This window comes from Argopecten irradians, chromosome 12 (assembly GCF_041381155.1).
Source record: "Argopecten irradians isolate NY chromosome 12, Ai_NY, whole genome shotgun sequence".
Lineage (NCBI taxonomy): Eukaryota > Metazoa > Mollusca > Bivalvia > Pectinida > Pectinidae > Argopecten > Argopecten irradians.
Window position 1 is genome coordinate 20,009,064 of NC_091145.1, and position 121,896 is coordinate 20,130,959.

General features: G+C 35.6%; 3 protein-coding genes, 1 long non-coding RNA gene and 1 other non-coding gene across 6 annotated transcripts; 2 read left to right on the forward strand and 3 right to left on the reverse strand.

The window, feature by feature from the left end:
- Positions 1-6,881: 6,881 nt before the first annotated feature.
- On the reverse strand, positions 6,882-6,954 carry Trnat-agu (transfer RNA threonine (anticodon AGU)). Its single transcript has one exon. It is a non-coding gene; the product is annotated as a tRNA-Thr (tRNA).
- Positions 6,955-27,227: 20,273 nt separating this feature from the next.
- On the reverse strand, positions 27,228-37,952 carry LOC138336738 (alpha-2A adrenergic receptor-like). Its single transcript, XM_069286290.1, has 2 exons — positions 37,158-37,952; positions 27,228-29,161 (listed from the first exon to the last, which is right to left on the reverse strand). Exons 1-2 carry the CDS (start codon positions 37,664-37,666, stop codon positions 28,279-28,281), a joined length of 1,392 nt encoding a protein of 463 aa, XP_069142391.1. The 5' UTR covers positions 37,667-37,952; the 3' UTR covers positions 27,228-28,278.
- An 8,554-nt stretch (positions 37,953-46,506) lies between these two features.
- Positions 46,507-54,649, forward strand: LOC138336027 (uncharacterized). The gene is made up of 5 exons (XM_069285290.1): positions 46,507-46,662; positions 47,199-47,481; positions 50,208-50,677; positions 51,864-51,958; positions 52,543-54,649. The coding sequence occupies exons 2-5, from the start codon at positions 47,217-47,219 to the stop codon at positions 52,727-52,729; spliced, it is 1,017 nt and encodes a 338-aa protein (XP_069141391.1). The 5' UTR covers positions 46,507-46,662; positions 47,199-47,216; the 3' UTR covers positions 52,730-54,649.
- On the reverse strand, positions 54,466-54,818 carry LOC138336030 (uncharacterized). The gene is made up of 2 exons (XR_011210379.1): positions 54,686-54,818; positions 54,466-54,654 (listed from the first exon to the last, which is right to left on the reverse strand). It is a non-coding gene; the product is annotated as an uncharacterized lncRNA (long non-coding RNA).
- A 3,732-nt stretch (positions 54,819-58,550) lies between these two features.
- On the forward strand, positions 58,551-121,658 carry LOC138336109 (universal stress protein in QAH/OAS sulfhydrylase 3'region-like). Of its 2 annotated transcripts, none has more exons than XM_069285415.1 (4): positions 58,551-59,032; positions 116,795-116,878; positions 118,317-118,408; positions 119,538-121,658. In XM_069285415.1, the coding sequence occupies exons 1-4, from the start codon at positions 58,942-58,944 to the stop codon at positions 119,739-119,741; spliced, it is 471 nt and encodes a 156-aa protein (XP_069141516.1). In that variant the 5' UTR covers positions 58,551-58,941; the 3' UTR covers positions 119,742-121,658. The 2 variants fall into 2 exon arrangements, with proteins under 2 accessions (XP_069141516.1, XP_069141515.1); XM_069285414.1 differs by lacking the exon at positions 58,551-59,032 and adding an exon at positions 110,815-111,383.
- Positions 121,659-121,896: the final 238 nt, after the last annotated feature.

Consider the following 121,896-nt stretch of genomic DNA (forward strand, 5'->3'; position numbering starts at 1 on the left):
TACATCAGTTCTGAATGTTGAATGTCGTATGTCGAGCTGCACAACATTCAAAAGTCCGTTCGTTTAGATCATTATATATGTTCCGAATGTTGAATGGCGTATGTCGAGCTGCACAACATTCAAAAGTCCGTTAGTTTGTCAGTTATATATAAGTTCCGAATGTTGAATGTCGTATGTCGAGCTGCACAACATTCAAAAGTCCGTTTGTTTGTCAGTTATATATAAGTTCCGAATGTTGAATGTTGTATGTCGAGCTTGCACAACATTCAAAAGTCCGTCAGTGGTCAACGATATTTGAATGTTGAATGTCGAATGTCGTATATCGAGCCAACTTCACACAACCGCATGAAACACCTGTTCTGTTACCTGAACCGCAATTTGAAAGAATAGCTGGGTCATGGTTAGGAGGCGTTTATGACGTCAACAATTGTGCAAATATTCCTCGCCGGTCATATTTTCTGAGGATTTGTATATTTGTAAAGATTTTCAAGAAATTTCAAGTGAAAACAGATAAAAATACTTTATTTACATTGATATAGAGAGTCAGGTAATAAATACGTTTGAAATTTTATCAAAGATGATTTTTTTTAAAGTGTTCCAGTGCGTTAAAAATTAAATTATACTTAAAACTGTCAGCGACACATCAGATAATGTTACAAGGAGTAACGTTCCCTGATCGAGTCACAGTTGAAATGTTGAAGAGTTGTCTTTCTTACTATAGCTACTAATCATTAGTTTACTTGCTATTCCATATTCTAGCATGGTCAAACAGCTGTGAAAACATCCAATTAATTATGTATCAATTTTTGACTGACAATTGCTCATACAAATGTATCTTAGAATAAAGTAGATTCACTGTAGAATTCCTCCAAGTCAAACATCCGCACCCCTAAACAAAAATGTTTCTGAACTCTGACGGCCCACATATTAAGACATCAACATGCACCATTACATAGGCTGTATTGACTACTGACGATTTCTACATTTAAGCAGGTTCATAAATTGTATTATGTTTGTAGAATATGTTCTTTAACGATATCCATCTTTCCATGCTTGGTTGTTTTATTGATATACTTACATTTTTGAGTGATAAAGATCCTCCAATCCACTTACCTGGCCTGTTCGTTACCAATGGCTACATTGTATGTGATCAGTGAAATGTTCATTTCTCATATACTAAAACATGTCATCATATCTTTATCTTTTAATTTCCTAGAGGGTAAAAATGGAGGTACTTCAGAATGTTTTGAAATCATGTGATGTTAACAAGCTTTTTGTGTCATTCCATTTTGATTTGGAAAATGTAGTTAAAACTTGTAAGTGTTGGCACAAATGTTCAGGTGTAGTACACGTACTAAGTAAATACAATTTAACGAAGCCATGGATAGGACCCAGTGTCATGAACATTCTCTCACCTAAATTTCTCTGTTGGGAAGCTTCACAGACGTTAAGGAAAGGTATTTGTCCTTAACTTCTGTAATGATTTCCTATGGCAACTTCTAAGTGAAGGAATATCCGTGAAACTGAGTCCAGATTGTCAATAACCCCTTTCAAACATTCTAGACCGATCTTTGATTATTATGCAAAACTATTCTTTCCCATGACTGTTAAATTTTGTTTACTATCTACTTTAGTTAAAATAATAGGAAGACGTAAGACGCTAGCATATTACATAACATAGAAACACTGTCAAGGATGTAAATCAATGACGGTTACTGTTAATACATGTTTATGTCACTTACTGTTTGTACACATAGTGTTACACCTTGTCACAACACATGTGGGTGACTGGCACAATGTACTCTGCCATTGTTACTGTAAAATATATATTGTCATTCAACGGCCAACTACCATTCCGGAGCAAAACATAAAGGTTTCTTGAAAACATTTATAACACCAGAAAATATATATAGCGATGGCCTAAGATGAGCTTACAACACCAAACATATGCAAGATTTCCAGGGTAATACATGTATATGATAAAAGTGGAGAGTTATTTAGGACGACGGCCGGCGACATAAGACGACCCGCGCTATGAAAATGGACATTATATTTATTTCAAACAAATTGTCCAGAAGGTGATGATACTTGTAGTATTAACAGTAAGTTAATAACTTTTGCGACTCTACACAATTATTGATCTCGTTTTACATTCCCATTTTAAAAATTAAAAGCGGTTTCGGAGAGGTAGTTGGCCTTTAAGCATATATTTGGAGATTTCTTTTTATCAATAACCAAGTTAGTTGTAAATCGAATGACTAATTTAGCCTTTTGCAATCTATCACCTAAAAATCGTCAACAAGAAGCGTCATAAAGGTGATGAAGGGTGTTTACCTTTTGGTGTTTTCTTCCACGCTTTCTCTAAAAAGATAAAAAAAAACAACATTAAAACTTATAAATCTTCCCATCACTTCTCTGATGCTTTCCTATAGGAAATTTTGTTTACATCCTCTTTGGACTCTAGCATTAAAGTATCCGAACTACACATGGCAACTAAGTGAAATGATCAAGCTCAGCTATCATCATGAAAAAGAACCAGTGCTCTGTAAATTATGTAACAAATTAACCGATAATATAACTGTTCACTTTCTTATACAGTGCTACGTGTACTGTCTATTCGAAAAACGAGATAAAATGCTAGACTTTCTGGTAAACTACTTGGATGTTTATGAATAAGTCAAATTTGACAATTTAGAAGATCATGAGAAATGTTTCTTTCTACTCGGCAGTAAACAAGACATTTTACTTGACGATGAACGATGGCCAGTTGTAATGATAACTGTCTCAGATTTTATACATAGAATGATTCAAGATATGAACTGTTTAATTGATTTGTAAATAACTTCTGACATGAAATGACCATGTAAATCTCTTTAAGAGGAAATAAAGATTGTCTGTCTGTCTGTCTGTAAATCGAATGACTAATTTAGCCTTTTGCAATCTATCACCTAAAAATCGTCAACAAGAAGCGTCATAAAGGTGATGAAGGGTGTTTACCTTTTGGTGTTTTCTTACACGCTTTCTCTAAAAAGAAAAAAACCCATTAAAACTTATAAATCTTCCCATCACTTCTCTGATGCTTTCCTATAGGAAATTTTCAAATTAAATGATGTTCCACTATGGAGAAAAGGTTTCTGAACTCGGCATGGTTTGGTTTTTGGTTTAACATCCTAGCATTAGCTAGGGTCAATTGCGGATTCCCTCCCATATATGTAATATAAATGTTGTGTGAATGTGTTTATGTTTCGAGAGGCTGCGGTATACTATTTTTATTTTTTTTTTTTTGTAATTGGGAAACTCTTGTCCTTTTTATAGTGCTATTTCCCTATGCAGAAAAAAAACATGTCATATTTATCTATTTACTCATTTTCAGTCAGACGAATCCTTAGGCTGTTGTACAAGCACAATGTGTAAGATCATATTAATATTAGTACCATTGCGGCACAACAGCCTCTCTATTTCATTATAGTCATCTTCCTATTTTGAAATGACGACCATCTCATTGTTTTATGATAATTTGTAATTATATTTGTGCTTTTCGATTAACTTGCAAATATAGTAATGCAAATTATGTCCAACAAAGTAGAGGTATATGCGCCATTATTTGTTGAAAGTTCTTAAGGATGTACTCCTCTGAGAAGTCAAAATTTTCTTGTATTAAACTTTTTTTCTCATACAGAGTTCATACCATAAAAGAAAATGGAAGAAAAAACATATGTCCGTGTGATCGTTTTTGAGCTATTGTCACTCAAAGATACCTAGTAGACAAAATACTGGATTTTATTGGAATTTTGCCATTTGCCCACATACACAAGAGATTAAAGCCATAATTCCCTCATGAGATGTTTGATATGTATGGATCTTTGTAGAATTTATTTCACAGTGGTCTTCTTTAAAAATATACCAGTTTTGATTAATAAGACTCATAGTTTTTCACAAAATAACAACATATGCTACCCCTACCCCTTAATTTTGAGCTACAAAATGCACCATTTTCAGCCATTTTTGCAAAATTTAACCGTTTATAGAAAAAGTTCTGGTATTAAACTTTTGTTACTATTTTGCATATCAATAGGGAATGGGTTGTTCTTTCTAAATCAGGCATAACAATGGGGAGTCCGTGTGCTTAATTTTTTGCCCCATTTGAATATTTGTTATTTTTCAATATTTTAGAGTAAAAAATAAAAGTGTTCAAAATACCAATAAATGTAAAATGAAATGACAAAAGTGTATCATTTAACGCATTAATGCTCATTATCTTAATTACCACTAACCTAGTACAGATTTACAGCAAAAATTAGCTCGATACAGCTAAAAATGCTAGCGCAGTGATGGTTTAAGTGAAAACAATTTCATTAAAAAATGGTAAAACTGTGGCTCTACTCAAAGCGAAAAAAGACACAATTTCAAAATGGCCGCCAAATTGGCTATTTCTTAAAATCCCCGTATAAAAAATCTACTAAGAATAGAAATGTAGTATTTTGACAAAATTTGCAACTTGCAACTTGCTACAGATATTGATAAATTATATTTGAAAATCTCATAACTTCTTTGTTTTTTGTCGATACGAGACTTCAACGGGACTGAAACCTCAGAAGAATACATCCTTAACTGTGGGTATTTCGTAATATCTTTATTGAACGTATAAATTTTTTTGTTGAAATAAGCGAAAAAACTGTAGAAATCATACCAATCATGTGTGATACTTTAAAACAATTAGTTCATGTTTGATAACCGATTTTCACAATTACTTTTTCCATTCCTTTTTAATTTAACCATATACACTCACTTTACTTCATACAATTGAAATAAATGTCATGGATTAAAAAAAAATGTGGTGACTAAGAGATGATTTGAAGAACTTTGGACCTCTTAACCATGTTTTCTATAAATTCTGTCCAGATTGCCACTACTCTTTTTTCATACATGTTTTCATGTATTTAACATGGTGATTAAAATGTTTTATAACCCTCGTATGTTTTGAACAAACATTATTTTGGAAAATAAAAAGTTCTTCATTGTCAGGACGAAAATAATAGAACATATATCCATGAAACTAATGGGAAATCAAATATAGGTGCAACATTAAAACCTTTATTTATTTTCAAAAACAAAATGCAGCAAGCCTTTCTTTCTTTGTTCTGAAGATTGCTTCATAAATAATTGCAAAAATATAAGCATATCATAACAATTATGAAAGGCACTAGAATGCCATCAGCACTATATAAAAAACAGAAATAAAAACCCCCGACTAATTCTTTCGTCATCATATATTTTCTGTAATCGTCTTTCTATGTAATATAACAACTATGAACACAGTAAAACAATTGGAGTCTTTTCATGCTATTGTTTGTATTGTGACGGATAAGTTAGCAATGCCAAGTTTACATTAGCTTACATATTTAATCTTCATTAACTTAATGTTGGTAACGCATGGAAAATATCCCGTCGAAAGTCTAACGATTTTTACAGGAAATGCAATTTGTTTTTAGATTACGAATAAATAATTCAGATCAGCAATCTCATGACATTGGTTTATGATTGACCTGTGTAATGCAGGGTGTCCCATGATTCACGTTACACGTTCAAAATGTTATATCGTTTGACATACGTGAGTACATGTAACAAAAAGATATTTATGGTATATGAAGGCATGCAATCAAAAGTTTTGTTGTATGACTAATATAATGGAATAATTAGATTATGCTAAAACGCATTGATGACATAATGAAGTCACCACTTTTAGGACATTGACACTTTAAAATGACATTAAACAGGTAATGAAAAATGTTCATACTTTACAAGACATGATGGCTTTGTTTTTCTAATGCGCCATTTCTCAACTAATTAAATTATTTTTGTGTGAGTATTACCAGAATTACAAAAAGTAAACACCAACACCAGAAGTCGTTGTCCAATATTCATCAATTGGGCATTATAATAAATCTTCGATACCAGTGTTTTTAAGTTACTCAAATGTTAGGGATAACGTCATTTTGACAGCATTTTGCAAAAATGCGTCTTTAAAACACAATCGTTGCTAAGATTACATATATTATTTTGTTAATCTGTTTTTACGCAGGAAACAAAATTTAAGATTGCAGGCTTTTTGCAAATCAAATCTTGGTGCTTTACGTTCTGCATTAAACACATTATTAAACTTTGAACATAATTTATAGGACACCCTGTACCTATCTAAAAGTTACACGTGCCGTAATTTTCATACTCACGAATCCAAAAGCGCTTTTACTGTTATTCATCACCAAAAGTTACCAATATTTTGAGAATTACAATACATAAAATACATAGGTAATTATGTTACATATACGAATAACAGCTCAAAATGACTTTTGGCAGTACTGCCAAAAATGATTATATTTACGTACAGCACAGTGAAATGTGTACATACGGTCAAACCATGAAGCCAAGTTGTGGTATTAAATTTCATTTCACATTTCTACAGTGATATTAGTTATAATTTCAAAGTGACATCTGCAAGTATGTTTTCAGCATAAAAAAGAACTTTTAAAAGTGCATAGATTCTGAGTTTTAATTAATGTTTAAATGTCATATCATATTTGGTTATCTGCCTATTTGAGTGACTTTCACAGCTTACTCGTGTGTCCCGCCGTTGTTCTAATTATGACACGCTAGCTCACTGTCGCCAGCGAAATGAATTCGTCAAACCTTATGGTTTCAATAAATGATTGATGAAAAAATTGCATGTCAAAATTTGTTCCCAGTTTAAACCAATTAACCGAACCAAGAAGGAGGTTGGACAGACATTTTCATGGTGCCAGTTGTAGATTGGTGAATCCAAGACAACAGTTGTGCGCTTTGCTGCTTAGGTTTACTAGATAACAGGAGAGGTGGAAATGTAGTGACCAGACCGGGATTCGAACCCGGGACCCTCCGAACACTAGCCGAGTGCTCTACCGACTGAGCTACCTGGTCACCGATGATCGACCCAGTTCAATCCCGCTACAAATGACTATGAACAGCCAGTATTACCAAGGGACCGCACATCCCCCCTTCCCCCACCCGTATGTCAATGTGTTGATGTATCTGTATGGGAGGCTGCGGTTACATATAACACTTGCGTTTTAATAGTGCTATTTAACTACAACGGGCAAACAAGTTGTGCCATTCTCTTTATGTTGAACACTAATAAGGGGCAGAAACACTTAATAATATCAAAATAACGTTAGTTTTCTTCTATGTAGATTGAATTTCATCGATAATAATTAAAATTATTACACATGTCAATAGTTCTTTATTTTTATTTTTATTTTTCAAAATGTATGTAGACCAAATTTAAAGCAACATTTTGTTTCGTGATGATGTTGGAACATAGATTTTACCGAATTATACAAAATTTCAAAGTAGTTGAATTGGCGAAGCACTCAATTAACACATATTAAGAACGACTTCCCAAACAGCTTATTTATTTTATTTTATTTTCAACAATTGCTAGTTATTGATTTCATGTCGTCGAATGTTCTCCGAAAACTCCTAAAATTGTCCTTAAAGCATTTGCAGCTGTTTCATTACAATAAAAAAAATGTATTACACACAAATCAAATTAGTACAAAATGCACTTAAATCATAAAAACACAAACCATTCTTTTCCTACGTGACTATGTATCCATAACGCAAATGTACTTAACTTGGAGTAGTTCAAAAGTTCTGTAATCTGTTTACGTCACGATAATGTGCGTTGTTACTAATGCAACATGAAACACCTCTTCATTGACGTATTGTTTACTATCAAAATAATACACGGGTAATACACGATAATAACACAATTGAGGGTTACATAATTAATAATTCCACACATATACCCTAAATGTTAATATGAACATGTATGCAATGAGACTTGTCAGCAACCCTTGAATTTCTAAATAACACGAATTATTTATGACATGTCTGTCGACTTTTATATAGGAATTTTACTGTACGGAGGCATTCAGAAGGGATCGGTAAGATAGTTTAAGTAAAAGTTAAGCGGTATGTGTCAAGTACTGTCAATTGTTTAGGCGAGGCAACGGAAATAATAATCCGCGTGAGAACTATTTTAAAGACACGCGTGCTGTGAATATTTAACTCGTAATTGCTGTGTCCGTTTGTTGAGAAATGTCCGACTGGTTATAAAAATAATGGGACCGTTTCTCAGAAACAGGCCACTCATATTAACATGATGACAATGTTGTGTCTCGTTTTGTCACTTGAATGGCGGAAGCGAAGTGGTCTGTACAATACAGTTTGACCTAGTTTTGACCTACACACCGCGACTACAATAACCGGAAATCAGTCGACATGGTGTTTCCCCCAAACACACGCAGGGCCTCCCACATATATATTGTATTATAGCTGTCTCTGCCACGACCAATGATTTGTATGGAAGCAATTTTATGCAATAACCATCCTAGATCATTGTGATGAATTGTTATAGTGCTTTATTCAATTCAAGTCCACATTGGGGAAGTTAGCCTAAACGTAAATATCAGCAAGAAAGCTAGAAATCAATGTAAACTCTAAACTTATCATTACATTTATCACATGTGGATATATAATGCTTATTATTGTAAAACAACTTTCTTCTCGGTTACTCAATTTCGCGATTTCCGTTTAAAAACATTTTCTCTGAGATTAGTGCTTTATTAATTTACGTGCTTGAGAGAGTACAATTTCAAGTCACATTGGGGATAGTGAGACCTCAAACGTAATATCAGCAAGAATGCAACTAGAAATCAATGTTACTCTAATACTTATCGAGACATTTACCACATGTGGCATAATATAATACTTATAATTGTAAGAAGTAACTAACTTTCTTCCGCGGTTTACTTACAATTTCGCATTTCCGTTTCAATAACAATTTTTCGCGTGCGATTTAAATCTCGAGGGAACTTTTCCATTTATGGAAATAAAAGTGAAAATTAATTGGGACAAGGATTGTCAAGATTGGGTTTGATCGTGTTAACAATCCGCACACAGAATAAACATAATAACACTACGCGACATCAATGATTGTTAACAGCTTAATGTCCATCGAGCATACCTCGGGTAATGTTACTGCAGAGTTTCCGATGTCCGTGAACATTCCTTTGAGAACAGCTGTTGAAATTATTTCTGACATTCAGGTTAGTTGTAAGTCTTCTATATAAATAACTTAAAAATGTTTGCGATTTTTTTTCAAAAATAAAAAAAATAAATCATAGATGTTTAAATGGGACTACGTTTATTTATTTATTTATTTTTAGTATTTTCTTTGATTATTTTTCTTTTTTTTTAATCTTTGCTGGCTGCTATGGAAACATATAAAAACCGGTTGGCGATGTATATCGAAGTGTGGGGATGTCTTAGAAGTGTCGATCAAACATGTGAGATTGAATATTCTGATTGGCATCTGTTGCACGGTCCTTCGGTTGTGGAACAAAGGTATACAAAGAGGAAGGTAAGCGGGAGTCGTAGTAATTGAAATAGTCAATGTAACAACGATCAAAAAAACAAAAAAATATATAGTGGTGAATCTCATTACAAACGTACACAGAGAATAGAACAAGGAAATCCAAAAGTGGAGCTACTCCATCGAGGACATCCGTAACTCATCAACAATTCGAGCTTGAATCACGGAATCGCTTGCCGGTGTTGCACGATAACATTTTATATAATTGGAAGCACGACGAACTAAAAACATACTACAGAAATGCCCGTAGTTTGATTACGTCATATTGACTTTTGACTTTCACAATTTTTTCCCACGACAGGGCCTCCATCCATTCACTGCTTTTGATCACAAAGTTTCGGAGGAAGTCGACAGTTTGATTTATTAAACAGCCTCCTAACATCATCTACGATAGCCTCCGACATCAACTTACTTGACTGAGTAGAGGTAAGTCTTTACACCACCGCGATGAATCTGTGCTATATGAGATTCAAACATGATTTTTAAAATATATTCCTACAGATAGTATATCTTGCCGTCTAGTAACAAGTCATGTGTTTCTTTTCTACAAATATTTAAAAACACATTATTCATGGTATTGTTCCTTTGTGGATCATTACAAAATATTGTTCTGTTCTACTATAGGAAAGCTTTTTTTTCACCGGCTATATATAACTAAATATATGTAAATCTGCATGTTGTTCTTATGATATTTTTTATTTTCCTAAATAGTAAATACCATTATGTTATTCTGATGATAACACTTTAAACAATTATACAAATTTATAAAAACTACAATATATAAGTTCATAAATAACGCCATGTAAAAGTTACTTGGTTTAATATACAAACTTCTTTTGCCTTGAGAAATAGTCTCGGGAAACCAGAAGCTTGCTCTCAACGCCCGTACTTTTTACCTGTATACTAAAACTTCGTTTTATGACGGTAGGATTAAGGAAGATACCACTGACGGTAATTGGCATAGTCCTACGGATGAACCTTGGCAATTGGTTGCTTACTTACCTGTTCTCTAGTTCTCTAACGCCTGTTTCTTGTAAATCTACAAGGCCACACCACGAGGAATTCTATTGCAGTTCACCATTTCGGTATGGTTGTACACCTCTAATATTATGATTAATGTAAGCTAAATCCTGTCGCATTTGTGAAGATTTACGAAATTGTTCACAATATCGATCTACGAATTTACAGTGTAACCATTTTATACAGCGGTCCTGTTTGGGAGAAGGTTGGGATCGGTTCGTCTCTTTTGTTGTTCGTCAGTAGTCAAAAGGCCATTCGGTCACACAAATCATACATGCCATTCAAGTGAGATATACTATACTCAGAGCTATTGCCATGTTTAATGTCCGGCGTAATCATATTTGAGATGTTCTACAAAGGCAGTTTAGTATGGAGACTTACGGAAACCCTCAACATTTCGTAAGAATTTGTGTCAAAAATATTAATAGTTCTCAGTAGCATATGCAACTTGTTTTATATGAGTCAAAGAAGTATTATCAAACAGTTGTATTCCAGGTAACATTGGATCCTCACTAACGTATGTTTGTAGGATATAAGTTTAATACCTGAAGTTAGTAAATACGGAGCAAAGATATAATTCCAACAGTGGGGGAAAACTATTACTTTATATCAATAAATAATGCATTTACAATTTTCACATTATTAGTGGCGGTTTTAGAAGTCTTGAATATGGAGGAAATATACGGAAATACCGTCCCTCGGCACATGTTTCCTATGGAGGTGAACTACACTGTCAATATCGGCTACGTATTCAAGGTCAGTATATATGTCAGATATTTATCAATCGACATTTTCTTCTGAATATCAGGCTGCGTAATAAATATAAACGAGTCAGCTAATCCTTGTATATACTTAGCTTACACATTTCATTTTAGTTCAAGCTAACACTTGGAATGTTTTCAATGTTTTCAATGTTTCCTTTAGCGCTAATGTTCGATAAAAAATTAAGAACGTTTACAAATGAAATGAAAAAAAATAAAAGAAAATTTGATAATAAAGAATCTTGAATATTCTATAGCTATAGTTTTATAATCAATTTTCAACCGGTCAGTGAGATTTTTGTTTCATAATAACTTGATGTTGTAATTTGAAGCGAACTGATGCGTTCAGCACCGCTGACCGAATGCATTTATACACTGGAGGATCTGACGGAACATGTAGGGTAGATTTGGAAGTCGACAAGTCTTACATTGTAATGGGTAAGTTTGTTATTAATTACTATGTAATACTCTAATATTGGGTAAGTTTGTTATTTATAACTATGTAATAATCTTACATTGTAATGGGTAAGTTTGTTATTTTTAACTATGTAATACTCTTACATTGTAATGGGTAAGTTTGTTATTTATAACTATGTAATACTCTTACAATGTAATGGGTAATAAAATTTCCGTGGTTTGAGCGGAGCGAATTAGACGGAAATTATTTTCCCTTATGTTGCGAGTTTTCTCATAGGTGGCGCAAGGGTGTTTGCACGTGCAGTTCACGGTGTTAGGTACAACGTGTGACATTCAGCGAGGGTAGACCAGAGGCGACACACGTGTTATTGAGAATTAACAATTGTATATTTTATATATATATCTATATATATATATTTTTTAGAAGATATACATTTAAGCAAGTTGTATTGGTTTGTATTTCATAATGCTTATGATTTGCACAGTGGGGACTAATGTAGGTTTATAGTACGATGCGGATGAGAGATTGAGTTTGAATATTTGTAAATTGTGTCGGCGTATACCTATCGCTAGTTATCAATAAATACAAGTAAATTCATTGATACAAGAGTTAGAGTTTTTCCTATGAGAAGTGATGCAGTGGCCAAGGGAAAGTTTGTTATTTATAACTATGTAATAATCTTACATTGTAATAGGTAAGTTTGTTATTTATAACTATGTAATACTCTAATATTGGGTAAGTTTGTTATTACTGACTATGTAATACTCTTACAATGTGATGGTCAAGTTTGTTAGAAATTACTTTGTGATACTACTCTTATATTTTAATGGGTAAGTTTTCAATTCTTTACTATGTATTAATCTTACATTTTAATGGATAAGTTTGTAATTGATTATTTTGTTAGAAATTGCTATGCTATTCAAGAATACCGTAAATTTTAATTTCTTGGTGTTGCGTTTTCGAATCTGGAACATATCAACATGTATAAGTATATTTTTTTAAGGTTTTTGGTTTTTCATTATGTTTTTTTTTTATTTTTTTTAGTTTTTGCTTGGGTCTTGAAAAGGCGCTTTGAAAGAATAAAAAAATATAGCGTAATATAAATCCTTGAAATAACAACATTTTACCTCTTCCCAATCATACATTTTATTGTAAATACAAAATCTGTCTATGAAAAACCGCAGTGGGGAAATGCAGCGAAATTGAAGTGTATAGATATGTGGTCTTCATATATATCTAACATTTTGTTGATATTTGCCATAATGAGAACAATACAGGAAAGGTCGCTAAGGCAAGTTCTTCTGTATTTTTGGTCCAGCAATGTAAATGATGATTACATGATACCAAATGGTATAATTTGTACAAATGTTCGTCATATTTACAAACTGTTCATATTCATGAATCTACTTTTGTATCCAGACCGTTTGCTTTGTATTGCATTGCCTGTCACAAATGCATTATAATATCGTAACTGCAATGAAACAATAAGATACGTTTATGTCTTTAAGTTCGTTCTTAATCGTCCCATGAGGAGGTTAGTTTTTTCTGTTCCGACAACGGTCCAGTAATTTTTTTGTATATTTTGTTATTTACATATACTGTAAACGCACTTAATTAAGCTTTTTTTCACTTTTAATGCGCAATAAAACATTATCATATTCATTGTATGGTCTGTCAATTAAGCATTGATATCACTATTTTTTAATTTCGTCCGGGTAAGGAAGAAATTTTGCTTGGATTCTCACACAAATATTAGTAAACAAAATTTATTTCATAACCCGATGAAATTTACCAGGCTACTTAAATAAAATGTACACGTACGATTTCATTGATTTTCCAAGGGATTATTTTTCCAAATCAACGTCAATGTTTCTATTGTGACGTCACAATAACGTCGGGTTTCTGTGCCATTCTCGTTTTTTTCATAGTGGTAAGAAAAAAATGAATCGGCCAATCAGAAAGTCAGATTTAGTGTGAAGACAAGAGAAAATAATAATGTATATAATGATGCAATTTTGTATTTTCGGATATCTCATCTATTCAGGTTATGTTTCGGATGGAAAACTGTACTTCGGTCTGTGTGCTGTGTGACTGGACACTAAGAAGCGAAGAGCTGATCTGAGCATGTTTTTCAGAAGGGCTGCATTACCATTACAGACGCGGATGTTGTAACTGTGAGGTATGTCGTCAGGTCAACGTATGAAGTCATCGTACATGTGTACTCTTCTCAGAAGGTCTTACTCCTAAATGGAAGGGGAGAGGCTTCAAGAAGCAGAGCTTCAAATCATGCGATTGGAAGTTATTTTCTAACATTTTTTTATCATAATACAGGTGTATAAATAATAGTTTAAACAAATGTAGCAAGTAAGCATCTCACAGGCAGACTTAGGATCAACTCAAAATTGTCCCCTTCTTCTAAAATATGTCATACCTATCGACTATATCTTTCAAGTAATTACCATTGAACAGTCCCGAACAAGTTATACTTTGTTTATATATACTAAATATTTAAATTCTATTAGAAAATAAATAAACTTTATCGAGAGTATGAACTGGTAAACAGTACTTTCTTTCGCTGAACAAATACATAAATACCTATTTGGTATAATTAGCAAGGTGTGTAATGGGGGCTTAACAGCAATACCTGAAGCAATCAATGTATAAAATTGCAGCCAGTTTCATTTTGCTTCTACATTTATTTGTACGATTGTCGATTTTATCGACATTAATGAAGAATTGATCGGGGCATATATAGAAAATATATAGCGCCGTAAGGCGGTGTATTAGGGCCACAATATAATTTTATTTATCTTGTACTTAGAAGATAAATGACATTTTATAGTGGTCCTAATGTATACAAGATAAATAAATAGCCTTTACGTACAAGATAAGTTTATATATTAAATAAAATTATATAGTGATTCCAATACATACGAGATAAATAAAAGTATACAGTGGCCATAATGTACACGATAAATGAACTTATGAAGTGGCACTAAGTACAATATAAATAAATATATATAGTGGCCAAAACGTACAAGATAAATAAAATTATACAGTGTTCCTAATACGTAAAAGATAAATAAAATTATACAGTGTTCCTAATACGTACAAGTTAAATAAAATTATACAGTGGCCCTAATGTATTGATAAAAGACAATTATATAGTGGCCCTTATGTAACGATAAAACATTATTTAGTGGCTTCTAATGTAACGATAAATAAATTTAAACAGTGACCCTAATGCACAAGGAAAATAAGATTATACAGTGGCCCTAATGTAACGATAAGTAAAAATTATTCAGTGGCTCTAATGTAACGATAAATAAAATTATTCAGTGGAACTAATGTAACGATGAATAAAATTATGTAGTGGCCCTTTAAAGAATGTAACGATAAATAAAATTATACAGTGGCCCTTATGTAACGGTAAATAAAATTATACAGTGACCCTAATGTACAAGAAAAAAATAAAATTATTCAGTGGCCCTAATGTACAAGATAAATAAATTTATTCACTGGCCCTAATATACAAGATAAATAGAATTATACAATTGTCGTACGCCCGAGACAGTTCTGAATAACTACTATTTTTACTTTCAGATACAAAAAAAAAAGTGTTATGGTGACGTAACAATGTAATGCCCTTAATAATCAAAACGACTAACACCTGTGTCCCATGGAGATCATCGAACCAATGTGACGTAGAATACGGATTCTGCCGAGAGGGGACCGGACTCGATGTTGCGCATGGCGAAGCAACAGAATGAGAAGGAGCTGCTTAAAATCGATCGAATGACGTTTATTGATTTGAATGTCCCGGAAATATACGACGTTTTTTTTCGTACCTGACGTGAAATACATACAAAAAATACATTATTGTTCCCTATTTACTAGTATTTTTTTTATGATTAATTTTACTTCTATATTTATTTTATGAGGAATTGCAAAACAGCCGTTGGGCCACTATATACTCCCCTCGATTAAAGCGTGCTGTTGTTAAACTATACAAGCACCTTAATTGAACTAAACGATCACAAACAGTGAATGGATGGAGGCCCTGTCGTGGGAAAAATTGGAAAGTCAAAAGTCAAATGACGTAATCAAACTACGGGCATTCTGAGTATGTTTTAGTTCGTCTTCCAATTATATAAAATGTTATCGTCAACACCGCAAGCGATGCGTGATTCAAGCTCGATGTTGAATAGTACGGATGTCCTCGATGAGTAGCTCCACTTTTGGAGTTCCTTGTTCTATTCTCTGTGTACGTTTGTAATGAGTCACCACTATATATTTTGTTTATCGTTACATTGACTATTTCAATTACTACTCCCGCTTACCTTCCTCTTTGTATACTTTTGTTCCACAACCGAAGGACCGTGCAACAGATGCCAATCAGAATATTCAATCTCACATGTTTGATCGACACTTCTAAGACATCCCCACTTCGATATACATCGCCAACCGGTTTTTTATATGTTTTCCATAGCAGCCAGCAAAGGTTAAAAAAAAAGAAAAAAAAATCAAAGAAAATACTAAATAAATAAACGTAGTCCATTTAAACATCTATGATTTTATTTTTTTTTATTTTTGAAAAAAATCGCAAACATTTTAAGTTATTTATATAGAAGACTTACAACTAACCTGAATGTCAGAAATAATTTCAACATCTGTACTCAAAGGAATTTTCACGGACATCGGAACTCTGCTGTAACATTACCCGTGTATGCTGATGGAATAAGCTGTTAACAAACATTATTTCGCGTGTGTTTATTTTTTATGTGCGGATTGTTAACACGCTTACCAACTTGACAATCCTTGCACAATTAAATTCACGTGTATTTCCATGAAATGGTAAATCCTCGAGATTTAATCGCAGCGAAAATGTTTTGAAACGGAAAATCGCGAAATTGAGTAACCGCGGAAGAAAGTTGTTTTACAATAATAAGCATTATATATCCACATGTGATAAATGTAATGATAAGTTTAGAGTTTACATTGATTTCTAGCTTTCTTGCTGATATTTACGTTTTAGGTTAACTTCCCCAATGTGGACTTGAATTGAATAAAGCACTAATCTCAGAGAAAATGTTTTTAAACGGAAATCGCGAAATTGAGTAACCGCGAAAGAAAGTTGTTTTACAATAATAAGCATTATATATCCACATGTGATAAATGTAATGATAAGTTTAGAGTTTACATTGATTTCTAGCTTTCTTGCTGATATTTACGTTTAGGTTAACTTCCCCAATGTGGACTTGAATTGAATAAAGCACTATAACAATTCATCACAATGATCTAGGATGGTTATTGCATAAAATTGCTTCCATACAAATCATTGGTCGTTGCAGAGACAGCTATAATACAATATATATGTGGGAGGCCCTGCGTGTGTTTGGGGGAAACACCATGTCGACTGATTTCCGGTTATTGTAGTCGCGGTGTGTAGGTCAAAACTAGGTCAAACTGTATTGTACAGACCACTTCGCTTCCGCCATTCAAGTGACAAAACGAGACACAACAGTCATCATGTTAATATGAGTGCCTGTTTTCTGAGAAACGGTCCCATTATTTTTATAACCAGTCGGACATTTCTCAACAAACGGACACAGCAATTACGAGTTAAATATTCACAGCACGCGTGTCTTTAAAAATAGTTCTCACGCGGATTATTATTTCCGTTGCCTCGCCTAAACAATTGACAGTACTTGACACATACCGCTTAACTTTTACTTAAACTATCTTACCGATCCCTTCTGAATGCCTCCGTACAGTAAAATTCCTATATAAAAGTCGACAGACATGTCATAAATAATTCGTGTTATTTAGAAATTCAAGGGTTGCTGACAAGTCTCGTTGCATACATGTTCATATTAACATTTAGGGTATATGTGTGGAATTATTAATTATATGTAACCCTCAATTGTGTTATTATCGTGTATTACCCGTGTATTATTTTGATAGTAAACAATACGTCAATGAAGAGGTGTTTCATGTTGCAGTAGTAACAACGCACATTACCGTGACGTAAACAGATTACAGAACTTTTTGAACTACTCCAAGTTAAGTACATTTGCGTTATGGATACATAGTCACGTAGGAAAAGAATGGTTTGTGTTTTTATGATTTAAATGCATTCTGTACTAATTTGATTTGTGTGTAATACATTTTTTATTGTAATGTAACAGCTGCAAATGCTTTAAGGACAATTTTAGGAGTTTTCGGAGAACATTCGAACGACCTGAAATCAATAACTAGCAATTGTTGAAAATAAAATAAAATAAATAAGCTGTTTGGGAAGTCGTTCTTAATATGTGTTAATTGAGTGCTTCGCCAATTCAACTACTTTGAAATTTTGTATAATTCGGTAAAATCTATGTTCCAACATCATCACGAAACAAAATGTTGCTTTAAATTTGGTCTACATACATTTTGAAAAATAAAAATAAAAATAAAGAACTATTGACATGTGTAATAATTTTAATTATTATCGATGAAATTCAATCTACATAGAAGAAAACTAACGTTATTTTGATATTATTTAGTGTTTCTGCCCCTTATTAGTGTTCAACATAAAGAGAGTGGCACAACTTGTTTGCCCGTTGTAGTTAAATAGCACTATTAAAACGCAAGTGTTATATGTAACCGCAGCCTCCCATACAGATACATCAACACATTGACTTACGGGTGGGGGAAGGGGGAATGTGCGGTCCCTTGGTAATACTGGCTTTTCATAGTCATTTGTAGCGGGATTGGACTGGGTCGATCATCGGTGACCAGGTAGCTCAGTCGGTAGAGCACTCGGCTAGTGTTAAGAGGGTTCCGGGTTCGAATCCCGGTCTGGCCACTTTCCCCTCTCCTGTTACACATTTATCTAGTCTGTTGTCTTGGATTCACCAATCTACAACTGGTACCATGAAAATGTCTGTCCAACCTCCTTCTTGGTTTGGTTGATTGTTTTAAACTGGGGACAAATTTTGACATGCAATTTTTTCATCAATCATTTATTGAAACCATAAGGTTTGACGAATTCATTTCGCTGTCGTCCGTGAGCTCGCGAGTTCCGCATAATTGATCACAACGGCGTGACATACACGAGGTAAGGCCTGTGAAAGTCACCTCAAATAAGCAGATTTCCGAATAGGAAATGACATTTAATCATTAATCAAAACTCAGGAAATCTAGGCACTGTATTAACGTTCAGTTTAATGCAGAAAAAAACAAACTTGCAGATGTTCACTTTGCAAATTATAACTAAATATCACTGTAGGAAATGGTGAATTGAAATTAAAACACCACAACTTGGCTACAATGGTTTGAACCGTTATGTACACATTTCACTGTGTAATATACAATTATCTTTGGTAGTACTGCAAAAAAGTAATTTTGGGAGCTGTTTATTCGTATATGTAACATAAATTACCTTTGTAATTTTATGTATTGTAAATTCTCAAAATATTGGTAACTTGTTGGTGATGAATAACAGTAAAAGCGCTTTTGGATTCGTGAGTATGAAAATTACGGCACGTGTAACTTTTAGATAGGTACAGGGTGTCCTATAAATTATGTTCAAAAGTTTAATAATGTGTTTAATACAGAACGTAAAGCACCAAGATTTGATTTGCAAAAAGCCTGCAATCTTAAATTTTGTTTCCTGCGTAAAACAGATTAACAAAATAATATATGTAATCTTAGCAACGATTGTGTTTTAAAGACGCATTTTTGCAAAATGCTGTCAAAATGACGTTATCCCTAACATTTGAGTAACTTAAAAACACTGGTATCGAAGATGTTTATTATAATGCCCAATTGATGAATATTGGACAACGACTTCTGGTGTTGGTGTTTACTTTTTGTAATTCTGGTAATACTCACACAAAAATAATTTAATTAGTTGAGAAATGGCGCATTAGAAAAAACATAGCCATCATATCTTGTAAAGTATGAACATTTTTCGTTACCTGTTTAATGTCCTTTTAAAGTGTCAATGTCCTAAAAGTGGTGACTTCATTATGTCATCAATGCGTTTTAGCATAATCTAATTATTCCATTATATTAGTCATACAACAAAACTTTTGATTGCATGCCTTCATATACCATAAATATCTTTTTGTTACATGTACTCACGTATGTCAAACGATATAACATTTTGAACGTGTAACGTGAATCATGGGACACCCTGCATTACACAGGTCAATCATAAACCAATGTCATGAGATTGCTGATCTGAATTATTTATTCGTAATCTAAAAACAAATTGCATTTCCTGTAAAAATCGTTAGACTTTCGACGGGATATTTTCCATGCGTTACCAACATTAAGTTGATGAAGATTGAATATGTAAGCTAATGTAAACTTGGCATTGCTAATTTATCCGTCACAATACAAACAACAGCATGAAAAGACTCCAATTGTTTCACTGTGTTCATAGTGGTGTTATATTACATAGAGAGAGGATTACAGAAAATATATGATGACGAAAGCAATTAGTCGGGGTTCTTATTTCTGTTTTTTATATAGTGCTGATGGCATTCTAGTGCCTTTCATAATTGTTATGATATGCTTATATTTTGCAATTATTTATGAAGCAATCTTCAGAACAAAGAAAGAAAGGCTTGCTGCATTTTGTTTTTGAAAATAAATAAAGGTTTTAATGTTGCACCTATATTTGAATTCCCATTAGTTTCAACGATATATGTTCTATTATTTTCGTCCTGACAATGAAGAACTTTTTATTTTCTTTCCAAAATAATGTTTGTTCAAAACATACGAGGGTTGTAAAACATTCTAATCACCATGTTAAATACATGAAAACATGTATGAAAAAGAGCAGTGGCAATCTGGACAGAATTTAAAGAAAAATAAAGACATGGTCAAGAGGTCCAAAGTTCTTCAAATCATCTCTTAGTCAGCACTTTTTTTTTAAATCCATGACATTTATTTCAACTGTATGAAGTAAAGTGAGTGTATATGGTTAAAGTAAAAAGGAATGAGAAAAGTAATTGTGAAAATCGGTTATCAAACATGAACTAATTGTTTTAAAGTATCACACATGTTTGGTATGATTTCTACAGTTTTTTTTCGCTTATTTCAACAAAACGTTTTATACGTTCAATAAATATATTACGAAATACCCACAGTTAAGAACTTTAAAACAAATAATGGCGCATATACCTATACTTTGTTGGACATAATTTGCATTACTATATTTGCAAGTTAAATCGAAATGCACAAATATAATTGCAAATTATCATAAAACAACGAGATGGTCGTCATTTCAATACAGGAAGATGACTAAAATGAAATAGAGAGGCTGTTGTACCGCAATGGTACTAATATGAATATGATCTTACACATGAAACATCGCTGTCTTTCAGGATATTGTGCTTGTACAACAGCCTAAGGATTCGTCTGACTAAAAATGAGTAAATAGATAAATATGACATTTTTTTTCTGCATAGGGAAATAGCACTATAAAAAGGACAAGAGTTTCCCAATTACAAATAAAAATAAAAATAATATACCGCAGCCTCCCGAAACATAAACACATTCACACAACATTTATATTACATATATGGGAGGGCATCCGCAATTGACCCTAGCTGATGCTAGGATGTTAAACCAAAAACCAAACCATGCCGAGTTCAGGTACCTTTTTTCTATAGTGGAACATCATTAAATTTGAAAATTTCCTATAGGAAAGCATCAGAGAAGTGATGGGAAGATTTATAAGTTTTAATGTTTTTTTTCTTTTTAGATTTGTTTTTGTTTGTTTTGTTTGATTAATTAACGTCCTATTAACAGCTATGGTCATGTAAGGACGGCCTCCCATGCATGCGGTGTGTTGCGTGTATGTTGTGCGAGGTGCGTGTTTTGGGAGACTACGGTATATTTATGTTGTGTCTTCTTGTATAGTGGAACTGTTGCCCTTTTTATAGTGCTATATCACTGAAGCATGCCGCCGAAGAAACCAAGCAACACACTCCACCCGGTCACATTATACTGACAACGGGCGAACCAGTCGTCCCACTCCCTGTGTGCTGAGCGCTAAGCAGGAGCAGAAACTACCACTTTTATAGACTTTGGTGTGTCTCGGCCAGGGGACAGAACCCAGAGCCTTCCTCACAGGGGCGAACGCTCAACTCAAGGCCAAAGGTGAGGCGGTGCCAAGAGAGGCACTAGGAAAGATAAAGTCAGTAAGGAAGAAAAGAAAAGATAAGATCCTAAATTTAGTCGCCTTTTACGATCATGCAATAGGTGCAGCAGGTACAATTCTAACGCCCTACCTGCAGAAAGCGTGGAAGAAAACACCAAAAGGTAAACACCCTTCATCACCTTTATGAAGCTTCTTGTTGACGATTTTTAGGTGATAGATTGCAAATGCTAAATTAGTCATTCGATTTACCACTAACTTGGTTATTGATAAAAAGAAATCTCCAAATATATGCTTAAAGGCCAACTACCTCTCCGAAACCGCTTTGAATTTTTAAAAAGGGAATGTAAAACGAGATCAATTATTTTGTAAATTCGCAAAAGTTATTAACTTACCGTTAATACTACAAGTATCATCACCTTCTGGACAATTTGTTTGAAATAAATAAAATAACCATTTTCATAGCGCGGGTCGTCTTATGTCGCCAGCCGTCGTCCTAAATAACTCTCCACTGTTATCATATATAACGCAGGAAATCTTGCATATGTTTGGTGTTGTAACCTCATCTTAGGCCATCGCTACATATATTTTCTGGTGTTATAAATGTAAATTTTCAAGAAACCTTTATGTTTTGCTCCGGAGTGGTAGTGGGCCTTTGAATGACAATATATATATTACAGTTAAAATGGCAGAGTACATTGTGCCAGTCACCCACATGTGTGCGACAAGGTGTAACACTATGTGTACAAACAGTAAGTGACATGAACATGTATTAAAATTAACCGTCATTGATTTATACCCTTGACAGTATTTCTATGTTATGTAATATCCTAGCGTCTTACGTCTTCCTGTCATTTCAACTTAAAGTAGATAGTAAACAAAATTTAACAGTCATGGGAAATAACCGATAGTTTTGCATAATAATCAGAGATCGGTCTAGAATGTTTGTTTGAAAGGGGTTATTGACAATCTGGACTCGGTTTCACGGATATTCCTTCACTTGGAAGTTTCCATAGGAAATCATTACAGAAGTTAAGGACAAATACCTTTCCTAAATGTCTGTGAAGCTTCCCAACAGAGAAATTTAGGTGAGAGAATGTTCATGACACTGGGTCCTATCCATGGCTTCGTTAAAGTGCATTTACTTAGTACGTGTACTACACCTGGGCATCTGTGCCAACACTTACAAGTTTTAACAACATTTTTCTCAAATCAAAATGGAATGACACAAAAAGCTGATTAACATGACATAATTTCAAAACGTTCTGAAGTACTTCCATTTTTACCTTCTAGGAAATTAAAAGATAAAGATATGATGACATGTTTTAGTATATGAGAAATGAACATTTCACTGATCACATACAATGTATCCATTGGTAACGAACAGGCCAGGTTAGTGGATTGGAGGATCCTTATCACTCAAAAACTTAAGTATATGAATAAAACAACCAAACACGGTAATATGGATATCGTTATAGAACATATTCTACAAACATAATACAATCTATGAACCTGTTTTAATGTAGAAATCGTCAGTAGTCAATGCAGCTTATGTAATGTTACATGTTGATGTCTTAATCTGTGGGTCGTCAGTGTTCTGAAACATTATTGTTTAGGGGTGCAGATGTTTGACTTTGAATTTTACAGCAAATCTATTATATTCTTAGATACATTTGTATGAGCTATTGTCATTCGAAAATTGATACACAATTAATTGGATGATTTCACAGCTGTTCGACCATGCTTGAATATGGTATAGCAAGCAAACTCATGATTAGTAGCTATAGTAAGAAAGACAACTCTTCAAAAGTTCAATTGTGACAGTTTTATTTCGATCAGGGAACGTTACTCTTGTAACATTATCTGATAGTTTTAAGTATAATTTAATTTTTAACGCACTGGAACACTTTTAAAAAAATCATATTTGATAAAATTTCAAACGTATTTGTTACCCAACTCTCTATATCAATGTAAATAAAGTATTTTTGTCTGTTTTCACATGAATTTTCTTGAAAATCTTTACAAATATACAAATCCTCAGAAAATATTGACCGGCGAGGAACATTTGCACAATTGTTGACGTCATAAACGCCTCCTAACCAGACCCAGCTATTCTTTCAAATTGCGGTTCAGGTAACAGAACAGGTGTTTCATGCTATATCGGTCAACAGTCATAACTCTTTCCTCCTCTGGCCCGGGAAACAGTTCATCGGGTTATGACAGCGCATAGTTTGTTGAATGTAATTTGTAATAAATGTCCGTTTAAATCGATCAAAGATAGGTGGGAAGCCGTCTCTCACGCGACCGATTTGCTTACCATTTGTGCTATCACCAACGTTAGATTACACTATGTATGTTATTTTTGCATGTGGTTTTTACTAGGAACATGTAATCTATATGTATATCTTTTGATTACTGTAAACCAACTTTCTGTCGCGGCTATTAAATTTCGCGATTTTTATTTCAAAATTGCGGATTTAACAGTTGAATTATGATTCCTATCAATATAGATGATTTAGATATTAATTCGCGGAGATAAATTTTCGCGAATATACTTGGATCTATGTATGACTGATGAGTGAGAAATCAGTCGACCAATCTAAGGATAGATGCTATTCAATTACGTGATCAAACAGAGTGCATGTCAAAGGTCATCCTGTAAGCCAATCAAAACAAGTGTAGATTTTAACAAGCTTTTCATAACTAAAAAGTGATGTTAATTATCTTTTTCGTGGATTCTCTTCACAATGTTATATTTGGCGACTTGAAAGTTGTTGTGCCAGACATATTCTTATTATAAGTGTATAGTATTAATGTATAGTATTGTCGGAGCAACTGAATTCTGAACAAAATGGAAACTGCAACATCTGTTGCGTATTTTGAACCTTCGAGATTGTTTATTTTAACACTTCCTTGTTTACTTGTTTATATGTTACGTTCACTGTGACATGTAGTGACGGTCGCTGTAACGTGTATTTACAGGTTTACGTGTAAACATGTGTAGCACGACTATAGATGCTTCCTTTGTTGTGTAAACGAATCCCGCGGGATTGAAGATAATTGAGAAATCCCTCGGTACTGGATTATTTTCACGGATTCAAACATATGAGACAGGCGGTATCCCAGTAAGCATACGAATCCTACATGTCCTCATTTATAATTCAGGTCTGGTAATTAACCGATTTCACACGGAGCTGCAGGGCTCATAATCCGGTCAAGTCCTTCCACATCGGGGACTAACCGGGCTTTGGTACTGGCAGGCATGACGTCACGCTGATTCCTCATTCCGGACAGTGTAGTGACCATCTTATGAGTATCAAACTGGCACGAAGATTAATACCCGCTACTTATTCTATCGTGACCAATATTTATCCGTCACCTAGAATGCTAATTAGCAACAAGTGGCACCCAAAGATGTCGGAAACGGAGCATTTTACGTCAGATACTGGCTTCTTACATTGTTATTGATTTGATTCCATATGATTAATAGCGTTATATGAACGCCCCCTGATAACGTGTATGTCCATTAGCAGCCCCTGTGGGCCATGGCATGTTAATTGAATTACACTGATGAACAGATTAATGTACACACTTACATGCATAAACTACCGCCAATGGTGTCGCGGGATATCAATATCTCTGTATATACGCAGAAATATGGCGGCCAAGAACAGAATATTGGAATATCAGTAAATTCTTGGCCCGGAAACAAACATCGGCATAACTGGAGGGAGGTGCCGACAGAGGACCCGCATTCTTATATATCGGAGTTATTTCCCTTCGGGTTTGTTTCACTAATATAGAATGGTTGGTTGGCCTAATTCACTGTACATAATTGAGTTTGAGGGACCGACAGAATGTGCAAAACTGATTTAAGTTAATCCGCCTATGGATGATGATCAATTTCTGTAGCTAATGCACGTGACGTAATTCTATATAAAAAGGCTGGTTTTGTGCACCCAGTTCATCCCGATGTCTGCCTGCGGAGGCTCAATGGAAAAGTGCGTGTATGTCATCGAAACCCTTTTTAACTTCCCTTACTTTCATTGTATGGATAAGACCCAAAAACTACAGTAAGAATCCAAAGCCCATATCAATAACTTAACAAAGAAATGTCAGTCCTGATCATCAATGTTCAAGAATGTCTACCCTAGATGCACAGGTTGAGGGTCCGGTACTCTGTATATGAATGTTTGTTTGTTTGTTTGATTAATTAACGTCCTACTAACAGCTATGGTCATGTAAGGACGGCCTCTCATCTATGCGGTGTGTTGCGTGTATGTTGTGTGAGGTGTGTGTTTTGGGAGACTGCGGTATATGAATGGCGTTACATGTATAAACTGTAAATCCAAATTGGTGAGGATCACTCATAATTAATTAGAATTTCGTCTCACTTTCAATCGGCCACCATCTACCACTTACAATGTGGGCACATCAAAAACCAATCATGATGCATTAAATTTATTTAGTCTATCTCAGCAACATCTTAAATGACTTCATTTCTGTTTTTGATATCAGTTAAATTATAAATACGTAGTGTATGGTAAAACGTCACTTGTCAAACCAATTTAGGACACGCGATGAGTGAATTTTATCAGAATACTGAATTTGGGTCCAACGCTTAACATTCGTTCCATTATTCAGGATAGTACTCTTCATAAATTTTTTGAAATAGAGGCCCCATTGTTTGCCACTCAAAAATGTTTGCCCCGTGTAGAATTTGAAAACGTGAAAAAATTGCACTAACATCAAGGAATACAAATCTCCAGTTTTATTCATAGTCACATAAACATGTTTCATAATTGCTTATACCAATATATTGATCATCCCATTGCGCTCACTTGACAAAAACAAATATTTTCTCTTTATTTTCAGACCTCTTTCTTACTTTCTTACGTGAATTCACTTAAAATTTAAATTATATAGATATGAGAATCAGTTACAGTTTAAATATATTTGAACCAGCAGAATGTCCACATACCGGTTGTAGACGTTTTATGGGTATATATATTGTACAAAAGGAGAAGTATAAAGTCCTGAAACGTCTACTCATTGCCTATGGGTATTCTGTTGGGTCCAAAGAAATAATATTGAAACTGTGACTAATTTTCACATCCATATGGCTGTGGACACATGATTTTCGTAAATAGGACTCGGTTATAATGTAGATATGTAAAGAGGATGTCGTCTTAAAGTAGGTAACGCTTACTCTTTCCGAAAATCTGAATATCATTTCTTTGTCTTCATTCAGGAATTTAATATGGTGCAAATCCTAATTCTATTTTTATTTTGTCATTAATAATCAAAGAGAAGACCAATTTTGTTTTCCCACCACTTCTTTACTTCAAAGATTTCTTCCAATAAATTTCAGCTTTTATTTTGCTTCCTCATGCAAGGATGTTTTATGGAAAGGAAGTTCGCTGACGAAAACACATGCGCAGTATACATTTCCTGTATGAGAAGGGAACCTCTAAACCGTCTTCCTTTATTAACTACGTCATCTATTTGCTAGACGTAGAAAATGGGTGTGTAATGAATAAAACGTTTGAGCTTTAATAAAGATTTTGTTATCGACATTTATTCAAGCTTACATGTTTGCTTTGCTTTCTCCATTTCAGTGTTGTGGGTCTTATATATACTTCTATTGATCAGCAGAATATATCATGGCTTCATGTCAAGGACGCATGCTTTGGAACATCGTTAATTGTTCAAGGATTTATCTGGACGATGAAAGGAAGTATGGCGCACGCTGTCCGCTCATTTGGATATGATGATATGATATGCAAATCATCATGTAAAGAATAAACATATCAGTACTACATTATGTACTGTGTACTAATATTGTCAATATTAACTTACAATGTTTATATTAAGTAAACGAATATCATAAAACAAATTACCGTGTAAAGACCTTCAATGCCCACTTTCCCTACACATCTTGATTTTGGCTGTAAATTCCGTTGAAATTGGACCCATAAAAAGTTGATATTTTACAGGTCACGATGACTAATATCGTAAACTCTTTATAAATATATGTACTTCAGGTATTTTTTCTGACGAAGGTGATAGTGTACATGTGCTCACAGACACTATACTAATTCATCTAATGAAAGTGTACACAACGCACTAGTGAATCTGATCGAAACTTTAAATAAGAAACACTCGGTGGTTTTACAGCACATAACTGTTGTTTTCTAGGCATAGAGTAAAATCCGATCGTAATCCGGAGGGAAGTGGTTACAACCAAGTACAAATAACAAGCGTCAGAATCTCATGAACGCACTTGTAAATTCATTGTTTACAGTAGAGCAGTCATCACACAGAAGAGTAACCCTATATATAGCTAAGTTATCAATAATCTAATTACCGTGACTTACAAACATAGTATCTTCATATGGTGCCCCTGAGATGATATAGTGACGTAAACAATATAATTATCACGTAATAAGTTCCTAGTTTACTTCACATTTGACGCAGGTTGTTTCTTGCATAACAACTCTTTGAAGGCAGTTCGGAATTCGGAGCTACTAAAATTGTATAGAAATGGATTGATCATAGAGTTAAGATATGATATCCAAAACGTCAGGTTATAAGTAATAGATGAAACCACTTCCGGTTTGGCGGCCCGGACATCAAACACTATATGAAAAGGGAGCCAGCAGATCACATAACCTGCCAGAATATAGGTCAGAGTTGTAAACACTCGCCTTTCATGTTTCTCGTATTTTGCTTCCTCTTTTCTCTGTTCCCGTTTTCTGCTGTGACGACTAATAAAACTTCTATGTCGTTTTTTCGGTTTGTCGTCATTTTTCGCAAGAGCGTCCACACTATCGTTTTCGCCGTCCGATTGCGACATAAGTGAGTTTGAAACCGGGATACGCATCGGTTCTAGGTGGATCCCGTAACTCTTATTACCATTTTCCTTTAACAATTCGTTGCTGCATATAGACGGTGATGGTGATCTGTCCTTTTTGACGTTGTGGGCGTCGTGAGAAGCGTCACTTGAAGTGTCCGGGTTTATAAAATGACTCTCTATGGACACGTTGCCGGGACTCTCAACGCCAGGCCGTGTATAACGTACTTTGGAAGGAGATCCTGGTTTAGGTGATCTGTCGGATAGACGCGCATGGCCGATACCACACTTTTGGCGCTGTACAAGCGTGTAAAAGACCTTGGTGTAGCAGACGACCATGACAGTGAAGGCTCCGTGGTGTCCTATCGTTGCTATGACAACGACAAACTCTTTGTTTTTGGATGGATCCCAAACACATTTGTTTGGCTCAGAGTTGTTGATTCTGTCAACTATACATGCTGGTAGCCAGAGCACCAAGGTGAACACCCTAAAATGAAAAAAAAATAACAAAATCATCAAATTATTATTATCAATATTTAAATAAGAAGACAAGTATTGGTTTATTAAATCTGAGCATTGAAGTCGTTTGGCTCATTTGCCGCATCGGCAGGAGTTCTTGTTAAATATAGAAAAACGAAACGAAAACAAAATAGACCACTTTCTAACTTAAATTTTGTAGGTCAAATTGCTCTCAGCTTTTTACGGAAAAACGTATTTGACGGAAAATGTATGCATTTCTCCTTTACCTGAGGTGGAGTCTTGAAAATCATTTAATTAATTTGGTCATACATAGTTACTGTATATTGTGTGAAAACGAGTCTTTGGCTTACTACAGTTGCTATACATTTGACAGATATTTGACACATATCATGCCTCGCTATGTTGAGTCTTCTTTCACATTACAATACTTTTATCACAATACCATGTAGTTTGCTTACGAGGCTGTATGCACCAAATGACCACCTTTCTTTTCTCTGTTTTCTCTTGTCCACAATGTCCTCCACTCCTCATATCAACCCATTTCCCTACCAATCTGATTACTTGTTTATATAAAACTAGACTATTTGATACCTTGTTAGGAAACGTTTTTTCTGTTTTGATTTATCTTGCCCCCCAAGATTGATTTTCATTTCGTTTTTCCCCAAATCTGTTAGTTTGCATATTTACTATGTTCCAATATGTTTGTGATCCATTCCAGTCCTACAATGTATCGTTTTTTGACCAATTTACCGTCCTCTTTCATTCTTTGTTCCCATTTAAGGTTGTACTCCTCTGAGAAGTCAAAATTTTCTTGTATTAAGTTTTTTTTCTCATATAGATTTTTGGAAATAGAAGTTCATACCATAACAGTAAATGGAAAAAAACCCATATGTCTGTGTGCTCGTTTTTGAGCTTTTGTCACTCAAAGATACCTAATTGACAAAATCTTGGATTTTATTGGATTTTGCCGTTTTGACCACATACACGAGAGATTAAAGCCACAATTTCCCAATGAGGTGTTTGATATGTATGGATGTAGTCTTCTTTAAAATATACCAGTTATGAATAATACGAATCATATTTTTTCTCAGAATAACAACATATGCTCCCACTACCCCTTAATTTCGAGCTACAAATTGTACCATTTTCAGCCAATTTTTCCAAACTTAACCCTTTATAGAAAAAGTTCTGGTATTAAACTTTTTGCAAATATTTTGCATATCAACAGGGAAAGGGTTGTTCTTTCTAAATCAGGCAGAAAAATTGGGGGTCCGTGTGCTTACTTTTTTGCCCCATTCAAATATTTGTTATTTATCAATATTTTAGAGTAAAAATAAAAGTGTTCAAATTACCATTAAATGTTAAACTAAAGTTGACAAAAGTGTATCATTTCACACATTAATGCTCAATATTTTAATGACCACGAACCTAGTAAAGATTTACAGCAAAAATAAGCTCGTTACAGCTAAAAATGCTGGCACAGTGATGATTTAAGTAACAAAAATAAGTAAGAAATGGTAAAACCCTGGCTCTTTTCAAAGCGAAAAAAGACACAATTTCAAAATGGGCCAAATGGGCCATTTCTTAAAATTCCTGTATAAAAAATCTACTAAGAATAGAAAAGTAATTTTTTGACAAAATCTGCAACTAGCATATTGATTTTTTAAATTGAATTCGAAAATCTCATGAGATTTTTATCTGAATCGAACGAGACTTCAACGGAACTTAAACCTCAGAAAATTACATCGTGTTTTTGTAAGTTGAGTTGCCCTTGTTTTCCTGATTTTGTTTCCTATCGCTTGCTTTAGTTTGTTCCCTTGTGTGTGTTTGAGTTTCTTTATTCATCTTGCTTCTTGCATATTCCCCCGCCTCTTTTGTTACATAATTGGTCTTAACACATGTTCCTGTTTATTTTTGTTTCTTTGTGTTTATTTTTCGTTCCTGTCTGAAAGTTATCGATATTAGTTCCCTTTGTATGTGTTATTGTTTTGTCCCCTTTTTGGTCCCCACGTTCTGATGTTGCACCATGTATTTCAGTATATTTTGTTCAATGTACAATACTGTGCAGTTGTACTTGTGATCTGTTGCCCTAATTAATTACATTGTACATCTCCAATGCTTGTATCTTTACACAATATTACCTCGTCGTTCAAATCCATGGCTTAGTAATCCATTCATTTGTAATTATGTGTCTATTTTAGGGGAATGTACGTGGTGGCAAATGCTCATCTAAATCTGGACCAATATAAATTCACCGAGACCAATATATCATATTTAATTGACCTTGAGTGAGTAGAATTACGGTAATCCTAGTTAATCACCCTGATAATATTGGATATGACCCCTCGTTAATACAACGTTCATCTCCTAACGATTACTTCTGTATGCAAGACACACGACATCTATAAATAGCCTTTATCATTTATTGTCCTGCGTTATTTAAGTTTACATGTCCTCTTACAGAAATCGATGTCGAATTCGTAGCGAAACAATTTCGGTATCGCGATCGGTGCGCGCACGTTATATTATCCAAGGATAACGAATCAATATGTGTCGTGCGCATGCGTAAGTCAACATTGGTGAATGAAGCCAAACTACGGTTGTTATGCAATCATATAAAGGTTCGGAGAGCCATGATCTATTGACTAATTGTTATGTGTCATACGGGCATCAATAAAGTGGAATTGAAACCGATATTGGCTCATTGTTGACCAAACAAAATAACTCTTGTTCATAACAAGTACATTGTACTTTACACACGACGGGCGCTAATGTCTCGCTATGCAACTATATGAATTATTTACAGAAGAAATTAGCCATCTCTAGTCTTAATAATAATCGAACGATCTTGGGTACATACGATCTTTTATTGTATTGCCATACTTATTTAACATTAAAAAGGGAAATCGATAGTTCAGTGGTTGAGGTATTTCCATATTTGTATTATTACAGCAATCTTCTACCTTTTGGGTTGAGCTTTCGGCATTGACATTTTTTCACAAGCAATGTGCTAGCCGTAAACGGATATTTTTGTCGTATATACGAATATGCAAAACACAAATTTAAACATCAGAGATCAACAAGAAAAGAGCATGCGAAAAGTATTAAGTAAATTCACCGTTCAAAACTAGCATCAACATGCGAGAGATAGGATAAAGCAAAATGATCTTATACTTAAATAAAAGTTGTATTATCATTGATGTCATTAATATCCAGTATGTACATAAAGTATGTGTGACAATATGATAACTTTGCTGTTTCTACCTCGGTATCAAGAGAAATTGTGAAGATTATCCCCCACAATCCCCTCAGGAAAGTACCGTAACGTGACCACATTAACTTTCACACTCCCCTCGAATATAGGTCTATCCCAAGCACTATAGATTATTGTGTTCTTTTGGGACGACACGCGTTTTTGATAAGCCAATTATATAACCTTAAGTTACCTTGCAAACTTTACAGATATAAAGTTATTCTTTGAGATGATGAGACCCATTTGCAATTAAAAGAACAATCTTTTTAAAAAAAATGAAAATAAACTCCAATATAATGTTATTGGTAGAAAAGGAGACACAAATGAATTATCCTGGGTCAACAGATGGCCAGATCACCATAGCAACGTTAAGAGAAAAGGTCAGAGGTCATGTCTCAGGAGAAAGCTGCAGACAGCAAACCAGATCCTGTACGGTTGTAAAATATTCAGTATTTCATCTCAATTCATCCCGGGGGTCATTGCGAAACCTGGTTCGGATAAGGTGAACTCGATAATCTTTAGGAAAGTTCAGTTCGGTTACGCCAAGTGAGAGAAGAACACAATTAATGTAATAATGCGTATAGAATAAGAGTCTTGAGTTGATAATAAACATACATGATCATAAACACACACGGACGATGTTATGAAGGCCATATCGGCGGTCAGGGTTCCCTTCTCAGGTTTATGTATGAAAATATCAGACGATTTAATTAAATTTACGACCAACACCAACCTTGGTCAGTTAATGCCATTATGGATGAAGGAGGTAAACAAAATATTTTTAATTCTTAAAAACTGCATCAAGTAGATCAAAACCCTGAATGATCACCAAGCAATGGGATCGTTCTAGCCAATCAGAAACTATTTCTTATTATCTTTCTTCAAGTAGTCATGTTACAAGGTGCTATCTGATTTTTTTCGTAGCTTTAGCAATAAATTCTAAAAATGGCGTTATTAGCCTATGCCCTTATGTCAGTAAGCTACATGACATCTAATCGGTTGGTTGGATGATTTGATTAACGTCATTTTAACAGCTGAGGTCATTTAATGACGTCATCCCCTTTATGTAATTTGTGGATGTCTATGTTTTGGGAGGCTGTGGTATACTTATGTTGTGTCTCCTTGTAATACTATCTCAACAGAGCATGCCGTTGAAAACACCGAACAACACAACAAACTGGACACATTGTATTGACATGGGTAAACTAGTCTTTCCAATCCCTTTCTATTGGGCGCTAAGCGGGAGCAAACACTATCAGTCTATCTCCTTTATAGCGTGTCTCGACAATTGTATGGAACTCAAAGCCTTCCTCGCAGGCGCGAACGTTCAACTCAAGACCAAAAGTGAGGGTGTGTCAAGCGAAACATGAGGAAGAACAGGAAAGATAAGATCCCAAATAGTCGCATTTTTACGATTGCATTGTGGCAGCAAGTACAATTCTACTTATATAGTGATAATGGACTAACTAGTCTTCCTATTTTTTTATCTGAAAGGACATTATACAATGTGTACAGTATTTCTTATTGTGTTCTGACAAAATACTGGTATACAATCCTCAATAATGTAAATATTATACCGTGTACTAAAACTGTAGCATCAATGTCACGAGAAATCAATCCATGTTCGTTATATTACACCACATTGGCCTTAGAAAGGTTCAACCGATTTCAAGCCAAGCACAAATGAAGTGCATACGATTTCAAGTGAGAGTGCAATATGAGGAGACAAGATTTGTTCCATGGTAAGACTCTTCAAATATTGTGCGAAATCTTTGTGGCAAAAATTAAAGTGAAAGGCTATGAAATTATACTACGATTACATGCTAAGGTAACCGGCCTTACGCCAATATACAGATTTGAAAGCTAGGCATGTACCTCTAAATTTTGTGCATGCTGTCTCCGTTGCTTGATCTTAAAAAGCGACTAACTTTGGGATATCATATTATCTTCCTGACACTGCCTCACATTTCACCTTGATTTTTCAACTGTGGAGAATGCTCTTTATTTTCTTCTAATCAAAACACATGTTCATTTATAGATTCGGCAGTTTCTTCTCCTTCAGAATAAAGTCTCGACTAGAGCGCTCTGGGTTATAACATAAATCTTGAAATTAAACAAGCACAAAAATCCGTTCGCTTGCTTTCAGTACAGTGTGACCGGATGGGTTGGTTATTTGATTGGTATTTGAATTGAATTCACATACTTTATAAAATTCATGTAATTGTCGTATTGTAGAGTGTATCTCTTTGTAATAGTGGACACGTTTGCCCTTTTGATAGTGATATCTCACTCAAGTAAACCAGATAACGAACAAGCATAACGCGTCCATTCACATCATATTGACAACGGGCAAACCAGTCGTCCCACTCTCTTTATGCTGAGCTCTAAACACATGGTAGCAAAAACAACTACCACCCTTATAGACTATGTATGGTGATATGTCCCGGCCAGGGGACAAAACCCAAAGCCTTCCACACAGGAGCGAACACCCAACTCAAGGCCAACATTGGGAGATGTTAGGAAGAAGTATTATGTCCTTAATTAAATAGCCTTTTCCGGATGTGGTATACCGTTCAATGGCCTCGACAGTATGCTTCATAAGATAGCACTATATAATTGACAATGGTTCTACTTTTATAAGGTTTCACAGCACAAATATACTCCAGTCTCCTAAATCACACAATTACTACACACACGCAACACTGCAGTCGTAATTGTGGAAGACCATTCATAAACGAACCTAGCTCTAAAGAGGACGTTAAAACCAATCAACCAGCCAATAAATGGTTTAGATTGATTAGGTTCTTTAACTTACCAGTACGAGCTACATTTTTAGGATCATTTTAGGGCTTTTCAAGTACTGAATTTAAGTAAGTAAAATTAGTTTTTAAAAATTTTTGGTGAAAAACCCTGCATTGTGGTGTATATGAGTGTTATGACTGCGTGGGGTGTGTTGCTTGGTGTCTTCGGCGGTATGCTTCAGTGAGATCACACTATAAAAAGACAAAGAGTTCCACTATTACAAGGAAACGCATACGAATATAAGGCAGCCACCCAAAACCATGCAGACATTCACACACCATATGTTGCACCTATGGTAGACCATCCTTAAATGAACCTGACAGTTAATAGGGCCTTAATATAATAAACCAAAACCAAGCCAATTGTAATTGTGCACTGCGGTTTGACCCTGACTGTTTTTCCAGATGATTTGACCTTTTTCTTTACCTCGATATCTCACAAGTGCTTCGTGTAATTCAAAATACAAGGCTAAATGATATCCATATGAACATGTAATACAATCACAGGAGTTGACACTACATCTGTTAATCTTTATAAGGGTCAAAGAAGTAATATCAACAGGATTTTCCAGATGACACGGGATCCCATCAAACGTAAGTCTGTAGGATACAAATTACTTCAAATGGTAAATAATAGACAAAGAAGTAATTCCAACCGTGTGGACAAAAAAACTGTCAAATTTTCAAGGCGATCTGCACCTTTATCAAGACATACAATCGTGTTCGTTCTGTGAGTCTTGATAAAGGGGCAGATCGCCTCAAAAAATTTGATAACTTTTTTGTCCACACGGTTGGAATTACTTCCTTGTCCCGTGTTAATCTTTACAAATATAAAGGCGAATGCTGAATTTAAATTTGAAATGTGAGGAGTCGATGGAGAAAGAAGCTATCAAAGTCCAACAAAAAGGCAGAAGCGGTGTCAAGGGAGAAGTAAGTCGACCGATGTCAAAGGTGTGGTGGTATCAATACAAAAAAGTCTAACCATACCCAGAGGCCAAAAGAGAAGCAATTTCAAAGACGAGAAACATTCCAAATGGCATAAGAGCGATACAAAGCAGATGAAATTTGGAAATAACTCAAGAGTCTAAGCGATTCACAGTTTTACCTGTGTGAGATTTTTCTATCTCACCCCAGGATAAAAACAAGCTACACGAGATCTTTGCACTTGCCCAACAAGGGTATGACGTCTGGACAACAGTATCATGACGTCGCGGTAATAGTATTATAACGTCACGACAATAATTAATATAAATGACGTCACAGACGGCGAAGACGGCGACTCATTGAGGTCACGTCATCCTCGCTCGCATAAGTGACACTTTTATTAGAGACACAAAGTGGTGCGCGGGGTGAGAGAAAAAGAATCATTCATCCTCTTTGAGGTGAGACAGTAGATATCAACCCTCAGGATAAGATTCTTAAGCTGTTGAACACTCGGCAAAGCCGAGATTATATTATTCTCCCTATCTTCGGAGCGGACCAACCAGGTATGTACTAATTCTTTATTTCTTTAACGAGGATTGCACACAGCCCGAGGGCTACTAGATGCTCTCCTCGACACATATGACAATACAATATATACATGACAATACATTAGAATAACGCACACACTCTCACTCACACAAACATTCCATGACAAAAAAAATGAGAAAGGGAAGAGGGAGAAAGAAATCGAGAGAGAAGAGAGTGAGACTTAGAGAGAGACATGCGAATGAGGGGGAGAGAGCGATGCAGATGCAGATGGGAGGGGAAATGGAGTGTAAAGAAATAATTATTTAGAATCTTTTGGAGTCGATGATGTATTCGAAAACGGAATCAAAAATAATTTTGTTTGATGAATCGGTATTATCTTCAGAGCCATGTAATAAAATTTTGGTATGTAGCATTATGTTCACAAACCATCGAGAATAAAGGATTAAATGTACTGGTACTAAGACGGATAAACTTACCACACTGCAATGATGAGACGTACTGCTTTAATTTTGTTGTGGTGAGCTCGATAGTGAAGACTCCACGTCACTGACCAGAATCGGTCCACAGATATCGCTATCAGTGTAAAAACAGACGCAAACGTCATTCCATAATCTACAAAAATCCAGATTCCGCACAGAAACTCGCCAAAAGGCCAATATCCCAGCACTGTTTCGGTTGTATAGAAACTCATAGCCGTCACAGCGACCAGCAAGTCCGTCACGGCTAAGTTGACGACATAGATATTGAACACGGTTTGGAGGCGTTTGTTTTTTGCGACTGCAATGAGTACTAAGATATTACCTACAATTGTGAGTAGAACTGCGGCATACATGATTATACCCATCCCTACACTCCGCCATATCAGCTGTGTCGGACCGTCCGGATCCGTATCCGAATCGTTTGACGTCAAATTAAATGTTTCGTTATAAGTCAAATTGTAAGGCACATTCACTTGTAGCAAGGACACTGTCCAGTCGTCCGACATGTCGACGGAATGACCACTCGAATCTAACAAATATTGTCTGGACACTTAGGACCAAGGTCGGGGTGCGGTATTTACACACAGTTGATGAGGCTGGCCAGCGCGTGCAATAAAGGCATGTCGGCGTGTTTACATTCCGATCGACATCTGGCCGGGTTATTGACAAACATGGATTAACGTATCGGTCACTTCGGACATAATACCGGACATAACAGCGAGGTAAGCATGTGTATTGCACTGCTGCCAATTTGTACGGGTAAGTGGTGGGGTACGGCATTCATTATTGATGTCCTAGCGAACTGACCACTAATGAGCCAATCAGACTGGCCAGTGCGCGCGTGCCAAGAATAGGTCAATTCACGCGACCTGCTGAAATTGAAGATATACGAAATCAACATCGATGTTAAATTTATTGGAGGATGTTCCATGAATAGTGTAGCACAAATATTCAAAAACACTTTGAAATTATTTAAAACATTTTTTTCTAACATGCATATCATGCATAAATATCAAATAAATCGGTGTACATTAATTATTCACGTGTCTCCCCAATGAAAACATGTGTTATCAATCAATATGCCGTTTTATAACGTAGATAAACTAACAAAACACATGCTGATGTGTCGTATTTACGTGGAACGATCGCGCCATCAAGGAAGTCAATCTTTCGTTGTTGTTTGTGAACAGATCAGTACGTTAAGATGTAGTCTCAAGTATCGCAAGACTTCAACTTACGAATTGATTTTCTCGAAGATTATATCCGTTATAGAGACATGCGTTGAAGATGTGTTTTGATATTCTAAATCTCGGTATTATCATTCTACGTTTGTCAATCAATATACCACATTAAAATAGATTTATTTTAGGTTTTTTTTCTCTCAAAGATTACACAAAGTCGAGAAAACAATCATGGGCAATGGAAAATAAGATATGTTTTCTAACTATTGGCACAATACAACACCTCAAAGAATATAGTAGTGGCAAACAATTAAGTTAGGACATCAAACTCTTTAAATAGAAGAAGTTCTGGCTCTAATATATTTGATGAATTAGCCCATGAATGAAGGTCCCTTGATCCTAACCATGCTTCAAGTCCATATCCAATCTCTAGACCTCTTAGTTATTCACCAGAAGTTGTTTAAAGATTTTAGCCTATTTGACCCCCATGACATTGAATGAAGGTCAAGGTCATTCACTTGAACAAAATTGGTAGCCATTCGTCCAAGCATGTCACAGGCCCAATATCAGGTCTCTAGACCTCTTTGTTATTCATAAGAAAGTTGTTTAAAGATTTTAGCCTATTTGACCCCTTTGACCTTAAATGAAGGTCAGTGTCATTCATTTGAATAAACTTGTAGCCATTTATCCCAGCATGTCACAGGCCAAAAATCATTTCTCTATGCCTCTTAGTTATTGACAGGAAGATGTTTTTTTTAAAAGATTTTAGCCTATTTGACCCCTGTGACCTTGAATGAAGGTCAAGGTCATTAATTTGCACAAACTTGGTAGCCCTTTATCCCAGCATAACGCAGGCCTAATATGAGTACCCTGGGCCTCTCGGTTCTTGAGAAGAAGTCGTTTAAAGATTTAAGCCTATTTGACCCCTGTGAAGGTAAAGGTCGTTCATTTAAACAAACTTGGAAACCCTTCATCCAAACATGCTGCATGCCTTATATGAGTGTCCTGGGCCTTTCGGTTATTGAAAAGAAGTCGCTTAAATTAAAAGTTAACGCACGGCAAACGGCAAACGGCACACGACGACGGACGGTGCATATTGTCATCCTGACCCTTCGGGTCAGATGACCAAAAATAAACCCCATTCTCTTAAAATGAAATATTTCCCAGAGCCTATTTGACCCCTGTGACATTGAATGAAGGTTAAGGTCATTCATTTGCATAAACTTGGTAGCCCTTTATCCCAGCATGTCGCAGGCCTAATACAGTATGAGTACCCTGGGCCTCTCGGTTCTTGAGAAGAATTTATTTAAAGATTTTAGCCTATTTGACCCCTGTGAAGGTAAATGTCGTTCATTTAAACAAAGTTGGTAGCCCCTCATCCCAACATGCTGCATGCCTTATATGAGTATCCTGGGCCTTTCGGCTATTGAAAAGAAGTCGCTTAAATTAAAAGTTAACGCACGGCAAACGGCAAACGGTGAACGACGACAGACGGTGCATGATGACAATAGGATGACATAAAAAAAAAAACAAAAAAAAAAACAAAAAACAAACAAAAACACCCATTCACTAAAAATGAAATATTTCTCAGAGCAACAAAAAGGTGTCATTCTGTTAGTCCGTTTACCTTTTGACTGTTCCTACAGTGTTGCAACAAAATTAACCGGGTATAGATTTGATTGGTGAGTTTGGACCACTTTCGTTTCCCGTTGACTTTATCATTTAATAATGCCTTTAATCTATTTTATTCTGTATTTGCATATTAGAGATTTATTTGCCCTTGTGGGCATATATTGATTGTACGTCATGCCTGTGCGAGTCGAACGTGATACTTTTCGGACCGCGCGTTCCATTTACGGATCGTACCAGTTGTACTAAATAGATACGGCACCGCCAAATGGATTTTTCAATGATGGCGGCACCCATATGAAAGATACGCTTCGTATATAAAAACCAAGTATTTTTGATGTTTACAATACAATTGATATAAAAGTAATATCTAAATAGTTTCGACATACATTGAAATAAATAATTCATATAATTTTATTGAATATGAATATTCTATGCTTGTTTTTAACAAAGAAAACATTTCGATCACAAATGAAAAATCTCGAGTCCGCCATCTTGGATCCAAGTGGTACACTTCTGAAAACGAACCGTACCGTTTTGTTTGCTAGTACGGCACGTTCCATTTAAGATACAGCAGATTCGTATCGATACAACTGGTATAAATCCGCAAAAGGAACGCACGAGGAGAAGATGGCGTGAATTGCGCCCATAAAATAATGACGTCATAATGGATACCTAAACGCAAGGGAGCTAACTCTGTAATATGCAGTATGGTCATATCATTTTAATGATAATGGAGGAAAACTGGAATTTAACGCCTAAAGTCGAAGGGATGTGCATCCTCGATATATCTTTGATATTCTTCTTAGGTTATATTTATTGTTCATCTTTGAACAGTTACCCAGTTTGTGAGGAAGTTATTAAGATTTCTCTCATCCATTGTGGTAATCGGAATTTCTTACATCGGCCTTAAAGAATGCCAATTGATCAAAATTATGTCAAATCTTTGCTCCCTACATTGTAGAACATGTCTAGATTAAACAGTAAACTGCAACTGATTGTCACGTCCCTGTTAACCGTCATATTAAAGCAAATAACAAGGCTTAATTTAAAAAAAATGGTTTTAGTTCATATACATATATAGACGATGGGATCGGCTAACAGGCAGTTTGTATATCAACCCTTTCCCGGTTCTAGTAATATACCACTATTTGTACACCAATCAAACATTAAATTAATGAATATACATCCTTACAGTCTAACACACAAATCCTCACGTTCCTACAGATAATAAATACCATGATAGTTCCCTGGATTAAGCTGCCTTAACTCTTACTCAAGGCTTATTAATTAATGTCCTCTCAGGTGACGATCTGTTTCTTGCTATGTCAGTTATGATTACATAAAAGAAGTTTTCCTCAACATAAAATCATGACTATAATCTTTATTATATTTGATTTTCATCAGTCATGCGTGCACACCGTTTCTGACGATGGTTACATATACAGTACAATAGATATAAACGTTATTGTGCTAAATTGCTATATTTTTCATAAATCTTACAAATCTACTGTGCCATGCTACCAATATTATTTGTAGGTTAGTCTAAATTATTATACCTCATCCATGTATTAGTGCTTCTGATTAGTCAATATGGTATCACCTGATTAAAAACAATCGTCATGTCATCTGTTATCGCATTGATTTAAATTCCGTTATGTCACCCCCGAATCGTTATGTTGCCCTCGTTATGTCACCCTCGCGTGAGCTTCATCCGGGTAGCCTCTAGATGTAACGTACTACTGTTGATGTTTCTAGAGGTTCCGGGTAAAAGAGCTATGGCGGCTTCAGGACGAATCGTTTACTCTGGTTTACATTACATTTATACCAGATTAACACCTGATTACAGGTGAACGAGCATTAATTGAATGTTGTGTAGTATTTCTTAACCATTACTTCATCTATCACTGTTTCTTGTGTACACAAGTACATGTTCCTATGGTAACGGTATATTTTCCGTTACGTTAGGCCTAAAGCTTACAATTAACACTGTTGATTCCTGCTCGACATTTTCACCATTTTTGATAACATACACAGTGAGACTATTGAAATCTACATTATTATTACCCACCATGTCCCCTTCCTAGCCAAAGTTTGAACATATCTGAAATACATGTATGTACTCAGTACATGTGTGCGGTAATAGTATACCCTTGAAGGACCAATGACCAATATTCGTCGGGGTAATCAAATCTTCCGTATATCAATAAACCAGAAAGAAATAAAATGTACCAATGTTATCAACACAAATATATAATATTTTGTCTTACTTGTACAACAAGTTGTCTATCGATTTCTCATTTATCTATCGCAAATCTATCGCGATACGGAAGATTTCTACCTGCCGGTCGCTCGGTGATGGCCGACACAATAGTGACCTATTTTCGTCAGGGGGGCTGTTTGGCTTACTATAAAATTGACGTAATTTCAAATAAATGTTGAGCAGCGAGCGCTTGTGAGATCGTGTTTAAGCTGAAAATTTCTTTTTGTTACATCGCTTTTTAGTCTTTAAACTTCTTGGTCATGGAAAGTGGCGAACACCTCTGTTTACATAGAATAACGTTATGTTTTCAACAGTATCGCACCAAAAATTTCGGGTAAGTTGAATCGCCAAAATAATTTGTAATAACCCAAAATCTGGGCTATGAATCACATGATCAGACACACGTGACTTCCGGTACATCATGGACAGTCAAACGCTGACGGTAGGGTTTTAAAGTTTCATTTAAAACGGACTTAAGAAAATACCTTCATTTTGGGGTATAATGCTATATCGTTTTTATAAAATCACTAAGTTATAGCACACAGTCTTTTTAAGCAAGGTAAATCTTCCTTAATCAAATCTGCTTTGGTAGACGACACTCTTTATGAAATCACACGATAGTTCATGAGATATAATCAAAATTGAAAACGTGACGAAAACAGGTCCCTGACGAATTTAGGGCACTTGACCATTCCTAACGTGTTTAAGTACGAGAAAACATATACGAACTCCACTACAGTTACAACATATACTAAGTGGTTTTGATGTTTTGTAACATTTCTCACGTTATATTAATAAATAGTAGATGTGTCCTGCTTCCTAGCATTTTTTTTGTAAACGCCGATCTTAACCTGGTATGCGCAATTGAAACGGAATATTTCAATATTTTTAATAAGTCCAGTTTGGATAGAAACAGTAATATTCGTATAAAAAAACAATTGATGCCCTCGCGATGGAGCGACATGACGATTTGCCCACCCTCGAGTCGTCATGTCATCCTCGGGCTACGCCATCGGGTGACATAACAATTCTCGGGTAGTCAAATCGTCATTTTCGCTCGAACACGGGGGCATCAATTGTATATTATCTACCTTTTCGGAGCGAAGCCTAGCGGAGAGTAAATAAGCTACGACAGGTAATCCACTATGTATGGTCACGTGATCGTCGTCCAGTAATGCATTTTGGTTAGATTATGACCACATTCATTCTGACGTCATGGATACTGCCATACAGACTCACACGCCTTTTTATCTCTCACTAAAACTTTTTTTCTTTCTATATTTTAGAATGACAATCAACGCATTTAAGAAGGTTTCAAGTTACAAGATGGCACCACTATTCGTGTCTGATAATTTTGGCAAAATTGAGCCACGGAGTTACCCAGAGGAACTCTTCCGAGCAAGGAAGGATTCGAATAATGTAAATTGAACTTCCTGACCAAGATTGTTGACAAATGGGACGAGCAGATGTTAACAAATATGTCATTTTATCAGCCAAGCTGTTATCAAGAGAAAACTACAACAGACATGGACATCTCTACCAAGAACAGATATGGTTTTGATCGGAACTGCCACGAATTTTCTGGACAGATTGCGAAACCGAAATCCAGACCCCGAGAGATGCTACGGAAACTCCTCAACAAGCAGAAAAACAAAGTTCAGCCGAGGTCGGACTAAAACTTTTAATGAGAAAAGACAGTTAATGTACACATTTTACAGACGAAACTGAACATTTATTGTAAAAGATGATAAATCGTCACTTACATGTAAAAAATTACATTTAAATGTGCTAAGTATTGTTTAAAGATGCTTCACCACCGACAGAGCATTAATGGTATACATGATTTGAACAATAATTGGTGTTTAATCGTGTATATAAATGCCCAATTAAAATTCCATATAGGATATAGTACCTCAGAATTGTTTCGGGATGCAATTAATTATTTTTCGTATTTTTAACTTGAAGTACAATTAGAAGCTCAAATTTTTCAATGGTGGTAATGGTTTAATGTAAGTTACTTTTGTAAGTGAAGAAAAATACTTAATCGTCTGCTCCTGTTTTTGATTTTAAAAAAATATCACTTGTCAGCGTTGGAGCATCTTTAAAAATGATTTGCTATAAGCCTTGAGAAACTGACGTGGAATCGGATATCGATTAAATAATCATAAAACGTATTTAGATATTGGTGTTGTTTTATGTAATAGACAAAGTATTTCCGTAAATACTCGAGTTTGCAATAGAAACGTTTGCAAATCCGCGGCCACACCGGGATCGAACCCGGGACCTCAGAGCACTGCATCGGGTGTAAAACAAAATGCAAAACAAAAATAGTCCTCCCTGGAGGTATTACGGTAAAGTGTTGAACAGTTCATGGTTTCATGTCGAAAATTATTGGTAGCTAATTTAGCTCAGTTTACTAATATATCATAATATATAGCTGGTTAGCCAAATTATATATCAAAAATAAAAAAATAAAAACATTGCGAATAAAAGCAATAATTATTATTATTTCGAATAAACACAATACTTTGGAAGGAACAAGTATGTATAAAGCATTGTGTTTATTAGCAACAGTACTGCCTTCATTCGAAAAAGTATTGGTTGATTCGAAATATTTTTTTTATTTTTTTTTAACCATATCTAGTTTGGCACCAATAAATGGCTTCAATATTACGGAGTGCATTAAAAAAATAAATAAAAACACAAGAGAGAATTTACTTACAGGATCCTCCTTTTTACTTTAACGATAAAATATTCACTTTTCTTGTTCAATTAAAACCACAGGGATCTGAGCATTACTTACAGTTTTTATAACTACGGACCAACCAGAGTGCCCATAGACCATTTTAAGACGTTTTAGGGGTCAAAAAAAATCTGTAAAAATCGTCCTCTACATTGTACTCTTTACATGTATAGGACAGTGCTTAAACGTTTTAAATGGTCTATGGACACACTGGTGGGTCCATTTTGATTATTTCCAGTGTGTAGAGAATGTTGAGGTGTGACGCAGGGGAGGTAACCGCTATTGAGCAATGCTGGATTCTTTTTGTCAGATCTAGTGGAAATCCTTCCTTTAGTTAAAGCATTGAATGAGTATCGTTTTTTTATGAAAGTTACATATTGTTGTATATTGGATAGGTATCTTCAGTTGCATTAGATGTTTCTCCAACGACACACTACAAAAATAAATTAAAAAAAAAAAAAAAAAAAAAAACACTTAAGATTATTGTTTAGTCGATGCGACAAAAAATAACCCAGGAAAACAGACGAAAACCATTCCTCCATTTTGTACAATTTTTACTGTCATTTGTACCATAGTATACTATGTAAATATTCATTGATTCATGGTGATTACCTCAAATTACAATCACAAAAACACTCTATGAAACATATTGTTTAAAATAGTTCTGCTTAACGAATGAAATACAAAATGTACATTTCTTATTATTTATACTACGACATAATCTGGCCTACAATATGCATGATGAAGATAGCGTTCTGATACACGATTCCTATCAAATTATACAAAGTTAAAATGTAATTTGAATAAAAAATTACGAAAGCAACATAATATACATGTAAATTAAGTATAATCCGGCGAAAATATCTACAGTTGAGGCTATCGACACAGAAAATGGGCTAAGTAAACGCCAGATAAAATATTTAAGTAATAAATCGATTATATGAACCATCCCGGATCTCTGGCTCTCCCCTCTTCCTTACCCTGACTGAAAAACTAAATCAACCCACGTGAAGTTTACTGTACATGATCCACAGTGATGATCAATATATGAAATAAAAAAAAAAGTACATTTATACATGTACGTAGCGGAGCGTCCTGGTTCGTCATCTCGGAATTATATATAGCTAGGTAATAATAAAGATATCTGCAATTTTACAATGTACGTGAACTGTGACACGTTGCACTATCTGTACGCGAAGTTTCCTCATTGTTATCTTAATTTTACATTTACTAATCTAACTGTTTATTCTAAATATCTATTAATTCTGAGTATGCATTATTACAGACATTCACTCTATATATTCATTACACGTATGGTCTTTATTGACTTTATTCTAAAATTATTCTACATAAAAATATCTTTTATTGATTGATCTGTTGATTTTTTGTCGTATTATTCCTGTTAGTGTAAAGAGAAAGGTAGGTAAAGCATAAGACGGTGTCAATAAATTTATATTTTTCCTTGATTTTAAGTACTGTGTAATAATGTATACGTGGGTGTACACTTGTACAAGGGAGATAACTGTAATTGCCCTACATTTCCACTTCCTGGTTCAATGTTTATTAATAAGTTTGAGAATTCCCAGAAATTCTGCGTGGATACATGAGCAGATGTGACTCAAGGATAATTTTTAAATCATCAAGATTGATGAATTAAATTACATGTATCTGCTTCTTAAACATTAGGTAAGTATTCGGATATACCTACATTTACCACTGTCTACATTCGGCATTTGTATTGGTACACTATATGTATATGTGATCGACACACAGACTTACATAATGTTTAAATAAATATCTTTAATCGGGTTGTTAATATTTAAAGTTTTCCCTTTTCAAAATTGGATTCCAAATTACTTTTGTACTTATAGTCCAGTGCTTTATTCAATAATGTACATTGTTTTTCCTTAATGTACAAAGTAAATGCAAAGTGAAAGTAGTTGATTGAATTGGTTGGTATACAATATCTATCAATACATGTTACATAATTTGCCGAATTAAAAATGGTCAGCACATTCTGATATGTGTGACTGATTCCATTATATAAATACATGTATGTTACATATATATTTTTTATTTGGGCTCGCTAATTTCGATATATATATATATGTATTATTTCATATACTTATTAGGTAAATTTTGAAGTTAAGCACGAAAGAAATAAAACATTAACATGTACTTTGATAATTTTATATGTGCTAAATTGAAGATTTTTTTTGTAGGAGAACTAATCAATCACTATGGCCAAAGAAAGGATTACCAAAAACTTCAGATTCCTTGTTAAAAGTGTAGAGCCTATGCCAGTACTAGATTTTCTAATAGAAAGGGGCCTTACCGATGGGGAAAGAATAAGGAATATCATTAAAAATAAAGGGAAAGACGATGGAAATCGTGAAATAATAGACAGTTTGCCACGGATGAAGGACGGTAAAGGTTATCAGCACTTTATTGACGCTCTAAAGGAGGAAGGCATGCAGTTTGTCCTAAACAGGCTTTTTGGAACAGGTACAGTGTACGTCTATAGTTTCAGCAATCCGCTATGCACAACGTTTGAAATTGTTTTCTAGTCGAAATATCCATTATTTTGTACACTCAAAATAAAGATAAATAGGGTAAGTTTGACAAGTAGTCACTAGGACAGGTAAAGACGACAGGGGGTCACTAGGACAGGTAAAGGTGATGGGGTGGTCAATAGGACAGGTAAAGATGATGGGTGGTCACTGGGACAGGTAAAGGTATGGGTGGTCACTAGGACAGGTAAAGGTGATGGGGTGGTCACTAGGACAGGTAAAGGTGATGGGTGGTCACTGGGACAGGTAAAGGTGATGGGTGGTCACTGGGACAGGTAAAGGTGATGGGTGGTGGTCACTAGGACAGGTAAAGATGATGGGTGGTCACTAGGACAGGTAAAGGTGATGGGTGGTCACTGATGGGTGGTCACTAGGACAGGTAAGGTGATGTGGGTGGTCACTAGGACAGGTAAAGGTGATGGGTGGTCACTGGGACAGGTAAGGTGATTGGTGGTCACTGGGACAGGTAAAGGTGATGGGTGGTCACTGGGACAGGTAAAAGGTGAGAGGGGTGGTCACTGGACAGGTAGGGTCCTGGACAGGTAAAGGTGATGGGTGGTCACTGGGACAGGTAAAGGTGATGGGTGGTCACTAGGACAGGTAAAGGTAATGGGTGGTCACTAGGACAGGTAAAGGTGATGGGTGGTCACAGGTAAGGTGAGGTGGTCACTAGGACAGGTAAGGTGATGGGTGGTCACTGGGACAGGTAAAGGTGATGGGTGGTCACTAGGACAGGTAAAGGTGATGGGTGGTCACTGGACAGGTAAAGGTGATGGGTGGTCACTGGACAGGTAAATGTGATGGGTGGTCACTGGACAGGTAAAGGTGATGGTGGTCACTGGGACAGGTAAAGGTGATGGGTGGTCACTGGGACAGGTAAAGGTGATGGGTGGTCACTAGGACAGGTAAAGGGTGATGGGTGGTCACAGGACAGGTAAAGGTGAGAGGGTGGTCACTAGGACAGGGTAAAGGTGATAGGGTGGTCACTGGAACAGGTAAAGTGATGGGGTGTACTGGGACAGTAAAGGTGATGGGTGGTCACTAGGACAGGTAAAGGTGATGGGTGGTCACTAGGGACAGGTAAAGGTGATGGGTGGTCACTAGGGACAGGTAAAGGTGATTGGTGGTCATAGGACAGGTAAAGGTGATGGGTGGTCACTGGACAGGTAAAGGTGATGGGGTGGTCACTAGGACAGGTAAAGTGAAGTGGTGGTCACTAGGACAGGTAAAGGTGATGGCGTGGTCACTAGGACAGGTAAAGGTGATGGGTGGTCACTAGGACAGGTAAAGGTGATGGGTGGTCACTGGGACAGGTAAAGGTGATGGGTGGTCACTAGGACAGGTTAAAGGTGATGGGTGGTCAGACTGGACAGGTAAAGGTGATGGGTGGTCACTAGGACAGGTAAAGGTGATGGGTGGTCACCGAGGAAAGGTAAAGGTGATGTGATGGGGTGGTCACTAGGACAGGTAAAGGTGATGGGTGGTCACTAGGACAGGTAAAGGTGATGGGTGGTCACTAGGACAGGTAAAGGTGATGGGTGGTCACTAGGACAGGTAAAGGTGATGGGTGGTCACTAGGACAGGTAAAGGTGATGGGTGGTCACTAGGACAGGTAAAGGTGATGGGTGGTCACTAGGACAGGTAAAGGTGATGGGTGGTCACTGGGACAGGTAAAGGTGATGGGTGGTCACTAGGACAGGTAAAGGTGATGGGTGGTCACTGGGAAGGTGGTATAGGACAGTAAAATGATGGGTGGTCACAGGACAGGTAAAGGTGATGGGTGGTCACTAGGACAGGTAAGGTGATGGGTGTCATGTAAGGGTGGTCACTGGGACAGGTAAGGTGAATGGGTGGTCACTGGGACAGGTAAAGGTATGGTGGGTGGTCACTAGGACAGGTAAAAGTGTTGGTTCACTGGGACAGGTAAAAGTGATTGGTGGTCACATGGACAGGTTAAAGGTGATGGGTGGTCACTAGGACAGGTTAAAGGTGATGGGTGGTCACTGGGACAGGTAAAGGTGATGGGTGGTCACTAGGACAGGTAAAGGTTGGTGGTCACTAGGACAGGTAAAAGGTGATTGGTGGTCAACTGACAGGTAAAGGTGAAGGGTGGTCACTAGGACAGGTAAAGGTGATGGGTGGTCACTGGGACAGGTAAAGGTGATTAGTGGTCACTGGGACAGGTAAAGGTGATTGGTGGTCACTTGGACAGGTAAAGGTGATGGGGTGGTCACTGGGACAGGTAAAGAAGATAGGTGGTCACTACTAGGACAAGTATAGGTGAAGGGTGGTCACTAGGACAGGTAAAGGTGATGGGTGGTCACTGGGACAGGTAAAGGTGATGGGTCACTAGGACAGGTAAAGGTGATGGGTGGCCACTAGGACAGGTAAAGGTGATGGGTGGTCACTAGGACAGTTAACGGTGAAGGGTTGTCATTAGGGCAGGTAAAGGTGATGGGTTGTCAATAGGGCAGGTAAAATGTAATTTACAATCTACAAAGTAATTTACAGTAATAACCTGTGTTAGCATCAAGGCATACACACTTTTGTATCAACTTAGTACCTATACAATTATGTATAGGCATACAAAATATCTCTTGTTTAAATTGGGGCTAATAACTTCAACATTCTTTAGATAAATATTAAAATATCTGTTTTTAGACGCAGTGACGTCACAAACGTCTCACAGAGATAACAATCAGGGGGAAATTACAATACCGAAAACTGTGGCGGCGATTCCCGTGGAAAACTCCGAAAGACCAGAGTCTTCATCTAATAGTGCATCCTTAGATAAAGTTACATTAGATATCGAAGGTTGTACTTTAGACACTATAGACGGAGTCGGTCATTCTCGGGCACAAGGTCACGAAGACACGGTCACCGATTCAAGTGTCGGAGCTTCAAGTGTCGGGGCAAGAGTTCCAGAAGAGCACAGCTACGAACATTACCGAGAGGTGCCGACAGAGCCCGAACATGAATATGATGATATTGGGAACCCAGGTGAAGTTCCTTTGTCAAGCCCGACAACTCTTACTTGTCCAGAAAATTACCAGATACAATCATCATGCCCAGACGAGTTATCGGCCCTGAAAGAGGATCCTGCCTGGCACGCCCACATCAACGACAGAACGGTAAATTTTGAAAAGTACTGTCACGTGACAGAGTTATTATTTTTGTAAGATGTACACATGAGAATGGAATCATCTAATGAGGTGGTCATAAGTTTTGACTATCTATAAATGACAAAGAAACATTGGTATGTACGTGATCAAAGCTACCTGATCACCATGATCGACCCGGTCCAATCCTGATATATTCCTTCCTCATCCATCTTCGAATACATACGAGACCTTTATATCAGGCCAAAAAATGTCTGTTTAGGGTTACCCGACCGACCATAATTTTTTACCTCCGACCCTAATTTTTTTCCACTTTTCTACGAAAAAAAAATTAATTAAAAAGTCGGTATTTCGATCTCAGACTCCGGTTCCGGCCATCATTTTAGAGTGAAAGACACTTAAAAAAAAAAAAAAAAAGAAAAATCCTCCCTACCGACCGACCCTAATTTTTTTTGCCAATGTAACCCTAAACACATATTTTTTGGCCTCACCACCGTGTGTATTCACAGGAATTTGAGAATTAGTTACAGATTATATAATCGTGGACCCACCAGAGTGACCAAAGACCATTTTTAGACGTTTAAGAGCTCTAGATAAAAAAGCGATAAAATCATACGCTACATGGTACTATATACGAGAAGGTGTTTCGTCATAATGAGGCTTATATCGTCTTAATGACGGCACTTTGTATAAATGTGTAGGATGATTTCGAAAGGAAAATTATCGCTCTTTCCAACGGTAGTAACCGTTTTTACGACGATGTACTAGAAATGTGTTTTTATAGCCGCTAAAGGTAGGCGGGTTAGAGTCAAAAAGCTTGCCACCCTTTTCGTATATAGTACCATGTAGCGTATGATTTTTATCGTTTTTTATCTAAGAGCTCTTAAACGTCTAAAAATGGTCTTAGGGCACTCTGGTGGGTCCATGATTATATAATCTGTAACTAATTCTCAGATCCCTGTGTGTGTATTTACGTTGGTCGACAACTTTGTAACAGGAGAGAGAAAGAGAGAGAGAGAGTTTAAAAGTGTCGTACCTCTAACATTGTCGGAGTACAGTCCAATCCTGCCACAATTGTGTATTGGAGAGGTTATCTACTCTTGCTTCACAATCGACACCTACCGACAAAGGGATATAGCTCTGTAATATGTTCTGTTAATGCTAATGTTAGTATAATCAACATCTTTTACTTTCACAGATCCACAAAGTTGTTGACGGCCTGTGCGCATGTCCAGCGGGAACGTATATTATGTGGTACAGTGTTACCAAGGGCGCCATGTTGGTTTCTGTGTCGTAAGTTTTGTATACAACATTTTTTGTCTTATACATATACAGATGTATACACTACATTACGGTGTCCACAATATCAGAGCGGTTTCATGTACTCTGTATATGTAGGTAGGCTTTGTTAATGTAATTTACTTCTCAATGAGGGTGAGGAATTGAATTTATAAACAATTTTAGAACATCTAACTTATGTTGTACACTTGTAACGAAATTATAAAAACTTGCACAACAAGTGATTGATTGATTATATTACGATTAATCAACAAAGCATTTTTAGGGTAAGATGAAGTAAATATCTTAGTAAAAATAAAGGTAAATAACAACCCATATAAAGCCTCTTCCAAGTGAAATTAAAACCAGAATAGCAATTTTTAAATGATGTTCAGAATTTAACTACCATATCTATTTTTCTTCGACCACGGTACGGGTGCAATCTTTGGTTGAAAATTGTCGATCACAACATCAAATACTATTGAATCTGTTTCTTTCGAATAATACCAACTGTTTAAGTAAACAATCCTAACAGTAGATTTATCAAAGTCCGTGGTAATACAGCATGATATAATAGTTTACATGTGTTGTTTTCCCAGAGTTCCATCGATCAGCAAGGGGCACGTTCACTTCAAGATGATACGAACAACGGGAAAAGATGGCGTGCCAACCTATCACTTCGATCAACGCTTTAAAAGCAAAGATCCTGTAGCAGTGTTAAAATATGCAAAAGACAAAGGCCTCATAATCAAGAAAGCTAAACTAGAACGATACTTAGCAAAGTAATGGTCACCATTAACAAGCATTATTCACGATTACTCTCCCTTGTCGTGTATGATACTCAAATCTAGGACAAACTAGTTATGGTACAGTGACCCGGGAACCACGTCACGACCTGGTACATTGAACCAGGTTTTGGTTGATTAGCCTTGTCATGTTAACCTGCTGGTCACCATGTGATAACCTGGGAACTTTATTAACCTGGTCACCGTATGATAACTGTTAACCTGGCCACAGTCTGAGCCTTGTCACGGACTGGTAAGGTCTGATAACCTGGCCACGGTCTGATCACCTGGCCACGGTGTCTTATAACCTGATCACGGCATGATTACCTGGTCACGGCATGATTACCTGGTCACGGTGCCTGATAATCACGACCTGATTACCTGGTCAATGTTTGGTTACCAGGCCACGGTGTCTGATAACCTGATCACGGCATGATTACTTGGTCACGGCATGATTACCTGGTCACGGCATGATTACCTGGTCACGGTGCCTGATAATCACGACCTGATTACCTGGTCAATGTTTGGTTACCAGGCCACGGTGTCTGATAACCTGATCACGGCATGATTACCTGGTCACGGCATGATTACCTGGTCACGACCTGATAACCTGGTCACGGTGCCTGATAATCACGACCTGATTACCTGGTCAATGTCTGGTTACCTGGCCATGGTGTCTGATAACTTGATCACAGTGTTATGAACTGGCCAAACTATGTCCTAGTAAATAAAAGATGATAACCTACTTTGTAAAGTATCAACGCCATAGGACATGTAACCACTACTGAACTTTATCAAGGTTGAAATATTGTTTGTAATTCTACAGGATTAGTGTGCCATACCTATGATAGACAAACTTTTGATTCTACAGAATTATTGTACCACACTTTGTCAGACTAAATTTTAATTCTACAGGATTATTGTACCAAACTGTCAGACTAAATTTTAATTCTACAGAATTATTGTACCACACGATGTCAGACTAAATTTTAATTCTACAGGATTATTGTACCACACTGTCAGACTAAATTTTAATTCTACAGAATTAGTGTACCACCCGATGTCGGACTAAATTTTAATTCTACAGAATTATTGTACCACACTGTCAGACTAAATTTTAATTCTACAGAATTATTGTACCACACTGTCAGACTAAATTTTGATTCTACCGGATTAACACTATATATGTTAGACTAAATTTTGATTCTACAGAATTATTGTACCACACTTTGTCAGACTAAATTTTAATTCTACAGAATTATTGTACCACACTTTGTCAGACTAAATTTTAATTCTACAGAATTATTGTATCATACTTGTTAGACTAAATTTTGATTCTACAGAATTATTGTACCACACTTTGTCAGACTTAATTTTAATTCTACAGAATTATTGTACCACACTTTGTCAGACTAAATTTTAATTCTACAGAATTATTGTACCACACTTTGTCAGACTAAATTTTAATTCTACAGAATTATTGTACCACACTTTGTCAGACTAAATTTTAATTCTACAGAATTATTGTACCACACTTTGTCAGACTAAATTTTAATTCTACAGAATCATTGTACCACACGATGTCAGACTAAATTTTAATTTTACAGAATTATTGTACCACACGATGTCAGACTAAATTTTAATTCTATAGAATTATTGTACCTCACGATGTCAGACTAAATTTTAATTCTACAGAATCATTGTACCACACTTTGTCAGACTAAATTTTAATTCTACAGGATTATTGTACCACACGATGTCAGACTAAATTTTAATTCTACAGAATCATTGTACCACACTTTGTCAGACTAAATTTTAATTTTACAGAATTATTGTACCACACGATGTCAGACTAAATTTTAATTCTATAGAATTATTGTACCTCACGATGTCAGACTAAATTTTAATTCTACAGAATCATTGTACCTATGTCAGACTAAATTTTAATTCATTGTACCACACTTTGTCAGACTAAATTTTAATTCTACAGAATTATTATACCACACGATGTCAGACTAAATTTTAATTCTACATGATTATTGTACCACACTGTGTCAGACAAAATTTTAATTCTACATGATTATTGTACCACACGATGTAAGACTAAATTTTGATTTTACAGAACTATTTTACAACACCATGTTAGACTAACTTTTAATTCTACCAAATTAACACTATATATGTCAGACTAAATTTTAATTCTACAGGATCAGTGTACCATACTTATGTTAGACTAAATTTTTATTCTACAGAATTGTTGTACAACACTACATATGTTAGACTATTTTTTTTCTTCTACAGGATTATTGTACCACACTATATATGTTAGACTAAATTTTAATTCTACAGAATTAGTGTGCTATACCTATGTTAGACTGACTTTTATTAAAGTTACTGTAGTTGAACTAGATATTATCTTCTTCTATCACATATGTATTAAATTGATCTCCTAAGAATAAACTCGAAACGATTAATTGCCTAGATGTTGATGTTTTATGTAATTTGGACAATAATTTAAAAGACTGTTTTATATTTTTTGCATTCTTTTTATATCAAAATGAATTATCTGCTCAACATTTTTTCTAAAAAAATGTACATTTGTTGTATATATGTATTTTTTTTATAAACATGATTTACGTGTTTCATATTAATTCACTAACATCATATCACAGTGACAAGAGTTACATTTTCATCATGAATGCATATCGAATGACAAGTAATTAAGACGGTATCATTGTATGATTCTTATCGTTGTTATATATCAAATTGTCTTTTTATAGGTAATATATGAGGTTATAAAAAGGCTATGTGTGAGGGTGAGTGAGGGTGTGTGAAGATGTATGCGTATGTGTGAACGACATCTGTAAGAGCGAAACTTCGGCTGAGTATATGCAGTAGTTACTTTGAACACAGGGACAACGAAAGTTAGTTACACCTTGTATGCATTTTTATGAAAAAAAGTATAAATGGCATTGTGCACGGGGACCTTAAAGTTACTACTCTGTGTTTTAGAACTAGAATGTGTTCTAGTCTGTATACGGTATTTTCACTCTGTTTTGGGTGACGTCAAGAATGAACGATGAAAAGATCGGAAGTTTGTGGGAGATAAAGGCGGAGAGCTCGGCGCGACGGAAAAAAATGTTGTTGTTTCTGAGTAAAACGGTATGTTTCAAACTTTCTGGCTTACAATAGTTTAAATATGCCCTCTTTTAGTTCTACACATCATACATATTAAACAATTATCCCCCTCCCCCCCTCCTACTCCCCCACGATCCCTGAGGTTTCGACTCTGGAAAAATATGGTGACATTTTTTACATTTCATTTTACCATTAAATATCTGTTAAAGTTATATGTGCCATATATTTTTCATACTCACGAATCAAGATGAGCTTCTAATATGTTATTCATTACCAAAATTTACCAACTTTTTGAAAATTACAGTGCTTTCAATGCATTTGTTTTAATTTTACATGTACAAATAAGAGCTGAAAATGATTTTTGGCAGTACTGCCAAAAATCATTTATTTACATCAATAGTGAAGAGAAATGAGTACATACGGCGAGACCATGAAGCCAAATTGAGGTCTACAACTTCATTACACATTTTAAAAATGTTTTTAGTAAATTAAAAAGTGACTTCTGCAGGTATGTTTTCATTTAAACATATTTAAGGCATAAAAACAACAAAATTTTCAGTAGAAAATTTCTGTGTTATAACTAACGTTTATTAGTCATCTGCAGCCATTTGAATGGTTTTTACAGCTTTATTCATCAAACCTTATGTTTTTTTAATAAATTCATGATGAAAAAATAGCATGTCAAAATTATCTGCCAGTTACGGGCACATATAACTTTAAATATCAAAGAAACACAATTTAACAAAGCATGACAATTTATTGACTCGTGCCCTATCCGGGCCTCGAACTCACGATCTACGGCACCTAATCGCCTAGCCAAACATACCTGCGCCAACACTGCGCCACATCCACTATTATCTGTTAAGTATATTGTTTTCTGTCCAATATATTCACATATTCCACAATACAGACTACCTTGCGATCTTATTATTTACATCATCGATGCTCCAGGGGTTACTATCACTGACGTTATATCCACTGCCGGGGCATCGAGGATGTGCTAAGATGGGCCTAAATATACATATTACATAGTCCGTAACGAATTCACAGGTCTCTGTGATTTGCTGATTGGTGCACAAGCACTCGTCTTGGGTAAATTTCATTTACATTGCCCATTAATAATCGTTAAATGTGTGTATATTTAATGTTTGAAGTGTTTGGAAAATAAAAATACTGAATAAATTGAATTTGTTATCTGTATTTCATTCCTTAATATTTCTCATGAATTCGGAGAAAAGTAAAACTGTCCCGAACGTTTGATAGACTTATCAAATGTCAAGTGATATACACAGATACACGGAAGAAATCGAGGGATAATTTTCCTCGACAACAATGTGTTTCTGCAATTAACACTGAATTAAATTTCAATAAATGAGTATTGATACCGCTTCACTTTATTAGTTAATCCGCTCACCCCCTCTATAACCCTCAATTACCTTTCTCCCTGGTGCCTTCTTATCCTCACCCTCTTTCTTTTCTTCGTTCTCATGGTTTTTGTATTGTTTGAATATTTTAATTAACGCCTTATTCCGTCTTTGCATATTACAGAGTTAGCTCCCTTGCGGGTAGATATCGCTTGTTACGTCATTATTTTGTGAGCGCAATTCACGTCATTTTCTCCGAAAAGTTAGTCTCGCATACCCCAGACTCTCGTCTCTCTCGTTCGGTTGGTCTCGTTCAGCGGCGAAACTCAGGGGTAAGCGAGACTACCAAAAGGTATGACGTTACGCTCCCAAACACATGTCACAATCAATACCCACACGCAAGGGCAGATAACTCTGTAAACACAAAATTACATGTTACCTGTACATAAGATGACTACGTACCAGTTTTAGGTGATTGAGGAAAGCCTGGGTATCCCACTGACCAGAGGTCAGTACCTGAAAATTGCATAACCACACAGAATTCGAACTAGAAACGATCCATCGCTTGTGCACAGGGGTGTGACAATTATATGTTGTTACAGATTATATCAATATGGGCCCACAAAAGTGCCCAAAAGTCCATTTTAGACGTTTTAGGGGTCTAAATAAAAAAATCGATAAAAATCATATTCTACATGTACTACATACGTAGTTCATGTATTACTAGCGTTTTTGAAACAGGAGCAGACAAATTAGTATTTTTCTTTAGTAACAAAAGTTGTTTATTTTACACTATGAGCATCATTGATGATTTCAAGTTTCTTATCTTATTTCAGAAGAAACGTATTGAAATTGATCAATTATACATTCTGAAAAAAATCCATATGGTTCTATGCCCTATTGGAAATGCGAGGCACTGATTGCGCAGACCACAAAAGCAAAATAAATAATTTTATACATGTATGTATACTTTTTGTGTTATTTATACAGACACATGTATATATAAGAGTAAGCATCAAAGTTATTGTTCATATAAAAACTATTGTCAATGCCCTGTCGGCTATGGAGCATTTTATAAAATGTTAATCCAAAAGAATCAATAAAGCACATTGAATTCAAAATAGCATTTAATTCGACAGATCATACAAGAAACGTTTCGACTTTTATATAAAGCTAAGTGCTCAGATACCTGCATCGTTCTTAAGCTGTTAATTAGAAATAATCTTTCTCCATCGTTATTCCCTTATATATTGCTGTGTAAGTGTACTTAATAAGCTTAAGTTGGCTTTCACCGAATGGTCGATCACCAATACAGTTGACAACGATACATATAGCGGCAGGTTACTCGTGAGCTGCACGCGCTTGGGATGAGGAAGAGCGCCTGATACAGGGACTAGCAGTGAGAGCCATATTGACATTGGTCTAGTGAGGTGTTTGTATACATATTAGTTGTGTTATGTTCCGAGCTGGATTATAGCCCTATAACTCGACTATCCGACCTGTATCCCCGACGGACTTTCCTAGGTCCTGATTATTTGCCGGACTCCCGTGGTGTGAGGCTGTCCGTCGTTACTCCGGTGAAGCCTGACCATCGGAAGTGCTACTGACGTTAGTTATTACAGTTAGAGAACTAACCGATCTGTAACTATTCTCTGTTACTTATAACATTTATAGGAACTAGTCTGATTGTACGGGACGGAACTCCAAAGAAATGGCGGATTCGGCGAGGGATGATTGTGACAGGAAAAACATAGTGGTCCTGGCAGTAGACACTAGCGAACATTCGGAATGGGCATTCGACTGTAAGTCAACAGTTTATTTATATCTATAAATATCTCAGTCGAGATTATATGTGTATAGTAGTATCCATTTTATGACTATACAACTACAATTTGTACCACGTGGTGAACTATTCCAACAGTGGTTAATATCACCCTTATTATTACCAGTTGTTGTTGGTCTATATATAATGACCACGTGGTTATGTTTATAAATACTGTATATACCCTAGGTTTTTAGGATATCTACATATGATTGTTATGATATTGCATCGCTGACCTTGGTCTACATTCCCTTACTTTGTCAAAGTAACTTTAAATGAAAGGTCAAGTATATTCATTTGAACAATGTTGGTAGCTTTTCATCTCAGAACATGGATGTCACATGCTTAATATTTGGTCACTGGGCATATATCACGTGGTTATGTATATCTGCCTTGGTCCGTACATATCACTGTGGTTATGTATATCTACCTTGGTCATATCACGTGGTTATGTATATCTACCTTGGTCTATATCACGTGGTTATGTATATCTACCTTGGTCCATATCACATGGTTATGTATATCTACCTTGGTATCACTGGTTATGTAATTACCTTGGTCCATACGTTTATGTATATCTACCTTGGTCCATATCACGTGGTTATGTATATTACCTTTATCTACCTGGTGGTCTATATCACGTGGTTAGGTATATCTACCTTGGTCCATATCACGTGGTTATGTATATCTGCCTTGGTCCGTATCACGTGGTTATGTATATCTACCTTGGTCCATATCACGTGGTTATGTATATCTACCTTGGTCTACATATCACATGGTTATGTATATCTACCTTGTTCCATATCACGTGGTTATGTATATCTACCTTGGTCTATATCACGTGGTTATGTATATCTACCTTGTATATCACTGGTTATGTATATCTACCTTGGTCTATATCACGTGGTTATGTATATCTACCTTGGTCTATATCACGTGGTTATGTTATCTACCTTGGTCCATATTGGTTATGTATATCTACACGTTACTCATATCACGTGGTTATGTATATCTACCTTGGTCTATATCACGTGGTTATGTATATCTACCTTGGTCTATATTACGTGGTTAGGTATATCTACCTTGGTCCATATCACGTGGTTATGTATATCTGCCTTGGTCCGTATCACGTGGTTATGTATATCTACCTTGGTCCATATCACGTGGTTATGTATATTACCTTGTCTTCACGTGTTATGTATATCTACCTTGGTCATATCACGTGGTTATGTATATCACTTGGTCCTATATCACGTGGTTATGTATATCTCCTTGGTCATATCACGTGGTTATGTATATCTACCTTGGTCCATATCACATGGTTATGTATATCTACCTTGTTCCATATCACATGGTTATGTATATCTACCTTGGTCCATATCACGTGGTTATGTATATCTACCTTGGTCCATATCACGTGGTTATGTATATCTACCTTGGTCCATATCACGTGGTTATGTATATCTACCTTGGTCCATATCACGTGGTTATGTATACATATCTTCTCACATTTGTGGTTATTATGTGGTATATCATGTGAGTATTTATGTCTACTCTTTATCTATATTACGTGTATTATTATAAAATCATAACGGGGCAACACTCTCTTCCTTATTAAGACTACAAATATACACACAACAGCTCCTTTTGAAATTTTACATATATACATATATAGTTACGATTGGATTACTGTGTCATGTTATATTTCATCCGTTTATTACGTAACCTAGATGTAAGATAATGTGTTCTATGTCTGTAAGTTTCTTGCAAACAAAAAATATTGATCACCTCTTCCAGTCATTTGGCTCGATTCGGTTCTCCCTTAAGAATGTTGTTGGACAATGATAGAACCCGCCGTCATACAGAATTATTTGTATCGACCTTGTCCTGTACATTTGCGTGACTCCCCAAATGGATCCTAACCCACACGTTATTGTTGATATGATACGTAATATATCAGAATAATAGGGTAAACGCCTTTGTTTAAGTACCCTAAATATATTCACACGCTCAGTCGCCGCACGTGCGCGTCAACTGTCACAACAAACCTGTCGATCGATGTGTTCTACACGTGTACACTGAGTGTTTTGTATTTGATGATAGAGACGACTCAAGTAAAGAGACACATTGTTGTAGCGCATCTGTTGAGCTTCGTCCCCAAATTCCCCAGACTCGCTATAATGGCACGTACATGTAATTTGTCAGCGTCAGTTTCTTATAAAACGCATAGCCTTCGAGAAAGACTGTTTCTATTGTTCTAGCCTCATATTTTCCAAAGGAAACGGTGTATTCTAGCCTGTACGAACAGTCAGTTTTGGGTGGAGCTGAGTATTGTATCTTATGAGAAAATAGCAAGGTTTATGTAATTCTGGTTCTGCAATTTTCTTGGAAAATCCAGTTGTCCTTTGTGGTCTTTAATGGAAAAGTGACGCTTTCATGGCGCATTGGAATGTTTTTCATGGGAAACTAAACGTTTCCTAGCTTTGCGTACTAACTATAATTCTATGAATCTCGTGGAAAATAATTTGTCATTGCTTTTGAAACTTATCACGTTCGTTCTGCCAATATGGCCGTAGAATAGAGCCTTTGCTTAAAATTAAGCCAAAGCCGCTTACGATTGTGAACTTTTGCCATGTATTGCATTTCTAGTCCAAGAGTATCCAGAGGCAAGCGTTAGCGTCCTAGCTTTTAGTGAAAGGCCATTGTCATGCCATGGCTTCATTTGGTACAAATGCACTAGTCGACTTCCGGTGATGTCCATACCAATCCTTCTTTGCTTGAGCATCTCCGGTTCTAGAAGTGAGCTTAATTGCACAAGATGATCAATAATTGTTCCATTCTTTTTCTGTTAAAGGCAATCTTCTGAAAATCATATCGATTGTCTCTGGGAGACGACGTCACAAAGTTGGTTCGTCTTCACGCTCTATTGCCAAAGGCATGTTGGCCAAAATGGTCATGCTGAGAACCATCCGCCGCTCGTTTTGCTTGCTTAACAAGCCAAGGTCAGAGAAACACAATGCTTAAACCGGAAATTATACTTGTCGAGGGAGCAGCTCTGGAGGTAGCCAATACTAAATAATCAGTAACATAATGTCAAAATCACTTCTCTTAAGCTACCAAGTTATTGTGAAGAAATTTCCACGCATATTCTATTTGTAATCAATTAATTTCACAATACTGTAAAGATACATGTGTGGTATTTTTTCCAATACGTATGTTGATACCGATACTTGCACTATTGACTTAAATTAATTAAACTCAAATTTCTAACGCGATATTCCCCGAATACAGGCAATTCAAAGACGTCTTGATGGCGACAAAGAATGGAAAACAAGAAGCTATTATAGATATTCTGTGATGTTCCCTGGTAAAGAAGAAGTAATTACAATGTATACACTATTTTTTACGAACAACATGTAATATATCCCCGGTAAACCGGAAGTTGCTTTATCATCATAACATTTAACCGGAAGTACTAACTCTTCATATGGTTGTAAATTGTAAATACTATCAATTCTATATGGTTCAGATAACAAAACCGACAAGTATGTTTCGCTTCCTTCGCAGCTGTCAGCAGACTTTCGTCTTTAACAATCTATACACTCGTCAAGGAAAGGCCAAAACACACATAGAACCGGAACCTAAACACACGTCAAAGCATATATAATACCGGAAGAGGGTCCATGGGGTCATCACCATGCTACATACACACCAGCCTATTGACAGCCAGACGTGTATCTAACTTCCGTATGTCTAACACTTCACTATGTTCCGGATAAAATCAAACAGTTGCTTTCTATTTAGACGTCTTCTGTTTATCTTGTGGATCACGCATGCTCCATTTCAACACTTACCCCAAAATTATGATATTTAAAATGGATATTAAGATAGAATGATGAATCTTGATGGACGACATTTGAATAGTTATCAGTGAACATGGCATACTACTAGAGATGTTTCTTTGTATATAAGTTAATCATACTGAGAAAATCAGAAATAGAAATAATAAAAAGGATATATCTACAGTGAACGTAGATGAGAATTATCGTGTTCAAATCTGTATATAATGGTAAAACGTTTTAAGATAAGTCCTAGTTTCTGCAAGTTTTTCCCCCTTCGGAAACACTTCCTATCTAACCATTCACAAACATATGACCAACATCCGTTTTAACAGATCATACCTTGACTGATGTAAGAATTCAGCTTTCGGTTAGGTCATTATATATGAATAATCGACTTCCTGTTTACCAAACGTTTTTTGTGTGCAGAATTAAGGTCTGTTTGCCGAGAAAAGTCTTAATTGAATCAAAGACTAGTCGATTCTTTGATATTTACAGCATGATTTAAAAATATACTGTTTATTGTAAAAATGATAAATAGTAATTACTATTTCTCAACATTGAGAAATGCACATTTCCTCTAAATAATCAATAACATTACACATTATTTGTATGAAAATAAAACAAGCTACATTTATCTTAGCTTGGTGTCATCTCGTCGACAGGCTCGCAAATCTTACAACGCGTGTAAATATGACAGGGCGAAATTAAAGCTTTAAGATATACATTTGTATATGTAAATGGCATTGTCATTTCCATGATTTACACAACATTATAAAAGAATACATCATACCTATTCTTTCCCAGGAATAAAATTTCTATATTTATACAGATGTGAATTGCAATCAATCATCACCGCCGCATATGGCCTATGGATATGTCAAGGAGATCTATATTGGCCACCTTTCTTAGGCTCTAAGATGATAACCATTAATTCTTGATCTCTCTTTAGTTCTCTGTGTGGGTCCAATCTTCTAATGCAATGTAATGTCAAGCCCTGAATATTGGTCTGGAGATTTGTCTATTTTGATGAATCGCCCGGTAACCATTAAATAGGGTGAAACAATGGCTAAACTATGTAATAGGACCCTTTTCTATATATAACAAAACGGATACAGCAAAGAAACATCAGACAAATATGTTCCTAACCTAGTTCAATTTGGAAAATAATCTTATTTTATTATGTGCTATTTTTGGTAGCATATAACCGTATTCTAAAGAATAAGTTTGCAACTTATACACGATACGTATTGTAATAAAGCGAAAAGCATCAATGCGAAAGTTTCGAAAATGGTATCATCGCTAAAATATGTTATTTAACATTTTGATTTATCGCTAAAAAATTATACAATTACATACCTTTATTAAAGGTCGTACATGGTTTTATCAACCCAGAATTATAGCAATCGAGACAAAAGTTAGATAATACCAGGGATGTAAGTTGTTAGGAACAATTTCTTTTTACAGGGAGCGGCAAACTTTTGAAGATTCATCTAATAGATTGAGTTTTGGGTTAAGCACCACATGGCTCCTACTTTAGTAACTAGTTTACTTTGACGTAACTTTCCCTCTTAACGTGTTCTGTTTTTGAGAAAACCATTGCGGCTACACGTGCAGTAAGGCCAAGCGGTCTGTGTATCGATCGGAAGGTTTGTGTATCGGTCTGTGCGAGAAAATGCTTTGCCGAGTTAACACTCCGTATTTTGTAATTTGGCACTAGAAAACACGACCAAACTTAACAGTCACACAACCAATTGGCCTAACGTTCTTGAAACACTTTACAGGGGTCTGTAGGAAATGAATGACGGCTCACAGACCTCCACAAATAACGGTCATTACTGCGTCTTTAATTACTACTGTAGGTTCATTTATCGGTGAGCTGCATACTGCACCTGAAGTCCATGACAGGTACATCTAAGTCATTAGTTGATGTTTATTTTATTTGTCTAAAGGTAATTACTGCTCCGCTTCTCTCGAGAGCTTCTTAGCCGAGGCCGTTGAAAATAAGCGTTGTAAGGATGTTCTCTAAGTATGTGTAACCAGGGATCATCTCTTCTTTCAAGAAGGATATAAACAATGGTATAATTTGGGAGAGTAACCTAAATAATTTATCCAAGTTGTGTTTGTTGTCTTTTGAATACGGTTCCAATGCTGTACGTCAAAGTTCTTTCTTGAATATAATTGATAAACATGTGAGCCACACTACCAAATTTAAACGAATTACATATGTCCCAGATTACGTAAAATAAACATGCCCACGATGTTTATGCACGTGTTTTGAAATTTTGGCGTAAATAGGACGTTTTCATTATACGTTCGTTCAAACATCAACGTGTACCCAAAGTACAGATGGTGTCTTTAACGTCATGTACCAGAAACAAAACGTGACGTCAGATGCAAAATTCCATGGTGGATTATAACTTGTAACCAAAGACAACATGACGTCAGCAATACGATAAGTTACATAGGAAATGAATAACATCAGGTACGTAGTATTCGCTGTGAGAATACTATAACGTGTATCAATTGTGCTATCGGGAACCTTCGGTATTTTCCGTAAACAGGTTTCTTATTTACGGAAAGTGTCGAAGGTTCCCGCATTTCCTCACAAGAAAATGTACTCGGATGCTCTACACACTGAACTTGAATGTGAAAGTTACAAAATTATCATGTGTTATACATAATTGGATTGTATTTACATGTTGGCAGTGTTCATTGGAATGTGACAAGGAAGTGTTTATTTAAAACCAAAATTCTGATTTCGATGAGGAACAGGTTCTGTACAAACAGAACAGAACTGTTACAATCATACATTATACGTTTCTAGATGAATATCATTGGATATTTACTCGTATTTTTTATATAAATGTTCAAAAAATATCTAACCGGTATAGATATATCTGATATAGGACCATTATAGAATTCCATTTCGATATTACAACGTATCTAGTGTGTGTTGCCTCGCCGGAATTGTGCCTTACGATCTGGTAATGGGTGATATATATCACGCGGTCCCACTCCCCCCAAAGCTACAAAACGCGGACGTAGGCCACGGCAGTTATTAATTACGTTAATGTCACGTTCATACGTATTTCCCTAGGATGCCAGCGATTGATTTGATTCAGTTGTAGGCTTACAAAAGTACCTCTAGGTGATAGGGAAAATGTACATCTTGCTTACATTACGTAGGAGGGGAAATGTATATCTTGCTTACATTACGTAGATCAGATATGACTCTCACCCCCCCCCTTTCCCCCCAACTCTTCTCTTATCCCCCACCGACCCGGCATGCGACAGGTGATAACTAAGTGTGTGTAAGTCATACACCGCATACTTGATGGAGATAGGACAAGATAATTAATTGGTCTGCTGAGCTTTCCACCGATAATTAAAGAACATCTTTAATCGAACCCAAGTACAATCGATTAATCCTATACATTGGCAGAATCCATTAAAATTTATTTTTTTACGTTCAACAGAAAATATTGTTTGCATCCAACGAACGCGGAATCAGCCATTAGCTTATCTTCAGTGACATTTTCCAGAGATTTAATGCACAGCATCAAAAAGGGCCATTTAGAATTCATGTTTTCTCTAGAAAGATTTACTTTAAGAACGGTTATGCATTTTCATAATGAGTAAACTAAAACACCAAGGAATTGAAATGCTCATTTTGAGAATAGGAAACAGTATTTCTGTTGAACAATGCATCAGCAGCATCTAAAGGTCTGTAATAACAGTGATCATTTCTGACATTTCATTCGCGAATAAAGCCAATTAAAAACGTTATCGTTTTCAATCTTCAAATTTAATTAGCACTAATCTAACATGAAAGGCTTCTATTGCATAATCGGAAGGTTTCATTGTCACGGTGCTGAAAGTTGTTTTCCAAGAACATATTGATTTGGACGAAATCATATTTGGCATGTCTTGCGTGTATGCCGCGCTGGGACCAGCTGCTTTTACACAACCAAAGGACAATTTAAAACACGAATAATTTGTGCAGGAACAACAAAACTTGGCAAGTAGTCAGAATTCGTTTTTCGATTTGATATTTCCTAATTTCTGTGGATTAATCGAAATCCTTATGAATGATTTGAAATGGAAGTAAAATAAAAATAGTTTTTAAAAGTTAAAAATAAGGCAACCATCTAAGTCTATTTCATTAAATGATTATTCTAGCTTAATTATTGTTGCTTTGTCATTCTATTTTTAGCTAAGGTCATTGAAGGCCGCAAACTACATTCATAATCTTTGGAATCTCCCAAATATGTTGAAGTTAAAGACTGCAGAATTATTCTACATGATAATATACCGTGTTGCAATTTCAAGCTCTATAACGAATTGCCCACTTGTAAACAATGTCTAGTGCGCACGGTTGTCGATAATCTTCGGAAAGTATTCAAATTAATCACGATAATCTTAGTGCGCACGGTTGTCGATAATCTTCGGAAATTATTCAAATTAATCACGATAATCTCGAAATATCACCGGAAACTTTTCAGAGATGATGTGATTGTCACTTATGATTACTTCGAATCTAGTCATCATAACGTGAGTTTGATTGTGAAAGTTTAGCAGTTTATTTAAAAGTTCGGCAGTTTATTTTAAAGTTCGGCAGTTTATTTTAAAATTTGGCAGTTTATTTTTAAAGTTTGGCAGTTTATTTTAAAGTTCGGCAGTTTATTTTAAAGTTCGGCAGTTTATTTTAAAATTTGGCAGTTTATTTTTAAAGTTCGGCAGTTTATTTTGGTTCCACTAACAAGTGTTTGTTTGAAGTTTGAAGCAATCGATGTAATGTATGCTGGTATTGTCTGGATTCTATTACGTAAAAAGGGCGTGCTCAGCAGGACATGAAATATGACCAGGATCATATCGGATGATGGACTGTATAGCGATGCTCTCTAGAATATGAAGTCTAGCCTGGTTTAAATGTATCCTTAAGCTTCATAATGGCAAGGAATATTCATAACCCATAATAAACTGTCTGGTTGCTAATGTCGTATTTCACGGTGGGTCTTTCGTCTATTCTGTATCATCGCCTGACAATTACACCGTAACTTTAAATCATACGGTCGACCGCTGACGGTGCATATGGGTTGTGTCCTGGAACTGTCTTGACTTTGTAATAATTCCTAGAACACCAACCTTCAGTGTCATGTTAAGAATATGTCTGGGTTTTGTAACAATTCCTAGAACATCAAATGTTTGTGTGACAGTAAAACAAATAAAGGTGTCGTGTCTCAAAGATCATCAGTCGACTGATAGTAAATAGAATATCATTAATTGATCGGTTTCTTGGTTTAAAAAATATCATACATTTGGTGTCGTGATTAAAAGAATGTCAAATGATGGTTTCATGGTTCAAAGAACATCAGACATTTGTGTCATGGTTCAAAGAACTTCAGATATTGGTAACGTGGTTCCAAGAACATCATACATTGATGACATCATACCGAGAACATCAGACATTTTTGTCAAGGTTCAAATAACATCAGACATTGGTGTCATGATTCAAAGAACTTCATACATTGATGACATCGTTCCAAGAACTTCAGATATTGGAAAGTGGTTCAAAGAACATCAGACATTGGTGTCTTAGTTCCAAGAACAGCAGATATTGGTCTATTGGTTCCAAGAACAGCAGACATTGGTGTATTGGTCCAAAGAGCTTCAGATATTGAAAGTGGTTCAAAGAACAGCAGACATTGATGTCATGGTTCAAAGAACATCAGACATTGGTGTCATGGTTCAAAGAACATCATACATTTGTTTAAGACATCATTCACAGAACATCAGACATTGGTTTCATGGTTCAAAGAACATCATACATTGATGACATCGTTCCAAGAACTTCAGATATTGGAAAGTGGTTCAAAGAACATCAGACATTGGTGTCTTAGTTCCAAGAACAGCAGACATTGGTGTATTGGTCCAAAGAACTTCAGATATTGGAAAGTGGTTCAAAGAACAGCAGACATTGATGTCATGGTTCAAAGAACATCAGACATTGGTGTCATGGTTCAAAGAACATCATACATTGATGTCATGGTTCAAAGAACATCAGACATTGGTGTCATGGTTCAAAGAACATCAGACATTGGTGTCATGGTTCAAAGAACATCAGACATTGGTGTCATGGTTCAAAGAACATCAGACATGTGTCAGTTGGTGTCATGGTTCAAAGAACATCAGACATTGGTGTATGGTTCAAAGACATCAAAGACAGTGTCATGTTCAAAGAACATCAGACATTGGTGTCATGGTTCAAAGAAATCAGACATTGGTGTCATGGTTCAAAGAACATCAGACATTGGTGTCATGGTTCAAAGAACATCAGACATTGGTGTCATGGTTCAAAGAACACATCAGACATTGGTGTCATGGTTCAAAGAACATCAGACATTAAGTGACATGGTTAAAAACGCATCCGATATTGGTGTCATGGTTCAAAGAAATCAGACATTTGTCACATGGATCAAAGAAATCAGACATTGGTGTCTTTGTTAATGTCAAATATCGATGCCACGTGTCAATATATTATTCGTTACTCAGTGTGTTAGTGACTGAAGACGTGGACATATTGGATCTAGAGGAAATTAGTATCTGGTAATGCGAAGTTTTAGTCCCAATGTTTTATAAATAACTAGCAAGAGAAAGCAATATTTTGAGATTTCAGTGTACATACCAGACCTAACATAAAAGAACGTAACTATTCCCAAATTGCCTCAAAGAATATAAAATTCGAAAGCCCCATCTCCTGACGAAGATATAAAATCTAGATAATGCAGAATAGTAGATGCTTTGTAGCTAAATTTCCTTTCTACAGTTATTTCAAAGTGTGAAAATAGGAGTTTACTACTTTTAAACAAGGCGCAGCCTTAGAGTTCTACGGAAGGTCGATAAATATCTAGCCCAATATTTCACAATCTCCGCCACCCAGCCGCATCACTGCTACACCGGGTCCGAAGTACACATTAGTTTATGATCACGTGTTTCCGGTATATGTCTGTTACTCCAGAACATCTTTTATCAAAACCGCTGTTCTGTGTAACTGCCAGGTCAGTTGGGAATGATAACCTCCTATAGATAAAGCATACGACACAAGATGCAACAAAATCTCTCACAACATAACTTTATCGCGGTTTTTTCTTCAGTTAACGCTTCATATCTCGTTATCAGCCATGTGTCATGTTTAAATTATTCAAAATAGCATTTTTTGTATCTCTCTTTTTTGTCTTTTTTGGGACTTTTCTAATAAAAGTGGCACGCTTTCACTTAACATGCATATGTTTATCTGTCAATACCTCCTATAAACCTGCCAAAACCTAGTAAGGACTGGATTACAAAAATTAACTTCAGGATTCGACTCCAGTACAACGCTCACTTATTCAAAAGTGAGTTATGATACTATAAAGAAATACGTTGAGTAGACAATGGTTTGAACTCTGGTGTTTGCTTTTTACATGGAGTCAAGGGTTTAGAACACGTATTTTGTTGCATGCATTTCAGTATGGCAACTTAATAGATTTTACTACATAGTCGTGTGTTATCAGATAAGATGGGAATGCTCTTGTTAGGCTTTTCCACACCTGCCCTGTTTCTTTCCGATATGATGATAATTGATATCTGCTGGTAGACCTGGGGCTCGAGAAGAAATTGCAGTTTGATGAAGACAAAACAGCCAACACAATTCGTATCGCCATCATTATCTTATATGTTCTTGTGTGATACGAGCATTAATAAATTGAAGTCTCCGTGCCAGCCTTATTCACCACCTCGGCTCTCATTTGCGGAGCTTGCAATTATTTTTTAAATGGGTACATTATATGGGGGAGGCATCTTTTTACACACTTTGATTTCGTCGCTGTCATCTGCTTTTGTCAGAGCTGTTGGACCTTATCTATTTAGTGGATGTAGTCAATGAAGCAGTCACTTATCCTTTAGAAACATATGGATCTTATTCTATATTCTCAGTAGTTTGTTCACATAAGATGTGCCTCTTTATGCTATCCTTTATTCTGTTGACATTGAATTGGAATCTTGGTTATGAGTTTATATCAGTATACGCGTTATAGACATTAGATTCTCTAGCCATTTCCCTTTCTATATTTTTTGGTTTGTTTAATGTATTTACACACTCCTTGAGTTAGTCGCGTTTCGATCCAAGTTTAGAAAGGTCAACGTATGTATGTTTAGTATAAAATGGTGAGATGTCGCCACTGTTCTGTATATGTAAATAAATATAGAAAGTGCTTGTGACAGTTATGTTGCATTAATACAGACCACACGGTGATGTGAATTCATAACGGCACTTTAGCATAGACACATAACTGGCAGATAAATACATTAACGATTCAAAGCATCGAAAGGTCAGAGAGAGCAAATCAGGAAATAATTTTAAAGTACTACCAAGAAATGATTTTCTGGACATGTTAGCTCTCCATGTGTTTGGAAATATTTTAATTTTCATTTATTGAAATATTCGTTCTAACATGGTCGTTTCGGTTCAATATGGATGTTTCACACGCCAATGTCTATTAGAGCATTTCTCGTGTTGTAACAAAGACGAAGAGAATCTGATGTCTATATATAGTTGTATAGATCCTATTGTTATTATTACCGTATACATATATACATGGGTTGCATGATGACATGGCATGATGGAATATCAAGGAAGCAGCTTATGCCGTTGTAATGAAAATTGTATTTAACATTCGCAATATATACCTTTCCCTTTTAATCCCTTCCATCGACTGTATAAACTACAAAAAACAAAACAACAATGTATGATCTTTTAAATCCAAATCTTCTCCATTAGGTTGCTAGTAATAAATAGTCAATACTAACAGTAAATATATGATCTCGATACATTCGCAAAGTTGTATAACCCCATACCAATTGTTCAAACATTCAACCAAATTACTTTCATTTTCATTATACCACAAACATCCCACCTGCAATGGTGTTTTTCGTCCACATTCTCTGTTGGTCTATAAATAATAGACCTCCTCACGATATTTTATCAAACACAAATGTTATCGAGCATGACAATACCGTGAACTTGACAAGTTGGAGGGCTCTTCTTATCCATCACCAGCGCCCTTCATCTTCTCCCAGTAATCAACCCCGTGGGTCCTAAAGTATCGTTGATAGATAGACATTCATTTGTATATTGCACACCACTTCGTTTTAGCGGAGACAATATTTCGACTCTTCGTTATTCCCCTCATATTCGTGAATACATAAATTCGCGATCATGGAGTTATTTTGCCAGTCGTACATTCATACATGCGTTGTATACAATAATTCGCGAAACATGAGAATCTCCCGCGAAATTACGCAAAAATCTATGTCTCGTGAAAATGAAGTTGTTTACAGTAGCTGTTCTGTGTCCTGTCCGTTAAGCGATGAAAGCTGCAGACCCGTATTCTGTTACAAAGGAACAGTTACGCGTCTTATTCTAGTAGGGAAACTTGTTAACTTTTTATGAAACTGTTTTACTGGCTTCAATTGTTCCATAGAGATACTCGCTGACCTAATTTACAGGGATGGAGTGTATCTGATACTAAACGTTTGCTGTGCCACTTGTACTCAAGATATCCTACTACCAATGACAGCTGTTGATGATGAATCCACTTGTCTTTATAAGCATTATTACATGATATGAAACATAATTCATGTATACTCATTATTTATCACAAGCATTATTACACCATAAGAAACATAATTCACGTATACTTATTTATCATAAGCATTACATAATATGAAACATACTTCATGCTATAAATGCTCAGCAAAATATAATTAGAAATAAACGACTTCTTGATTTTGAAAAGAACAACAGCCTCATACATGTATTTCCAATTAAATGAACGATTCGCAATTAAAATGCACATATGAGTTGACTCATATGACCAATCAACTGCGGGATTATCCTCTTTCTGCAATAGGCATAAACTTATAATTGGTATCAAGAGCGAGATTTCCGCACCAGAAACTTTATTTCATTGCCTACTGTGTAGTAAAACAGGAGCAATTGAACAGATTTTCAGTGCTGTTTAACCCCATTATCTAATCAGAGACAGTTCATATTTCAGGAAACCTCTCCCAAGTTTGCGTTAATCCTCTTGTACGTTTTCTCCTCTGTAATCACTAACACACACAGAAAGAGATTCCCTGATTGATGTATTAATACCTGATATCAGTTGTTGTTCCTATCCCTGGCACACAAATTGCTATCCAGCACCTGCTCAGGAGATCAGACAGATTTGTAACGTGCGTTATATTGTAATGGGAGATAGTAAACGTCTCAGCTTCATTGAGATATTACAGAACGCTGTATTAAAAAAAGAATAGACGATCGTGAAAGAACAATAATCAAAGTTTTACCAAGCTAAAACTTTGTGTTATTGCTAAAAATTATATAAAAACATAAATTACTAGAGTCATATAGGGAAAATGTCATCGACTAATCAGAAGCTATGGCAGCCATCTTGGATGGTGCATCATCTTTGATTGACCCATGTAAGTCGGCGTAACAATATCATAGAGAAAAGAGTCCCTTAATTAATTTGTGTTTCCACTGGATTAGATTGAATTATAAAGAATGAATTTGCAGTTTATTTATAATACACTATGGCATTTAAAAATCTATTCAAATTAATTCTTCGTAACCATGGTAACAATGATCTCGCATGAATTTGTTTACGTAATACCATTCCAATATTTTTCGTATTAAAGCGTAAAAGAACATCGAGGCCGTGGATACCATTGATTTGACACGACGACAATAACAACAGAATCATGGCAAAACCACAATAATCGCCTAATTTGTATCAAATCACAGCCAGTCATTGATTTCATAGAAAACGACATAACAGCTAGCTTATTGATATGGATAGGAGCCGTATGATAACGGACATTTATTATTACACTTAATTGAAGACTACTGGTTTGTAAAATTCATTAAAATCACAGACTAGCATGGGTGATGAAGTCCCTGATTGATGAAATATTATTGCTCTCACGGACACGTATTCAGGTTGATCGCTAGGCGGTACTATCACCATGGCAACCGCTGATATTGGACGTGATTGGCTGTTGCTTATAGTCCATTATAGTTTGTGTATTGTGTTTTAAAAGTGAAAGTGCTGTTATCTTTAGTAGTGTTTAATAATGAAATTAAAATAATTTATTGCGTTGATTTATTTATGATACCTTCATCAATACAACGGTCATTAAATATTTTGCTTGTAACGAGCATTCTCATTGACTTGATTAAAGCATTACATTGTACTGCATGTAAGTATCTAATTTATTTGGATTAGGCGTAACACTGCCAACCAAACAGGGGTCATCCTAGGTAGATCACAATTATTTTTTGCAAGGCAATATATACATGTATGAATGATACATACCTGATCAGCATCAACGTTGTCCATTTTGTTTATCATCTCATTTTGTTATCGTTTGACCATTACATAATTTAGAATTTTCTGTCATTTATATACATGTATGTCATTTGTTTATTTATTCTGGTTTAACATCGTATTAACAACTATCCTAATTAAGGACCAAGTACCCCTTGAGTATTTTCCATAATTACACTATAAGCGGCTTGTATAGACCAAAAGCATCATTGCAGTGTTTTCAAACAGTAGCGTATTTGACGAAACAGTTAAACATCCTACACGAATCACTCTCAATGCAAATGGAACAATAAAGTAATGCAAAGTAAAGTAATGCATGACTTGATATTGGACTGATATTGGCGGTTGTATCGCTCAAATTCCGTTAGGGTGGTGACAACTAAATTCCATAGCAGTCTCTTCTTGAACGATAAAAAAACCCTAATAAATCTAAGAGCGCGTTATTGATTTTGATAGTATAGCGAAAATCTTATCAAACTAGACTTCCAATCAATAAGTTCTACGCGAAATAAATTAAATTTCCTGCTACACCGCATTGGACTCGGGTGTATGCCCTTCTACGGTAGTAAAGTGTATTAAAATGGGTATAGCGAATATTACCGACGGTTCGACGCTTGTATTTGGTTAAGGGCACTGTTTGTGTATACTGTTATAACGGCACTTACGTCTCTTTGGGTTCGTGTTTCTCTACGACCGAACACTGCTGTAAAAATTGGTTTAGATTCATGTCATTTGGAAGTATTGCAGCGAGTGGAAATTAGCTATGTCTCCATACACTGCTTCAGTATAGTATACGTCAATGCTCTTATAGACTTGTATATCTCGGTTCAGTCTCATGCTAGCATTGCAGTACTCTATAACCCAATGCATGGTCGTAAATGTCGACTAAAGATTTTAAAATTAGATTTTTGTGATAAATTTTCTTTTTTTCTCCTGAATTGTTTTAAAGTTTCTATAATCCTCCCATCCCTACACTTGTGACCTTGAATGTAACGTTCTCCATTGAGAAAGGCTCTGGGTTCTGACACACAACGACGGTATATATTTGGATTTTGTCCTTGGCCTGTGTGAAGAATGAATTTAATATGTTTTCCAATCTGTGCAGTGCTTCCGGACTGATTTAGATTAAAGGAATATGAGATATATAAGATATATTATTTTAACAACCTCCTTTCTTCATTACAATCACAGAAGTATCATAATCAACAAGCATTTTGTGTGTTGGTGAAGTAATAAATCTCCCCTGTTGATGTCTACAAACTAATACAGTGACATTTAGCTAATTTTAGTAACAGTTACCGTTGCCATTTCATGTTTGTCCCCTTATTTAATTCTAAGCTGTGTTACCTCATAATCTGTCTTCAATCAAGTTTTAACAAATCCATCAATCTGTTGTCAGTTTTCGTCTAGAAATACCTAGATTTAAATAATATCTACGAAGAATAATATATTTTTGGTAGGAGTGACATGTGTAATTGACATTTGACCCAATTTTAACCCCAGTGTTTCATCGGCAGGGGCTAATGATCAAATAAATAATGTGCAGGTTATTGTTAAATCGTACGAACTCATTAACACTTCTGTTTGCATCATATAATAAAATAATGACAGACGAAGTGATTAAATATATGCTACAAACAATGAACTAATACCAAACTAAAAGATTAAGTGAATGCAACTACACTGTAGGAAGGCATTCCAAACTAAAATTATGTATGAAACATTTGGACCGACAACCATCTGACATCTAGCGAAGACTCTTTGCTATAATGGATTGCCCTTTCCGACTATAAAACGTAAATTGACATCTAATTTGCCCAATAACTTGATTATGTGAGACCCTCATCCATCCTCCACGTCAGATGTCTGACCCGGGCTTCAACTAGGTGATGTATATCGTTATATGATAGCTGTAGACATCAAAGGAGCACGTAATGTGTGTGATTCTTTTCTCTTGAATCAAACAATATTTAAGATACGATTGAGAAAATGCTTTTTTTTGGTTTGTTTTTTTTTTTTTTTTTTTTTTTTGCATATTGTTCCTTTTTCGTATTCTTACTACTTGATTCACAATCAATCACAAATATGTTCAAACGTTTCGTGATTTCACTCTGATAGGCCTTAATTAATTTGGCCATTTGGTATAAAAGTTCATAAAGGACGTAAAGTTTGTGAAGGAAAGCCGAAGCTTACGGAGAAAAATTAGGCCCTACGGTGGCTCCCTCACAAATGATATGTTAATTCAGTGCTTATATAATTCTGCTCAAAAACTGCAGTTACTTTTTTTTACTTCATTATTTTATTTTTCTACCATTGATTAACGGATGTCTTTGATAAAAATATATCTGGAATCCATAATTGAATAACGATTGCTATGCCAACAACCTTACATATATATTTATTCGCATTGTTATATCACCAAACACAATTAATCATCGAATATCAATAGCTTTATGATAGCCCGACCGATAGATCGCAAACTAATGGCCTCATGTGCCGTCAATATTTTTTTCTCTACTTGAGGTCATTTCTGCGGCTGACCAATTGATCAAGCATTCAAGAGAGACGTAGCTGTTGTTGACTTAGTGTTGAAGGTTGCGGTTCCTGCTACTTGATTGGTCAAGTCGTGTATGACACATCCAATTTATCAGTTATAATAGATGATATAGAGAGGATCTTAAGGATATGACCTTTCTCTTCGGGGTTCCTCGGTTATGGTACAAATCCTCTGGAGACGAGATGTACCAGGCAAAAGTGCAAAGACTTAATAACCATCCGATGCCACTCAGACGCTAAACAATGGCCAAACAGTCCAATGTCGGTCTGCAGAACGATGACCCAACGAATGATTTGGTGCTGGCTGTCGGTAAAATGATGATGAAATTGCTAGAATCTGGTTAACTATACATTGGTGGCATACCAAATGTTCGATTTCTTCCATGTGTAGAGAGACCAAATAAGGAGCTTTTGATAGTTTCTGATAGTTGCAAACATTTTTTCGCGATAGGTCTTTGAAGACTGGTGGAAAGTTCAACGGTCGATAAAACGATCTCGGTGCGGAATTTCCCTGTTTTTCTTTACGGATCCATTCGTTCATTACTCTTACTATCTTTACTAATATATGTCTGATGTCTGCGATACAGCAAACAGTATTTAGTATTCTGGAGTATCGAGTTCTTTCATCCTCAAGTACTTGCTACGGAGTCTATATTTCGTTTATATTTTTGTCTCTTTATCAATTACAAGTTTGGATACTATTGTTTACTTGATTTGTATTATAGTTTATTCAACAACAACGGCCATATGATTTATCCTTATCTATACTCTAAAACACCATTTATGCAAAGCAACATATTGCAACCACCCCTAACTCTATTGTATGCTCTCTTCTTACACGACGTACTTTGTCTGCATATCTTTCCATTCTGGGTGTTGACTAATATCTACCATGTGATTGCACATCTGATCTAATATGCCATGCGCCACTCCTTTCGTGCTTACGAGCTATATCAGTCCCCATGTCAAGTAATTAAAGTGTAGATAAACTACCGGAAGACAGTGGGAAGCTTTTTATGGAATTCCAAATACATTGACTGTCACCACAAGAATATAAATGAATACAGCGGTAGTTAAAATATGCACTTCGTGGCCCGGTTACAATAGTGTGCCGGCACAGACATGGAAATCCATCACTAGACGTAATCATAGATTTTGCACATTGGTGCTTTCAATTATCCGTGCTTGAAATTAGAATATATCTGTCAGACAGAAAGTTGTACTTAATTTCTGCTGATGGGAGGTTATACAATAGAGGAAAGTCAGTAAGTGTAGCTGGGTTTGTGTCTATAATATGGCTGTCATCTTTAAGACAATATTTCCTTTTCTTTATCGGAATACTTTGAAAGAAATAAAGATGAAATAAAAACTCCTATACGTGGCACTAATGGAGAAATGATGGTTTATTAAACCTAAATTGTTGTTATCGTTCACAGGCAGTTATCAAGAATTTTGACAATTAAATTTCGTTATCGCTATTTCTCAAAAGCACTAAATATAAAGGAATCTTGTTTTTTAATTGCAATGTGTTGGTTGGTTCCCATTGGTCCCATGCCAAAATACAATATAAAGATGCTAATAAACAGACATGTTTGTATCGCGTGACAATGACTATTTGTACAGATATGTTCGCATGTCCAGTAATATGTCTAGAGACACACCTGTATTGTACGGCCAGGATTATGGATACAAACCCACATTATTTGACCGGCAGTGATATGTATATGATAGAATGAACCAGGGCTATGCAATCAGACACCAAGGGGTATCCATGGTCAGGTAAATTTAACATGTGTACATATCACGTCTTTCAATCACTTGGCTATTTGAAGGAACTGTCTTTACTATATGGTTACGGTATCGCGACCAATTATCACTAGTCCTGTACCTCTATGTTTCGAGTTTGAATTTTTGTGAAGCAGTTTCCAGATACTAACCGTTGGTCGGTGATTTTTTTTCCGGAAAATTTCGGCATTCATCAACCTCCTAAACCTGCCACGTACTTCAATAATCTTTGATGTTAATAGGATTAAAAACACAATAATGACTTAAGTCTATTTTAAAGTACATGTACGGCGCTCTTCGTATTGTTACACCACTCGGGGATAAATATTCTGATTTATGGTCACATGTTTCACAGGCTCTAACCTTGTTTTATATCGAACTATATGAAGGCAGGGTGTTAGAGTAAGACATCCTTGTGTGGGCAGATCCTTTTTACTGCGCTTGGTAGGGAAATCGATGTAGACGATCAGACAGCGGTATATCCCAATCCCTGCAAATTATTTTACGTAGAGATAGTCATGGACGAATCTCTTTACTTGTATAAACAACATGCGGTTTTAACATTGTCACTGGACGTCCACCGCCAACTCTTGTATAAACATCTTATGCATGATTACTACTAATACCATTGTTATCACAAGATCTTTTAACAGAGGAACTGCTAATGGAAAAATCCCATCCATTATGTGGCAATGGCACTACCGAACACATTAATACACGTTTCTGTTGGCTTTTAAGGATTTTTTTTGTATTGTGAGAGTAATGAACATATTGCCAAATCGCCTTCTTCAGGGCCTGCTTGTTCGTGTCGGCACTAAACCCCAAACAGGCCAATCGATAGAAACTATAGCTTCTTCGTCAAATGTTGACCAGTTAGGCTCGTGATCCGTTATTAACAGATCATCTCAAGAATACCAAGAAAATAATAAATGTCAAAAGTTCGGATGGAAATGTATATTAACAGACCATTAGTTTTTATTGATTCTTCTGTACGTGGTAGCCTGCTGGTTAAGACGTCCCGGCATAATACTACAATCCCGCCGTCACATCTGGGTCGTGTATTCGAAACACATGAAGGCAAGTTGTCAGATACTTACAATTTGTCGGCGATTTTTTCTCTTGGTACTACGACTTTCCTCCGCCTCTTGAACCTGGCATATGTGTCCAAAAAATGTCATTGACTGTAAACAGGATTTTAAACCAAACAAAGGCAACCATGCATCTCCAGAAAATGATAAATGTCCAAAATTCTGATGGAAATGTATACGAAACATTATTATATCCCATTGGTTATTTTGTATGATATGGAATATAAATAAAATTATTAGAATTAATGCTTTACAAACCAGGATATTTGGTAATGTCAAAGACAGCTGAGTTGAATCCTGAACATGAATCCAATCACCTGGATACGGCTTACGTTCACGACAAACTACCAGTAGTCACTAACAGTGCGTGGAGACGATTTCATTTCCAGTGTTGTTCAGTTCGTTCAAAAACACCCTAACGACGTCGGTAAAATACGTTTCAATGTCCGGTGATTACGAAGTCATATTTGACGTGTTTTCTGATGTCGCACTAGCAAAAAGGTAGGGTTAATATAGCACTAGACCCACATCACAGTAGTGTTTTAAAAAAATCAATGATAGTCTTGTGTTCTAGTTTGTGTTTCCTTTAAAAGAAGAATAGATAAAGTTCGATTTAAGTCTGTCTAAAGAGAAACAGAGAACTAAATCTGCAATTTTCATTTCCATGGCGATATACCGATATGTAAAATCGATAAAAATACTGATATCCTTTGAAAAGATGTAATTTACAACACAACTGCGTATTGTAAAGGCCGGAAATTTGCGTTTTGGAGAAAGGTATGTTGTTTTCGATGCGAACACAGCTAGAAACAGAAACATTGCTGTTGAAAAACAACCATGCTTCCATAATGACTGATATAATGGTCTGCCGTGACTTATGGATAGATGTTAATTTGCACACATGCGAAAGCAATAAAAAATACCCATGGAAAATCATTTTTAGAAAAAGTTAATTATAAATACGAGTATGTGATGACTTTCACACTTATTTAGGACTGTGCTTGCTTCTGTATGTGTATCATTTTCCATATAGGTCTACAGTTTTGCAATTCAGACTTCAACTAGTTCAATTATGTGCGAATGATGCAAGCTAATATCTAAGCAATACTTTAATAGTTGGCTACGCGATAAAGTCTACAATGTCTATGCTAACCCTAATGAATCGATCCTGAAAGTCAACTTTGTCCTCAGCCGCTCACAAAAGTACGCCCTCAGCTCATTAAGACCTTGCATTCCCAAAACCAATAAACTGTTTTAAGGTTTCCACGAAACATCATTATAAAACCGATGATGATGAGAAAACACCATACAAATGACATTAATTTCGAGTAAGGTTTACTCGTCAACCTCTCGAGAAGATAATCATAAAACGGAAACTTGCTGCATTGGATTTATTGTTTGTCGTTGAACAAGCTTGTAGTAGTCCTTGCCGTTACCATATCTTATAGTTTTATCTTCCATGATATGACTTCTCTTCCAGAGCGAATGAGCCAGAACCTATGAAGTTTTCCTATTTTCTTGCCGCCAATTTTGAGTTTAGAATACTGTTTCGCGTTTTATTGTTATGTATCTTATAGTAACTCATTATCTATTTTGTAAGGTGCCCTTTATCTTTGATATATGTGCATTCATTGATAGACATTGATATATACCTCGTATAGTTTTCCCCCTATTTTGTGATAAAGTAATTTAGCGATTTACGCTGTCGTGTATCTTCATCAGTGTATTCTCGATACTGTTGCACTTCCTGTGCTGGTATAGCCAACTCTCCAATCTGATTATCCGTAACATTAGACGTAATAGTGAATAGTAACGAAACGGCGTGGAGATAAAGATATGAGCTAGCCAGATTAGCAGTTTTTACGCTGAACAGATAATGAATTTTGTCTCAGTATGAGACAGGTTTACTTTATTACGTTAACCCTCTGTGTTATAAATTTTGTCTCCTTGTTTCGAAAATGTTTTGCTATGATGTATTTATACGTCGATGCTGAAACCTTATAAAGCATAATACGGTGATACAAAGGTTACAAGGGTGATGTTTCCTTAGATTTAAATGGTATAAATGATAAAATCGATCTCGCACCAACTCTTCCGCAAATATTGTCTTTAGTCTAAGTAAGCTGACTCCGTGTCAGTAAAAAGTTTCCCAATAATTCTCCGCCAAATATAAAATAACTAGATTATACCACTGTCGGCGCTGGTTAATAGATGACTGACCAGTATATCAGAGAAACCCCGTAGCGATGTAATGCGAGGCTTACGAGCCAGAAAATCCCCCGACAATGTTTCAGGTTCGGCTTGGTGACAGAAGTGGAATTCTTGCTTTTTGTTGCAAACCTGTTTACAATGACCATGTCAACATGCTTAGCGTATTCTGGAAGCCATTTGCCATATTATCAATGACGTCATAATACCCTGTGAACAATTGCACGTGTATCAATCAGAACTCGTTATCTGCTTTTCTACAAGTCGCCATGTCCGCTGACACCGTCTGATACAGAGACTGTATTGATCTGGTGGATCCTCCCAATTCTATTAACTCATCTTATCAGTGAGTGGCTCAGCTGTGCACACAGGGGGTATCTCAGGCAAAGATTTCATTAATCTAGGAGATGTCGTCTGCAAATCCAGAGTCTGTGGACGTGTTAGGGGATTACGTGTATTAGATGTGATCGTGCTTCGTCTGGGGTGTAGGAAGGTGGTCATCGACCAGGCTTGTTAGATTCGGCAATCCTCAGTCGATTCCAATACTCTACATATAAGTAGGGCACTGGAATAAGCCAAGGGTCGCCGAATGTGCTGAACACATTTGTGTAAAAGACGTTTATAAGTTTCATTTTCATTTTACATAATTTTTCAATTTTCATAACTGAAAACGATAAAATGAATCTAAGGTTTTCGAAGTACATTTGTATTGCATAATTTTATGCAATGGTTTGATTATATTCTTCACATGTTTCTGTTTTGATTAGTATCGTCCTGTTATAAGTCTATTTTTCATCGGTATGCAATATACTAAAACGTGTATCGTCTTTTTTCAAGGGTTTACCAGTGACATGGTGCCTTTAATATAGGATATACATGTATTTAAATATAAATTGGGATATTGAAAGAGTGGAGTTCAAATAAATGCACTTGTTTTTAAAATGCATTTTCATCACATTAAGATAATCTTGCCATTTTTATTTTTTATTTTCGCATGTCTCGCCCATTTTTACACAAATTACTTTTTCGAATTACATTTTGCCACAATTTAAACTATACCGTCTGGATGAAGAGAGACACCGTGTTCCTTTGGCCAGTACGTGTCTTTAACTACCGTGATCTTGTCAAGCAAAACAATAGTGTCAATGTCCTGGTAAATCCTGTCTGTTTGCAATTATTACACATCATTAGTATGACTATGGCAATTAGTTTAGTTGAATCATCAATAGATAATTCACAGTGTAAATAATATTTCCGATAATTTGAATTTCGCATACCATGGTAACGCTTCAAGGTAACCGATTTATATTTATTTGAATATTGCATGTAAGTGGCCAATTTGTCGAGACCAACGAAATACTTCGATTTAAATTTGGTTTCGAATTATACGTGTTCAGGTTAACTATGTTTTATGGTATGTATCAAACATTCAAAGATGTTTGTAAATATTTTGCTAACTTTGCCAACCGTGAAAAGAGAAAATTGCTTTCGCATTTACAACATCTTTGATGTCGACTATCTGAACCCTCAATCAGTGTGTCTTTGTAGCTATACGTTATTGTTGTCGTTAACTACTGCTAATGAACCATTGTATAGATTATTTGTTCCTGCACGTGAGCGATGATTGTGCATAGAATCCTCTCAAGCTGAAGGATTACTGGACACACAAAACGAGGAATTGCATGCTCTACTTCAGATTTATTACCAACGACATAATTCTGTTTCGCACACTTATCTTATGTCTTTTGGCTGTTTTCGTAAACTGCTTGAATTAATGGGTTCTTGACATATGACCTACGAGCACGAATATTTTCCATTGGAATCTTTACGAAAGTATTGCTATTGGTTTCTAATTCAATTAATTCTTATTGGTTTTAACTGCTGAATCACACTTCAGCTGTAACCAGACGAGCATACTGTTAATAATTTATTGTCATTGGTATCCAGATGTACTAAAGAAAATATAATGCCAGATGATATTTGAAAACGATATCCCCATATGCCTACTTCGAGAATATTACACAGAAGGTTGCCATGGTTACAGAAGCAGAATATTTTGATACGTTTTATATACATCGAGCATATTTGACAAAAAAATATCAAGATATGTATTAACACTACATTTATCATTGTAACATGATATCGTATGTAATTTGACGTGAAACTACACAGAACCGATACCATTAAAAATCGCTGATTTGAGCAATATCCTTCTGGAGTTGTGTGTCTGCAGTATCTCTAGTAAAGACGACCTTTCACCTTTCACAGAAATTACTTTCCTGATAGTTTATAAAGATATGAACTTTGATAGCCCTTCCCTACCTCGCGTTAATTCCACGGAGACGCCCTGCCAGGTTGACGTGCAGCAGAGTGCAGCGCATGCATCTGATCGGATCAGTGTGCTGCAGGGACCAGTTCTAAGCTACAACGAGACATGCATTGCGTGATCAGCGGCTATTGGCAATGTATTACTCCAGTTCCAAGCCATCACCTTCTGTAACCTGAATATTTGTCCATAATTTATCAATTATTCATGCTGTATCAGTGTCAGATTTTATTCATCAAATTGCTTCGGACATATTATTCGATTTTTCTTTCAGGAACAGTATTGCTTGCCTCGTGTGCATGCAATCATGTGGACATTGCTATTAATCAGATTAATCTTGAGACATCCAACATTCTCTGATAGTATCATGATGGATTATCCGACTTTTCATCTAGTCAGTACCAATTTCTAATATGTTTGAGTTATTTATTGATTTTTCGTAAATATGGTTTTACTGTAAACAACCTTACCGGGTTTTTTTATTTATTGCAAGCCGTTATTGTTGCACCCGTAGGGATATTATACAGTATATCATTTATGAAATTATGTCCAGTTGTAGTTGTATGATACTCATATACAGGGGTTAATATCATACCATATATACATTATAACCACAGTAAAATCGATTTTACCCAAATATTGATGTACCTACCTTTTAATAATTTAGGGTGAATAATTTCTTCGATTCTCGTTTGGAATTCACACTATTGTTAATTAAGTGGGTTTTGATGACATTTAATTGGAAAAAAACATCTTAGCAATAATCAATGTCAAATACAGAAAACATGGACCCAGGATTTGTAGCATAGTAAAGAGAAATATTGAAAATATTAGAAATTACATCTAAAAAATGAAGTCATTAAATGATGAAATTGTTGGTTACAATTATAACTCAAACATCTTAAGTATAGATTCTCCGTAATTTGCAATGTTAGCAAAACAAATATGTATAAGTGTTCATATTACAATATGAACAAATTTGGTGACATTCAATATCTTCAGTTTATTTTGCGATGGTACTTAAGTACAATATTTCTTCATTTCAGTGATAATAGCAACTCAACCATATTATATAATCAAATGATGATTCCATCTCAATGTTCATAGCAAAAACAAATAATATTTTAATAGGAATCGCTATTTATGATAAAACTGATGACCAAGTTGACATATGACTTGTATATTTATCTTACCAAAACATGCATTTATTATAAATATTAATTACGAAATGTAATGGGAATAGGGGAAGATTGTTGATGCCACGTCATAGGGTCATAATGTCATACGATCCTGTGTACTTTGCGTAGTGCAGTATACATGCACTATTATTTTATTTGTGTTTCACGTCTGAGATTTAATGGACTCTAGTATTAAACCGGAATTATAAAATCCTCAATCTTCGTTCTTTTTTTTCTTCAACATTTACCCTTTCAATATCGATGGTATAATATGCAGTCTAACGAAAACGGCAATGCCTTTTAATTGAACACAACCAACCGAATGTCGGGATATTGATTTTGTTTAAAGCAACAATGTTAGTCTTACCATAAACAGATTCTGATTGTTACCGAACCCCTAGGCACTTTTACTACCAATTTACGTTGGGGACTCGATTTTCGTTATGAATTTAATTAACGGCTTTCCGTTTTAATGCCCAATGTATGAATGTCAAAGGGTTTCCGTATTCTTCGTAATCTTTGCAAAGTACACATGGCAGGGGATTGAAATTATTGGGTCATAAACTCTTGTTTTATTTGAAGTAAAATGGCAAGCTCTGCTGAAACAATTGAAGTTTCATCAAAATGATAACTTTAGGTTGACAATGTGGGTATAAGTTGTTTCCTGTTGACTGACGCATTTAATTAGTGTTTAAAAAACAAAATCAAAATAAACCTTTCATGCAAAAGTATTTTGTTATTTCTTTGGTAAAAGGTTCGAAATTGCGCTATTTTTCTTTGTTTGTGAAAGTAAAGTGATAAATAATGTTATAATAATGCATATAATCTAACGCTCTCCATTAATTTAAAAAAGGGCATAAAATTCATGAAAATCTGTATGGATAAAAAGGTACAAGGAGAATAGAACTATGCGTTTCTGCGGAGCAAACGTATCCAAATCATCGAAAATACTGCAAACAGAATGTATTTTCTTTTAATTGGATATATTTGCGGTGGAGTTATTTTCCATAAACTTGAATACTCACGAATAAAATTGAAAAACTAAGTAAGATAGCCTTATATATTATTACTGTTAGAGGTAGACAAATGCGTGAATATTTTTCTCCGCGAATAAGTATCGAATAGGAATCCACGGGTTTCCTCCGTAAAATTAAACAATTATGCAGTAATTAATATAAACCTATTTACAAGGAAATAAATCTGATACATTCCCATGACATATGGTTAATATATGAGTGATGTGGTTGAGTCTTACATCACACCAGCACAGGCTAAAACATCTTACTGTTCTCAGGCAGAAACTACATGTACTAGTACACATAGCTGTGATAACGAGAAGTACGACTGAGTGAAGATGTTTAACAGATGGTCGTCGTGAAGAGATGGCATGGCATTATTATTTGTTCTACATAGGAAGAAATTGATGTAGAGAAACAGTTTAGGTCCTCCTAAGTACAGCACAAACACAAAATTGCTACATTTGTAATTATAGAATCAATGTTACAATAGGCTTGGGGCATGTTAGTATCGTCGTAAACAATAATCATATGCATGTACAATGCGACAATTAAGATTTTTAAGAACAATAAACTGTTCTCTCTATACGTACATCCCACCAGGAAGCCTGTTATTTCTCGGGGAATACATTCGTGTATTTATTTCTTCAGTCAAGCTGTTCATACCACCCACACACACAAAGATCTTTCGACCTATACTTTTATCTCAGTATTGGGAGATAGAAATGCAATTAGCTAAAAAAATAACCTTATTTCCTCTTCTGATCTCTGAAACCGAGAATTGATGGCTAAATAAAATGTGGTTTGTGCATGTTGTTCGACAATAATCCACTATTTTAGAATACGTATATATGCATAGTTCTGGAGCGTAAAAGCTTTGGGATATTATTAATTATAGTTGGTATGTAAATGCTTTAGGATGATAAGAAGTTGCCATGGTAACTAAATCTAAATAACTCAATTTTTGAAAATATTCCTTACATCAATCTTGTTACCGTTACATGCATGGATCTTTGAAATGTCAGTGAAAATGGTTTCGTTGGTATACATTTGAAACAACATAGATACTCCTGTAGCAATAAAATGTCAATTATTTGAAAGTTTCTGTCTAGGCTTGTTATTTCAATGATGGGTTTCTTTGTAGCAGCTGCTAACTCAGACAGTCGGACCTGCCGTTTGTTGATGTTTAGGCGTGATTACAAATCTCTCTGGTACAGGCTGGTCTAAGTCAATACGGTAAACCTAACGGGAGAAAAGGAAAATAAATTCAACACACTACATATACACATCCCTATGATAAATCCAATACACTACATATACACATCCCTATGATAAATCCAATACACTACATATACACATCCCTATTATAAAACCAATACTCTACATATACACATCCCTATGATAAACAACACACTACATATACACATCCCTATGATAAAACCAATACACTACATATACACATCCCTATGATAAACCATACAATTACACTCCATGATAAATCAATCAACAATACAATCCTATGATAAATCCAAATACAAACATATACACATCCCTATGATAAATCCAATACACTACATATACACATCCCTATGATAAACCAATACACTACATATACACATCCCTATGATAAAATCCACACAACACTACATATACACATCCCTAGATAATCCAACACTACATATAACATCCTAGATAAACCAATACACTACATATTACACATCCCTATGATAAATCCAACACACTACATATACACATCCCTATGATAAATCCAACACACTACATATACACATCCCTATGATAAATCCAATACACTACATATACACATCCCTATGATAAATCCAATACACTACATATACACATCCCTATGATAAATCCAATACACTACATATACACATCCCTATGATAAATCCAATACACTACATATACACATCCCTATGATAAATCCAATACACTACATATACACATCCCTATGATAAATCCAATACACTACATATACACATCCCTATGATAAATCCAATACACTACATATACACATCCCCTATGATAAATTCAATACACTACATATACACATCCCTATGATAAATCCAACACACTACATTTACACATCCCTATGATAAATCCAATACACTACATATACACATCCCTATGATAAATCCAAACACTACATATACACATCCCTATGATAAATCCAATACACTACATATACACATCCCTATGATAAATCCAAACACTACATATACACATCCTAGATAAATCCAACACACTACATATACACATCCCTATGATAAATCCAACACACTACATATACACATCCCTATGATAAATCCAATACACTACATATACACATCCCTATGATAAATCCAATACACTACATATACACATCCCTATGATAAATCCAATACACTACATATACACATCCCTATGATAAATCCAATACACTACATATACACATCCCTATGATAAATCCAATACACTACATATACACATCCCTATGATAAATCCAACACACTACATATACACATCCCTATGATAAATCCAATACACTACATATACACATCCCTATGATAAATCCAATACACTACATATACACATCCCTATGATAAATCCAATAACACTACATATACACATCCCTATGATAAATCCAATACACTACATATACACATCCCTATGATAAATCCAACACACTACATATACACATCCCTATGATAAATCCAACACACTACATTACAATCCCTATGATAAATCCAAACACTACATATACACATCCCTATGATAAATCACATACACTACATTACACATCCCTATGATAAATCAATACACTACATATACACATCCTATGATAAATCCAAACACTACATATACATCCCTGATAAATCAATCACACATATACACATCCCTATGATAAATCCAATACACTACATATACACATCCCTATGATAAATCCAATACACTACATATACACATCCCTATGATAAATCCAATACACTACATATACACATCCCTATGATAAATCCAATACACTACATATACACATCCCTATGATAAATCCAATACACTACATATACACATCCCTATGATAAATCCAATACACAAATTAAAACTGTACACATATCTATAATACATCGGTATGGTTAAATGGTTATTCAAACGACTGGTCTTTGTAGATAAAGAATCGTGAATGAACAATGTAAGAAGTACAAACTTTTAGTATAAATAAATTTGTGTCTTTCAATGAAAGGTTCTGCTACCATTAAGAAGAATGTTCCATGTAATACGTGTTTTATGGACCGCCATTCTAATATACCATATTCAAAAGCATCAGAAGCATGAAGTAGATAAAAAAAATATGGATACAAAGTATAGTAGTTGAGAGTTTGAATACACGCTGAGGATTTTGCAATTTGCTTTGACATCCATCCACACTGATGACAGTATCACTTTCACTCGCGTTAGTCGCCCGTGTTAAGTTAATGATACCAGTATAGCTAAGTGTTTATTATATTTAAGTTGTGTTATCAATTGCTGCTAAGTAACGCTTATTGTATTTGAAAAAAGTAATGTACATATTATTCGCTACAGTATTATATACATGTATTACATTATGTAAGGTAATGTATAATGCATTTGCTAAGTTATGTTTCACGATAGATATGCATCGTTTTAAACCACTTTCCCGTAATTTCGTATGTATTCGTAAATATATGTTTAAAAAACCCGAAGAAGCGTAACATTGCATACACGAAAAGAAATTATGCAAAAAAGTAATATTATAAAAAAAATCGACGACATAAGTAGAAAGTGATGATTTTGATTGTGATTTCACACTGATAATAGTCGTTCGTTTACTGAAGTTGTATATGTTATAGTAATTAATACATATGGTGTATATTGGAAATACACTGTATTATCGCAATGCTGCTGTGGTATCGAGGTCGGTATCAAAACATTACTAGAGCATATGTCGGGCCTGGATATCCAAACCTCTCTGTGCCTTCGTTATGAGTAGCTCTGTAATGAATGAACGTATTACATAAACCAAGTGCCTAAATAATATACACAGGGTTGCAGGAAGGGATCGTTACAAGTGGAAACGTACTGCTTTAGTTCACCAGGCAAAATGATTCAACATTCCGGTTTAATATTTTTTTCGTCCGTGTGTCTCTGTGAGTGAAGCTAAGTAAAGAACACCCTTTTTGTGCTTTTATTGAAGTCATAAAAGAACCCGCTTTATCATTACCGGTGCATGTTATCTGCGGCGGCAATAAACAAATTTTACTGAGGCAATAAAGAATCGGCTTTGGATTTTAGAAGTGTTTCAGTACATGTACTTTGTTGATTAAAGCATGATGCACAAATATTGGCAAAGCATAGTGATGAAAATAGATAATGTCGACTTTTGGGTCGGTGAGAAGTCGGCTTTTTGGAGTAAAAATCGGCCATAACATGACCTGCCAACTGTCCTTGTAGAGCTTACGTCGTGCTTTAAAATCTAGAAGAGTGTGGCAGAATGTCAGACACCTGAACCACTTAACCGCATTGGTCCCATATGATTTCATACATAAGATAAAGATAAGTGAAAGAAAAACAAAAATCTGAAAGTTACGTCTAAAGCTGTCTGGGGCTGTGTTTTACTTCACTTCCGGGACCTAAATGTATACAATATAATCAGTGAAAGTCTTCATTTAAAGAGTAATTAGGCTCCTTTGTACAGCTGTAACCCTTAAACTGGTTGCATTTTACACTTCCTTTGGTAATTATTTTCCGACGCTCACTTCATGGTGTTAACTATAGTTATCAGGAAAATTAACCAGTGTGTGCGGCAACGAACTTTCAAATGATTTACAGGTTAGACAAGTTGGCCTCGGTTTGTGACTGAGAATTCACCACATCACTCTAAAACTGAGAGCATTGCTAGCTTCTGGTGCTAATTAAATGAAACACTTCAAGTTTGTTGAAATACATGCAATTGTCGGTGAAACGTTTGAAAGCTATCATTAGGTGGCCATGTCTAGCAATTTCCAACGTTGGAAAAGTAATGGCAATCGCACTGCCAAATTGTATTGCAATGATGCAATTGGGATGGTCTAACGTTTTGTATTAGCAAAGCAAGAAATGAAATTTGGTTTATTTTAACTAAATGAGTAGGCCTAACTTAAATATGTTGCAAATGAGGATTTTCTCATTTCACTTTATAATCTTTAAATATGGTGTCACTGGGTTTCAATTGCGAAGTGCAGTGGATTCTGATTTTCTTGGGTACTCCGAATTTCTTTACATGACTTTGGAAACCCAAACGTGAGGAATGGTCTTTGCCCGTCTGCCATGTTTGATATATAGACCAAAGTTTATGAATTTAAACATTAGTATTTTTGCTCCCTTTTAGTGCGTGGTGACTAGAAATTGCTTGGTTTTGTTGTCAGTCATCAGTATAGACCCACCTGTGGTGTGTCCTTCCTTATATATTCTTCAGTATGCTTCAGTAAGGTAGAATTGTACATGGCGAGGGTAGTTATTCCTGATTGTGTTGGGGTGATGGACTGGGTGTGTATAGGAGAAACACCGACAACTGTGGAATACTCAAGAAAATGAATTGTTCGAGGCCCGTAAGATCCGAGAACTATTCATTATCTTGACTATTCCACAGTTTGAGGTGTTTCTTATACTTAAAACATGGCACGGAATGTCTCTGGTACTTTGCACTATTACACTGAGTATTGTTTAACTATTCCACAGTTCCAGGTAAACCCTAACTACCTATTTATACTTGAGACCTATTCATGTTTCATTATACTATCTCACTCGGAGAACAAGGTTCATGATTTGCATGATTTTTTGGGAAGATCCATGCACAGGCACTATATGGTACTCACGCTGAAACATTCACTCAGTTTAGTTTTCACTGTTCAACATGGAGGACCATAATTATTTAGCTCTGTATCCAGATTTAACACAGCAATGATGATTTTTGGATATAAATTTGAAGTGATTTGGGCAAAAATCTTTCCCAATGCAGCACAGGCCTTAGAGGGAGCTAAAATTTAGAGAGAGAAAAATATTCCCCAATATTTTGGATCATAATACTACCGTTACATATACACACTAAAAATGAAATCATGTGGCAAAAGAGTGTGTATTTTGAAAGTATTCCTTTGGAAATATTATCACAAACTATTCCACAACAAAAGGTAACTATTCCACAGTAGTAGGTGATAATAGTATAATTTGCACCAAACTATACCTTCAGCTACAACAATAGATGACATCACAGTCATGTTTTGAGAAAGTGTAAATTGCAGATTTTCATTAAACACTTCCATTTGTGATCTAAGTCTACCCTCAAAGATCAGAAGGACTAAAACAAACCTTTGAAATGACAATAATTGTGAGTGGGCGGTGGCAAACCTAATCAACAAAAATAACTCAAATTCAAATTTCATTACTTGCTTACAAACTGTTGTGTTTTATTCATTATCGTTTGATAGAAGTTCATAGAGATTGTGAATGGCAGTGAAAATATTGTTCGTGAATGATAGCAATAAATTCAAATTGATCCACAAATAAACATAACTAAATCAGACACAACCAGACACGCTAAAATGTCGCTACGATGCTTCAAACTTCATGACTGTACGCTGCTATAGATCTTAAGTCTCAAAAACTACAAATGTTATAAAATTTAGCACATTATCACGTGTGCATCCTAACATCTCTCTAGTGAGTATTCAAAGGGGAATAAATCCCCTTACCACATGTCAATACATAATACGGCCTCGTTGTATGATAACAAACATGCATTAGAGGCTTCTACACGTGTTCTTCAAACGCTAAATTAAAATGAATTACTTGAGATGTTTTGAAGCCTACATATTTCAAACGTTATAGGCTCCAACATAATGGTGTTGAATCGTTCTTTATGTGTCACATCAACGATCGCTATACAATTTGTGTTTCATTTCAAAGTGTTTCTGCTCTTTGTATCTAGAAACATGAAACAAAACAAAAAGGAAATTATCTTTCAAGAACTAATGTTCCAAATTCTTCTACCGGCCATAGACAAAACTTTCCTTTGAATTCCTCGAACTGATACATTTGACAAATATTTCCACTTTGAACATAATGCACATTTTGTGATACGATCGCTTACAACTAAATTGTTCTTGTTTTATTTTGCAAAACACAGAAATTACTTATCGAGTGGTTTTGGAATACAGAGGACAATGCGCCATCTGCCATCCGTCTCTTTAAATTCGTTACATTGGTTGAATGGGTAACACATCCGACATTCTACCATTAGCTTTCCACTGTTGAGTGGTTAAGGCGTCTGCCTCTTGATTTCCATTCTCGATATACTCCAGAGGTTGCTATTACTGTTGTTATATCCACGTGGGTATAACGGCAGTGGTAGTAAACCCTAGAGTATCGGGGATGGTGGGTTTCTGGTTCATGAGTCCCAGGTGAAAAAGGTACCGGATATTTGTTGTTTGTCTGTGTTTTCTTTAGCTACTCTACTCAGTAATCTTCCCATACCAGATAAAGGACTAACGGAAACTATAAAATCATTATTTTATCGTAGGAAAAGAAATAAAAAAATGAACATTAATGTTTTGAACTTTGATTTTTTAACATGTGACGATTTATAGGATATTGCCACATTATTTCAATCATGCCATACAATTGTTTTATCGATAGCGCTGCTGATTTGACACAATAATATCCTATATGTAAATAAATCAGAATGACTATCAGAGACTATGCCGTATCGTAATGGTGTATCGCAAGGCTCCAGATCATTTTTACTTTCAAAAATGTGGTTAAAATACCCTTTCTTTTGTCTCTTTATCGTATGGATGGATTTAAGTATGGTAAGCTGGATACCGCTAAATTACTAAGGTGAATTAGAAACTCTCTGTATGACATTCATAATCTGACAAATTCTCAGTTACCATCAATGTATTGCTGTTATTTTCGTCTTTCCGATTATCTCATATGTCTAATGATAACGAATGACTTAATGGATATTTGAGCTGAAGAGAAATATAAAGTTTTTTTTATTAGTATAGGGTGTTCAATATACATTATTGAGATGGACGCTGAATAACCAATATGTGTTCCTGGAGAACTAATAGGTGTTATATATTGCCACTTAAGCCCCCGATAGAATAGATGTTTTGCTTACAGTGATGGCTGCGAGCTCCATTCTCAGATCCGCCGACTTGGTATAGATATATCCGGTCACAGCGAACACTTTATTTCCACAGCCATTAATGGTCACTGAGAATTAAACGCAATCAATCGGTCCACATATTTGTTTTTATAGATGCAATAAAATAACCCTATCAAGAAAATCCTTGTAATGATCAGTATATATTGCCCACGAGGAATTCGCTTCAGCGGCAACATAGAGGATGTTCCGAGTATTAGCGACAATATATTGGAGGTTCCGAGTGTCTCATCATCGTTCTCATGTTATAACTCGGTAACATATTGAGTGTCCTGTCTGGAAATATATTAGATCTGATATGATGTAGTGTTCATATTGCGATTGACTTTTGTTCAAAACTATCAAAGAAAGCAATTACATTTTCTTTTTATTGTTTTTCTCTAAATAATTATTTGTCTGGACTGTAAACAACAATTAGCAATTCTCATCATTAAAACATTAATAAAAAAACAACCAATTTTAAAGCATATTATTCAATTGATATCGTTGGCTGCATTTAATCGCGGGATTTAGGCGAACAAACGAGGAAACATCATATTCATGATAGGTCTCGAACAATACAAAAAGAAAAAGGGAAAAGTTTCAAAAAATGACTTTCGTGACAAGTATTACGCATATCATGCTTTATGCTCTTCGTTTCAGTATAATAGCCCATTATGTCTTAAAATTAACATTTTAAACAATGACAATACGAATATCTTTCTAAGACATGATCACAGGATGCCATGTGTTTTTTTTTTTTTTTTTTTGTCTGAAACAAACAGTACCAGGCTATAGTAGGCATAGGCCAAAACAAATATGGTGCTTGTCTTTGTTTGGTATGTATTCATGCATTAACAGCGAGAAAACAATGTTGTGTGCATTTTGGTAATATTTTTTTAATGATTTATTTTGACACTAGGTATGTGTTTAGTACAACATCTCACGTGACAGTGGAATGAAAAAAGACATCAAAATATTGTAAATTATATAGGATAAAATGATTTATATGCTACATGAACTGAAAGGTCAAAAAGTAGGATGACATACGCAGCTCCTATACACAGCACGCAAAGGAAAGCACGAAGAGAGAAAGATTGATTAGATCAAAAAATCTTGTCAGACTCCCAATGTACCACTATCTATCAAATCTAATGGCATGTAAGGAATCGGTGTTAGCTTTTTCTGCCACGTTACGTGTTTACATGAGAATATGTAACATAGATCAATGTTATCTCTCCCATTGACTTTGGTTGGGGAATGAATTTTTTATCGTTTATAATGCTTTCAATAAGGTACAAAGCTTGAATTCTCGAGTTTTGATAGATCCGAGTGTTGTATTGGAGTGATTCATATCATTCTAAATTTCAGATTATATAACTACTTAATCACAACATCAAAAACCTCATTTTTCTGAAAAAATATATATTTAGATATATTACTGGCTAACCATCATTCATTCCAAAAAATGTTAGGCTTACCATATACAAAGAATGACAGAAACTGATCTACATGTCATGCTTTGAATTATACTTCTACGCTTTCCAATGTAATCCCTATCTTGTCGGTTTGTTCTACATATACTTTCAGTGAAATGGTAAGCTCCTATGTTTTATTTAATTTTAGTTGCACCACTTCGTTTGCCATCAGAAAATTATTTTTGTCTTTTCTTATCTAGGTCACTTCACAGATATGCACGGGATACCATCATTAACTTTCCAAAAACTTTTGGTCTGTCATATCAATAGGAAATACTTCAGAATTTGCATGACATGGAAAAATAGTTTCATGCTCTGGATGATAATGCTACAAGGTTCACTGACCCTTCCTTATAATTTGGTAGCATACTGTTCACTGGTCAACGCTTCATTCTCGTTATATCTTCTTGCCTAATGGATGTTTTTCTGGGTCGTATGGCAATGATGGACTCTCCTTCCAAGCATTATTATAGCCCCCTTCCCCATGGGAATGCAGACCATCCGTCTTCCGTTCAAAAGACCTGTCATGATAGACTTACTACGCATTGTCGTACATACGTCTATCACAAGCATCACATCCTTTTTACTATATCCACATTGATTAAATGGTTTAAAACATGCTTAATGGATACTTTCATATGCATATGCGTCTGGATGACATAAAATTACCAGAGTATAATGGCGTCTACGCTGAATGATTATATTAAGAAATATTTTTTGTCATTTGCACTGACAACAGTCATGATCTTTTTGCAAACACAACAAAATAAGATATCATACTTTATCTACTTCGCATAGTGATAAATCAAATCAAAAGAAAGAGTTTATAATGCTTGCTAGACAAAATAAGGCAATCTCCATTTCAGTGTAAGGTCCCGCATTATGCTTCCCTCATCAGCGTAGGTTCGTGAAGTTTTTCATTTTTTGAGAAACAAATATTATTGTGAATCAGATAAACCGATAAGCTAGTATTTATTTCCTCTTAATACATGCTTACGCAGTTACGTTTTACCTTAACGGGAATTTGCCATGCTGTCTCCATTGCATGATCATAAAATGCGACAAAACTTGGTATTTGTTAACTGTTCCCTTCATCCTTACTGTAAAAGGTGATTGAACTTGGGATTTTTTAACTAACAGTAAAAGGTGATTAAACTTGGGATCTTCCCTTCATCCTAACAGTAAAAGGTGATTGAACTTGGGATTTTATCTTCTCTTCATCCTAATAGTAAAAGGCGACTAAACCTATGGTTTTGACTGTTCCCTTCATCTTAACAGTAAAAGGTGATTAAACTTTGGATTTAACTAACAGTAAAAGGCGACAAAATTTGGGATTTTATCTTCCCTTCTTCCTAATAGACTTCCGTCTTTCTAACATCTCGCTTTATACCGTCTCACGTTTGGCATAAAGTTAAGCATTCGCTCTTGTGAGAAAGGCCCTGGGTTTTTTCCTCTGGCCAAGACACACCATAGTCTACACCAATGATCGTTTCAGCGCCGGTTTTATGCTACTTATAAAAGGAATGGGGCGACTGGTTCGCCCATTATTATTGTAATGTCACCTAGTGGGGCTGTACGAGTTCGTTGATTGTTAAGTATGCTTTACTGAAAAAACAGGGAAGAATCAAAATTCAATTTCTACATTGCAAAGAGTTGTTGTTATTAGGACCGTAAGCACAATCTTTCAACCAACAGCACACACTTCGCTCTCTGGTTCGAGACCTTCATCTATGTGAATCAAACGCTACTTTCTTACCATCCATGATATTCCATGGATTGTGATCATTATCCTTATATGGTATATATACCGACAGCGATAATAACTTGAGGATTTTCTTTCATCAGGTACTGTTCGCCAATCAGCTTTACTAATATGTTTGTGTATGTGCTAAAAGGTCGTGATATAGATGAGACCAAATTATTTATTTTTTTATTATTTCCTAATTAGAATTTGTCAAAATACTCGTTTTTGCATATCTGATTGACTTCTTTTTCAAAAAAAGTTCAAGATTACCTCATTTGTTTATCGTAGCACGCCCATTTGAAGAAGACAACTCAATCAACATTCTTGTCAATGATTTGAATTTCTGCGTGTGAGAATAATTAGAAAAAAAAATCGTGGCATCTCTACCATGGTGATTCGTTGAGTAATTGGTGTTGATTGTTTTTCACCGAGTAATTTTAAAGCATTCATGCAAAGGGAAGAGGTGCTCTCTGTTAAAAAAAACAAATATCGAAACATTTAATTCAGCTGTCGACACGTGAAAGTGACAATTAAGCTTTCCAAGCCGATGTTACAAATCACCGATACTGTCGGAAACGAAATATTTCACTGCTTCAGACGACGGATTAAGTGTTATGTCGCGATCGACTACCGATTTATTGTAAAACTGACTCTGATAAGCCTTCCTCTTAAAGTGAACAGTCGGGCAAGGATAGCTGAAGTCGGTAAAAAATGGTGTGAATGTATCCTGTATAATTTCTTATGAAATAGAAAAATAAAATCTCTCGTCAAAATCTGTCTGAGTACGAAGAAATTAATTTAAAGTAAAGGAATCCTAAAACGTCCTCCCGGCTGACTATGTCCGTGGTTACATTTCAACGCAGCCTCGCTTTCAATGCTTTCAACTTTTCTTTGTTTCAATGGTCAGAACTGGGAAACGTAAGCAGAACTTGACCGTCGTATTAATATGTGAGAACTTTTGGAAGGCCAATGAACGCATTTAGACTGCTTTTCTTTGCCCGACTATTCACTTTAAACACGACCTTTGTTTGGGATCGTCGTCGATGTTTTGGATTTATTTGAGAAGAAGCTACGTATCATAGTGTGGCTTCATTGTTTAATAGATATGTTTTTGTATGGCTTTTTCTGGAGTATACGGAGGAAATTAAAGTCAGTCTGGAGACGTTACCACCAATATAGAACCTCTCCTGACAAATTGGAAAGTTGGGTGTACTTTACGGTAGAGCCGTAACTGTGAAATTGCAATAAAACGCCCTTTTACATATGTCTGTCACTTTCACGGTTATAAAGTTTTATAGATATGCCAGGTGCCCGAACGTTATGAAAGAAATACATTCAATATAAAATGGGTTTGCTTAAAAGATTCCTTTTATCGATTTTTCATGAAAAAATTCTTGTACGGAATAGTTTTAAACGCTCATCTCTTTCCAATGCCTTTTTTTCGTCTACACCAAACAATATTTTGTAAAATATTTAACCAATTGAATGCTGAAATTATGGATTCACGTGAAAAGGTCGCAGTGGCTAAGTTATGAAGAGTTTCGGGCATTCCAGTAGCCCTACACCTGTTGGTTGTGGGTTCAAATTCCAGTCGCGGCTATCATATATCAGTTGTTGTTCATGGAGTACTTCTGGTTTTCTTATACACATGTAAATAGCATGGGGCGTCTTTATATTACTCTGAATATTGATTGGGAGTGAAACAAAACAAACCTAACATCCATTTACATGTCAATGTATATATTTTCATTTTATCTGCATCGTTCGATAACACCAAGCATTGTAAGTCATTACAATTATGCTGTTTTAAACTCTTTTATTTGTCTTTGAGTGATTACATTTTGCTGACAGAATAGTGATGGTCGATTTATGATGATATGATATCTAGACGACTGTCGCGGTATCCACACTTCTCGAAGCAACTGTAACCATTCACAATTTCAAACGAAAACAATTTACAATCTAACGCTTCTGCAGACGCATTATACGGCCCCGATCACTGATATATCATGCTCTTAAGCGCGATCACAGACCTGTAATTTTCGACATTTATGGCCGATTTTCACAGATTGCATGTGAATTTAACCACACGGAAAGAGATAAAAAAAAATAGAAAGCATGGTAGGAACTCACCAGCCAATACTTTTGCAACCCCATGTTTATATCGCTGACATTTCACTGTAACAGCAAAAACAATATTTTAGACGGGTTTTATCTCTCACCTTCTGATAAAGTCAAGTGGTTCCTGGAGTTGTCCTTCGTGACTGTTACATAAACCCATTTACACCGCACTTTTCAAACCAACCAAAACACCCCACACTATAGTTTGATGTGAACTACCTCGTCATGCATTGTGTATCTATTTGATATACGCAGAATAATAAATGACCATGACTGTCCCGTTGTTGGTTTCATTTACCTACGTTAATGTGTACAGATGCACCAGAGTATATGATAAATGGATGAATATTAAAAGGAATATAAAAGGTATTGAATAACAGAAATACAACCGGAAGTGCATTTCTTAATTTCTAAATCATTGACACTTCTATGTAGGTTGATTGTAGTTTTTGGCTTTGTCTAAGATATAACATGGAAGTTATTTCAGCTTATTTCAAATTGACTCATAGGAAACCTCAACCGCTTCAAATAGCCTTATTAGTGAGATATGTTAAATAAGACACCGAACATGAAACCTCATCCAGTCACATTAAACTAACAGTGGTGCTGGCTCTGAATCAGGTTATAGAAACCAAACCATCATTACATGATCAAACTTTATCGCAAGACCACCAACGAGGCAGCGTCAAGGGAGACGACACTGTATATTGGAGAAATGAGACCTGCTACCAACATGTTGAGAACGAAGGGAGTAGCATGCTTCCGGTCGATTATTTCAGGGAATGACGTCTGTTGAGATCACATATGTTGGTCTCTCATTACTCCGTGTAACACTGGGCTAATCCAGTGTATTCTGACGACCTCCGTCATAACGGTGAAATAATTATCATCGGATCCGCCATGTAATGAGCATACTTTGATACTTTAATAGAAACGATGCTCCGCCATGTACAACTACTATTGGGGTAATATAGAGTTCACATGAATAAAACATCAACTTGGCATTTCCCCTCCTTCAAATAATTGTCATTATACAGAATTAAAATAAAGCAATATGTTGTTCGACTTAAAATATATAAACCGTCAGAAAGTTTTGTTGCTGAATTCATCGGTTATGAAAGAGATAGAGAAAGACAAAAATCATATGTCATAAATAAATAATGTATAATTATAGCTCAAGAATAGTTTGGTATAAAAATACCTCTTCAGAGCCGTGAATAATTCAGATTTACATTGAAATGGCTTACAGAGCGGCACCATTCTAATTTCATTCAGCAGTATATGCGTAAATAAAAATAAATCTTCGTTTTCATCTTCAATGTACCTTTTATCTGCAATCGTTTATCAGCCATTTAATGACGAAATTTCCTTGGTGCTATTTTTCGATTATCTCGGACACATTGTCAAATATACAAATTCTAGTACCATACTCTATTGAATATCTCTTAACTCAAAGGTTGGCCTTGATCTTTAAGTTACATTCTAGTTGAAATTCCAAAGTCAAAAGAAAGCATACACTGTCAAAAATAGTATTCTGTAAAATTTGAAATTATCCGACTTGTCAAAACCCACACAAACAAATAAAAACAAAACGAAGAAAAGGATGAGCAACTGACTGTCAATTACATTTTTCATCATCCTATCACACTCTAACCACCAGAGCTATCTGTTTATAACGTATTATACAGAGCAAAACACTAGATTTCGAGAATAATTACACTGCCCTGAGATGTTTCAATCAATCATGGGCTGGTGGCTGGCATTAGCTCATAAAGCAAGCAGATTAGCCTTTTGGAGGGGAAATTATTCCCAGTTATCCCCGTTATAAACCTGGTTCAATCCGTCAGAGAATAACGGAATGGCTGTTATTATTTATTTGAAAAGAGATTGCCATCAAAATAATGAAAGTTTGCTATATTGAAAATAATAAGCAGGTGCAGACCTTAGCAATCATTCACTATAACTACTATTATAATTTAGTTTGAATTTTCAATAAAGCAATAGTTACCAGGAAGAAAAGATTGATTTTCTAATGCTGTTGTTATGTCATTTATGGGATCAAATTTATCCACGAGTTGAACTATAGCAGAATTTTCTCCGATATGATTTTAAACAGGTCCTCTAGCAATTGTTCATAAAAAACTGGGTTTTTCTATGAGGCGACTGTATGTTTGTGACAAGAATACTTTAGTATCCATAGTGGCATTTGTTTGACAAATAGTAAGGGTTGGTGCTCAACACTGATCGGTGGTATTTCTTCAGTTACTCTGTATGTCCTTCAGTCTTTAACCTAACACGTCTTTAAATGACATTGAGTGATGATAGGTCGTTCGATTAAATAGATAAAACACAGTATATTAAGAATAATCTATGTCAGTTGCACGGCTTTAAAATGCACGTTTAATCTGTCAATCTCTAACAATAGAGTTTATCAATCGGTCAAAGAATGCATTGCATTATCATATTGTATGCTTGACATCATTTTCGTTAAGGTACTATATTTATGACATATTCTATATTTACGACATATTATTAAACTAAAATACTGGATGTTAAAATTCAAATTGTCTGTTTATCCGTCCCAAAGTTTGGTAAGCCGTGGAGACACCACAGAAGGTTTGACAACCAGGCTTCCACATTCCTCGAGCTGCTTTTCTTAGTGGCTTACTTTACTCTGTCCACTTCCAGATATTATCCTTACGATGTTTTTTTTCTGTCTGTCCTCCACCTCCTTCCTTACACGGTACTCTGTATGACTTATTTTCTTCTGCCTTTACCGATTAGTTTAACGGAGAACCTAACTAAAATGCTCCCTTATTCATTGACATTTCTATGACCCGCAATATCATCAACCTTTTACAAGACATAATAATCATTAGTACATCACGTGACAGAATACTGGATTCTGATTGGCTACACATATGGGTACTAATTGCAATAGTCCCCGGGCAAGTGGGCACTATCGAAGTGGCAGAATCAACTATTAATAACTATTAATCTTCATGAAGCTGAATCCCATTTTATAGAAAAAGATTTCTGCGATAATTATTATGTTGTACTTTTAATGTAACATTGTCGCATGGAAATGAAGATTGCGTTGCGAAGTGTCGCTCGCCGTGCTTCTGATACGATGATATTAGAACGGGTCTCGTGTGAGAGTGATGTACTAAACCCATCATGGCCTGTTTGAGAGGGCACTATTGCCTCATAGTATTGTCTCGTGATGCCTTCGGCTCGGGCACTATTCCATCCCTCGACAATACTATGAGGCAATAGTGCCCTCTCAACCAGGCCATATTAGATAAATAAGTGATTGAATTAAGAAAATATCACCAAACGTCTAAAATAATATCACGAAGTGTCTAAGACAATGCTCTGTCAAGCGATCATATTTAGTATTGTTTCTCATAGTCGATCGCCCACTTACAATGGATGTAGCCATTCTAGCATTGACGAGGTAACGCCAGCGTTCTGTAACTGTTTTGTCCGATGTAAATGGCACGAGTCAAGATATTGAATTTCTGTCGACGAATGGTTCTACTGTCAGGAAAGACATAATCGAGTTGTTCTTCAGCTCACCAGCTTGTAATGGTACAATTTGTCTGTCATACTATACTATGGTCAATTGATGGATATCATAATCTCTCATAGACAACTAGATTCTACACTTATATTTCTCAAGAAAATGTATTGTGAGAGCGAACAGATACGTATTAGTTTTCAATTTGTCTCTTCACATCTCAGTCGTTTATTTTTAAGATCAGATGAGTGAACGTTGTATTCAGTATCAGAATGGTAGCAGTGCAGAATGATTCGTTTATTTAAAATTCTGTTATTAGGAATATTTCTGAAATATGAAAGGATATTCACGGAATACACGTCAGTGCTTTCAAGAGAGAAAGTATAACACAAATCTTCGACCATATAGTCCCAAATGAGAAACAACAAAGGACATGCTTCTTGTTGTCTAAGAAACTTTTTCTGGTAAAGACGGCACTCGAAAACAATGGACATACCTAGTTGCAACAAAAGATCACATGTTAAGTAACTACTGGGTTTGAGCGCTGTCCGGTTTCACTATACAGTATATGTGATCAACTATTCTGCCAGACACATAAACAATATCAATCTGCCAAAGGACAATATTAGCATTGTCTTTCGCATCCTTTATCGGGTTTCTGTCGACCCCAGGTTTTCACAGCAGGGAAGACATATTCGTATGATTATTCCATCCGCTCCGTATAGCTACACATGTCAAATCGTCTGTAATACGGAGCTGTGATGGTCATACCCTTGGCAGTTTTTCCACGTAATGATATATGGCGGCAAATCGCTACAACACCATGTTGTAGCGATTGTAGCAGTTATTTACTTTTAAAATCAGATAGGAAAATGTAATTATCTAAATGTTTACTGAAAATTATTAATCGGGATATATCGCGTGCTGAATGTCTGGCAGATAATGACAAAACATGAGATTTATTATACCTCCGGCAGTCGATCAGAAATTATTTTAAGCGAGGAATATTATTTCTTAATGTTTATCTAATTTACAAAGCTTACGATCATAAGGGATAGAAAAAAATCAATGAAACAGTTTTACATAAATGGGACTTGCAAAATACAATTTTTTTTTAAATTGCATTTTCTTGTTGTGTTTGTATATAGTTAAGAATGTGTCATTGCTTTTATTAATCATGTCGGACTTAATTAGGATTATAGGAGAAAATATTCCATCTAAATGCAGATTACTTATAGTAAGAAGTGAAAATGAACTTTAGAAAAGGTACAAGAAATTTCAATGCGTCGTATTTTGGTTTTTATATACAGAATCATCCGCTTTCAAAGGATGTGTCTTCTGTGGGAAAAACGTGCTTTTCTTAGGTATTGAGTTGATTTAAAAATCAGGCTTGTGGCAAACCCCGCAAATTACGTGACAAAAGATGCTGGTTCAATAACTAAAGATATCAACCTTAAGAGGAAAATGGCATTGTTCGTGACGAAAGACACTTGCTCTTGGGAAATCAGAAATGTACGATGTTAATATCATGTTTCACATGACATATGTAAGGTTTCTTTGTATAGTGCAAATTACTTCAGTGGTAATATGATTCCGTAATCGATTTCATGTCGTATTTCTCGAGAGCATTAGCAAAGTTATAAAGAAACTGATTAAACATGTGTACAGTTTCCTCATACTCCTGTCTTTCGAAAATGTACAAAACATTCCTAGTTCAAATTCACGCTTTCGATGATTTGCGATTTATAAAAGCCATTAACTAAATCTAAAATCAACAAATCATATTTCCAAATTAATCATTTTTGTAGATTCTAAACTTAATTTTATTCTTGGTCTTAAATTCTAATTATTTATAATTCATTGAAATAATAATATTCCCAGCTAGTAGTAGAGTAGTATTCATTCATATCATTGATTGTACTACCAAAGTTTTGTGGTGAAATCCTTTTAAAATCCATTTGATGTTTCTCTTTGGCACATTTCCAAGTTCCAAAGCCTTTGGAAATAGAACATGGTACTACAGCGCGACGTCACGATAATGTTTAATGATCTGTTACTGTTTTTCTTAGCTAATGCAAAATATTTATAACGCTTATTTGGCAATTAATGCATAATGTAAATGGTTTAATGTTGCTCATTTTCTGACAATCCATAAAAAATTGTGCAGTTTTAAAGGCGAGACTGGCGTAAAACCTCTTTTATAACTGTTTAGAATTGGGAAACTACATTTCTGAAGCATACATCATTACATTTTATCTATGAAATCTTAACTGTTGCAGATCAGATGTGTTCTTTTCCACATTTTAGTTCACAAATTGAAAAACAAAATAACTGAAAAACATAGTTCACTTTTTCACAATCAGGGGAAATAGTTTTTCAGTTTCTGCAATGGAAACATGTCAGTATAACAATGCTAGCCTTACGATGAATTGCCTAAAAGTTTCAAGATTAAACCATTTGATCGATTATATGTACCAAGAGCACCAATTACATTATGTAATCGTAATCGATACGCCATTAAACGGATCGTTTTGTTGGGGTATCTTTTTAAGGCGTGGTAAGGATTTTAAGTAATGGGGCAGTCCTTTGTTATGGATCACTCCAATGTTATGATCAAGATAACTACCTTGATTAAAGACACGAGAAATTACTTTTAAGTGTTTATAAATCGAACATCAAGTTCCATCACCTTTGATAATTACGTTGGAAACTGACATCTTCTATGTTTATTGTTAATTTCGCCTTTGATGTTCCTTCTTGTTGTTGCCAATTGTTCGACAAATGATATCCAATACATTTTTACGAGGCCACGATGGCTATACGATTTGGAGTTATGTTTTGTAGACAGGAACGCCTGAATACCCTGACAGAACAGTTCAAAGTACTGTCTCAGTTATGTTTTATAGACAGGAACGCCTAAATACCCTGACAAAACAGTTCAAAGTACTGTCTCAGTTATGTTTTATAGACAGGAACGCCTGAATACCCTGACAGAACAGTTCAAAGTACTGTCTCAGTTATGTTTTATAGACAGGAACACCTGAATACCCTGACAGAACAGTTCAAAGTACTGTCTCAGTTATGTTTTATAGACAGGAACGCCTGAATACCCTGACAAAACAGTTCAAAGTACTGCCTCAGTTATGTTTTATAGACAGGAACGCCTGAATACCCTGTCAGAACAATTCAAAGTACTGTCTCAGTTATGTTTTATAGACAGGAACACCTGATTACCCTGACAGAACAGTTCAAAGTACTGTCTCAGTTATTTTTTATAGACAGGAACACCTGAATACCCTGACAGAACAGTTCAAAGTACTGCCTCAGTTATGTTTTATAGACAGGAACCCTGAATACCCTGAAGAACAGTTCAAAGTACTGCCTCAGTTATGTTTTATAGACAGAAACGCCTGAATACCCTGACAGAACACTTCAAAGTACTGTCTCAGTTATGTTTTATAGACAGGAACACCTGAATACCCTGACAGAACACTTCAAAGTACTGTCTCGTTATGTTTTATAGGTGGAAACGCCTGAATACCCTGACAGAACAGTTCAAAGTACTGTCTCGTTATGTTTTACAGACATTCAAAGTACTGTCTCAGTTATGTTTTACAGACAGGAACGCCTGAATACCCTGACAGAACAGTTCAAAGTACTGTCTCAGTTATGTTTTATAGACAGGAACGCCTGAATACCCTGACAGAAAGTTCAAAGTACTGTCTCAGTTATGTTTTATAGACAGGAACACCTGAATACCATGACAGAACAGTTCAAAGTACTGTCTCAGTTATGTTTTATAGACAGGAACACCTGAATACCCTGACAGAACAGTTCAAAGTACTGTCTCAGTTATGTTTTATAGACAGGAACACCTGAATACCCTGACAGAACAGTTCAAAGTACTGTCTCAGTTATGTTTTATAGACAGGAACGCCTGAATACCCTGACAGAACAGTTCAAAGTACTGTCTCAGTTATGTTTTATAGACAGGAACGCCTGAATACCCTGACAGAACAGTTCAAAGTACTGCCTCAGTTATGTTTTATAGACAGGAAACGCCTGAATACCCTGACAGAACAGTTCAAAGTACTGCCTCAGTTATGTTTTATAGACAGAAACGCCTGAATACCCTGACAGAACACTTCAAAGTACTGTCTCAGTTATGTTTTATAGACAGGAACACCTGAATACCCTGACAGAACACTTCAAAGTACTGTCTCGTTATGTTTTATAGGAACGCCTGAATACCCTGACAGAACAGTTCAAAGTACTGTCTCGGTTATGTTTTACAGAATTCAAAGTACTGTCTCAGTTATGTTTTACAGACAGGAACGCCTGAATAGTACTGATACCCTGCAGAAATTCAAAGTACTGTCTCAGTTATGTTTTATAGACAGGAACACCTGAATACCCTGACAGAACATTCAAAGTACTGTCTCAGTTATTTTTTATAGACAGAACACCTGATTACCCTGACAGAACAGTTCAAAGTACTGTCTCAGTTATTTTTTATAGACAGGAACACCTGAATACCCTGACAGAACAGTTCAAAGTACTGTCTCAGTTATGTTTTATAGACAGGAACGCCTGAATACCCTGACAGAACAGTTAAAGTACTGTCTCAGTTATGTTTTATAGACAGGAACACCTGAATACCCTGACAGAACAGTTCAAAGTACTGTCTCAGTTATGTTTTATAGACAGGAACACCTGAATACCCTGACAGAACAGTTCAAAGTACTGTCTCAGTTATGTTTTATAGACAGGAACGCCTGAATACCCTGACAGAACAGTTCAAAGTACTGTCTCAGTTATGTTTTATAGACAGGAACGCCTGAATACCCTGACAGAACAGTTCAAAGTACTGTCTCAGTTATGTTTTATAGACAGGAACGCCTGAATACCCTGACCAAAAACAGTTCAAAGTACTGTCTCAGTTGATTCAGGTAATAGTCGAATGCCACTAAGTCGACCTCCTGAATTCTGAATGATCTATTTTGATGTGTGATGAATGTACGAATTACAATCAGTGACTTGATTAATCCATACGTATATAAGATCATACAATAATAGAAAAGTTCAATGACTGTACTTGTTATTCCCTACATTCGTAGACATTGCATAACAAGAGCTTATATTTCCATACATTGTATACATAATAGTATGATAATACTAAATCCCAGTCAGCAGGACACCAGTTTCTACCCAAAGGATTCGGAACAAGTAAATACAATTTGGTGGTCGCGGTCCTTCGTTTACATTCAGTCTCCGGAAGATTCTTGTGGAGAGGAGAATAATATTCAGTCATTAGCAGGGCAGTCATTTGGCCACGCTCTTGCCTGTGACTTCCGTTGTCAATCTGTATATTTACAATTGTTCATGATTCTCAACATCCGTACCTTGTTTTGGACAATGTAAGGGAACGCTGGGAATGACATTTTTATAATACGTGATAATTCGTATTGTTACCAATGAGTACAAATGTACTGTTATTGATTCTTGTAATGGCCAAATATGAAATATTATTTTGAAAATGACTTAGTTATTCAAGAAACACAGGAAATGTTATATTTTAACAAAATAAACCTAAAAACAAAAACAAAAATAAACACCATGCCAACAAAACCATGTACCAGAAATTGAAAATTTGACACAAAAATCGATATATTAAGAACGAATACCGGAACATTCATGCGAGTATGATCGAAAATTATAATCCCTTGTGTCATCAATGGCATTCCGTTAGGCTTCATCGTTCCAAACCCCATTGTCAAATTGTGTGAGCCATGTCAGCAGTCAACGTGTTCGAGATTATAATGAGGCCAAATAGTGTATTGATATCAAAGTGTGTGTTAGCAAGGAAGGCGGCAGGATAAAACAAATTGTACAGTGATGCTATGCAAATAGAAATTATGGTTTTCTTATAAGGTCTCCTCTATTGTAAGTTTAGGTTAGGGAGTCCACGGAAGCCGAGACCTTTGATATCGGTGAATGCTTATCCATGTTCAATAATATATTGTGTTTTCACTATTTGATCTAGAATAGAACCAATGCTTGCCAAGATATGATTCCATTACATGAACAACGAACCATTTTTGATGAAGTGAATGAAATTATTCTTTTCAACAATTCATAAAATAATTCATGAAAGGTAAATTTTATTAAACACCAAACTATAGATTGTGGTCTGATATTTTCCCCACAGAACTCCTCTTGAGATTTCCTCTACATTCAAATAATAAAACATTATAAAATTGCTATCCGAAACCACGTCGAAATGAAATTAAGAATGGAATGAGTTTTGAAATACAGCATGTCTCAAAGTTATTATGCAATGATACATGAATGTGATGTGCATTGTTTTGCATTGAATTGTGTATGTATACAATGTATTAACTTTTGTTTTCATTGTTAACAAAGATGTGATCAATATTGACGATAAAATGACCAGAGGTCAAGCACTGTCTAGATATATCATAACAAATATAAACTAGTTATTGCTCAAAGTACGTAGTTAACGACATATAAATTAAGTTATATGCAGTGTTTTATAGAACATTTCCCGAGGCTGGTAAATAAAAGCGACAATCAAATGATGAGAGTACAAATGATGTACTTGTACATGTAGCTTTGTTAATATCGCCTCCATATTTAGACAACATGGGGCCAACACGGAGTTTGATATATAATTACTAATGGCACCGACAGCAAAGTTCCCAGTTTGTCACGTTACTTGAGGAAACTATATGAGTCACGACATTACTGAACGATTAAGTTATAATTACCAAGAGACAACAGCGAAACCATATATATTTAGCATCGCGATAGGTGTTGTTACGGGCGCAGACGACACGTGACTTCCTGTTTACCGTTTGCAAATCACAGTGCGCATGTGCTATTTTCATTAAACAACAACGCATGGAAGATCATTAATATTTTATTACAAATAACTGCAAAAAGGATGCAAATAAATAGGGTTGATATAAGAAATTACGAAATTTATTGACAGAAAATTTCATTTAACGAGTATCGTTCTCGAATAAAACGTGCCAAAAAGTCGATGATCCATAAATTCCTGCAATTGACTCACGCTGGATTTCAATTCCGGCTAATCCGGTTCAAATGAAGATCTCGCATTTTTTGTCCAATAATCTGGCACATTTGATCAATACCCGGCATAATAACAGCACTGCCGTACGCCCTATATAACACAGAGGAGACTGTATATATTTGCTCTCCCCACAATTCACGTGTAATATTGGATGCATGCCTAATACAATCAGTTCGAAAGACATATTGGCGTTCATATTAGCTTCAGTTTAACGTTTTCATCAAATAGAAATTTATCATCGACCTCGCAGTTTGCTTTCGCTGGCGATTCCTGGATTGATGGGAGTAGTGTAAACATTAAGAGATGTCCGTTGTATAATTTTTAACTGTGTAACGTCCAGCTGACCACGATCATTTGCTATTGGAGGTTTATAGTATGTGCCGTGTGTTCCCCCCACAGCTAACTAATCAATAGCACTGTACTTGAATAACCAAACAGAGTATCTCAAAGAGCTGAAGGCATTGCAACCTATAGGAAATATAGAATGTGACAAGGAATAGAAGCTTTGACCACCTTTTTGAGGTGGAGACAAACACCTCCAAAAGTGCCACTGGTCCTCGTGTGTGTGATTCGATAGAGTTTTGACAATGGAGGAACAGTTAATGGACGGTTTTAACGCCGTCAAGTCCAAATTCCGACACTTGATGAACGCTGCCATTCCGGGGCATCACCAACTCGTTATAATTGGAGTGGACGAAAGTGACATGGCGGAATTTGCTTTCGAATGTGAGTATCGTATGCAAGTAAAAGTACACGCCGATACCCTCGGCAGGCCATCGCGCAAAGGTATTGATAGATATAGGTGCATTTTATGGATTTTATGGATGTCTCTTGGTTCGAATGATAGAATCTGAATAAAGAGGCTTCCAGGAAAATAGATATACCTTAATGTAGGTCTGGTCCACATGATGTTGTGATGCACATAGACTACAACACTTTCATGCCCACTAATGGTACCATATTTAGTAGCATGCTACACTACTATAAACCAGTAGTGTCAGAAAAGTATTGATCGGATATGATTTAATAGTGTTCTGACTATTTTACTGGGCACCACTGCATGCACTTAATCATTTTATTTCATTGTTTAGCTAACAGCCATTCGACAATTTCAGTAATTGAAACTCAAATATAACCTGCAGTTTCCTGTTTCTGTATTTTCAATAATATGGGTATTTCCAGGAAGTATATACATCGCTCAGAGACTAGCACTGTCATCACTTACTTAATTGTAATCACACGAAGACAATTACCAGGCCAATTACGACGTCTTCCAAATTAGTGACATTATTGATGATAATGCTAATATCCCTATAGGTGTTGCCAATAGACGTAAGTCTGTATCGATTTGGGTAAACTTACCTTGTCATGGCTATGCTGTAATTACACTATCGCAGTCATCTAACATTTGTACTTCCTTTTCCGTGAAATAATTATACTATGGTTTGTTGATTCTGATTTTTCTCCGCGGGAAATGTACATTTGATGTCCTCTCGATAAAAGTTTCTCCAATATTTTATGGAAACCTGCTTCTGGCAAACTGACAATTTTCTCTGTTTATTTTTCCTGTCTCTCTACAATATTGGGATATGATATTGTTTTGCCGTTTTTGTCGTGGTCAATGCCAATGTTAAATGGCGGTGTTTCAATGCTACCTCTTAAGTAAGTTAATTGTTCGAGATTTGATTGATCATCTATATAACCTGTTCCGGCAATATTTTTATGATTTATTTAAACTATTGCAATAAACATTATAAAGTAGAAAAGTACATACTGGTTCTGAAAAGTTGTATGGTATCTAATAGTGTAAACATACACCTAATAATAATTAACATAGTGATTTAATTGGCGTGTAATTGCCATTATGATTTAATAAATAACTCGCTGGTGTGTTATTCTTTTAATTATCGAAAATTTGAAGATATGCTCTGATTTTCCACTATTCTCGTTGGATAATACATGGTCACAAAAAAGCCGATATTTTACAGATCAGGATGAACATTATTCTTGTTACGTAACACACTGTTGAATATTGCGCTTGTTAAGTCACATTGCTCAAACGTTCTTCAGGGTGCCGTCCTATTGTCATTGCTCAATATTAAGATTAAGGACCTTTTATTCCGTCAATATGATACTATACCTGCATCTCATACTGCATTCTGTCATTATCTATTTTTACCAGGGCGATATAACACCATATCTACCTAAATCATTGGTCCACCATAGCTGATTGTTTTCCTCTTTGTCATAAGGTCTTTTTAACTCTCTCACGTTTGTTTGCTATAACTCAACTTATGGTGAACATATAGTTCAATAGAATCAAAGAAACAATATCAATATTTCAGAATCAGAATACCTGATTTGGCGGACAATACTCTAAGATTCTTGAAAATGCACCTTTGATCTCATCTTATTAAATATTCAACTCCTCTCGCTATCTAAAGAGTCATCCAAACACTTGTTTTCTCCCACGATACACACGGTAGACGAATGAGGGGAGTCACTTTGTGGCATAAATCCCCTTCTATATCAGTTTATTGATTGATTACGGGTGTTGCATTATTTATGAACAAATGTGTATTTACGGACCTGCTTCCATTTAATACTTTCTTGTCCCGATTCAGTCTGCTAGTGCTACATGTATCTCTTGGGTTGGTTAGTTAATAGGTTTCCAGACGCATTTTTATCCTGACCTCGATCATTCACATCCGGGACGTTTCTACAGTCAATCTAGGGATTGAATTTATTGATCCTTCCTGTTTCAAGAAATTCAATATAAAACAATTCAATTTTTTTCGAATGCATGTTAACCGATTTGTATTCAGAACGTGGTATGTGTCTTTATATAAACCGGACAAAGGACAGGCCTCACTGGGGAATGCAATCAATATGGAGATTCGCAGTAGCTGAAAGGATGGTTAATAGACTTCATGTTAGAATCAAGTCCATGTAAAAATGTGATTACTAGTAATCCTGTTGTCACCCGGTCGGTGTTTTAACTAACGGATTCTTCTTGTATCTAAGTTACCATTACTTGGCTTCTTAGTTACTAATGTTTCGAGTCACGAATATTATTGAGCAGAAAGGCTGACATAGACGTGAAAACAACAAGCTTTAGTATGAACCAGTCTTGACGGTAGATACAAATACAGGCGGATTACATTAACGGAACGAAACTTTATGTAAACAGGATGAAAAGGCTTCCATTTTCATTTACTGTTGTAATTGATATGACTGAAACAGATTAAACAACTTGTGAAAAACACCAAGCCTAACAGAATACCAAACTTAGTCTCACGAATGTGTTCTTAACTATTCCACAGGTCGTTCAAATCCTCCAAATGCAAGTTAAAACTTGTTGAGATTAATATATGATTAATGACTTACATTATCAGCTATAAATATGCTTACTTCCCGCATCTGAACGAGCAAGCAAGATAACGCGTCTTGGTTACATTCTTTGGAAAATAATGGCCTTTATATACATAATTTGATAAATCCTTAAATAAGGTATAAATTTCTCAAAAACAATTAGATTAAATACTTTTTTTCAGAATTAAGAAATAATATGTATAAATATTATTCCATGGTAAATGATCAAATATAGTCTTACAATCGATAAATAGCAATAAAAACGACCGAAAGCTCGGGTTAGCAAGCGTTTAGTAGGAAACACCCAGATAGCAATAAATTGCAATTAAGATAGTTTTTTGTTAAGGAAGCAGAACGTTACATTATCACCGCTCCGTGAAACCAATCGATAAAAACAAACTCTTACCCATCAAGGATCGCTTAAAGGTTCTGATAGTACGATTTTGTAATATTTATGTCAAAATGGTGCAACATTTATTACTATGTTGCATTTAATAGGAATTGTGCTATGGTCCTGAAATGCATTTAAAAACAAGAAAAGTTTACCTTTTCTTAATCAAATGCTGCATGCTTGACTGAGTACGGATGGTAGTCATTTCGATAATGAAGATGGTTTCCTTGAACTTTTGACCTGTTGATGAGCGGATGTTCACACACACATAAACGTCATGTTCTGTTCGGTGTTTCTAGGTAGGTTAAGGCCTATTGATTTTTGTCGAGTTGGAAACCTCCCTTGAGTACTATACCAATATATTAGAGGACGTTCATTTACCATCTCTCTTGACGTACACTAAAATAAAAACGAGATAGTTGCTTCTCATTTCCTGATGTCAACGTGTCCTTAACGACAGAAAATGCTATCATGAGGCCCAAAGACAAGACTGTAAGGGATATTAATGTCATCAAATCATGACCCCATTCATTCTGTTACGTCGAGAGCTCTGGGACCGTGGAACAGAGCTGATCAAATTGGGGATCTCCACTTAATGTCCTCTTACTGGCCGCCTTCTTCACTGATTGTGATATTGTCAATGACTTGTGTATCAGGAGATATTAAATACCTTCAGTGTCATTTTCTTTTGGATAATAATATACTTTAAAATTAGTTTTTCTTAATAATCAAGTATGTATATATCACTTTTTCTTCAGATCATTGAATAAAGAGAGTGGCCAAACTCCATTCGTATATTGCTAGAAACTTATTAATGACAATTTAGTTCAAGACAACAAACACTATGTGCTTCATAACGAAGACAAATGAAATAGTATGCTGTTTACACTTTTGAGAAAACTGTCAGAAAGTTTTACGGTCGATATTTGGGTCGCACAGTGTATATGGAAATACTCCAAAGTCAGTGCTTCATATGCTTGTTGGTGCTATTGTTTTCTCCTCTTGATCATTGGAGAGTGTTATTGACCTGAAATGATATTACGGGTACATTAAAGAAGAAATCTTCCCTTCAGAACACCGGGTGCTTTTCATCTTACATCTTTAAAAAGGGCTTTGCCACAAAGAATTGGTTTATAATAGACTTTTCATCGTGGATTACGATTTTGTTATTGCAGTGCTATACATATCATTAACTTGAAAGAACATTTGTTGTTTGTCTCCGTATTTTATATCAAGAAAATTTGGTCTGTAATATGGTTCACAAAATCATAAACGAATACATGTTTCATATCACATCAATAACTTAGTAACAAATCATCCAAAACAAGTTTTACGCGAAGATGGATGTGGTTGTGTTGACAATTACGCGTTATCTTCAAACACTTTCACTTCCCGGTACGGTTCTGATCCAATTAAACCAATATCAAAGTTAGACGTTGATATAACAGTTGCAGATATAGATGGATAACATTGTATTAAATACACAGATTCACAGACACAAATTCCACCAGGACATAATTTCCTTTTATTTCATTTCATTTTTAATAAGACGAGATTTACGCCATTCTGGCACGAAAGGGCGAGAAAAAACCAAAGATAAAAATCAATTCTCCAGGTTAGGCTTTCAAACAGCCTGTTTATTTAACACTTGTGTCTCTATGCAGATTGTTTGCTTTTGGTCGAGATTGAATTGATCCTTTAAATGCCTGAAACTAGGATCATGGGCCTGTAATTTTCCTTGAAGTAACCTTTCAACAAGTTGTTAGATGACAGGGGCACTTTTCCATTAATGTTAATTTCTTGTTTCCTAATACTAGTAATAGTAAAGATACTACAGAGATGTTTAATTAATCATGTGATTAGTGAAATCATTCCTCCTTTGATGAAAGATGATCATGAAGGTACAAAATGAGATTCCTCAGAATTTCATAAACATTTTGGAGCTTTCAATTCCGTTTGTATTTGGACATATTCATGGTCCATTGCTATTCGATAGAACGCTGAACAGTAAAATATAACAATCAAAATTCGATGATGAGAGAGGAATTATGTTTTTTGACAGAATCTTTACAGCAGAGAATTTAGAAGAATAAAAGAGATGTCCAGTCTGACAGCAAATTATCTTCTTTTTAAACATTTTTTATTGGCAATATTTTTATTGCGCATTTCGTAAAATAAATACTGTGTTCGAATAGTTTGCGTTTAATCTATGATATCGCAATTATGGTGATTGCGTTAATTCATCTGTGCGTTCAGTTGGTAAATTTCCTGCCAAACTTTTATTACCCCAAAATAAGTGTGTCTGTAATATGTTGTAATTATCGAGTATAGTTATGAAGCATAAGTAACATTAAGGAATTGTCCTCTGTTACAGGGTATGGCGCCAACTTCCACAAGCCAGGGAACAAAGTGCTACTTCTTCACTGTCCAGAGAATTATATCAACGCCACGACCATGAGTGAGTAATTGTCTCTAAAGTAATGGACAAGCTTTGTGTGGTCTTCTCTGACCGGAAATCGATTTTCGCCGCTATCTTATCTCAACCTCATTTGCAAAAATTTAGGGAGGTTTTTTTCCGTTTATACTATACAGTATAACGAATATTCCGTCTTTGACTATTGCAGAGTTGTCTCCCTTCGTGGGTAAGTATCCATTGTGACGTCATTATTTTGTAGGCGTAATTCACGCCAATTTCTCCGAAATGTATGACGTTACGCTCATAAATCCGTGACGTCAATACCTACTCGTAAGGGCAGATAACAATTGATAGTTTTAGTTAATAAATTGTCTTCCTTAATAGCAGACTATTGTTTCTTCTTTATCCAGTAATGTTCCGGGCTCCTCAGAAGCGTTCTAACTTGCACTTTACTGTAAACTTGTTATTTATCTGATTTTGTATATACACCAAACTTTATCGAGTTGGACATTGATGAACATACACGGTACAAATCACTCGACGGACATCACGTGACATTGTATAGTACAATTCACTGACCACAGCTACACATAGAGCCTCTTACGAGCCACTCTCGAGGGAAATTCTCTCTGATATCGCTGGGAAAAGTATTGTTCAAGTTGTTAACACTGACATATTTAATGGTATAAAGCATTTTACGCTTTACGTTGATAAAAACCATAACTTTCAATCATATAAGATATTTATGGCGTCGTAGGAATTGGAAGTATCCATGGCTGGGAGGATGGTAGGATGTAATTTACATTCTATTAACCTACTACTTGTTTTTTCTGTGTTAGTAGGTCGTGATATTGTTTCACGCCGTATTTATCTATTATATTGTCATTCAATGTTATTATCATTCACGTTTGTCCAGTATTCAGTATTTGTAAAGAAAGAATTGCGATCATTTCTACATAATTACCCGTTACACGGCCACAGAAAAAAAATACAAAACAACATTAAGACCTGTAAAATGCCAACAAAAATCAATATAAACAGAACAGAAATGGGTTGAAGAATTGCATGAAATGTCAGGAGTACAAAACTAGGACAAATTCGCGATGAGACACAATCTTAAATCGGGCTTACATAGCCTTATACTAAGGGAAACGAAAATTCCATGATGATATACGGATGTAATGCGTAAAATTCAGTTATAACCATTTTCATTCATTGAACACATCGACGTCTTCACTGAAATCAGGATGATGAAAACAAGTCTTGGATAATCGATGATGTGTTTTTATAATAATCTCTCCTTCATGAATATTTTTTTAAGATGAGAATTATATGGGTTTCGAAAGAGAAAACAGCGATATAGTGGAGGAATATGAAATTGCATCACAATTTTCTTATTTCATGTTAAGATTCATTACAAACGAAAATTAGTAAATGATATTCCATGTTTGTTACAAACAATGTTTTTTTCTGATGACAGGCCCTGGTCGTGTGATGGAACTAACACGTGAAGTGGAGGGCAAATCTTCAGAACTTAAGCGCAAGTTCATCGAGAAAGCCAACAAATTAGGGGTAAGTGAATAAAGGACTTAGTGCCACGGCCAGCTAAAACAAGACTACGTTAATCCGTCATCGCGTCACACGGGAATTAACAATGGTGTCAAGGCAATCCATAAGAGCCATAATTCAATTCCAAACAGCGGTCAGTCATCAACAATGTAAGGACTCAATTAACGCCGGACATGACACAGTTCATTCCTTGCCACACGTATCTCATACATCACCACCTAAGAGTTTCCTAGTTGGCCACCATTCAAACAGACATGGGACCATGACCGGATATAGCGGCTCCCTTTGGTGACGATTAATTGGACAACATCTACTTCTGTATTACCAAACGTTACTCAAATGAAACGCTCGCCTTTCCTGATGCCCTGGCGGTGGTAGTCTAGTTGTGTGTAGAGCCAGATTGAACGTGACGCTGGAACTGTCACCATCTCCGGTAATTAGCTGGTTCGTATTAAGCCGTCTCAACACATTCTGAAATTCAAAGTTGTTCTTAACGGAAACTACTGCGCCTTAACGTAATTAGACCGGCAATTAAAGCAATGCTTGCAGACATCAAAGGAAGAAAGTATGTTTCTTATATTCCACGCGATAGCTAAGAGCAGTCTTGAATATAATGTAGAAAAGGAAATGATATGAGAACGCACATATTCTAGACAAACTCTGGCGTCTGGTACGAGCGTGTGTTCCAGACATGCCGACATCCAATATCAATTGCAAAACCGTCAGCAACAATCGAATAAAATGAGTCTGTTTCGAAAAACTTTATATCGTGACACACATGTACACTGCACTAAGACATTGACTTTAGTTTTCGATTTCCATAGGAAATATCATGTGATAATATGTGTACAGCAATCAGGTTTCTTCAAGCAATTCCATAGGGAAGTTTTATACAATATGGAGTCTAATGTAATGAATAATATCCTAATGCAAGTGATGGTAAGTATGATATGTATGACATTGGATGAACATATATCAACACACAACTTTCTACGTATGGATCAATCTATCAACTAAAATTTTAGAAAAAAAAGGATTACAGCATGCAAGAGTCAGTAATTAGGTTTGGTTTTAATTTGTCATGATAGAAAATTTATATTTATGGTATTCTTTTATTATTGTTATTTTGCAGATAGAGGCGGAATTTAAAGTAGAGTCCGCCGAGAAACCTGGTCATGCTATTGTAGACGTGGCCACTAAGCATGAGGCTGCCTTCATCGTCACGGGAACCAGAGGTATGGGGAAAATCCGACGGACCATCCTAGGGAGCGTCAGTGATTTCGTGGTGCATCACGCGCCATGTCCAGTCCTGGTCTGCCGTCATAAGGACAAATAAAGATCTGAGACCCCTCAACCAGGAAATATGCCTATACCTTTGGTTTATGTAAACATTGGTTGTATTCTAAATAAAAACTCCAAATAATTGATAAGAAAAGACGATGGCAGTATCATCGACATGACTAGCTATAATTGTTGCTTGATACAATTTACTTGGAGAGAGTAATTTATAGCATTTTTGTGATGAAACATTGTTTTAGCAATGCATCATGCTAGTTTATATAAAAAGAAAATATATTATCAATGTGAGGTAATTGATTATTTGGATATTATGAGAGGTTTGCACACGAGTGTTATCACGTGTCGTTGCGCATGTGTGAATGAAATGGGTATGTATGTAACAATTATTTAAGTGAGAAAAGGTAAAAAAAATATATGTCATATCTTGTTATCGTTGTGACGTATTTATGATATTGACCAATCAGACCCGCTATTGTGATATGCGAATCAACGAGAACACTCGCACGTGCTTCATAGTATACTGTACGCCATTTCGTGTTGTGGCTACTTCCCAGTAAACCAAATGATCATTTTTGTATTCATTTCTAGTGATATTAGGAAATGATTTAGGTTAATGTTTTATCTAAATTAGGTATAAATAAAAAGCCACAAGACGTTTTGCAAAAATGTACTTCACATATCATAAACAGTTTGAAAAGTTGTGTTATTTCTTTGAAATGTCAATATGATTTTAATGAAACAAACCCTGGGCGTCAAGTTTGTGACGTGAAATATCACATAGATCGTTATTTAGTGTTACACTACAAAATGAATGATAGATAATTTCACCTCTGGATTGGAAGTTAAAGGCTCACGTGAGACTAATGTTAATTACCAGTCTTTAGTCCCGGGTATATTTTTAAATGTATTTGATACAGATATGACTCTCGGATGATTGTGTGGTCATTTTAATGATACTTTGGTTGATTAGATCATCCGGTGGTTTCATCTCCCTCTGTATGACATCAGGCATGAAGGGATTTCAGGTGATGGACAGCGTACATGACTCGATCTTGAAAAAACTGATACAATAGGAATTATGTTTGGTAAAGTTAACGCATCGACATACACTTGAAGCTTTGAATCTAAGCTGACCTAAGGCATTTTAAATGCAATTGTTTGCATATCGGAAATTTTCGCTGTTTTATCTTTGAGAAATCCTTCAGCAGGGGTTCTGATCAGTTTTAAGCTGAGCCGTGATGTTGATACTTTTTGATTGTCTGCATAATTAATCAAGAGTAATTGTAATGTGATAAAATACATTGATAATCGGTTAGATAATACATTACCTAACCTTGAGGAAATACCATTACCTAACCTTGAGGTAATACCATTACCTAACCTTGAGGAAATATCATTACCTAACCTTGAGGAAATACCATCATCATATTCATCAGCGATAATATTCCACCATTAATGATTCGTTTATAATTGTTTAAGAGCTGTGAACATGGTTGGTGTGTGTTGTTTTTGCGTAGTGTCTCTTGTCTTCACTGTTTGTTTCCTAAACCAGTGGCATCTCCATACCTGTTAAGTCGTTGATAAGTTTGACTTGTAAGAATTTGATTAAGTTTGATGAGACACTTTTCCCGTATATATTGAGGCATTGATTATACATATTGTGCTAGAATATCACAGAGTTACCTGTATGTTTTAATTGTGACGTAATGTGTATGTGATCGCAACGTCATACTATCCATAGAAAACCACGTGAGTTTTGCTCACAATAATAATGACGTCACAATGGAAACCTTATTGCAGGGGAGATAACTCTGAAAGGTGTAAAGGCGACATTTCATTGGTTCTCCCAGTGGTCTATGGTAAACGATTTTAAGCTTTTGGCGTCCGTAAACACGTATATATGTCTGTATTATATGTACCATGTGCTATCTAATAAAGTTTTAATGTACATGGACATCTTTGTTTGCTATATATACACACAGTTGTTGTAGTTACTGTAAATCAACTTATTTTCGCGTGCATTTGATAGACATCCCGAAAATATATCGGCCCGAAATTGTTCCAAACATAAGTAAAGTAGAATCATAAGATTCTAGATATCGAAATTAAATTCTCGCGAATAAGTCGTTCGACAGAAATAAAGTCGCCGTGAAAATAAGTTTGTTTACAGTATACAAATCATATGAAAAATA

Excerpts from the sequence above, each read along its gene's own strand:
- LOC138336109 (XM_069285414.1), top strand. The coding sequence starts at position 111,245 with ATGGAGGAACAGTTAATGGACGGTTTTAACGCCGTCAAGTCCAAATTC. Across the intron at positions 111,384-116,794 it reads GGCGGAATTTGCTTTCGAAT|GGTATGGCGCCAACTTCCAC; the intron begins GTGAGTATCGTA and ends CCTCTGTTACAG. Across the intron at positions 118,409-119,537 it reads AGAAAGCCAACAAATTAGGG|ATAGAGGCGGAATTTAAAGT; the intron begins GTAAGTGAATAA and ends GTTATTTTGCAG.
- LOC138336738 (XM_069286290.1), bottom strand. The coding sequence starts at position 37,666 with ATGTCGGACGACTGGACAGTGTCCTTGCTACAAGTGAATGTGCCTTAC. Across the intron at positions 29,162-37,157 it reads CGTCTCATCATTGCAGTGTG|GGTGTTCACCTTGGTGCTCT; the intron begins GTAAGTTTATCC and ends TTTTCATTTTAG.
- LOC138336027 (XM_069285290.1), top strand. The coding sequence starts at position 47,217 with ATGGCCAAAGAAAGGATTACCAAAAACTTCAGATTCCTTGTTAAAAGT. Across the intron at positions 50,678-51,863 it reads CCCACATCAACGACAGAACG|ATCCACAAAGTTGTTGACGG; the intron begins GTAAATTTTGAA and ends TTACTTTCACAG. Across the intron at positions 51,959-52,542 it reads GCCATGTTGGTTTCTGTGTC|AGTTCCATCGATCAGCAAGG; the intron begins GTAAGTTTTGTA and ends TTGTTTTCCCAG.